General features: G+C 40.0%; 8 protein-coding genes across 17 annotated transcripts in view; 1 reads left to right on the top strand and 7 right to left on the bottom strand.

Moving 5' to 3' along the window:
• tcea3 (transcription elongation factor A (SII), 3) overlaps positions 1 to 9,970 on the bottom strand; it is a 14,524-nt gene extending 4,554 nt beyond the window's left edge. The window contains exons 1-9 of one of the 7 annotated variants that reach the window (XM_038285436.1): positions 9,671 to 9,970; positions 8,962 to 9,024; positions 8,744 to 8,849; positions 7,660 to 7,768; positions 2,839 to 3,303; positions 2,646 to 2,759; positions 2,336 to 2,437; positions 2,179 to 2,247; positions 493 to 688 (exon numbers count right to left, since the gene is read on the bottom strand). In XM_038285436.1, the coding sequence (XP_038141364.1) occupies positions 508 to 688; positions 2,179 to 2,247; positions 2,336 to 2,437; positions 2,646 to 2,759; positions 2,839 to 3,303; positions 7,660 to 7,768; positions 8,744 to 8,849; positions 8,962 to 9,024; positions 9,671 to 9,739 (1,278 nt within the window). In that variant the 5' untranslated portion in view covers positions 9,740 to 9,970 and the 3' untranslated portion in view covers positions 493 to 507. Of the gene's footprint in view, positions 26 to 161; positions 222 to 423; positions 689 to 2,178; positions 2,248 to 2,335; positions 2,438 to 2,645; positions 2,760 to 2,838; positions 3,310 to 7,659; positions 7,769 to 8,743; positions 8,850 to 8,961; positions 9,025 to 9,670 lie in introns of those variants that run through there. The other 6 variants (XM_038285434.1, XM_038285441.1, XM_038285438.1 and 3 more) reach the window with 6 other exon arrangements.
• Positions 9,971 to 50,148: 40,178 nt separating this feature from the next.
• On the bottom strand, positions 50,149 to 57,327 carry tent5ba (terminal nucleotidyltransferase 5ba). The gene is made up of 2 exons (XM_038285467.1): positions 56,944 to 57,327; positions 50,149 to 51,663 (listed from the first exon to the last, which is right to left on the bottom strand). The coding sequence occupies exons 1-2, from the start codon at positions 57,091 to 57,093 to the stop codon at positions 50,635 to 50,637; spliced, it is 1,179 nt and encodes a 392-aa protein (XP_038141395.1). The 5' UTR covers positions 57,094 to 57,327; the 3' UTR covers positions 50,149 to 50,634.
• Positions 57,328 to 72,247: 14,920 nt separating this feature from the next.
• zdhhc18a (zinc finger DHHC-type palmitoyltransferase 18a) lies at positions 72,248 to 83,981 on the bottom strand. Of its 2 annotated transcripts, XM_038285427.1 has the most exons (10): positions 83,345 to 83,979; positions 83,082 to 83,242; positions 82,728 to 82,877; positions 80,764 to 80,901; positions 80,613 to 80,664; positions 79,314 to 79,416; positions 79,123 to 79,235; positions 78,940 to 79,045; positions 77,385 to 77,455; positions 74,626 to 74,764 (listed from the first exon to the last, which is right to left on the bottom strand). In XM_038285427.1, the coding sequence occupies exons 1-9, from the start codon at positions 83,575 to 83,577 to the stop codon at positions 77,414 to 77,416; spliced, it is 1,098 nt and encodes a 365-aa protein (XP_038141355.1). In that variant the 5' UTR covers positions 83,578 to 83,979; the 3' UTR covers positions 74,626 to 74,764; positions 77,385 to 77,413. The 2 variants fall into 2 exon arrangements, with proteins under 2 accessions (XP_038141354.1, XP_038141355.1); XM_038285426.1 differs by lacking the exon at positions 77,385 to 77,455 and having other exon boundaries at positions 72,248 to 74,764; positions 83,345 to 83,981.
• A 2,615-nt stretch (positions 83,982 to 86,596) lies between these two features.
• Positions 86,597 to 92,184, top strand: LOC119783744. Its single transcript, XM_038285392.1, has 8 exons — positions 86,597 to 86,980; positions 87,065 to 87,135; positions 89,697 to 89,858; positions 89,931 to 89,980; positions 90,057 to 90,113; positions 90,203 to 90,262; positions 90,342 to 90,472; positions 90,553 to 92,184. Exons 1-8 carry the CDS (start codon positions 86,730 to 86,732, stop codon positions 90,557 to 90,559), a joined length of 789 nt encoding a protein of 262 aa, XP_038141320.1. The 5' UTR covers positions 86,597 to 86,729; the 3' UTR covers positions 90,560 to 92,184.
• Positions 92,185 to 95,308: 3,124 nt separating this feature from the next.
• On the bottom strand, positions 95,309 to 98,982 carry pigv (phosphatidylinositol glycan anchor biosynthesis, class V). The gene is made up of 3 exons (XM_038285386.1): positions 98,614 to 98,982; positions 95,863 to 97,017; positions 95,309 to 95,781 (listed from the first exon to the last, which is right to left on the bottom strand). The coding sequence occupies exons 1-3, from the start codon at positions 98,680 to 98,682 to the stop codon at positions 95,494 to 95,496; spliced, it is 1,512 nt and encodes a 503-aa protein (XP_038141314.1). The 5' UTR covers positions 98,683 to 98,982; the 3' UTR covers positions 95,309 to 95,493.
• An 890-nt stretch (positions 98,983 to 99,872) lies between these two features.
• Positions 99,873 to 123,636, bottom strand: arid1aa (AT rich interactive domain 1Aa (SWI-like)). Of its 3 annotated transcripts, none has more exons than XM_038285383.1 (20): positions 122,383 to 123,300; positions 118,852 to 119,070; positions 117,547 to 118,155; positions 117,365 to 117,460; positions 114,549 to 114,789; positions 111,672 to 111,761; positions 111,411 to 111,581; positions 109,343 to 109,664; positions 108,473 to 108,618; positions 108,300 to 108,385; positions 107,999 to 108,208; positions 107,706 to 107,910; positions 107,431 to 107,584; positions 107,163 to 107,332; positions 106,904 to 107,069; positions 105,278 to 105,403; positions 104,665 to 104,755; positions 103,717 to 104,554; positions 103,497 to 103,627; positions 99,873 to 103,094 (listed from the first exon to the last, which is right to left on the bottom strand). In XM_038285383.1, exons 1-20 carry the CDS (start codon positions 123,298 to 123,300, stop codon positions 101,223 to 101,225), a joined length of 6,861 nt encoding a protein of 2,286 aa, XP_038141311.1. In that variant the 3' UTR covers positions 99,873 to 101,222. The 3 variants fall into 3 exon arrangements, with proteins under 3 accessions (XP_038141311.1, XP_038141313.1, XP_038141312.1); XM_038285384.1 differs by having other exon boundaries at positions 101,223 to 103,094; positions 107,431 to 107,566; positions 122,383 to 123,636; XM_038285385.1 differs by lacking the exon at positions 117,365 to 117,460 and having other exon boundaries at positions 122,383 to 123,635.
• A 6,200-nt stretch (positions 123,637 to 129,836) lies between these two features.
• Positions 129,837 to 133,962, bottom strand: gpn2 (GPN-loop GTPase 2). Its single transcript, XM_038285374.1, has 5 exons — positions 133,227 to 133,962; positions 131,976 to 132,132; positions 131,745 to 131,905; positions 130,226 to 130,356; positions 129,837 to 130,026 (listed from the first exon to the last, which is right to left on the bottom strand). The coding sequence occupies exons 1-5, from the start codon at positions 133,644 to 133,646 to the stop codon at positions 129,954 to 129,956; spliced, it is 942 nt and encodes a 313-aa protein (XP_038141302.1). The 5' UTR covers positions 133,647 to 133,962; the 3' UTR covers positions 129,837 to 129,953.
• A 2,489-nt stretch (positions 133,963 to 136,451) lies between these two features.
• Positions 136,452 to 141,459, bottom strand: gpatch3 (G patch domain containing 3). Its single transcript, XM_038285522.1, has 7 exons — positions 141,008 to 141,459; positions 139,707 to 140,173; positions 139,454 to 139,628; positions 137,230 to 137,289; positions 137,001 to 137,122; positions 136,795 to 136,922; positions 136,452 to 136,701 (listed from the first exon to the last, which is right to left on the bottom strand). Exons 1-7 carry the CDS (start codon positions 141,420 to 141,422, stop codon positions 136,518 to 136,520), a joined length of 1,551 nt encoding a protein of 516 aa, XP_038141450.1. The 5' UTR covers positions 141,423 to 141,459; the 3' UTR covers positions 136,452 to 136,517.
• Positions 141,460 to 142,914: the final 1,455 nt, after the last annotated feature.

Raw genomic sequence — 142,914 nt, 5'->3', positions numbered from 1 at the left:
TGCTTTAGAATCAGAAGAATCTTTCCTGACAAGAAAATTCAAGATTTGGAACAATTCCAGTGGTGGAAAAAAAAGATAATAGGGCTAGCTTGTGGTAAGCATATGTAGAAGTAGCAAACATTTTCATTTGCTTTGTCATGCATAGTTCATGATTGACCAACCTTTCTCTCTTGGCGTCATCTGAGAGTTTCTTAGATGTTTTGCCATCATCTGAATCTCTCCTGTTAAATTAGAATAGCTTTAAAGATTTCCATTAGCTAAAAGTCACTACAGCCAAATTAATTCTGCACCTGAGTTTTAATCTATATTAAAACTTGAGAAAAAATAGCAGAGCAATTGGAGTGACAAATGTTAACTCCAGAAAATGTGAACATATTTAACCACATATAGATTATTGGTAGAGTACTGTGACAGAATGCAGACCTGTCTTTCTTCAGACAATCAGCAGACTTTTTCTTTGGCTCTGTGGATGATTTCCTACTGCTGCAAAGAAACGGAATCAATGCACTAACATAAAAAAAACACATTTTCCTTAGGGATTCTAGGGGGTGACAATATAAGCTGATATAGTTCAGACCTATCTCTTTCCTTGCTCCCATCCACAGAGGGGTGCTTTTGAGGAGGAGCGGGGGGATGAAGATGGAGTGGGAGGGGAGGAAGGGGAGCATTGGGATCTGGAGGCTCTTTTCTAAATGAGACAAACATCTTTCAGCCAGCATGAATCACTTTAGAGGAAGGATGAGCGATACAGTGGCTTTCAAAATTACTCATCCCCTTGAAGGTTTTTCACAATTTATCCACAGTACAACCATAATAAGGTTTTTATGCGTGGGTCAGTGAAGGGGACAAACATATCTGAGATTTGACCTTTCACCGACAAAAACTGCTTTTATTATTTAGCACCCATTCAAAATGACCTTCCTTGGTCAGATTTCTAGCCAAACTGTATCATTTTCCACATGTAACCTCATCTGATGTGCCAAAATAATTTTGGAGGGAATTAGGGGGACCTTGATTTCCTTAATTCTGGGAGATCGGTGATCGGTTGGTACTTATACTGTATGTGAAACAGCTTTCATGCACCGATCATATACATCTCCACAATCCATAAACTGTCAATGCTCTACTTGACTGATTTATATTAGTTATTTCAGATATTTTTATTGTTTCACAGGTCATTATTGACATCTTTCAGTAAGATCATTTTAAAGGTGTCTTGTGATGTTATGACTTAGTGTCAGTCATTAAAGCTAAAATCTGACTTTTTAAAGACTGAGAATCGCCTCCCCCCCTAGTCGAAATCCTTGCAAATGTCTTTGCATATCTAAAAAACTAAATGATAGGCCAGATCTTTAAACATAACAAATTGAGACTAAATCTGTCTGTTACTCAGCTAAATTGGTGCATGAGTTAGAAATGAAGTAGCAAAGCAGATCATGTCTGATGTAATGGCTTGTTGGCAGGTTTGGATTTATAGAGATGTCTGTTTCAGTCTAAAGAATACGAGTAAAGGTGTTGAGGTTTGGGATGCTGGATTAGGAGACCTCTGACTGGTTTAGCAGTCCTTCATGACTGCTTCATCCCAGGAAGATATAAGAAGTTTGGATATCTTCGTAAATGTTATTTTAACCAAACCTTATGTTAGTCTATTTTTCAGAGGTGATCCTGTGTGCTCAGAATAGCTTTAAAAGCTTCCATTAAGATAATTTCCCATCCTTTCCAAACTGATCGTAATCCAAAGTGGGGGCCCAACTAGAAATCTGAAAGACTTGGAACAGAGCTGAAACCTTTTCAGTCTTAAAGGGACTTTAGTTCAAAACAACAGCTGCTTCCACCAAGATTGTCCTGGAAGGAACTGAACAGTAATCCTTATGGGTCCTTTAGATATTTCACAAGTAAGCAGTTCTCATCAGTTTTGTGATGTTTCTAGTGCTGATGGGTACAAATGGAGCCAAGATTTGGTAATCATCTCCCATTTTTAACTTCAGCTCCATCAGATAGAAGTTTCTAATCCAATTTTGATTAAAATTAATGTATAAAATATTTTTCTTTGGGCTTAATATCTGTGAGAATCAGCAATAAATAAATTGGAGTCTGTAATTGTAATGAGAAAATGTGAAAAAGTTCAAGGCACTGAAATGGAAAGTATCAGACACAGACAGGCATGCATAGCCCGACCTTGGAGGAGGAGGATGGAGGTGGAAGGGTAGAGGAGGTATTGGAGCATTTGGGTCTGGTGGAACCTTCCTGATGTGAGAATGAGCTTGTGTTTATTTATTTTTGTTTTTGGACAACCACATAAAATGTTCAAAACATGCATCAAAGCATGCCTGACCTCTCTTTCTTGACTTCCACTGCAGGTCGTTTTGGCGGCAGAGAGGCAGGTTGAGGGCCATGAGAGTGAGGTTGTCGAGAGGAAGAATCTTTACCCTCCTTCCTGACCGTAAATAACAATATCACAGATGTGAGCGGGTTCACAGCAGGTGTCGAAGCACTGTGTAAAAGCATATCAACCCATCTCAGCATGCACCATGCACTGCATGAATCCTTATTTTCAAAGGGGCAGATATGACTACATGTGAGGAGCAAGTAGCCTGTTGGGTCATGCTGTTAGCAGGAGCAACATTACAGACAGGGGTCCTGACCTTTCTTTTCCTGAATCCAGAGACGGACGTTTGATGGGTAAAAGAGGTCGAGCAGGTCGAGGAGGAGAGGGGAAGCGAGTGGGATACAGTAGTGAGCTGTCCAGCACTCCTCTCCTGAAATAAATAGCTCAATCTAAGGTTTGTGGAACCTTAAAAATCTAAAATACTAGCATTTTGGCAACAAGCTCCTCACCTTTCAAAGATGAGTTTATTAGCTTCAGGTGTCTTGTCTCTATGAGGGGCACCAACAGGCCACTCTTGTCTGCCATCTTCCCTGTTTTTATCCTTCCTCCCTTCATCTGCACATTTTTTAAGCTCCTCTGGAGGTTTATCTGTTTTTATTTGCTCAACATGCCACTTTTTTTTCAGCTCTTCCAATGATTTGTTTTTGCTGGGGTCAGAGTTGTGTTTGTGACTCTGCAGGTCTTGTGAGTGCCTCTGTTTCTTATTATCCATTTCCACTTTGGGATTCTCTGCAGGAATTTGTTTCTCTGTTCTGATTTCTTGGAGGTGTTTCTCACTTTGGCGCTCCTTGGGGTGTTTTCCATCCATCCTGGGATCATCTACGCATCTCTTTTTGATTATGTGGTTTTCATTCTGGCTTTCTTTCTTGTTTTTGTCAGGATCTGATTCATGTTTCAGTTTGGCCTCCAACCTCCTGTGGCTAAAGAAACAAATGTTTTACCTCTAATCTGAACCCAAAGGTGGAAATGTTCTTTAATCAAACAATACGTGGAATGGATGAAGACACACCAACTTAAGAGTGTCTAAAATGAAAAATATTTTACAGGAGAGGCTTCTGTGCTGTAATACATTGTATTGTAAAAGGTATTCATTACCTAAATAAATAAATCAGCATACTGTGATGCTGACTTTTTGGGACATACCAACACAAACCAGCTCTGTAGAGGTAAAGGAAAACATTCATAATTTACAACTTTGAGCACCCTTGCTATAATAAAATAAATAGAACCAATTGCATTCAAATACACCCTAAACTTGCACGTTTGTGTTTTATTCAAAAAAAGTATTAACATATTAACTCATGGAGGGAAAAGGCTAATTTATGTGGTGGGCAACCAAGTATTTATTCTTTTCCCTTCACAATTATGTGTTGATGTTGGTCTATTATATAAATACATGTACAAAATTGTTAGTGACATTCATGAAAAAAAAAACACAATAAATAAAAGTAATGGATAAAAATTCTGTGAAAATGAACAAATAAAGGTCATACATTGGTTTTAAGCCATACTTTAAAGGAATAATTAAAAACAATAATATAATGGATAAAAATGATTGTCGTACCCCTAGAAAAGACTGAAAAATAATGTGACCAAAGGGACATGTTAAATCAAGGTCTGTCCACTAATTGGCATCACAGGTGTCTACAATCTTGTAATCAGTCAGTGTGGCTATGTACAGGGCTTGGTGACACGGTTTGTACCACATTTAACATGGACCAGAGGAAGCAAAGGGAAGAGTTGTCTCAGGAGATTAGAAATAAAATTATAGACAAGCATGTTAAAGGTAAAGGCTATAAGACCATCTCCTAGCAGCTTGATGTTCCTGTGACTACAGATGCACTTATTCAGAATTTGAAGAACATCCCTTAAAATCGCAGCAGGAGGAAAATTGAGGACAGAGATGGATGAGACGAATGTTAACAAAACATCTAAAGAGTAGTGATGGTGAGATGAGGCCTCATGAGGCATTGAACCGTTTGGCCAAATTGCTTCAAGGATCCCCACAGTCCATGAGGCTCCATGTGAACATGTCGCCACCTACTGGTGGAGTGCAGAACTACAATTTGTAATAAAATATGTGATTTTTTTTTTTTGCAATTGTTTTTCTTTTTTTAATTTAAGGTGCACAGTTTTTCTGCCATTTTAGTGAAATAAACTCAAGCAGACAGTGAAAGTGTTTGTGCAAACTGGGCAATGATGAGCAAAATGAAAGGTGTTAGTCATTTTTATTCAAACATAATAGTTTTTCCAAATTTTTTGGTTTTCATCGGGTTGGAAGTTTTGTTCAAGAAATCTTTTGGTTAAACTGACCTAATTTGGCAGCGTTTTTACCCAATCTTTATTTTTACTAGGGCAAACCAATGCAATTTAGTCTCATTAGCCAAAATAATAAAGTACAATTGCAACTTTCAAAAGTCAAAGGTAGATCTTGAGCCATCAACCTCGGGAGTGGGAGTCTGTGTCTTAGAGAAGACGCCACTAAAATTGGCATCTTGCTCAGATTTTGATCATTACATTGTTTATTCTAACCTAAATAGTTTAAAGCAACTAGATTGGTTGTTTTTCGAACCAATCTATTCTTAGAATCTATCCAACTGACAGCAACTCTCCTACAAACTCCCACATCTTAACTGAATCCTGAGGCTGTTTAAATGCCTGCCGAATTTCTTGCTCTTTCTGAACCACTTCCTAAAGTGTTCACGTGGTATCATGGTAGCGAGGCCTCGGATGTCATCAATTTTGGCCCCTACTCTAAATGAATCACGCCTCGAGGGTTTCCCCTCGCTTCGGGGAAACGCCACCTCCATTACTCGACACACGTCTCGAAGCCTCGGCTCATCTCATAACATCACTACTAAAGAGATTAAAGGTAAACTTCAAGCTCAAGGAACATCAGCACCGGATTGAACCATCTGTAATTGTTTGAGCCAAAGTGGACGTAATGGGAGATGACCTAGGGGGACACCATTGTTGAAAATAAATCATTAAAAAGTCTTTGGAAATTGACAAACTATATATTGACAAGCCAAAAAGCTTTTGAGATAATGTCCTATGGACAGATCGGACTAATGTTAAAGTTCTTGCCAAGGCACATCAGCTCTATGTTCAGAGGGATAAAATGAAAAGAATGAAGAAAAGAAAGCTGGGATTCTAGCAAGAAATGTGCTGCTCTGTGTGGGAAAGCTTGGTCTCAGTCGCAATTCATGTGTTGTTTAACAGGATGATTGAAAACACACCGCCAGGAGGGGCTAAAAGGAAAACATTAGACTATTCTGCAGTGGCCTTCTACTAAATCCTACTGAGCATCTTTGGAAGGAGCTGAAACATGGCATCTGGGAAAGTGACCCTTCAAACTGGTAACAACTGGAGCAGTTTGCTAATGAGGAGTGAAAATACCTGCTGAGAGGAGCAGAAGTCATATTGATAGTTACAGGAACTGTTTGATTGCAGCAATTGACTAAACTGACTAACATTTTCAACAAAATATAAAGTTAAAGGTACCATAATTTTTGTCCAGGCTTCTTTTATGAGATCATATCTTAAAATCATTCTGCTGAAGCTTGGCTAAAAAGCAATGTCTGGCTTTCATTTTTTAATTTTCACATAGTTTTTATGTGTTATTACTTTTATAAGTTATTTCTGTGACCACTGTAAATTTTCTTATCATTAAACAAAGGACTACCAACAATTGTGTCCGTGTGTAAAACCATAATGCAATATATCTATAAGTCAATATTCAGAGCATATATGAGATTTCTAGTGAATCTAAATAAGGTTTCCTTCCACTATAACATGGATACTAACAGCCCGGGTCCTTCAAGGCTGGTAACTAAAACAGGAAGAAAAACACTGCAGTTTTTTTTAGCAGCTTTTCGGGTTTCACTCTGTCCTTTTTTTTTTCTTTCACACGGCCCTCTTATCTGTAGATCCCAAGGTTTCTTATGGCTGATCTCACAGCTGTGGAGAATTTTCCCCAAGGGATCAAAGGTATGGAGAATATAAAGGTGAACATGAGAAAGGAAGAAATAAAAGAAGAATATATTCCCACAATTAAGATTGTTTTTCATCGGTTTTTGCCCCTTGTGTCAAGTTACCTAGACATTTCCCTTGTCCTCTAGCTCAGTATTTACATATAAAACAAAATAAGAAAAAAAGAGGTACAAACCACAATCAACTAACATCTAAAGCTTTATAACAGCAAAACTATCAAATCTCATTCACCATAAAGGATAAATAAGAAATGATAAGTTGTAATAATCATGTTATTTCAAATAATATTTTAATAATGGCTTCTTTTTTCCATTCTTCATACACTAACAGTTTAATTTACCTAATATATATATATATATATATATATATATATATATATATATATATATATATATATATATATATATATATATATATATATATATATATGTCAGGAGCTTCACAGCCTGAAATCCAAAGACGTATATAATCGATGTTTAATTGCTTCGTAAAGGAGCACAGTACTGTTGTATGTGAATAATAAGGTTCAGGTGACTAGCAGAGTAAGTAATTACAGTAATATAAACACACATATACCTCATAGGTTCAATTATAGGCTTAATGATCAATAGTAGTACTACATAAAAGTTACTACAGTATATCTCATAGGGGTCTGCACAGGCAACACCAGTGTTCATCGTGTGAAGGTTTAGCATAACGCAACAGCCAACACTCTTTAACAAAAGGATAGAGATCATATGTTCTCTCTGGTTGTTGTTTCCAACGGCTCATCCTTGTGCCAGAATTCAGCACTACAGACCTCTGCTTTTGGTTCTAAGCCTTTTTTCTGATTTTGTGAAGAACAATAGCAAAAAGTTTGCTTTGCCAGACTGTCTGCATACCTAAACATCCTTTCAACCAAACATGAAATAACAAGTGTGAGTTTAGTAAGAAATAAAAATAAAATAAATACTCCTTGGCAGCCAAACCTACTGAGCTGAGTCTAAAGCAATTTTGTTTACCCACATGGCGGTTAGTGACGCAGTGCTCGGATATGTGAAGTCACAGGAACCATGTGTCGTAATTCAAAAGAGAAGAGTTTACTTTTTATGCAGAGAGTTACTATATTTAGTCATTATCAACCTCAGTAATTGTCTCTATAAACTGTTTTTTTTATTGAAACAGACCAAACACTGGGATCTGATAGAAGCAGACCCCAACCACTGAATGCATTTCCTCTGCTTTAGGTGTCATGTCAGTACGTTGCAGCTTGTGTTTCCAAACAGCATCAGACTGACCTGCTCTGTGTCTCTGAGGATGAGCTGTTTGCAGCTGCTGCGGCAGGCTTCCCTGAGTCCAAACCGTTCTTCATGTCAGCACTTTTCTCTGCGTGAGAATTCCCTGAGTCTGGCAGACAAAACAGCAGATTGTTTAGTCTCAGGATTGGATTGTATATCAGAATCAAAACACCTTCCAATAGGTACCCTCTTTTTTTGTGAGCTTTTTTTGTGATTTTGAGCTGAAAGTTAAACTAAGATATTCTAAAGTCTTTAGATATGTTGCAATTCTGTTTTAAATACAATAGCTTACAGCGAACAGAACAAATATTCTGATCATTTGAAAGCAACAATCCTGCTGTAGCCACATATCATAACTTAGGCTGAATCAAAAACAAAATACCATGGAGGATGGCAATGCAATATTCACGTTTTAGGAAATTTATGATTGTTCAAAATCACCACAGAGAGACCAGCACATGGCTCACAACTATAGAAGTCTTCATATTGAAGCTCTTGTTAGAACCTCTATTAAAAACTGGACTGTTGCTCAGTGGTTCAGAGTTCTATTTCAAGATAAAATAACATTTACTTGATATGGAAGTCAAGCCCTAGAATCAAGACTGGAGAGGCTTTATTGAGACACAGGGGATTTGGCACCTGCCTATACTAAAAAAAGTACCAATACCTTCTTTAAACAGCATGTGCTTCATTGACCAGCAAACTCGACCTGACCTCAGGCCAATGTGGAGTTTTTGTCATAAGAAATATGGGAAGCATCAATGCCAACAGTTCTGAAGGCTGCTGTAAAAGTAACCTGGGATGCATCAAACCTTAGGGGGCCTTGGGCTGATGGCCTCCAAGCCACATATTGCACAGAAGAAGTAAGGACTTGATTTTCTGGTGAACTGGGTTTTCACTAGCTGTAAGTTTTAACAACTAACATTAATAGAAATTCACACTTGAGATTTAAGAATCTTTTTTGGTCTGTTTCTATGTAATAAATGAGTTGAGTTACTTGTATTTAGTTACTACTAACCTAGATGTATTATTGTTAATTTGACCTGCATGTTAAGGATTTAATAAGTTAGGGATAGTGTCTCACCCAGAAGTCTCTTCCATTCTTTGATGAGGACCTTTGCCAACGAGACAACGTCTTCGTCCCTGCAGTGCTTCCTGATGCTGTTCACAGACATGCCAATTCTTGTTTCCTGCAACAACAAGCAGGAAAAAAAATCAGGGTATGATGGACTTCCGTAAGCCTCCATGTTGTTGCAAACTTCAGAATGGAAAAGAGTAACGAAAATGAACTCTGCAGCTTACTTGGAGAAGTTTGAGAGTCATGTTGAAACCTTTAAGCTCTTTCAGCAGGTCAACAGCACCCTCCTGTACTCACAGCAGACATTAAAGTTACTTCTTGTAGAATGCATTGTCACTATATCTGAGTAAACACATATGGATGTCAGTCGAAGAGAAACTGGTTGGTGGATAAAACACTTTCACTTCTGCAATGTTTGCACCAACATTATAAACAGATAAAAATGTAGCATTATAACTTTATAATAGAGAAAACCTGAATTGCCCTGAGATTGGTAAATGTTCCTGCAGGTTTAAGTGCGCCAAGAAACTTTATCTTATTTGCAGAAGACACAGCACTGCAGGGTTGCAGGGGAAAAACAGGCCGCGCTGTTTACTTTCTGTTGCACGAATGACTTTAGGCTTAAGACGATCAGGCTATGGTTTGCAAGAAAAGCGTTTAAGACAAACTATCCAAGTAAGATCCGTGCAATGTTCTATACTAAAAGAGGGGGCTGCTAAAACATTTGCAAACCCATGCCAAACACCTGTCGATCGTTTATTACTGCAGACAAGTTCATATTACACTCATGCAGAGTCTCCACTCTCATCGAGTCAGATTAAAACCAAGCTTCTCCAAGGTGTAAACTTTGTGTTTTAACAGGCTCCTTCGCAGGCCTTCGCAGCAGCACGAGGGGACGACGCGCCACCCGCGGGTGTCAAAATACAGCCTCACCGTGTTATTTCTAGACACCATCTTGTCTAGCTTCTTAGCGATCCGGATCAAGTCCTCTTCACGTGTCATCGTTGAAGTGATATTTCCCCCAATAATCTTAGCAGTGACACCGTTAACAGCGCCGGTCGAAAAAGTAAAAGTTTGCGACAAAGTTGTGCTGCGCCGCAGGCTGGACTTTACGCACGGCGCGCTCCATTCAGTCCAGAGGCGTGTCCTGCGCCAGCTGACCAGCGCTACAACAAGCGGCCTAAATATAGACGCTTTAGAGACATTAGCAGCAGCGACACAATCTTCAAGGTGATTCCTTCAGAGCAAAGTTGATTTTCTTTGATTCGCCACTCTAAAAAAAAAAAAACCCAGAATTAAAACAGGAAATGAAACGATTCCTCTTATTTTTTTTTAAGTCTCTGAATTTTAAATATTTATAGGACCTTTCAGGTTCCCCGCACACTTACAAGGTCAGTGTGTAATGATTAATCTCTCCAAACTGAGGACCATCCTGGCTGCAGAGTCACACATTATTTGCACATCTGTGCTACTGCTGCTGTGCCAAAGATAAATCCGACATACCTTAATGATTTTTTTTTTCCTAGACGTATTTTCTGTTATTTTTCAAAAGATCATTTTAAATTTATAGCAATGGGAATACATCTGACTAAAACCTTCGAATTAATACAATCAAATCTTTCCATTAACATTTGACCACCAGAGGGTGCTCTAATTTAAGGCCTTATTTTTAGAAACAGACTTTTTACTATTTCCCTGCCTGCTTCGACCAGCAGGGGGCAGCATAGGACGAACAAGAGAGGCAGAGAACATCCTGCTCATTCACTTTCCTTTATATATTTTACGTTTTATAAGTTTTAATAGTGCTTTTCACAAATACACTATACTATATGTTTGTGCATTCTAATTTAAAGTTAACAGTTTTGATGTATACTATGTGTTAGACTTAAAAATCATCAACTTAAATATTTGAAACAGATATTCCTGATCACTAGGCAAGCTTTATTACTTATTTTCATATTGCATTTATAAATAACAGAACATCTCTATTTGACTGAATGTGATTATTTTACTAAATTCCATTTGCAACAGCAGCTTTTGCCTTTTTATTAAAGTTTCTCCAGTTTATGTGTATCTGCAAATTCTATGGGTCACTTTAAAATACAGGTGCTGGTCATAAAATTAGAATATCATGAAAAAGTAGATTGATTTCAGTAATTCCATTTAAAAAGTGAAACTTGTATATTATATTCATACATTACATACAAACTCATATATTTCAGATGTTTATTTTGTTTAATTTTGATGATTACAAATGACAACAAATGAAAATCTCAAATTCATCATATCAGAAAATTAGAATATTGTGAAAAGGTTCAAAATTGATGGCCCCTGGTGCCACACTCTAATCAGCTAATTAACTAAAACCACCTGCAAAAGCCTTTAAATGGTCTTTCAGTCTAGTTCTATAGGCTACACAATCATGGGGAAGACTGCTGACTTGACAGTTGTCCAAAAGACGACCATCGACACCTTGCACAAGGAGGGCAAGACACAAAAGGTCATCGCTAAAGAGGCTGGCTGTTCACAGAGCTCAGTGTCCAAGCACATTAATAGAGAGGCGAAGGGAAGGAAAAGATGTGGTCGAAAAAAGTGTACAAGCAAGAGAGATAACCGCACCCTGGAGAGGATTGTGAAACAAAACCCCTTCAAAAATGTGGGGGAGATTCACAAAGAGTGGACTGCAGCTGGAGTGAGTGCTTCAAGAACCACCACACACAGACGTATGAAAGACATGGGTTTCTGCTGTCGCATTCCTTGTGTCAAGCCACTCTTGAACCACAGACAGCGTCAGAAGCGTCTTGCCTGGGCTAAAGAGAAACAGGACTGGACTGCTGGTGAGTGGTCCAAAGTCATGTTCTCTGATGAAAGTAAATTTTGCATTTCCTTTGGAAATCAAGGTCCCAGAGTCTGGAGGAAAAGAAGAGAGGCACTTCATCCACGTTGCTTGAAGTCCAGTGTAAAGTTTCCACAGTCAGTGATGGTTCGGGGTGCCATGTCATCTGCTGGTGTTGGTCCATTGTGTTTTCTGAGGTCCAGGGTCAACGCAGCCACATACCAGGAAGTTTTAGAGCACTTCATGCTTCCTGCAGCTGACCAACTTTTTGGAGATGCAGATTTCATTTTCCAACAGGACTTGGCACCTGCACACAGTGCCAAAGCTACCAGTACCTGGTTGAAGGACCATGGTATCCCTGTTCTTAATTGGCCAGCAAACTCTCCTGACCTTAACCCCATAGAAAATCTATGGGGTATTGTGAAGAAGAAGATGCAATACACCAGACCCAACAATTCAGAAGAGCTAAAAGCCACTATTAGAGCAACCTGGGCTATCATAACACCTGAGCAGTGCCACAGACTGATCGACTCCATGCCACGCCGCATTGCTGCAGTAATACAGGCCAAAGAAGGCCCAACTAAATACTGAGTGCTGTACATGCTCATACTTTTCATGTTCATACTTTTCAGTTGGCCAACATTTCTATAAATCCTTTGTTTTTATTGGTCTTCAGTAATATTCTAATTTTCTGATATGATGAATTTGAGATTTTCATTTGTTGTCATTTGTAATCATCAAAATTAAACAAAATAAACATCTGAAATATATGAGTTTGTATGTAATGTATGAATATAATATACAAGTTTCACTTTTTAAATGGAATTACTGAAATCAATCTACTTTTTCATGATATTCTAATTTTATGACCAGCACCTGTACTTGATGCACTGAGTCATTTGGAGAGTTCATATTATTAGATGCTTTTACAGTGGCCAATGAGAGAGTTGTGTATTCCCCAGAGTGATACTTCAGCTGCATTTGTAAAATGCGTTTTTCTCATTTTGTAAAGTATCCACATAACAAAAAAATAGAGTAAAAGTTATAGGAGGAGACATTTAAAGGGAACATTTGCTTGCTTACTGTGTGTGAACAAAGCAATTAGCCATGATTTCTTACAGATCAGTTTCAGAAATGGACAGCTAAGGTAAAAACAAGACAAACAAAAAATAATGAGATTTGGGAATTTCTCTTTGCCATACCACCTGGAAAGAACAAATGACACATAAATCCTCCCCCATATTTGCCTGCATTGTCTCAGAAGAAATAAGAAGTATTAGTTTAAAGAAAATCCCACAGCTCTACCTGCTGGCTTCTGTCACAGAGGGCTGTATGCCATTACCAATGTCACACTTAATTAGCTTTGATTAAGGAAATAATGGTGTAGGAGGATATTTAGTATAGTTTCTGCAACTTAAGATGTCCATATAACGAGTGAGACTGCAGCTCGAGCTGAAATATTACCAGGAAACATTGCGTGAACTTCAGAAAAGAAGCTTCTGGCCAAATAAACCGTTTCTGTGGACATTTTCAAGCCCCAGTAAGTTTCACATTAAACATTACTTCTGGTTTCATCTTCCAGAGAATTGCTTTCAGATCAATCAGATCAAGATGCGTCATTTCAGGAGGTTTTATATTCCACTCCGAGCTGCACAAAACTATCTTACAGATAACCCCCGACTTTCAAAATACAGTAAAAGACTTTATCACTCAAAGGACTTTGTTCTGTTTTTGTGGTTGTTGCTTTGAGCAGCCAGTTCCCTGAAGTGCTCATGATTCCAAATTGCTTCAGTTAATGAATTATTTCAGAGACACACAGCCTTTTGAATTTAATAGATGGACCGTAGAAATCGGATCTAATATCTGTTACATACAGTAATCACTTTAGAGGAATCCAATATTCAATTCAAAAGAAATTAATTTTCAGAGGAATTAGGAGATCAGAAACCATATTAAATGTACCAGTAGATAAGCTGTTGAATAATTCTTTCATGTCTGATCCTTCACCATCTGCTTTCACTGATAATTTATAAGACACGCTAAAGTCCATTTTACTGTCCAACAGAATTTAAGCCAAAGATCTGGAATTAATATGGAAAGAATTAAAAACACTGAAAATGTGTTACTATTCCTACAGAAATGCTTTGGATAGACTCCTCTTTAAACCTAAAGGGCTAACTCTAAGTGCTAAACCATTCAGTCAAAAAATCTTTAAATTTGAAGCCTAGCTCAGAGCAAACTATTACACTGTTGTCTGCAGCACAGGGATTTGAAGATAACTGTGTTAATGACTGCAGGTGAAAGTACAGACAAAGAGCTTGTCTTGAGCAAAGCGTATTATCTCTTTACACTGCTCTTACACAACAGGTTGAGAGCCATCCATCCCTCTGCCTGTCTGGGAGACAACTGTGCCAGCCAGCTCTGGAAGTGGGGCGGATCATCATGAGGTAAGAGAGGAAGCAGGATAAGAGGAAGAACCAGAGATCAAGATCAACCAGTGACATCCTATAATAAACCAAACCTGAATGCACCAAAGGAGGTGATCCTTCTGTGACCCTCTGACCTGTTTATTAAATTAAGAAATAACCAGATTTTATATAATTCCCTGATGGTATTATAGCTCACATTATTGAAATGATGTGATTATTAAGAAACATGTATTTCATATCCATCCAAAAAGAAGTGCAGTGAGATAGAAAGTTTTCTTTAAAAAAGATTTGTATCCACTCGGCTACAATAATAAGATTATGCAGGTGTTAATCTAAAGAATATTTCCACTTTCCAGCTTAAGTTGTTGATTATTGCTAAAAGTATTGTATCTTTGATTAAATTAGTTTCAAAACCAAAAAGTTACTGCAATGAACCAAAACAACTTTAGGCTTAAGGAAAGATGTTAGCTGATATAATTAAAGTTAATGACATCAAGCAGCCAGGTTTTGCAATTTATATATTTTTCTTTCAGGTAAGCTTCCATTCATTTTGAATATCTATTGACAATGTGGAGCAACTGGGATTTCTCCTACATGGAAGGTAAATCAGGTGCTGAAAATAAATTTTGAGGTTTTCTTCACAATTTAAAGCTCATAACCCTATAGAATTTCATAGATTCCAAAACACACCCACTTAAAGGTAAATGTAAAAGTTTTCAGTGATTACAAATGAAAGCTGTGTCCTGTCTCCTTTGAGCAGTGTAGAATCCCGACAATTGCGACTAAAAAGAAGACGCTCCTGTAGTTGAAGGGTTATCATTAGGACTTATGGACAGAGCTGAACACAAAGGGATGGAGACAGTTGTCAGGACGCATGCATTTTTACAGCCATATGGAACATTTACAAGCCACAGACACAATAGGTTAACCCACCTGCTGATCTGCAGATAGAAGCAGATGGACGGCTCTGAAAGACAGCTTAGATTGGCATGCTGTCTGTCAACTTTTGTGTGCCCAACTGCTGATGAGGTAGCCAGCTTAACAAGTGAGGACACACAACATGGTGTTCTTTGCAATTCAATTTAAATCAAATATTGTCATGATCTTGGCACTAATGACAGAATTACTGGTCCATTTCTTCCACCTGCGTGTGACTCCGCCCAGTTTTCACTATCACTAATCAGATCCACCTATTCCAGTTCCTATTTAGACTGCTTGTTCTAGCCATCTGTGCAAGATTATTCAAGTCGTAGGTGAAAATTCTCTTGCGTACCCCATTGTGTTCCGTGTCCTGGACTTCTGAGGATGCCTGTTCTGTTCTGATCTGTTTGCCTGATCTGTCTTACCAATTTCCTTTGGATTCTGCCTGCTAACAACCTTGGATCTGTCTCTCAACCCCGGCTTGGATTTTCCCTCTGTACCTCTTCGGATCTCTGATCTTCTGGCCTGGACACCTGCTTCCACATCAACGCCGGCTTTGGATTCTCCTCCGGGATTCTTAAGCTGGCTTCTGCTCATTGGTCTGCTCTGCAGCACCTTTGGCTTCAACTCCTGGAACTCTCTGGGTGGCCTCCGCCGCATGCTGTGGAAAATCATCCAACTGGATTCCAGTAATTCCTCTGGGCTCGGACTGAACTTAAATACCAGGTTAGTGACTCACATGCTTGCTGTCATTCCTGGTCAGAGTTACGTGATCACTAACCTGTGTTTCTCCCTCTACAGAGATTCGAGCCATCTAGTCCTAGCTGACAAGATGCAGAACTCCAAGCAATTAATAAATGCTTTTTATAAATCACTTAAATCTGTCTGCCTGAATTCTGGGTCCTAACTGTACTGACAAAGATATTGTACTGAAAAAAATATTGTATTGATCCCAAAGGGATATTAAATGTTGTAACTGTTTTGGGGGTTTCATCAACGAGTTGCTGTAATGTTGATAGCTGTAGACTGGAAGGATATCCTGTAACAGTCTGTCTTACAGCTCTGCGGGAGAAAACTCTGACTGAATACACTCTGTTATGGTTCAGTAGTCTGATGAAGCTCACTGCTGTTCATAATGTTCTTCTCTTTCTGAAAAAATCTTCTTTGGGAAGTAATTTCCACATGTTCTAGAGGAGTTCCTAGAACAGAGTCAGCCTCTTTATTAGCTTGTTGAGCTTTTTTAAGTCATTTGCTCTGATAGTGTTAATCCACCAGATGAAGATAGAAAATATCATACTATCCATTACCGACTTATAGAAGATATGCAGCATCTTGCAGCAAACACTTAAGAACCTAGGTTTTCCAAGGAAGACCAGTCTGCTTTCTCCCTCTAAACAGCTTCACAGTTGTGTCTCCAGTCTAGTCTGTTGTCCAGGTGAACACTAAGGTATTTATACTCCTCCTCCACCTCAATTTCCTCTCCAAAATGATAGTCCTAGCCTCGGAGAAGCTCTTATGCCTCATTAACAACCAAATGAATGATAATCCAGCGGCAGCTGTGACAGGGTTGGATGCTTTAATCATGTGGAATTAAAAGATGTACTCCCCAAATTTCTCAATTTCATAAAGTTTCCAACAAGAGATCACACTATGCTAGAGCAGGTTTAGTGCAACATTCCTTCAGCCAAGCATTTCTACCAAGCAGCAGCAGCTCCTCACTTTGGAATGTCAGATCACATCTCTGGACATGATCCCTGTATAGAAACCTTTGATTTGTAGAAGCAAACCCATCATTAGAACCATTCAGGTTTGGAGTGAAGAGTGCCTGCTCAGCCTTACAGAACTGCTTTGAGCTCTAATAGTTGTTCAAAGAGGGTGCTGATCTGGAGGAATACATATCATCTGTGCTGTCCTATATTTATTTTGCATTCATGCTGTCCTATCCACAAAGACAGTCAGGGTGAATGTAGTAGTGAGTTCCATGTTATTCCCATGTAAAGTGGCGTTAAGAAGCAACTAAATGGTTGGTGATGTGAAGGACGAATTTCAAATGCATATTTGGGGATCAGGGTGAAGTTGTACTGCAGTACAGGCACAGTGGATGCAGAGAAAGAGTAAGGCGATATTGAGCAAAACCTTAAAAAAACTAACTTTCTGTTAGTTCCCAGTCCACCACCATTCTTTACTCAGCTTCTTCTTCTCCATCTGATACACCGCGTGAGAACCAAATCATCTGAGTATTTCTGCAGTAGACAGGAGTTTTGCACTGGAAGTCAGAGGTGTAGAGAGCAAAAAGGAATGGTGAAAGGACCATTCCCTTTGATGCTCCCGTGCTGCTTGCTTCTTGGACAGACACTTCCTCCTTCAGTCTCACAAACTAGGGTCTGCTTGTCAGGTAGAAGGAAGCTAAGCTATAGAGAGGCTAGCCAGGGACAGCTTACAGCATAAAACAGCTAAACCAGCACTGCCTTTTCTCTGTTTATGCCCATCTCTTAGACAACAAAATTGATTATTTACTACTGGGTTTTTTTCACCTTTCTGCATGCTCTGAGGGATTACTGTAATCTCAACAATGCATTGCAATCCACTTTCCTTTGTCGCTACATATTCATGCAGGAGCAGTGAATGCTGCAGGTCAATGACTGTAAAATCTGTTTCCACTGCTAGAATACTAGAATTTTTTTTACCTTATCGAACATTAAACATATTTCAACCTTAATTGAAATGTTTGTACTGTTTGTACTTTGAGTTTTGCTTCATACCAACTTGATGGTATGAAGCAAAACTCGGTCGGTCGGTTGGTTGGTGGGTGGGTTTGGTTGATTGATTTTGTTAGTGGGTTGGTTGGTTTGGTTGATCGGGTTGGTTGGTTGGATTTGTTAGTTGGTTGGCTGGTTGGTTGGTTGGTTGGTTGGTTGGTTGGTTGGTTGGTTGGTTGGTGGATGGGTTTGTTTGATTCGTTTTGTTAGTTGGTTGGTTGGTTGGTTTGGCTGATTGGTTTTGGTGGTTGGGTGGCTGGTTGGTTGATTGGTTGGTTGGTGGGTTTGGTTGATTGGTTTTGGTGGTTGGGTGGTTGGTTGATTGGTTGGTTGGTGGGTTTGGTTGATTGGTGGGTTGGTTAACGTTTAAGCAGATCTCGTAGTTAGCGGATCTATGCAGAATGGATATATAGATATTTGGTTCCAGTTGTGTTAGTTTTATTTCTGGAGATGGCAATATTTTATTAGCATCTTTGCTAATATTTTTTTAATTGCTCATTATGTTAAACTTGTTTAAGGTTAAACTGCTTTATCTATGAGGCAGGGGCTGCAAACTTGCATCCCTTCTACCAACAAGCACATATCTGTAAGCTGATAAAGATTTATTCTAAAAAAAAATACAAGAGAAGCTACAGTAATACATACATTTTAGCTTTCTGATAGTCAAAAGTGAAAAATATGGCTGTTAAAAATAGAGCACGAAGATTTAACATTTATCCTGTTTGATTAAGCCAGGACAGTGGATTCGTGCAGAGAGCTTCAGAGATCTGGCTGGTAGAGACGCCTCAGACAGAATCCCACTGTTTTTATGTTTCCCTTCCAACCGGCCGTTAGCTGCAGTCATGGGAAAAGAAAGTCTCAAGGTCTGTCCATAAATTTTTGGGAAAACATGACTGCACGCCATGATTCAACAGCTTGTAGAACTATGTTTTCAAGAAGTCATTTGAAGAAATCTTTTTTTTTTTTTTTTTGTCTGGCTTCATCCAGTTTAGGCAAACTGGGTCAAGCTGTCGAACAGATGGCGTCACATTGGAATCTGCAGTACTTTCGTATATGAATGAGCTATGTCCGACTTAATGGATGTATGCAAACTGTACTCAGGTCTGTAGGCACAAAATAAGTCCACATCATAATATACAGTGACCAGAGGCCCCCGATTTCCAGGGACAGTCCCCGTTTTTGGACCACCTGTCCCCGGCTAAAGCTGTCGCCGGAAATGTCCCTGATTTTACCATTTTATGAATAAGGGGAGAACTGTTGAGTGTAGACTGTTATTACAGTAGAAAGAGTGCAGGAGTTTGCTGCATGCAGAAACAGCTGTTGGCTATCTGATTAAAAGCTGCTGACGTATAGACGATAAGCAGAGCCCACCACTTTCAAAACAGATGAGGAAGTTCGTTATCACAACGGGTTGCAGCTGCCGTGTGTTAATCCGTTCATTTGATTTAAATTGGGATGATCATTGTGATAAATGTTTGTTTCGTGCCTAGGTTAATAAAAAAAAGGGCTTTGATGTGTTTTGTTTTACTAAAGATGAGGACTGGAAATGTAACATAAACCAAGCTAATCAACAAAAACTAAGACAGACCATTGGCTGCAGCTAGCAGGAGTAAATAGAGTCAGATAAAATTAAACAGAATGATTGAAAATTCCTTGTAAGGTACTAATATGGTACAGTGGTTCTCCAGGGATCAACAAGGGTTCACCTGAAGAGGTTTTTAGAACTGATCTGTGACCTTTAGTTTATATCTTCAGATAGTTAGTTTTTGTAAGTAGAGTTATAAGTTGTTTTGCTGTTTTATGGTTGTGATTTATAAGCATGTACTTCCAGGCTTAAGTCTACTTTTCTACCGCTCAGTTTGGATATACAGGTGCTGGTCATAAAATTAGAATATCATGAAAAAGTAGATTGATTTCAGTAATTCCATTTAAAAAGTGAAACTTGTATATTATATTCATACATTACATACAAACTCACATATTTCAGATGTTTATTTTGTTTAATTTTGATGATTACAAATGACAACAAATGAAAATCTCAAATTCATCATATCAGAAAATTAGAATATTACTGAAGACCAATAAAAACAAAGGATTTATAGAAATGTTGGCCAACTGAAAAGTATGAACATGAAAAGTATGAGCATGTACAGCACTCAGTATTTAGTTGGGCCTCCTTTGGCCTGTATTACTGCAGCAATGCGGCGTGGCATGGAGTCGATCAGTCTGTGGCACTGCTCAGGTGTTATGATAGCCCAGGTTGCTCTAATAGTGGCTTTTAGCTCTTCTGAATTGTTGGGTCTGGTGTATTGCATCTTCTTCTTCACAATACCCCATAGATTTTCTATGGGGTTAAGGTCAGGAGAGTTTGCTGGCCAATTAAGAACAGGGATACCATGGTCCTTCAACCAGGTACTGGTAGCTTTGGCACTGTGTGCAGGTGCCAAGTCCTGTTGGAAAATGAAATCTGCATCTCCAAAAAGTTGGTCAGCTGCAGGAAGCATGAAGTGCTCTAAAACTTCCTGGTATGTGGCTGCGTTGACCCTGGACCTCAGAAAACACAATGGACCAACACCAGCAGATGACATGGCACCCCAAACCATCACTGACTGTGGAAACTTTACACTGGACTTCAAGCAACGTGGATGAAGTGCCTCTCTTCTTTTCCTCCAGACTCTGGGACCTTGATTTCCAAAGGAAATGCAAAATTTACTTTCATCAGAGAACATGACTTTGGACCACTCACCAGCAGTCCAGTCCTGTTTCTCTTTAGACGCTTCTGACGCTGTCTGTGGTTCAAGAGTGGCTTGACACAAGGAATGCGACAGCAGAAACCCATGTCTTTCATACGTCTGTGTGTGGTGGTTCTTGAAGCACTCACTCCAGCTGCAGTCCACTCTTTGTGAATCTCCCCCACATTTTTGAATGGGTTTTGTTTCACAATCCTCTCCAGGGTGCGGTTATCTCTCTTGCCTGTACACTTTTTTCGACCACATCTTTTCCTTCCCTTCGCCTCTCTATTAATGTGCTTGGACACTGAGCTCTGTGAACAGCCTCTTTAGCGATGACCTTTTGTGTCTTGCCCTCCTTGTGCAAGGTGTCGATGGTCGTCTTTTGGACAACTGTCAAGTCAGCAGTCTTCCCCATGATTGTGTAGCCTATAGAACTAGACTGAAAGACCATTTAAAGGCTTTTGCAGGTGGTTTGAGTTAATTAGCTGATTAGAGTGTGGCACCAGGGGCCATCAATTTTGAACCTTTTCACAATATTCTAATTTTCTGATATGATGAATTTGAGATTTTCATTTGTTGTCATTTGTAATCATCAAAATTAAACAAAATAAACATCTGAAATATATGAGTTTGTATGTAATGTATGAATATAATATACAAGTTTCACTTTTTAAATGGAATTACTGAAATCAATCTACTTTTTCATGATATTCTAATTTTATGACCAGCACCTGTATGAAAGTTCTGTGTAACAATTGGCACTAATAAACACTATTGATTGATAAATTAGATTTTTCTTAGAAAATAGAAGAGGTGGATTCCTGGATTTTACACTTGATTTTGTTGATATATTAATAAATATGTAAAAATTGATAAAAGCATCATTGTCCCCATTTCCTGTTTTTATTTTTATCTACTAGCTGGAGATGTCCCCAGATTGGATTTCAGAAAATCTGGTTACCTTATCATGATATCCCCTTCACCACTGTGCTTGACAGTTGGATGATGTACCCAAGCTGATCTTTGTGTTTGGTTCTCCAGACATGGCATTTTACCCGAATAACAAACACTGTTATTCTTTGCAGAGGTTGTCTGGTTCATTCAGACTCAGATTTGCAAACCTCTGTGCTGCTGCCATGTTCTTTTTTTAGAAAAGAGGCTTTCTCCTTATTACCTCCCTTCCAAACCAGCCATTCTAGTTCAGTTCTTTTCTATTTGTTCTCAAATTAACTTTAGCACTTAAGACACCTTTCTTTTTTGTATAGAACTTGCCTTAAAACTATTCCGAGATTAATCAGAAGCAACAATTGGCTCCCAAAAATGTATTCTCTTTCTTGCTAATAATCAGTCAAATTCATTTGATCAGCAGTTCTTGGATGCTCTCATTTTTAAATCTCAGAGAAGTAACAAGGATGTACTTAGTTTCAGTAAATACGTGTGGATGTGCTTAGTTTCAGTAGTCGGGAATATATACCTTTCTGTGAAAAACGTTCTCCTATTAAGAGAGTAAAAGCAACACCTCTGTAAAACCTTATTGGAATATATAAACATTAAAAAACACATCTCCCTGTCCTATCACAGAGATGGAAGTATGGAGGACATTAAAAGGAAAAGGGAATTTTTTTTTCTCTACCTGTTTAAACCCATTACAAATGGTTGCAGTAAAGCTCTTAACATTACTATTCAATAGGAACCAAACATAAAGCCCCAGTCAACAGGTAAAGTGAAACTGTGTTTATCTCAGGCAAGTAGTGGAGGGGAGCAGAGACCGGGAGGCGATAAGTATCCATGTAAGGAAGCTGGCTGGAAAACCGACTGGTTTAGCTCAGACAAAGGTAGAAGTATTATGCTTGACTTAGCAAAAAGACCTTACTGTAAACTGGAGAACAGTCTTTTTTACCGATTGATTAACAAGTGTATGCTGGGCTGGCTGTTGGTGCTGATATATAAAAGAAGTGGACCCTAAATTATGACTTATCCATATAGATTATACTTCCAAAATAAAATGGCATTTATGCCTGGACACAGCTAGTTTGCATGCACTGTATGCACAATGAAAAGATTGTGGATTTCTGTGGATTTTGCAAAATTATTAAATACATGACTTTCCTTTTCTCTTGCTGTTCTTCTGCTGTGGACATTTTAGAGTCTGACTTTCTGCTTTTATTCTACACTTGAACAATATTGCATTGTTTTCTATTAAAGTTAAATATATTTTCTTTATTTTACTTATGTCATCTACATGTATATCAAACTGTATAATTAATGATCCTGAGAATATTTATTTATGTAGCTTTTACTTTTCTAAATTACTCTATCTCAAATAATATTTTCTTGTAAATTTAAAGAGCTACTGCATCATTTTGATGAACCTGGGAGAACTTTGCAGAGAAGGTTACATTCTACTCTTGTGTTTTCTAATTGTTTTTTTTTAAAGCATCTAACTCTTTCTGCATTTGAGGCTCTCAGGCTTTATTCAGTTACATAACTGCACCTGTGTGTTCCCACAAGCTGCTGCACCGAACACTAAGCCCTGCTGCTGGCTCCCAGAGTATAGCATAAGCTGTTATCTGACCCCACTAAGTCCAGTTTTTTCTTTGACTCCTATATTCAAGTGTTAAAGATGTGCACTTTTGGTCAAGCAGAGCAGGGAAAGTTCTCCCATGATTATATGGCCATAGTTGAAATAGATCCAGCAAAGAACATCCTTCCAGTCTGCACCTCTCCTACTGCTGGTGTCTTTTCCAGGCACAGACCAGAGACGCCAGAGCTCGGCAATTATGGCAATTTTTGGATGACATCAGACGAGCAAATGAATGATTTCATTTAGATGTCATTTTTTTCCCTCTGGATCTGGTATGGAATTCAGAACCTATAATAGAGCATGTCAAAACACGGTGGGAGGATTGTTTAGACGTTCACATATGCAGCTGGCTGCAAGGTAATCCCAGCCTGGTGGGGTGGTTCGTCTGCTAATAATGACCACTGTTTGGTGCCGCCACTTCCAAAAAGCAGACTAAGAGGGCGGACCACCCAAAGACTTTAAGAACCTCTTTTTACATTCAGCTGTGTCTAAATCTCTATTTACTGCCACACACACTCACACCTATGCCAAATCTGCCAAACTGAGCACTAGTTTGGTGGTGCCGCAGTTTTAGACTACCTTTGACCAAAATAACTGGGGTACCGACCAAAATAGCTAAATGACTGAGTAAACTAAGCTGAAATTAAACACAAGACATTTAACCCAGTCCTGACAACAAAAGGTTAATTTTACTGAGTGACACCTAATCTGCAGAGGATTTTATTTTTTAAAAGAAACAAAGGTTGAAGACAAAAAACAAGGGAAAGATTATTCCATAATTCGTCTAGAATTAAAAATAGTTTCTAACCCATTAGTAAAGAATGAGTCATATGCATGACTTGTCTGTAGAGGGATCCTGTGGTTCTTCTCAAGGCTGCGATTTTGATCTCTGCGCTCTTTCCGTTTGTGCTGCAGTTTCAATTTCCTGACAAACAAAAAAGAAAAAAAGGAAAACAACCTAACACCCGTCCCTGGATTCTGCTAGAACAAAAGGATTACCTTCGTACAGAAATCTTTTATAACCTGACCAGCAATTTATCACAGTATGCATCAGTTTTGTGCGTTAATAATTACAAGGCAACTAACTCCATAAAGTAGCTGTTTGCAAACATTCAGTTGTTTAAGCCGATCATGTCAAACTTGGCTAATTAATAAAGTAGTGTTCCTGTGCCAACAGGATGAATTGTGTTAGTGTGCAAATCCCCTCTTAGTCTGATTTCCTTTTCAACTGCACAGTAATCCACTGAGTGCACTATAGTTCAAATGCTGAGACGTGTCCGGCACCTTTCCCCTACCTCTGCAGCTATAGAGCTTTCTTTTGCAGCCTGCAGTCAGACTTAAGTATTCCTGCATGCTTCTTAACCTCCAATTATAAATGATTTTGCAGGGATTTTATGTGATTGGCATACACAAATTTATGCATGCATAAAAGCTTAAAAAATATGTAGGGTCATTGGGGTTTTATTTTTCAAACAAAAAAGGAATTTTGTGCACTCTGCGTTGAGTTGAGTCAGTATTTTGTGGAAGCCCCTTTGATTGAAGATGAAACCCGAGTTTCTTATCTTTGTGCTTTGCTCATCTAAAGTTTGGCTAACTCTGAACTGGTCACATATGAATGTGTTCAGACCAAACCCATTATCTATATATCTATTTTATATATTTGCAGTGGTAATTTTCTCCTGTCAAAAAAAAAACAGAAAACACACCCTGTTGTTTATCACTATGCTGTGTTGTATCAAAGATGTTGGACCAGATGAGGGGGTGCTTAAACTAAATTAATGCTGTGTGTTGGGAGCTGGAGAAATTCCACCTTTCTCCAGCAGAGTCCGCCGTGGATCCTCTGAGGGAGCCTCCTGCACAGCTGCAGCTCGTCAAGATCATCAGAGGATCCACTACTTAAGCTGTCTTCAGACCTTGCCTCAACGCCGCAGTGTTGTTCCAGTTGGTCAGCGCTTAAGCCAAGATTCTCAGAGTTATTCTATGACTTTTGAATCCAGCTTGGATTCTAACCCCTGTGTCCGTCTTCCAGGAAACCTGTGCCTCCTCTGTGAAAGCTCTGGAAGAGCTAACCTGCCGAGCCGACCCTCAGAGCCAAACCCGAAGATTCACAGAGAACCTCCAAGCAGCTCTGGACTAGAGCTGGGAAACCCAAAGCCAAGGTCTGTTCTAATTAGACGTGAGACGCTGAAGCAGCTAACGGACTCTGCTGATGAACTCTTCTCCAGAACCAACAGTGACTCTCCCAAAGCTAACCTCAAGAACCCTCAAGGTATAATCAGTAAACTTCAGAGAATCAAACCTCTGTCGACAACGCTAACTGAACTGTCTCTCACGCAGACTCCGGTGAACCAGAATCCAGGCCCTGAACCTGAACCATAATATCCTGTGTGCTTGTGCATAAATAAACTGTTAAACTTTCCTCCTTGTGTCCGTCAGTGGTGTTCTGCATTCTTGGGTCGCTTTCAGTGAACCCATCATGACACTGTGGAGAAATACAAACCTAAAAAAGGAAGATTGAGTATCATGTCAATAACAGGATGTTGTATTAGAAATGAAAAGACTCCTATTATATACTGGGTGATTACTTAAAAATAAATGTGTGGACCCAGTTCTAAAAAAAATGATTTCAAGCTTGTAGTTCTTGGAGTAGTCAATTTGTTCATCCCCACCGCCTCAATGGATTGGATGCATGAAACACAGCTCCTCTCCATCATATGTCAGATATAGAAATAGAAATTTATCTCACAGATAAACGAGAAATAGCATCACTTGTTAAAACACAATGCATGGCCTGAGGGTGAAACAATAAAATAAATATTGGAAGAACTGAACAGAGGTATTATTGATATATAAACAATGTGAGGGAAACAAACATACCTAAAAGGAATAACCAAAAAGTATAGAGCACATAAAAATAAATAAGTTTTAAAGAAAAAAGTAAAACTTCAAGGAATATTGAACAGTGGGATGTGGACTAGAGAAGGCAAGACCTAAATTATACTATTTGTTAGCAAATTCCATTGTGCTCTACATTAACATAATATGAGAAAACAAACATAGATAAAAGTATATTAGATAATTATGATAGAGGTAAGTTAAAAAAGTGAGACTACAAACTTAAAAAGGTATAGTGGAGGATGTTCTTTTTCCAGGTAGATCATCAAAATAAATGGTCCTCCTAATTGTCAATCATTCTGGTGATATGTTTATGTAAGGCTATCCTACGTGCTGATCCCTAGGTAGCTTTTCCTTTTTCTGAGCATGCACATTTTGAGGTTTATATGTGTGGCGAGCTACGGTTTCAGCCAGTTATTGAAGCTCGTCTTTCTCATCACGGTTCTCTTGAAAATGGACAAGTGGGTTGTAAGAGTGGAAAAAATGCAACTCTTTTTTTGGAAAGTAATCTTGTATGAGTGATGAAAACAACAACTTTTAAACAGAGCGTGCACGAGGAGAAATGGGCTGGTGCATGCTCTCGCACACATATAATAGGCGTCCCCCTCGGGAGCAGGTACAGCGTTTTGCATGTGCGCTTTTTTTTTTTTTTTTTTTTTTAAGTGGAGATGGGGGTTCTTTTCAAAAATTGGGGAACATCCTCTTCTATATCTTTAAAATGATTATGAACAATCAGATAACTCAAAATAAAGAGGTTTTTATGGCTTCTTTGACTTTTACAGCTTCTCAATGTTTGGCCCTGGGTATGCAGAGTAGATTTAAGCCAAAATGCCCGAGAGGTCCGGATAGCTGATGACAATAGGTCTAATGTAATATATTTTGGTGATATGACATTTAGTTATATAAAGAATAACAGTTTATAGTTTATTTTCTGAGACAGGAATTCTAGGAACTTTAGAATTGGGATTATGTGCTCTCCTTTCTTAGACTTAGTGAGGATGCGGGCAGCAGCATTCTGGATTAGCTACAACTGTTTGATTGACTAAAATATCAAAAGAAGACTAAACAGCAAGGAAGAGGAAGATAGTCAAAAAGTAAAGACAAAACTATAAGATCTAATGACCAATAATAATTTTCTCCCGAAAAAGAATTAATGAAATAGACTAGAGATAATTAATAGTTTAAATATAATGTCAGCTAGGAGTATACTGTTAGATGTGCAGCTGTGATGTCTTGCCTTAAAAATTGACACCATTGTCTTTTTATCTCCACTTTCACTGTTTGCAGTATACCTCCTTCTTCTGCTGGTTCCCTGTGGGAGGAACTAGAACTGTGAAATCATGAATCATTTTAGAAAAAGAAAACATTAAATGTAGGCTTGGCTTGACAAACATCTGTGTTTGCTTCAAGCTTGTGGAGGATTTATCACCACCATACCAGACTTCAGCAGCCCAAAGGAAAAGTAATCCTGTCCAAAAGCTCCATCAAGTTAAAAAAGGAGTAAACAAAGAGGTCCTCCTTAGCACAAGCTGACATGTTAAAGCGTGGGTTACATCCCTGCAAGGGGTCTCCAGTGACAGTTTGTGTTGCACAGAGGAAATGTATTCGGTATTTTCTGGGGGAGATGGGAAAGGCTGATGAGTGTATTTGTGTCTGTTTTGGTTTTGCTGACATCACACAAACCCACTCTTTCTTTGTGGTTTCAGGAAGTCACCGGGTTTTGGAGCAGAGGAGGCATCTCCGGTTTGAAGAGGACACTTTAAATATTCTTCTCCTCTTCCTGCAAACAGATCGTATGATGATTTCAACTTTAAAACACAGTCCAAAATAATGCTGTTTTTTGTGATTTAAATAAAGGGTACCATGAGTCTAACATTAACCAAGATAGGCTAAAGCAGGACTTCTGATGGTCTCAACCAAGCAGATGGAAGAAAACAATGAAGAAAAGCATTTTGATCCAATCAAATCATTAATGATACAGTCTCCACTGAGCCATGGAAAGCAGGTCACTGTGTTACATCACTTTGGCTAGGTACCAAAGGTCAGACTTGCTTGCCACAGTAAACTTTAATGACTCCCTATTGCTGTTCTGACTGCAGTAAACACTGGAAGTGTTGTCTCTGGTCTGGGGCTACTGAGATGGCCGACAGTTTAAGGGCCTCTCTGAGCTTTAATGTTTTTGGCTAACCTATAACTCTTTTTTCATGGCTTTTTTTTTCTTTTGTGTGAGTGTATTTTTTATCATCAGTTTTACAAAAAAACTCATCACTGTGACTGACTGAAACAAGTTACCAGATATATAACTAAGTGATAGGAGTGATTCTAAAGGGATCATAACTGGAGTCCCTGAGTGAACTTCACTGCTGAAACCTGTTGGTGTGCGGTTTGAGTTTTTATGTCAACCGCACCCAGATTACTAAGTAAGCAACTGCACATCTGTATTTCTTAACATACATTTAAGGAAATTAAAGGTTTTTTTTTTATCATCTGTAGCCTCTTCAAGACTACACTCCAAGCCATAAACCAATTCCAGTGAGCCACAAAATCTATGATTTCTCTAAAAATGTAAGTGTTAATTCATCTATATAATGTAATCCAGTATTAGCTGTTTTTGCTTCCTTTCTGTCTGTGTCACATGATTGGCTCTGGGGCAGAAACGATTTTTATTCTATAAAGAAAGACTCCAACTTTTTCTGGGGAGGTTTGTCACCAAGAAAACCCCTGCTGTATTAAAATAGGCTATGAGCCAAACTATAAACAAGACCTATCAAAACAGAGTGGAAATGCTAATTTGTGACTTGCAATATAAAAAATTGCCAGTGGGAAACAGGGTTTTTCTTTTATTGTAGTGGTATGTGTTCAGTCATATGTGAGGAAAATAAATGAGAAAGCTATAAATGGTGGAACTTAAGAGCAGATTTTTAACTTTATAAACCCTGTTTTGGATCTACCTAACAGGAATGTTCTCCAGAAACCTCGACAAGGACAAAACCGATTGACTGTTATTTCTAAATGAGAAAAATGGATTATAATCACTCAATCTAAACAGAACAGATTTAACTCAATGTTTTAAGCAGGTAGGCCTATATATCTGCAGTTTTAGACACTCTCCTTCTTAAACACACTCTGAGGAAATTGTGCAAAATTAAACAACAATAATGCTCTGTTTGAACAGACAGACATCTGACCATCTGAGGAAGAACTTGACGCCCGGTGTGTCTTAATGTAACAAATTGGCATTAAATGAGGATCACACATGAAGATTAACGAAGCTTTTTTTTTCAAACCTGTTTGTTTGGTGTTATTTTCATCTCCTTTAATGTATAGAATCAAATCACGCAAAAAGCTCAGTACTCCTGGATAGCTCAAGTGTAAAACCCTTTTCACTTATAAATCTTACCAGAATGATGTTTTCATTAAAAGCTCTTGGGTACTATGTTGTTTTCACATGAAGAAAAACACAATTTTTTCCTGGGATTCCTTGGGGCGCCTCAGATTCTTACAATAAGCTTCTGACCTTTTGGCAGACAGATGTAATAATTTCATGAGAAATTAGTTTGTGTAATTATTTTTCTCACTGTGTGAGCTGTCTGATTATTTAGCAATTAAAAGAAGGATCTAATTCTCTCATAACTTACTCAAGTGAGATTTAAATCTCAGAAATGCTCACAACTATTAAACTGCTGAGTTGTTTTTTATTGTTTTACATTGAAGTTTATTTGGAATCCTCATTAAATACCAATTGTTTTCCAAAGCTTTTATATCTAATCTAATTTGATATCTGTATTACCCAGTGGTGTAATACAACTTTCTTCATTCAAGGCACTTTTTTAATAATCTATCACACTTAAATAGTGTTGTAAACGTGGACCTAGTTTTAGGTTTTGAACATGGTCAACATCCAGCTTAACAACATTTTACAACCATCTCAATAGTTTTTCTGGCTCAAATCAGAAGAAAAATCTGAATAAAAATCTTGTTTAAGGCTCCCATGATGTTTTTGACTGGCCCCTTACGAGCGGCATTGAAGTATAATGGGGATTACCATTATTTGGAGGACAACACACATCTCTGTAGTGAAAACTGGCAAAACAAAATGCTGATTTATATGTTTTGACAAGACCTTGCTTTTTGTTATAAGAGAAAACTGCATGAAGAGAAGTTGGTAATGATTTCGGGAAAATTCCATCCTCAAATCTATTCCAGCAACTCTGGCGTCAAATCAAGACACAAAGGCTAAGCTGAGATTAATATCAGCACCAAACCATGTGGTTAATATAACCTGATGGTGTTCAGAGAAATGGTGGCCAGTATTCCCAGCCCCCTCTGCAGCTGGAGATTGTGGGAGCTGAGCAATCAGGCAGACGGAGAAAGGTATAGACATCTAGCATATTCAGTGATATTTTCTAGGCCTGACTAAACAAACCTTAATCAAATTGAACCAGGGTCCATCTGCATGTGACTAGACTTCTGAGAACCTTCAGTGGAGATCATCAACACTCCACTAGTGATGATGAAGATCACAGCCTAAAATACTTTTCTCAGAATTGAGCTTTCTATGCTGGAAAGACAGAGCAGAAGTTAAAAAACCTCTATTCTTGGCTTCATATGACGTCCAGTGGGTTAGAAGGTGGAAACATCATTTAAACCCACTTCTGAAAACTTTTATTCCAAGTTTTTCTTTTATTTCCCAGAAAAGTCTCAGAAACATGATCCTCTACCGACCACACACTTATTAACATAGTGCTCCCTTTTTTTTCAAAGCCCGTATAAAATATACTGTGTAATTCCCCATCACATTTTATGTGAGCTCTCAGGGGGGCTTTCAATGGCTCGCTCACATCAGCAGATTGTTTATCTAAAACAGTATTTCCAACAAGTGAGGATCAAAGTCATACCAATTGCTTAACAGAAGGATTTCTACCTATGTTGAGAAGTTTGAATCATTGCAGTGATTTTAAAGAAACAGAATGACAAATGGAGTCAAAAAAAGTTCTGTCATACATGGATTTATGAAGATCAATGCTCTTGTTAGGGATATTGAAAAGTTCCTGTCATGTTTTAGTATATCTTTTAAAATGTTGCAGTCCTCTCTCTTCTTCCTTACCATCTGCGGCAAGACAAAATGGGGGTCCTTGTCCAGACTTTGCTACAAGTTCAAGTGTTAGCCTGATAAACCAGACTAAATGTGAGATTAAATGTGTAATTTAGTCTGGCCCAGATGAATGAGACTTTGGAAGATTGTTGATGAGAACAACCTGTTGTTTTTCAAACCATGCCTGTGCCTATTGGCCAACGCTCTGACCAATGAGTGCAACTGACTGTGAAGAGGTAAGCGTGACAGAAAGCTGGTGGGGGAGGGTAAACAAACAGCCTGTCAGAAAAACAGCGAATACGTCCTGGTTAAAAAGGAATGAGCGTAGAGCCTCTTCCGGCTCACGTTTCAACAAAAAACCCAAGTCTAATCCTTCCAAAACTGATTCCAAAGCTGAGTCAAACGAGAACTGTTCAATAGTTTTTGCTATCTTCCTTGTTGTGCTTTCTCCAGCTTCATGCAGCTTTGTCGTTCCTCCCTCAAAACCCCGCCCACTTTGCATCCAAATATTCGAAACACATCTCTGCGTTGTGATTGGTCCGTCAGCTCTAGGGCCTGGGGCATCGATCGAGGCTAGACCACTCGCAGGCAAAAATGATTTTGGCCGCTAGCGGGTGGGGCTACTTTATTAGGCTACAAGGGTGTAACTTTGTGATGTAAGTTGGTGGGGACACTCGGGTGGTGGGTGATGGACCTACAATTACTCAACCAGAACGCTTTCATAACGAATAACAGCCGATTCCGATGCCAAAATCGATATACCATGCATCCCTAGAAATACAATTTCAATCCCATCCATCCATCCAGGAAAATATGGATATGCTGCATTTTAAATATAGCATATTTTTTTCTTGTAAACTTTCTGGTAAACTTGGAGATATATTTTATTGCATTTCCCAGTAAATCTGTTTTACCTTTAAATCTGCAGCTCTCCGTACTTCTCTCTGTGCTGTTTAAAAAGATTTATGAATCTCTTTACTAAAATAATGTCCACACCAGTCCTTCAGAAAGTTACGCCTGTTCCTAAGCAATTCAATTGTTGCTCTTAACAAAGATATAGACAAGTTCATGTAAGTAGCTGTTTTTCTGTAAGTATATCTTGGCTTTCTGGAATTGCATGTTCGCTTGTCTCGTTATGAAGAACGCCTAAGAGAAATGGGGTTTTAGGGGACATTAAGTTTTTAAAAGGGAAACAAGAAGTCATGGATTATTCATTGTCTTTGGAAGTATTTTATTAACCATCATTCTTTAAGTCTTTTTCATCCCTTTTATTTCCACTGAGTCCTTTCATTTTTCAACTCTTGTCAATGTGACCTGAAGTAATGTGGGTGTATTTTATTTATTTTTTTAAGATTTGTTTTGGCACTGGTGGCCTTTATTTGAAAGTAGGCTGACAGGAAATAGGGTTGAGAGAGGGGGAAGACATTCAGCAAAGGTCTGGGACTCAAATCCATGGCGGCCTCACTGAGGACTAAGCCCTCCATACATGGGTTGATCCCTGCAGCACCACCACACCTCTACTTCTAATGATAAAACAACATCAGTTTGGTTTGATCTTTGCATCCAACTGGATTGAGGAGCGGCTGCATGAAAGTATATCACTTTAACAAATTAAAAAGTTATTGATTAGTGTATTTACATGTTTGTATTTTTAGCTAATTTAATCTATTTATTTAAAGGCAAACACTTCCCATGTATCTGGCAGTAATTATTACCATGTGTGGGACCAAAGATCTCTTAAGCAAAATGCTTGGTGGCCAGAAAAACAGGAAAGTTTATCTTCCAGCCACCTAATACGATAGATTATTTTATTCTTACTATGAACATTAACTAACACCAACACAGAAATTATGATAAATGGAGTTTACAGTCCAGCCTCAGACATCACAGTATTTGGATGGGAACAGAGTTAGGACGGGGCGAGCTGCAGCCCCCCTCGGTGGGTAAACTCTGCACACTGCAGCCATTCAGTTGGCCCAGCTCACAGGATAAAGTTAGGATTGTTTGTCAGTGGGTTGCAATGCCAAGAATCCTCAGCACTGTGTGCAAGTGTCTCTCACACTTCAGCCTCCCCAGCAGCAGTTTCCATCTGCCGTGACACCCAGTGCTCCCGGATATCTGAGGGCAGTCAAGTTTCAGATTCAGCGTCGTCTAAACTTTCTTGGCTACTAACACCTAATACTCCCACTTACCCCTCCCTATTCAAAGCAGACTGTCCGTCCTGTTCCCGTCTTTTTCAGGATGCTCTATCTGCTTGCCATGACATCACTTTTTCTTCCATGAACCATCAGACAGGTCTAATTCCAACTTTTTTAGACATAAATTATTAGCTCCAGATATTTTCTGGAGACGATGTATTCGCCACATATAAATTGCTTCCTGAACTGTTTCTTATAGACCATGCAAAATTGAAAATAACCGAAAATATGGAATATCTTTATTGGAGAACTTTATATCAGCAATTTATCATTTACAGAACAATTTAAAAAGTTGCTTCGTACAGATTACAGGCTGCCCACTGTCACCTTTATAGATAAAACTTTTAGGCATAGCCAAAGTTCTGGTTTGGGAATCTGTGGATTTCCTCCCTGCTTTTTGTGAATGATGTGGTTCCTCTGACTCCATTTCATATTTCGCAGCCAAGTGCGAAGTAGCCCGGGATAAAATCCACTTCTCCAAATCTGATTTTATGATTATTGACCTGAAAAAGGTGGCTTGTCCTCTTCAGGATGGAGGAGAGTTCCTGCCTCATGTGGAGGAGTTCAAGTATCTTTGGGACTTGTTCACAACTGAGGGTAGAAGGGAGCTGGTGATCGTCAGACAGATTGGTACAGCTGTCGCCACAATGCAGACACTGCAATGGTCTTTTGTGTTTAAGAGGAAGCTGAGCCATAAGACAGAGCTCTTGATTTACTTGTCGGTCTACGGTCCTACCCCTTCTCTATCTTAATGCAGTCTGGTTCATATCCAAAAGACAAATCCCTGATACAAGTGGCTGAAAGAAGTTTTCCCCAGGCACTCCTTTAGAGATAGGGTAAGGAGCTTGGTCATCCAGGAGAGGCGTCCTCTCCACATTGAGAGAAGTCAGCCACAGTGACTTGGACATCAGTTTTGGATGCCCCCTGGGTTCCTCCCTTGGCGGGTGTTTCGATTATATTTCACAAATTAGAGGCACAAGGGACGACACAGGACACGCTGGAGGGACAGGTCCCCTGCACTTTTTCAAATGTCCGTTTTGGTCCCCTGCATGTTTTACTGTCCAAAAACAATGTTATGCTACAGTACACAGAAATCATCAAGCACTAGGACCAAGCGGGAAACCACAGGTCAAACTGAAGCCCACTTCCCTGAGTTCAGGCCGCCTTTAAGCTCCTCATTGGCCCACAGTGTTTTCTTGTGTGATTGGCTGTCACAGCTGACACTCCTGAGAAGCTCACTTTACAAACATCTTATGTGCCACTGAATCAGGTCTGTAAATTGGATGGTCAAACACACTGAAGTCAGTTATATTAAAAAATATTTGCGTCCCTCCCACTTCTGAAATCAAAATTTCATCAAATGGATGGACAGACGGATGGACGGACACATTTTTTTGTAAAGTGACTTAGGATTAATTTTATTGTGAATTCTTACTAGTGTTGCCATTATTAGCAACCCCTTGTAAGTACAGAGTAAAACTGTGGACTAAGCGCACATCCTTGTGGAGCTCCTCTACTGACTGGGGTACTGTTGCAGCAGGTACAGCTTAGTCTTTTATTAATCTAAATATCTATAGTTTATCACATTGCTATGGAAGATTGGAATTTAGGTTTGCAGCTGTGCACATATTTATATAAATTAAAGTTAGCACAACATAGAACAAGCTTTGTGCTTCAATAACTGAATTTTGGATGAACTTGTTTTGGACATACCACAGAGCCGCTCCTTAGCAACCCACACACACACAAAGATTTCTTGTGTGTGATTTATTTTCTAAAACCTCGAAGTCAGCCTGTTTCAAATACTCATCTGTACCCGTCTGTACTCATACACAGACATGTGTTTCCCTTCTGCACCTTTAGGATGATGTCACATCCACAAAGTCATGTGCTCCCAGAGTCCTGTTTAATTTAAAACATCATTACATCTTTACTCAGGTCAGCATAATCAAAATCAGACTGAGTGTCCAAAGTGTATCCTGTATCAGCGTATCCAACTACATTTATTGGATGATTGGACCATTTTAACAGTTTTGGGTGAAATGCTAATTCAAAACCTGTTGAGGCTGGTACCTGGAGTCTTAATTCTTCCTCCCACTGAAAATTAAACATATCAGAGATCCAAGATTGTTATATCTGGCTAAAATAAGCACCTGGAGATGGCATTAAAAAAAAATCACACTAAAACAACCTTAAAACTGTCTAATCATAGTATTTCTTTCCAGACTGAAGATATGCCTTCTACGCTTGTTGTAATATAATTAGAACAACAGGGTTAATTACAGGTTGGATAGAAGCAACATAGAACAGATTTGAATGAACTGGAATTTCTTATGTCTACAATGTTCAAAGGGAAAAATCTATGCACTCTTATTATTTACAAAAACTAAAAAAAAAAAAAAATGAAATAGAAACTAGCAAACCCTAAAAGAAAGGAATACATATGAAGATTTGTTGTGTTTGCAAGTCTGCAGAGGCAGTTATGGTCAGTCATGGCCAAATCTGCCTTACTTCAAGTTATTTTTAATCTTAATGAATTCTTTAATTTCCAGAAAATTGGTTGTGACTAATCTTATTTTCCTTACTGTTTTCACAGTTGCTGGGGTTTATAGTCAGACTCAAAAGAGCTCTGCATATTAAAAATAAATTGGCTGAGCCACTGGTAGGTTATAACTTTCATTTGAAAAATTAAAGTTATAACCTCATTACTCCATGGCAGACAGCAACCATTGCCTGCAGCATTTCAACTATTTAAATGTAAATGTATGACTTACGAAAAACCTAGACCAGACATGACAATTATCAAACTAAGTCTCACTTTGTCCACTGAGACAAAAATAAGACTTAACTTTAAAAATAAAAGTAAGTTTCAGTTCAAGGTTTGTGTTACAAAGACCTTTTGGTCCAACTGATAAGATGTTATAAAGCAGAGAAATTAATTTAACTGTTTTAGGTTTAAATAGTGATATATTTTTTAAAAATGCAAATATATTTATTGTTACTAATTAATGCACTCTCTGCATTTGGACCCATCCCCTTGGGGAGCAGTGGGCTGCCATTCTGTGGCACCTGGGGAGCAGTGTGGGGTTAAGGGTTTTGCTCAGGAAGCCAGAGTGGAGGCAATGGGGATCAAACCAGATACTTGCAACCTTCTCAGAGCACATGCACACTTCTCTAACCAACTAGGCCAACATTCCCTCTAGTTATCCTCAGTTATGTCAAAGGGATCATTGTGTCATGCACTCTAAAGATTCAACTGCCCAGCCAGGTTCCTTGGACATCCAGGGGAGAAAAAGGCAGATAGTGTCACAGATCCATAAATTTTCTGTCTTTAATGGGATTAGCTAAAGGTGATTCTGCAAAACCAACCTCATTCACCACTTCCAGCCAGTCAGGAAGATGGTGATCCACTGAGAGGTAGAGGGTTTGACTGTTAGCTGGGTAAGCTTCTGGTTAAGGATGACTGGCTTGTTGGTGTTGAAGGCCACATGGATCCCTAACATATCTCAATTGTCTTGCTACTGAAATGTGGTATATAAATAACCTTACGCTGTCTAACATCCTACGCTGACCTGTTTGCAAGGTCTGTAGACAGTAGGGGGTCCAGCAAAAGGGTTTGGTTTTCTTTCAGATGCTTAAGCACCAGACACTCGTTTCATGACCTCAGAATTATGTGTTATGTTTTCCTCGAACCAGGATGATGGTACAGCATTTAAAACAAAGGAGAACAATACACTGCTCAAGAGATATGTTAAAGATATGAGTGAAGATGAAGGTTAGTTGGATAAAAAGGTTCTTAAGCAAAGAGGGGAGACCAACGGAACTTTCTTCCCATTCATGCACAAGGGTGCACTTGTGCATGTGAAGTTTATCCATAGAAAAAATGCTCAATAGTGGTTGTGGAGAGCCGAAGAGGCTTACCCCCCAGAGCACTGAGTCCAGCGCCGGGAGACCCAAAGCCCCAGGTGCCCAAAGGGACCCCAAGAGCGAAGGCACCAAAGAGGGGCCAGCCCCGGAAATCAGACCCCCACCAAGGGAGGAGGAGAGACAGCCCAGAGGAAGCCCCCCCGCCACCACCATGCCGGCACCCCGGGGAGCCGCGGGGACAAGTCTGCGGGCTCTGCCAGCAGCCGGCCACCCTGAAGTGAATCCAGTCCTGGGCCCCAGGGATACGAGGCCCCAGGGGCGCCCGACCCCAAGACAGGAGCCCCAGCAAGGCCCCAGTCTGCCGGGGCCCGCGGAGAGGCCACCTGGAATGAGCCAGTAGCCACCCGGGCATCCACCCCCAGACCCTGAGCTCCACCAGTGCAACGGTGAGCCCCGACGCCAGCCAGCGAAGGGAGAGCAGGATGGGGAATGGGCTCCACACTTAGCGGAGACTTGACATGTGTTTGGGAGAGGGGGCAGTTCAGACCCCAACCTGGGAGAGAAAAAAAAAAAACACTAACAATCTCAATCACGCCTTCCCTCCCTAGTGCCCCCACTTGCACCACAGAAAAAAAAAATAAACGCGGACACACATTCACACATAACACTCACATCCAATAATACCAGGACCAAAGACCCAGCAGCACCCGTAGTTGGTCCCGGGATTATCGGATGACCCAATAAGTGAACCTAAAATCTGGATGGCGACACCGCCACACCAACCCCTCTCATTCCTGCTTCGAGCCTGGCCCCCCACCCCGCACACGGACCGGACCACCCCCAGCAAGAGCCCCCCGGGAATGGGGCCCACCCATCCCCATCCCGCGCAGGCCACCCAACAAGAACCCCCCCTCCCCCCCAAACTACTTGCCACTACATGCCACCGGCAGGCCACCTAGGCCCCGCAGCCGGCCCCCGCCAACACCACAGACCAGGTGGCTCACTCTTCCTCCAGGCCCAAGACTCCGATCCTCCCTGCGCCTGCTCAAATGTGGTGTTGTTGCGTGTTGCTCTCAGATGTAATTAAAACTGGGAGTACCAAGAGTGGGTGTCCAGCACAGTCTACCCCCCCTCTGGGAGATAGGCGGTGCCAGCGCACCCCCCCATTCAACAACCCTGAACCCTCAATGTCTAGATGCGAGAGGGGATGGAGGAAGCCGACCGTGGTGAGGCCCATAAAATAAGCCCCCCTGGGTGGCCTTGTACCCCACCCCCCAGAAAATGCCCTACATAGATGTGTGTTGTGAAAATGTTGTAGATGGAAGTGTCTAAAATGCAAAATAAAATTGGGGTGGGGGACGTCATCAGAAGGTGGGGTCCCCTCCCCAAAAACCTACATGTGTGGCAGTGTGATGGAGCAGGCAGAGGGAGGATTTCGGGGATGGGGAGCAAAGGACTGGGGTGCTTACTGCACTCCCAGGGAGCCAGCTCCCCCGCTGACTCCAATAGGCACCCCCATTCCCCGAGAGCCCCTCCGGAGAGGGGGGCTCCACCACTCTCACCACCGTAGCCTGGGGGCCAGGGGCCGACAGCAGGACCCACCAGCCAGCCAGGCACAGGGCCGACACCACCACCCACCCCCCATCCTGTCCATCCACAAAAAAATAAAATGAATTTATGATAATAATAATTAAAATAAATAAATGAAAAAAAAGGGGGGGGGGGGGCAACCCCGGCCGGCCAGCCCATGCGCAACACGCAGAGCCCCCACCCCGGACGAAGCCCCACCAGGGAACGGCACGGACCAGGACCGAGACAGGGAGCCAGACCCGAAGCCCTTCTGAAATCCTCTTCCCTCTATCACCACCCCCCGCCCCCCCTCCGGAGATCTAATCCCTCCCCTACATTAACATTCAAACCACTCACCACACAAGTGACAAAAGACATCCAGGCCGAGATCATTCCCACTCCCCCTCCCTCCCCCACTAGCAGAGTGCAAACCCCTGAAGGGGTAAGCATCTGCCATAGGTGTTAATGTCCATGCCCCCCCCGAGCCCAACAGGCCCCGAGGCACACCAGAGGATGCGGCAGGGGTGGACAGCAGGGCGTACACTGGCCCAGACCCCAAGCAGTACTCCCCACAGAACCCGAAGCCCCACCGGTGCCCCCGCCCGAGGGCAACATGCCTCAGGGATCCCAGACCCCCCGACCCACTCAGCAGCAGCACAGCTACCAGGCCAGTAGCCCACGTCCACCACCATGGAACCCCCCAAGAGGACTGCACGCGGCCGCTGTAGGACACCCCCGAGGCGCCCCAGGCCAGGGCAACAGACCCCAGGGCTAGACCCGCCAGGCACCCCGCTCCGAACGCTCCCCTGAGCCCTCCAGGACCCAAGGACCCCCGAACCACCCAAGGACCCCCGAACCAGCCCCTGCGCCCCATAGGACGCGCCCCACAGCCCCCCACTACACTAAGTGATGGAGCCGATCAAGGGAGCCCAGAGAGATCGGTCTAATGGGGATACTCTCTTAACATCTTCCTCTTTTGTCATGATCTTGGTGCTGATGGCTGGCCTGATTATTCATTTCATTCACCTGCCTAGCTCTGCCCAGTTTCAATACTGTTCATCTGATCCACCTGCTTCAGCCTCTATTTAACCAGCCTTCAATCACTGTCAGATTATTAAAGCCTTTGGTGAGAGTTATCTGGCATTCCTTTGTGTTCTTCTTTTTTTTATTTTTTTTTTTTTTTTATTTATGTGGCAATAAGAATAACTGGGTTGATGCCAACAAGAGAGCCAAACAGATTTTGCTTTCACCACTGGAGCAGTATGGCTTTTGCCATAGTGTTTTGCTTAATTTATGCATATAAATAGCTTTATTATAATTCATGCAGGGAGTGTTACAGATTATACTGGCACTGCAATGTAAGTAGAACACGAAAGGATGAAAGAAAGAGGAGATAAAAGGGAGATAATGATAAGACATCTTCAGTCTGTGTCATCACCTACAAAGAGATGTGAAAAGAACAGCACAACCAACAGATATAGTATAATACATACAATAAAGTAACACCTTGATACCATCGCTGAAGTAAAAGTTGGTATTATATAATCTGACATGTATACTCTGGTAGCTGAAGATACGAATATGGACTTTCTGTATGGGAGTGAATCTCTGAGTACCTTGAACTTCACACCCCCACCGTGGACTGTTCTCCCTGCTGCCCTCTGGTAAGAGACTTCATGCAGGTCCAGCAGATTCCATAACAGTTTCTTCCCAACTGCCATTAGACTGCTGAATGTCATGTAAAATGGGTTATTTTATTGTATTTTATTAAAATTGGTATATTTATAATATTTTATTATTTAAGAAGAAAATGAAATGTTAGAACTGTAAATATACAGTCATATGTTTATATTACTGTTTTTATGTATTTTGTACTGTTTTCATGGCTGCTCTTTAAAAAATGTAATTGTCTAGAGAGCTGTTCTTAACAAAATTTATTTTTGTTTACACTTGTCTATACAAAATGATCAAATAAATCTGTCTAAGTCTAAGTCCAAAACCAAGCACCTGTAGTTGTTTGTGAGAGTGCACTTGTGCATTTAAAGAAAAAAGAAATGTGTAAAAAATGGAGTCTGCGGGCTCCCCCGACAGCCAGCCTGTCTGAAGTGGAACCGGCCATGGGCCCCGGGGACCCAAGGCCCCAGGGGCGCCCCACGCCCCGATGGGTGCCCCTGATTTACAGAGAGGTCCCTTGGGGGACCCCTTGTAAATCTTTATGAATTGGTTGATTTATAAATTTATAAATTTTCAACCAATTTATAAAGAAATTGCCAAAAACAAATTTATGTAGAGTAGCGAATAAAAATTTCCAGTTTACGCTATCAATTTTTCTGCATCTAAAGACGATACCTTGGATTATATGTTTTTACTGTAGGAATAATATATTAAATTAAGCAATCTGCGTGTGTTAGTAGCTGACTGCCTTCCTCTAATGAAACCAGTTTGATCAGGGTGGATTATGAGACAGACAGCGGCGAGCTGCTGATTAAGAAACAGTCCAAACGAGAGTAGGAATGATGGACATTAGAAAAAAAGTGTATTCCTGACTGTTAGGATGAAGAGATCGCCATGCATCACAAAGACCAAAATCACTAATGTATTGTTTACAATTAGATCAAAGTTGAGGTCACCCCCAATAATTAGAGAACAACCTGTGCTTTGAAAGTGCGAGGAAAAGTTTGTGGAAGAATGAGGGATCCGCAACATTTGGACCATATATGCTGACAATACATAACTTTTGGTTATGAATAGATATTTTTATTATGATGAATCTCCCTTTAGAATCTATAATTTTGTCTACTATAGTAAACCGACAATAAATCCACCTGTTGTACATCTAATAAAGCCAAGGAGGGATCTTCTGATCCCTGAACAACTGACCATTAATATAAAGTTTGTCGACTGCTACTGTAGCTCTGATGCCTTCAGTAATGTATTTCTTCCTGATTGGGAATAACACTCGCCTACAATAGGATTTCCTTTGGAAACTGGTCATTAACGCTGAAATCCGTTGCTCTCAGCTCTCTGCCCCGACTTCTGACCTGTTCTTTTTGTTTATAATGTTCAAACTTAGCTACGATTGGTCTAGGATGGGTTTTATCAGGCTACTTACCCCCAAGTCGGTGAACGCGATGAAAGGTGATTTTTTTTACCTGATCCACAGGGATTTTCAGCTTCTGCTGGAGGAACTCATGGATTGTCACCTCGGGGTCCTCCTCCTGCTGCTCCAGGATTCCTGCGAAGACGAGATTGTCTCTCATTCTCCGCGACTGAATGTCTGTTTTTCGCAGGACAGCTGTATCATCCCCTCTGTGAACTTCGTGACCTCCCCCATCAGGGCTTCGTTCTCAGCGGAAACTGAGGCTAGCTGCGCTTGGCTGTATTCCAGGGACTCTCCCAGGGATTGAAACTCCTTATGCAGGACTTTTACCAAGGCAAGACAGGCGTCCGGTCTGGTTAGCTTTTTGTTGATGGATTCCACGACGTCACTGTATCTCCAGTCTGAAGACAAAGTACTGTAGAAGCAGTAGTGGTTGAGCTAGACCGGCAGCGTTTGGTTGGATTTCTAGGCTTCCCCATTAAGGTGTTGTCAAAACGCTCATCCAGGTAGGTCTCCAGGCTGTCAAGGTCCCCTCCTCGAATTTTTTTCCTTGAGAAATATTGAGACATTTGTTAATGTTTAAACCCTACTTTGTTTAATTTACAATTATTGGCTTGAACTTACCTGGATGGATTTGATTTGAACTACATGTATGTCGCAATTTTACCTACGCCCAGCTCTTGCGAGATCTCAGACGCTTGTTCCTCCGATGCCCCCTCTTTCCTTTGTGTTCTGATTACCTGATTCTGACCTGTTCTGCGTTATGACCTCTGGGCCTGCCTGTCCCCGTTCTGATCTCTTTGCCTGACCTGTCCTTGGACTCCTGCTGGATTCTGCCTGTGTAGCAAACCTGGAACTGATTCCTGACATTGTCCTGACATTTCTTTTTGGTACCTCTCCTGACCTCTGATCTCCTGGCTCTGACTCCTGAGCACGTCCTTGACACTGGTTTTGGCTACGTCCTCTGAATTATCCTGCCATTCTTCATCTGCTCAGTTCTGATCTCCTGTCTGTCCCCCGATCTCCGGGACTTCGATGTCTAGGACTCTTTGAGCGGCGTCTACCGCATCTAGTTGGCAGCCAACTGCCTGAAACCAACCTCATCCTCTGGGCACGGACTGAACTTTAAGACCAGTTCCTTATCATTCTACTCCAAATAGATATGGACATTAACTTGTGTTCTCCTCTTGCAGAGGTTCCTGCCTTAGATGCTGATGCTGTTCTCTGCAGTTCCATTTTAAACAAACATTTTGTTAAACTAAACTGTCTCTCAATTCGAATACTGAGTCTTTTTGTTCTGTCTCTGACACTTTTATCTTGCTCACAGTCAGAGAGGAGGATGAGAATATTGTAAGGTTATTGGTGTTGAATGCAGGAAGACCCTTTGTGTGAGATTGAGGTGTACAAGAATCCAATTTGCTTAATTTTAGATTAATTTGTTGAAAATAAATAATAACATTTACATTATGGATATGACTGTATAGGTTGAAATGCTTATTGAATCATGTGTTAGCTTATTTTTCACAATTAAAAGATTGGCAAAAACAATCATATGCTAAATTGTGTGCAGAAATAGGTAGCCACAATGCATGGGAAGTGGTGATCTTGTCGCAAGAGTGGAGGGTGTTAGAAAGAGGCCACAAGATCCCCGGTTCAAAACAAAGACTTCCACTCCATGTCCCACAGCAAGACCCTTAGCCCAGGAATACTCCCTGGATGCTGCAAGAGGCTGCCCACTGCTTCCTGAGGGGTGGGTTAAATGCAGAAGACACATTTTGCAATGGTAAAACCGATGATTACATCTTCTTGGTTAGACGCTACTCATTTGTGTCAAATGTCGAAAAATCTGTTGAAAACTAGAATGATGTTGCTTTAGGCTTAGACATAAGAGAATCCTTTACAGAAACAAAACACGATGCATAAAAAATGGCACAAGGGGAAAGTGGCTATATTATTAATGAGAGCATTGTCTCAGGGTTGACTCATATTCATAAGGAGTTATCCTGGCTGGTGGTAGCCGTGCTTTAAAGTACAGAAGACATTAAAGTGATCATACACACAGCCATGAAAGGCGCTTTGCAACTCTTTTCAAGCTAAATCTGACCACGTGTTCAGTGGAGTATCAGAAAACTAAAAGAATTTCACATCCCAACATTAGCAGGCTTTCCGTACTTTATATTGGCACTGGGACTGTTCCTCTGGGGAACTGATGCTGTGACCAGGACCAATACCCTGTATTTAACAGATTTACTTGGGGATCGTGCTGTGCGTATATATAGCCTTCAATAACACCACATTTTCAATTCTGCTTTTCAACATGAGTACATAGAGTTCAGCATGATCCAGGGCTGAATGTGTGTGTGTATGCTTGTGTGTGTGTGGAAATATGGAAAAATTGACTGTATTTATTTTTTTTTTATCTCAAATTTCAGAGCAGATGTACTTATTGGTAAAATTATGAGCAACACATCTGTGCAACAATTTCAACTGAACCAGTGTGCTGTCACTCATGGCTTATTCTTAAAAATAAAGTATGTTAGACCTTCAGAATATGACAGGGATATAGGTAGCCTCACTCAGGCAAACAGGGCTGGGTTACCAGCGGTAACATGGATTGAGAACAAGCCAGCCTTTGTTAAAAAGGTTTGCTATCACAGAGGAGAGAGAAGCCATTGTGCTTTAGAAAAGCCTCCTTATGGTTCATGTCCTCAGATTGAAATGGATCCTCAGCTCCTGTTTAACAAACGCAACTCACTCCACATATCAGTTGATGTTTTTCAGTGGCCCGGGTTACTGGAAAGGAACTGGCCTGTTGTCATTGGGACAAACAAAAGTCCATAATCATGCCCGCAAGGACAAGCAAGTTGGAGTCAATCTATGTCTTTGCTTTAAAGCTAAGAATCCTCACATTTAATGATAACAGGCCATTTAGCAAGGTCAATTAGATAAAGATAAGTACTAGATTCTCACAGTATAATATCCTTGAGTTAAAATTGCTGTGACTTCTTGACATGTAAGCAAATGTTCTATTAAAATGTTCACCATGCTAAAGAATACATCTTTAAAACATATTGTTATTAATAAATGTTTTTTAGATTTCACCTTAACATTTTTTATATTATTCTGAAAAATATAGGGAAGAAAAATATAATTTGTGCAAATCACTACTTCCCTTGTTCTAAGGTTTGTAGAGTAATACAAGAATAAGAAAATGACTAGCTTTTTTGATTGCAAGCAAGGATGTCACATTTTTTTTTGCCATCTTTAGATTTAAAATTGCATAACCTCAAAGATAAAGTTCTGAGATGAGGTTCTGTAAAACGTTCATTAAGTAAATCAGGATCTTGGCATCTAAGGTTAGCTAGACCTGAAGGATCAAACTAACAACAAAAGCAGGACAGAAAAGGTTTATACCATCGTTTACAGCTCAAATCATTATAGACAAAAACACTGCATTGGTTCTTATAAAGGCTGTTTTACAAGCCATTAAACTGTTGTTACCTTTGCACTGAATGGTTGCATATGCAGAAGTTGATGCCTATTTATACAGGAAATGCAGGCGGGAACTTCAATGATCTTCCAATATGATACATACCCTCAATCCAAATACAGCAAAGTGTAATTCCTAACTCCTGTTTCTAGCTCCTCGTCCTTCATCTTTGAGGGGGTCCTCAGTAAGAACACTACCGTGGGTAAGAAAGGAGCTCCAGACTGCTCTGCTGAATCCAGACAGCCTTCAGTCTTACAGATGTCGTTAAAAGACAATAACACCAATATCTGCTAACAAACAGGGCCTAAAACTTTCAAAAGAAGTAAAACTTTATCAAAAAAAGCTGTTTCACAAATGAAGAGAATGGCTGAAGTTCTCTAAAAACACCCAAAAGCATATAAAGGTGTGTACAGTGCAGAAGAAGGTATCACACAGAGTAAAGAGAAATAAGGTATGTTTGCTAAACTCCATGACGTGAGCTCTGCCTATTATGTGTTGTCCCGCAAAGGATTGTGGGACTCTCTATAAGCACCAGTATGAACTTGGGGAGGTCCCTATCCTTTTTCTTTTTCCCTTGAGTTTTTACGGCTCTAGTCGCTCATTTTTTTATGGACAGGAGGTTGACAGGAAAGGGGGTATGAGAGAGGGGGAGAGACATGCGGGAAAGGACCAAAGGCCAGATTCTAAGCCGTGTGCGCTAACCACTTCGCCACCAAAGCATGGCCAAGAGGAGGTCCCTATCCTAAAGAACTTTTACCCCAGCCACAAATGATTTCAGTCACTTCCCTCTGGCAGGAGGCTGCAGTCCATCAGGACTAAAACCTCACACCACAAGAACAGTTTCTTCCCATTCGCTACCAGCCTTATCAACAATACCTAGAGACCCCCGTGACATTGACACTGCCTCTCTCCCTCCCTCGTTCAGGACCTAGAAGCTGCACCAACATAGCATATCCAGACCTCCTGCATTTCATGGACACACAGTCTACTGTGTGTGTAGTATATAGCTATGCACCACATTTTCATTGGATATAGTATATTGTATGTCTGATGTATGGATTGTATTGTGTATATATATATATGTATATATCTTTTTTTTTTTTGTCTGCAACATGAAAACCAAGTCAAATTCATTGTAAGTGCAAAGCTACTTGGCAATAAACTTGATTCTGATGAGAAGCATCCAGCTTCCTGCACTTATGGCCAATGGCGTAATGACACAACAATAGGCCAGTAAGCAACATTATCTGGGTGGGCCCCATATGAAGTACAACATCCCATCACCTTAAAGAGCAAATTTCAGTTTACAATTTTGACCAAAGGGATATTTAGAAAGTTTGTCTAGGATTAAAAGTGTTTTGGCTGCCATAACGAAGAATATTTACCAACAGAAGTGACATTTCTTTGCAGTGTCTCAAAAAAAAAAGGCTTTTTTTAAATATAAGTCATGTCATTTGATGCCACGTGGGTGAATCTAATAGTTGACACGGCTTCAGCTCTGTGTGAAGAGTTATCAAGTTGGGCAGACGTGTTTACTTAGATCCTTCACCTCCCGACTGATGCTGAATGATGCTGAAATTAATTAAAATTGAGATACTACCAGTGTTCCAGTCCTCATCTAACTACATGCACTAGCTAATGGATGGCTGATTGGGAACTGTGGTTGGGATCAATATGAAAGCTGGAGAAACTTTAAATAAAGCGAATAAAGTCAGATACACTATATTGCCAAAAGTATTTGCTCACCCATCCAAATTATTGGAATCAGGTGTTCCAATCACTTCCATGGCCACAGGTGTATAAATTCAAGCACCTAGGCATGCAGACTGTTTTTACAAACATTTGTGAAAGAATGGGTCGCTCTCAGGAGCTCAGTGAATTCCAGCGTGGAACTGTGATAGGATGCCACCTGTGCAACAAATCCAGTCGTGAAATTTCCTCGCTCCTAAATATTCCACAGTCAACTGTCAGCTGTATTATAAGAAAATGGAAGTGTTTGAGAACGACAGCAACTCAGCCACGAAGTGGTAGGCCACGTAAACTGACGGAGCGGGGTCAGCGGATGCTGACGCGCATAGTGCGAAGAGGTCGCCAACTTTCTGCAGAGTCAATCACTACAGACCTCCAAACTTCATGTGGCCTTCAGATTAGCTCAAGAACAGTGCGCAGAGAGCTTCATGGAATGGGTTTCCATGGTCGAGCAGCTGCATCCAAGCCATACATCACCAAGTGCAATGCAAAGCGTCGGATGCGGTGGTGTAAAGCACGCCGCCACTGGACTCTAGAGCAGTGGAGACGCGTTCTCTGGAGTGACGAATCGCGCTTCTCCATCTGGCAATCTGATGGACGGGTCTGGGTTTGGCGGTTGCCAGGAGAACGGTACTTGTCTGACTGCATTGTGCCAAGTGTAAAGTTTGGTGGAGGGGGGATTATGGTGTGGGGTTGTTTTTCAGGAGCTGGGCTTGGCCCCTTAGTTCCAGTGAAAGGAACTCTGAATGCTTCAGCATACCAAGACATTTTGGACAATTCCATGCTCCCAACTTTGTGGGAACAGTTTGGAGCTGGCCCCTTCCTCTTCCAACATGACTGTGCACCAGTGCACAAAGCAAGGTCCATAAAGACATGGATGACAGAGTCTGGTGTGGATGAACTTGACTGGCCTGCACAGAGTCCTGACCTCAACCCGATAGAACACCTTTGGGATGAATTAGAGCGGAGACTGAGAGCCAGGCCTTCTCGTCCAACATCAGTGTGCGACCTCACAAATGCGCTTCTGGAAGAATGGTCCAAAATTCCCATAAACACACTCCTAAACCTTGTGGACAGCCTTCCCAGAAGAGTTGAAGCTGTTCTAGCTGCAAAGGGTGGACCGACGTCATATTGAACCCTATGGATTAGGAACGGGATGTCACTTAAGCTCATATGTGAGTCAAGGCAGGTGAGCAAATACTTTTGGCAATATAGTGTATATTCTCTTTGGCTGTGTAGTAAGCACAAAAAGCAGCAGACATTGCCTCACTGGCAGCTGGTGTTTCCCACTGCCTCTTACTCTTGATTTTGCGCGGTGATCTGTTTTCAAGTTCCAAACACAGATCACCACTCAAACCCTCTTAGAATGACGTCTGTGGCTCAGAAAAATAGCAGAACACGGCTGGAATAAACTATAGTAGTGAAATTACTTCTGAGGACAAGCTGTGACACTATGACTTTTCAAATACAGAAATAAATAAAATCATTATGATCCACTGCAGTCAATAATTGCTTTATTAACTGCAGTGGATCACAGTTCAGCATGATACTGTATAGTGATGCTTGCACACAAAATGGTCTCTCACCATGACTCTTGCCCAACTCTCCACTGATTTCTCTCACAGCACAACTCAATCTGTCTCCTTTGGCCATTAATTCCCCGCAGTCTCTCTCTGGTGTCCAACAGGCTCATAATTAAAGGGTTGTGGTTTATCATATGTGTAGCTGTAGGCATTTAAAGTCTCTTCGTTTTCTGAATTTGCATTGGTATTGTTTACTGCAGTAAAACCAACTGGGCTCCCCGACGTTATGTCACATCCGGGGCCCCTTTTAGATATGGAAGTAAAATGTTCTCTCAAAACAAACAACAAAGCTTAAATAGTTCATATATAAGTGCACTTTGATTCAAAAACCGGCTCCTCATATATTTATCTAAACACTGCCAAAAGTGAGGCTCTAACCTGGATCTGCTTTTTAAGAGTCCTTACAGATTTGATGAATTCAGATGGACCAATGGACTGAAAAGGGGAAGATAAACTACCAATTGTCAAGCTAGTTATCTTAAGAGGGAATTCAAGCCATACTAAAAAAAAAAATAGCATAGTGCTCATCTAATCCAAGGTTCTTTAACAGATGCATGTGGCTCTTCAACTGCCCAAAAGTAATAAATTTGAGGTCCACTGTTTTTACATTTACAAATAGTTTTTAAATTACAGACCTGCTTAAGCAATTATTTTTTAAGCTTTCATGCTTCATCTGCAACAGGTTTAACAACCACAAATTTTGCCCCATATTGTGATTTATACCTATATCAAAACTCACACATGATCTGGATAACCAAATTTTTATGAATTCCTCCTTAGCATCAGGTGTACATCTGCAGCCTCTGATGTTTGTTCTGTTCTCACCTTCTTCATTCACTCTGCTTTCTTGTTTGATCAAAAGATACTTTGAGCAAGGCATGACCTTTCCTTTGATTTTGTCCTGATTAGAATACTTTCTGGACTTTTTTGAGTCCGATGCTCAATAGTCACTGTTGCCACTTTCTGCTTTAGGGGGGAAACTGCTTGTTATGCCAAATAATGTTAAAGAATACTTTAAAATGTCCTACAACCAGATTATTATCTGGATCATCACTAAAATTATCAAATTTGTTCCTTTGACCAATGTACAACTTTGGTAAAAAAAAATATTCATTAAAATCCATTCATAACTCTTTAAGATAGTCGACTGAAAAAACGAAACATACTTGTTTTTAATAGAATCACATTTCAAATATACTGAAGTATCTATATAAAGAAAATGATTGATGGTGTAGCATTAATTTCTACACTATGAAAGTCCATGGTTTTCATGTTAAGGTTTTTTTTTTAATGGATGAATTTGTTTTGACTAAAAACAGAAACAGGTAAAATGCCCAGTCATTCTTGCATTTTTTGCATACATCTCAACGAAAATAATTAAAATCAAAGCATGGTAGGATGGAAAATGTTTGAAGAACTGAAATTTTTGATAACCCTGGTTTACCTTCATTTTGGTAACTGACCCATGCATAGTGCAAACATTTTACTTGACTAAAAAAGCTGAGGTTGCACAACTAATAAACCATAAAACAACAAAATGAAGTGTCACCTGTCGTGAAAGAACATGCTTAAAATTGGCAAAATAACCACAATACAATATAAAGCTGAGTTTTCCTTTTTTTTATTCTCACAAAAAAAAAATGCTTATGTTTCTGAAATGAGAGACAGAATCTAAAAAACACTTCATTCACAGTCGTCACTTTACAAATGTTTTTCAAACATTTTGTGGTTCTTTTTAGGCACTAGGAATTAAAGCATTGCTTCCTTTTCAGAACAAAAAAAAAAAGATCTTTGGTCCAGTAAGTAATTGCTTTTATTTCAAAATTGTAAGAAAATAAGTTCATTTCATCAGAATGTGTATTTCTGAAACATATAAAGTTGTGTTTCTTTTTAGATTTAAATAGGATATTACAGCTACATCTCAGAAATGACCAGCAATCTTACAGATGTTTTTGCATCTGGAAAAAAAAAAAAAAAAGAAGAACAAATGAGGAGAAATCATTCGTCAGCTTATTCTGACTACAGGATTGTCATGTTTGGCAAACCTAGGTTTCGATCCTCCGACACTGAGACCATGGAGACACAATGGATCAACTACAGGGCAGCCAAGTCTGATATGAATTACTGCAGTGCGTGATCTGTGGCGTTTGCACGTGTGCAATGTAATAATTACTGAAGTTGATGTCCTGCACATAAGGTGCCGGCTGATAGTAGCATGTGACGTTCGTCACAGTTGGGATGGCGTTCTGTTCAGCGAGCACCTTTAGTGCCAGCATGGAGATAAGGCTGAGCGTTTGACGCCGCTCGTGGCTCATCAGACACACGGTACTCTCGTTCACGACATGGTTCAGCGTCATCAGGCACTCGTAGCGTTTGTGCTCCATGCCGACGAAGTGGTTCTGCAGGTAAGCCTCCAGCTTCCTTTGCTGCTCGCCTATGTCTGGGAAGTCAATAAAGAAGCGCGAGCACATGTAGCGCTGCATCTGCTTCATGTCCGCTTCAGAGGACGGCGTGAAGCCCCTCACCAGCAGGTGGCAGTACTTCAACAAGCCACCCCCCCTGATTTCCTCTGGGCTTCTTGTTGCTATGGTCCTCTGACAGAGATGGCCCATAGCTTCCTGGAAGTCGCCGTACACGCTCTCCCCAATCACCGTGGGGTGGAAGCTCTCAGACATGGGGGTTTCCGAACACCGGTCAAACAAAAGCAAAGAGTCTAGACAAATCTGGAAGGAGTCCACGCTGAATTCAAACTGCCGTCTTAGAGAGTCCACAAACTTAAGCTCCACGTTCTTGCCCGTGTTGTTGGACAGCGAGATGAGGCTCCAGCGATCCGTGTCATTACAAACTTTTACCAGTTTCTGCACATATGCCTCCTTGAGGGTGAGCGCTGTGATGCGTTCCTTAGAGACCCCGGCCGGCAGGAAATCCAACAGGCAGTCCAGGACCACATCTTTTACCAGACGGAAGGCCTGGTCATCCTTTAGTGACACACCGAAGATCAGGTCCAGGTCCTTGTAGCCAAGGCCGTTTTCCTGATGGAGCACGTGGCTGGCAGCTGATCCATTCAGCCTCACGTCCTTCACACAAACTCCTCTCTCCTCCAGCCTCGCTCGCACCACCTGCCCAAAAAAACACAGGTGCATAAAGTGAGCAATCCCTGTTCCAAATATAGCATCATTTTTTATTTATTTCCTTTATACAAAGCAGAAACAGAGGAAAAAACAGAGATGTGTTTTTTTTTCAAGCTGCAAGACAGCAAGAAAGAGCTACACTTTCACCAGATAACAGGAAGACTGAACAGAGTAAAACCAAGCTTTTCAATTTTATCCTTTCATGCTTATCTCTTCTAGTTGGAGATTCCATAAAATGTTGACAGGTTAGTTTAGGCAAGAACCTTCACTCTGGAAAAAAAACACAAAGACCACCTTTTTCACAATACAATCACCCCTAACCTCTATTATAAGGTGATAAAAAAATTGTGTTAAAAATTGTGTTCAATCACAGTTATCAAAATAAAAGCGGAACTTATTTGCAGCCTCATTACACCAACAGAATCATTTCCTTTATTATCTAAATATGAAAAGATATAGAGGATTATCTTTTATTACCGGTAAGATCATAAGTGGTCCTCCTAATTGTCAATCATTATGGTGATACGTTTACGTGAGGCCGTCCTACATGCTCGTCCCCCGTTAGTTATATTTTTCTGCGCATGCGCACTTTCAGTCATTGAAGCTCACCTTTCTCATCGCATTTCTTTTAAAAACAGTTGTAAGAGGAAAAGTGGCTGCGAAGTGCATAAGATGAAAAGAAAGACCTCAAAAGAGCCAGATATATCCCAGAATGATTTGGGCTGAGAGCTCTCCTCGCAAAGCATTATGGGATTTGCTGACACAGCGGCCCGCTGTCGGCTACTAATAACAAAGATGGCGCAGGCACCGCACGGTGGAGCCAGAATTATGTGACCAACCGAGCAAAAAAATCAGTGATCATCTCTCCGAACAGTAAGTTAACTGAGTTCACTATTAAGTCCACTATATAGTTCCCGCTCTATATAGTGATTGAGGGATTTAGGGGTTAGGCAAACGCTCAGACACAGTAAGCTTGTATGAGCTATGAGAAGAGCAAATTTTAAATAAAGCATACACAAGGAAAATGGGCTTGTGCATTCTCTTGCTTGCCTTTAACAGGCCTTCCCTTTCGTGAGTAGGTACAGGGTTGTGCATGTGCATTTTGTTTTTTTTAAGTGGAGAGGGCAGGTCTTCTAAAAAATTCACAAAAATCCTCCTCTATACCTTTAAAAGAAGGCAGTGTTGGCAAACTCAAAAACTACTCTTTACTTTCTTCAAATACAAACACTAATTAATTAATGTGTATGCTTGTAATATAAATGTTAGTAAATTAATTGAAGAAAGGGGAGGACAATAAAACTAAAAAACTGAACAAAATCCTAAAATTAAATTTAAAAATAAATCTCTCACAGACTGTATCAATTCTTCTGTTATAAAGACCTAAATAAAGACCGTAATAAAACAGTTGCCCTTTAATCGATGCAGCTCACAGGTCTAACAGTGAAAAGATTTAATTCCACCTCTAATCATCAAATCTATTAAAACTAAGATTTTTTTTTCTACAAAGATACTATAAACATTTTACACAGATTTATTTTTTGACTGTTTAATAGAAATCTGATAAATTGTAGAGACAGATGCTTTAATGCACAATAAAATAAATTATCTAACTGAATCCTTTTCTGAAAGAATTATATATTGTATCTTCGTCAAGGAACCTGTAGCAGAACTGCTCTCCTTTTTTGTTAAAATTATGAGATTTTGCAAAACAAGGAGATTGAAATTAGCAGGTTGAATTTCATCAGCAAGGATCTGTTCAGTGAATCCCTATGAAATCACCAAACAAGGTAAATACTAGGTCAAATACAAAAAGATAAAAAAAAAACTTTACTAAAACAGCTCAAAAAGAGTTGTTTAAGTAAACCTTACAGAACACCTAGAATAAGTCAATAAATTGTGAAGACACAGTCAATGCTCACAAAAGTCCACCTCGTGAACATCAGCCTCTGTCTGAATCAAGCCAAAATGGAGCAAAAGACAAGGCAGGAACAGAAAGTCTCCAGGACTACGTCCACCTGGGTCAAACAGCCTTATCAAGGTCACACAGATAACACTTATGATCCTAACCTACAAAAAGAGAGAAAGCTCTAGTTCTGCCCCAGGATGCAAACTGCTCATCTCAGCACAGATAAAACCAATAATCAAACATCACTGCTTGGAAAACAGCAGTATGAAAGCACTGAGACCATCAGCTTAAACTACAATAACAGTGCAAACTATAAAGGCAGAAAATTAGATATATATACCTACTAATATCACATGAATCACTAACTGGAGGTGTCAGAATTCTGACGAAAAATGACTGGAAAAAACATGAAGAAATAAACACCTGTAGCACAAATTAACTACTGCGTGTTCACACGCAATCCTCAATCCCCCACGGCACTGGCCTGTCAGATTAGCGTCTGTTAACTCTCTCTCCCATGGTGATCAGATAACATGACGGCTCTATTTATACATACTAGGTCAGGCTGGAGACAAACACATTTTAAAGAAGGGGGCACACATTGATACCGGATAAGGAAGAGAGAAATAAATGAGATACTAGCAGTTTGGTCATGCATGTTTCTAGTCTTTCAGCTATAGGGTAGAATGAATTGGGTCCAAACTCCAGTTAGAAGCCATGAGAAAGTGTTTTTTTTGTTGATTTTTTTTCTTTCCAGTGCTTCTGTAAGAGCATGGAAGGCCTTATCATGTCCAAGCAGTCCTGCAGTCTACAACTCACCTCTCAGTCATATATGCTTAGATGCAGATAAGTGATTAAGCCCCTGGCAGAGCATGTGGAAGTAAAGCTATTAACCTCATGGATAAGGACCTAAAAACTCCAGAGCTAAGGTTAGTCTGCAATCTTTATAGCAGAAAAAAGAAAAGAAAAAAGTGAAAGTGAATTATGGTTGCAAATCTTGTTCCAAGAGAACTAGAACACACAGATCCAACTTATACAAATTGGAAGATAATCTTTTCCTTTGATTGGCTCTAGGTGGTGAGCAAGTCAAATGTTAAAAAAGAAAAAATACAACTTTATCAACTATAAAACACACCAATAAACAGTGTATGCATTTCCCTGCTCAGACGTATGGACTTTGATGCATATATATGGGAATAATCCTATAATTTCATCATTTTCTGTTGAATTTAATTATGAATCTGCAATATTTTATCATTATAAGAGGAGGTCTTCGCGGGATGATAAAAAAAAAAATCAGAAACTAAACCTTTCCAAACCACAGAATCTAATAAAATGGGGATTATTTTTGCTTTTGAGCTACTTTTTCACTCTCTGGTTCAATTACACATTCAAACATGAATGCAGGATTAATTCAGGCTCTAATGAGACCAATTATCATTTCATAAATCACAAATAGTAATATCCGAGGTGTATAGTATGTTTTATGGTTTCATACACCTAAATCAAATGAGTTCTTCCTGTGCAAGCTCCTGCCTAACTTGATAACACTCACACAGAATGGAGAGGCAATACAGCTTGAGTTGGAGAGTCCTGGTCTAGACTGTGTACATTGGAAATGAATCATTTATCAGCAAGTGAAACACTAAAAAATAATTATAATTTGGAGTTTAACGCCGAGATAATGATAGAAATGTGTGTAATGATGCATAAATGATGGAAAAATGTAAAATAGAATTTGGAAATATGTACTGAGCAGGAAAAGTCTGATGATTCCCTCTCTGCAGAAACGGTGTGGAAAAGAGTCTGGAATGGGGAGGTGAGAAAATCAGGATCAGGATTCTTCGATTATTCCGGGGGACACAGTATCCATCCAGCAAGTATAATAAAACCCTTTCACCTTTCCCTGTGATCTAGAGGAACCACAGGAGCACATCTTCCTGGCTTAAAAACTACACTCAAAGCCAGTCAGCAGCATTCAGCCTCTATCTACATTAATCTATGCAGCAGATGGTAGATTTGAGAAAGAAAAATAAAAGTAAATTACACAGGGATTCCACAAATCCAGTGAAAACACACAAGTCCCCACACTTGGAAATCAAACCCCCCCCATATAAGCCTCCCGGCGTTCTTCAATGGACCATTCATCTTTCCATAACCGCAGGCATGGAGTCCTGGGCGTCGCAAAGTTCTCGGGCTCATCTTGAAAATATCACAGGGTATAAAAAAGAAAAAAAGAGGTGGAAAATGGGGGGGGGGGGGGGGGTGTATCCTGCAACATCTATCCTTCATTTTGAAATTCTAACTCTGCAGTTTCTTTTCCAGCTCAAACTTTTGTATCAGGGGAGGTGAAACAGGATCCAGCCACACTGCTCTGCATCTCATAGGCCACATAACGGTGTAGCTGTAGCAGCTTTTACAGATAATATATGCTGACTGGAGAGTGAATCTATTACATTTTCAGAAGGTTTTACTCCATTTACTCATCTTTAGAGGGAAATACTGTTCATTAATATAAACTATAAGACTTTATCTCAAGAATCAGTTTATATAAGAAAAGTTTTAAGATGCTAAAATTAAAAAAAAAAAGATTTGAAGAGTTGAATCCTGGGTGTGTCTCAAAATGATAGGAGACCACCAGGGGTCGTTACGGACCCCTAAAGTAGATCTAAATTATTCATTTCAATTTGGGATTAGAGCCTATTAATGCATTCAGTGTACAGGCCTTCATTAGTGCTATTCATGGGCAATTTAACAGGGGCCAGGTGCCCCTGTAGATCATGTCCTGGCACCTGTACTAATGACATAATACTCAAAGAATTTATAACGATGATCTGCCCTGGAACAGACATGGTTACTGATAGGTCCTTTGAATCTATTTTTTTTCTTTACAACTTCTTTTTTATTAACCATTTAAAAGAATAAGGTGATAATACGGCTTCAGTGGTATTGACGATCCCAGTTTTCATCTGCTTAATGTTTTTTTCTAAGCAAAAAAAATACTCTTTAAGAGCTGAATTTAACTTTTTTTTTTCTTAAATTATACTTCAGATTTTATAGAAAACTGTAATTTCAAATAAATTCAGTCATTGACCTAATAAGACATTTAGAATTTTAATGAAACCTATTTGAATAGAAATTTCACTTCATGCAGCTATCTTAATCTATTGATTCCCTTGCCTTTTTTTATTTCATGCTTTTCTGTGTCCCCATGATAACACGCTCGCCCCCTCTGGTGCCCCTGGTACATTTGGTCTAGAACCGCCACTGGTGGTATTGGACTAAAATAGATATTTATAGACTTTATGGACAGATCTTACATCTGGCTCCATGAGAAATAAGAATGAGAGTAGGATTACTACCTGGACGATCTGACGGGGTTGCACGGACAGAGTGGGGAAGTTTCCACGGCCGTGGATGGGGACAGCCTCCCCCAGGATGGAGTCCAAACGCTGCACCTGATCCCACGACAACACACAGAACCGCCTGGTCTGATCCGAAGTTCCAGACATTTCACTCCAGCCTATCCCCCAAGACTTAGAAAAAAATGGGTAAAAATATATATATAGCAAAGTGAGAAACGGGGATTTTCTTTTTCCAGACAGCAAAATCCGTGTTTCTTTCAGAGGAAGCCGCTGGTCTGCTTAGAAACTAGAGGAGGTAGAAGAATAAAGTTGAAGAATAACGGAGAGCAGCAGCTTCCTCCAGCCTGTGCGCCGCTGAAATCCGGTCAGTGCGCAAAGCGCCGATTCATAAGGAAGCTTCAGGAGGCTTAGTGAGCCTCCTGATTAGCATGAGCTGCAGTGATTGGTTGCTGTGTTTGGTCATTAATTATGGACGTCCTGCATGCAGGGAACACCCTTCCCGTGACGCACAGTGACACTTTTCTGCTCCTCCTCCTTATCTGCAGCTGCATGCTGGCACAGCTTTCCCTCTGATCATCCTGAGTCTGAAAAAAAAAGAAAAATGGGAAAAGACTCCAGCTGCACAAAGCAGAGGCGACCGAAAATTATTTAAGGCCCCGGGCATTGTTTAATTTAGGGGCACCTATCCACTCAGTATAGATAGGGGCACAATGCATAACATTTCTATATCTGGCAATTTACAAAACTTATTTTAAAGCTCATTAAACATTTTTTTCAGTTGCATAGCTACCTCATATATAACAAGTTAGTGTGACAAAAAATTCCAGAAAGTCACATAACTATAATTAGCCCTTTTCTCCCACCTTACTTTATATCAAGCTGTTTAATCATCAGCCTCTGTAGATATATTTGCTAAAAATTAATGTAACAAAGGTTTAAATGTTCATGAAATATTTAAAGCTATTTATAGAGATGCAGGATTTTCAATGCTGGCCCAATTAGCTTTCACATGCCAGGAAGGAGGCAAACAGAGTATGCATGGAGAACCTTTAGTCCTATTTGTAGTTTTTGTTGCAGTTTAAGTTATTCTTTAAAACATCTTATGTTGCCTATGTTTTAATGTACTTTTGGCAGACTTGAGTAATTTTGTGTCTATGTTCACTTTATCTTCCTGTTTTTACAGATTTTTGTGACACTAAGGGCCTTTATTAGGCAATTGGAAGACAGATACGAGGGCAGTAAATGATCAGAGCAAGACTTGAAGCTCCAGTTTGAAAGTATTAGAATATGATGTACCCCAAGTAAACTTTAGACATTCCAGGATCTGATTCATGCCACTGGCTGTATTGGACATAGTTTATGGAACCAGATTTCCGGTATGCTCCTCCTGAAGTTTAAAACCGACTCCTCCAGATATGTCAGAATCGGTCTCATTTACTCTAAATGCTGACATGCTCTAGAGTATTTACTATGAAAGTAGGATTTGTTAGTAAAGCCTAGAGAAAACCAAAGACCTGTGATAATTTAAGCTTTAAAGCTTACTTTTTATTCATAAGGTGGAAAATATAAACCATCTAAAACACAAACAGTTACTAAATGAATTGTCTCAGCGTTGCTTGTGATCAGATAACCCGTGTCCCCCTCTTGCCTCTTTATCTGTGAGGCAGATTGGTTTTTATTGTTGGTTTTGATCCCTCTATAAAGAAACTCCTCAGGTAAAAACAGAACATTTGCTGGAATTTCTGCCAAGAACTGTAAATATATGCCTGTTTGAGACGGACTGCGTAGACTTTTCTACAGTGTCCGAAATCCCTGTCTTACATGACTGGACTGTGGTCGATCCTGCCTTTGAATTTTATACCTCATCCTTTCCTAAATGGAGTCTATTATGTGCTTAAATACCCCAACTGTCTCATAATGATGGACCTGACACATTCATAGACATTAGTCACAATAGCAGACGTTACTCCCTCAGTAATGAGACGGGCCTCCAGATTGTTTCTGTTTATTACAGCTAACAATACAGGTGAGGAATTTCCCTTTTTTAAGAAAGGTCATAATAAAAAAAAAAAAACTCCCCCCAACTCATCATACATGTCCACGCAGCATGTTTATTCCCCTGTAAAATGTTAACAACAGAGCAAAGTTCATCCGACGCGGTTTCAGTGATGCAGCCGTTAAACAGGCAGATGGATGCACGTGCTTCAGTGCACGTCATGAGCTTCTCTCCAAAACACATGAGTCTGAACACATATGTGTCTTTTTTTTTTCCTGGTATCCAGCATTTTTCAGCTTGGATCCACAAACTCACAGCTGGAGGTTAACAGCCTTTCACAGACCTGAGGGTCAGGTTGTGATCAGGCTTTGGCTTTTTGGTCTCGGCAACAGATTGCTTCAAGCCCTGTGATGTCAACACCGTGCCGTTTCTGTGGCTACAGCATCCATGGTTGTCGGAGAGCCAGGAAGCGGCGTCTCCAGCCGAGGGTCCTGCAGAGCACACATGAGACACATCATGCGTCATGAGACTATAAATAACCGGCCTTGTGGCATTTCTGCATCCTGAGAGCAGATCCAGCTTTTACCTGAACGTGGATGAGCATGAAAAAAAAGAAAAGGAAGGGGGAGGGTGGTATTGGAGATAAATGTCATTCTGGTTGACATTCTCAGGTTCCCTCACAGCTTCATGTAAGATGGAGCACCGTGGATTCAGAGGCAAGATGTTTATCCTTAGTCAAAAATAATAAGTAAATGACAAGCTATGACCCTGGATTATGTTCAAGGTTCTGGATTTTCTCCACTCTTAATACATCCTACACTGAGCAGAGGTGGGTGGGTATCCTAAAATTGCACTCAAATAAGAGTTAAACTACTCCGTCATATTTTTGTTCAAGTAAAAGTGGAATACGTTTTTGGTAAAAAGGCTACTGAATTACTAAGCAATTCTTTAGAACATCTGACATTTAAAATGATGTAATAAAGACAGACCAAAATGGAAAATAATGTGCAAATTCTGGCATCTTAAATATATAAAGAAATACAAACAAATCATGCATTTAAAAAGAAAATAAAAAATATATGATACCAATACCTATAGAGACAATATTTACTCCATGTATTAGTCTCACCACCAAATATAGCTGTAGGTTTAAGTAAGCTTGTGTGCAAAAAAAAAAAGGTCCATTTGACATAAACATTAACTGTGTGTTTTTTGTCTGGAGCTCTTAGGTAGGATTATTAGGTGAAGTTATTCATGACGGATAACATTCTACTCAAGTAAGAGTAAAGTTATTTCATTAATAATATACTTAAATAAAAAAGTGAAAAAACCAATTAAAAGAAAAAAAATAATTACTACCGACCTCTGACTATTTGATAAATTGATAAAACTATATCTCCTAAATCGTTGCAGCGTTTGGTGAAGTGAAACAGAATTTATTGGATATTTTACATTTTTTAACAAACATACTGAAATATTAGGTGTGGAAGTTCACACTAATATTCATACTTTGTAGCGCCACCTTTCACTGGGATTACAGCTGCAGGTAGCTCAGGGTATGTCCTTGTCAGGTTTGCACATTGAGAGACTGAATTTTTTTGTCCATTCTTCCTTCAAAAAACATCTTGAAATCAGTGGGGTGGATTGGAGGGCGTTTGTGAAAAGCAGTTTTCAGTTCTTTCCAAAGATTCATGATTGGATTAAGGTCTCGACTTTAACTTGGCCACTTTCTAAAACCTGGATGTATTTATTGCTGAAACTTGAAATTCGACTGTAGATAGTGTTCTAGTCTCAGGTCTTTTGCAGACAGGCCCAACAGGTTTCCTTCCAAAATGTTCCTGTATTTGGATCCACCCATCTTCCCATCATTTTAACCAGCTTCCCTGTCCCCACTGAAGAAAAGTAGGCCCAAACTATAATGCTGCCACCATCCTGTTTGACAGTGGGGATGGTGTGTTCAAGGTGATGAGCTGTGTCGCTTTTACGCCAAACATAATTTTTTGCCTTATTGCCAAAAAAGTTACATTTTAGTTTTATCTGACCAGATTAAACTAACATTTATTACAAGACGTTTTATCAATATCTTTCAGAAATGGCTTTCTTCCTTAAAGATGAACTATATGACTAATTGTTGCCCTATGGACAGAGTCTCCCACCTCAGCTGTAGATCTCTGCAGTTCATCCAGAGTGATCATGGGCCTCAGGTTTTAGAGGTTTTTGTCGCTCCAGCACAGCTGATTTTAATTGAAAGCTGATTAACAGGCTTCTGCTCTACTGCAACCATGTTGGTCAGCTGTGCTAAAGCAGGGACACTTCTAAAACCTGCAGGACAGCGTCCCTTCGATGACAGAGTTTGGGGATGCCTGGTTTAGAGGGGCAGCCGGATCCTCATAGATTTGCAGTGGTCTGATGCTGCTTTTATTTCAATATTATTGATTTCATAGTGCTCCTTGTGATGTTTAAAGCTTGGGAAATCTTCTTGTATCGAAATCCAGCTTGAAACTTCTCCTCAACAGTATCCCTGACCTGCCTGGTGTACTCCTTGTTCTTCATGATGCTCTCTGCGCTTTAAACAGACCTCTGAGATGATCAAAGAGCAGGTGCATTTATACACAGATTTGATTACACACAGGTGGATTCTATTGATCATCATTTAGCTCAGGATTGCATCATTCAGAAATCCTTCATGAACATTGCTGCGCTGAAATTATAGGGGATGATTAATTTTGCTCGCCCCACTCTTCAGTTTTTTATTTCTTAAGAAAAGTTTAGATATCCATTAAATTTCGTTCAACTTCATGATCGTGTCCCACTTGTTGATTCTTCACAAATAACTACAATTTTATATCTCTGTGTCTGAAGCCTGAAATGAGGCAAACGGTCAAACAGAGGGCCAAATACTTTCACAACTGTACAGCTTTTATTTCCTAAATAAATAATTATCAGCATTTGTGTAGAAATAGCAACTAAATGCAAATGCGTTGATGCATTTATGCAGAAAAATCACGTTTGAATTCTTGCGGTGATGCTTTTGAGCTTGGACTAGTTTTAAGACAGTACAATCAGCTTTGTCTTATCCCCCTTAGACTTCTTAGCTTTAACATCCCAGGAAAAGGAAACTTATATTTATTGTTTCATTTATTTCATACTTAATGAATACCCAGAGACAGTAATCTACTTTTCATTATTCAACAAAAAAAAAATCCCAGTCCAGTTACCAGCAGTCATATTACCTAAATTGTATGAATTTGTAACTAGAGTTGCAAAATTTAAAATTATTTTAATATGACAAAGGTCTAGTTTTGCTGCTTTGACCAACTAACCTTACATCTCATTTTAGAAATCTTCAACCATCCCTTTAACCAACCCTGTTTTCTTCATTTAAACAGGTACTACATGCTGCTGGAAGCTCTGTTTATCCCTAACGTTAACATCCTGTTGAAACTAAAAAAAACAGACTGTGAGCCTTGTAGGTGCGGTAAGGAAGAGAGTATTTAAACACACCTTCAATAAACTGCACATTAGACCAACTTTTGTTCTACCATGCCTGTGAACAAATAAAACAAAGACATCACTATAATGGGTAAATAATATTAAAACACCTTCTTGAATTAATGTTAAACTTTGGAGTTTAGGAAATAAAGCAGCGTCTCATATGCATTTTTATAACAGCTTCTTGTTGATGTTGGAGCATAAATGAAACTCATGGGCCTCTGCTACGTGAGAGAAACTGGAAGTGAGCAGTGGAGCAGTCTTCTATCAGCTGCACAGACACGAGTAGACGTCACAGCAGGTTGTAAAAGCATGGCTGAAAACTGATACTGACAAACAATAAGCACTTAGGTGTCGCAGTGATGAATTGTGATAGCACTCCGTCTGCCACTCTGGATGAGTTGTGAAGGTAGTTTTCTTACCCGTCTGTCAACTCTCCTACAATTTCAGTGAATTATTCCCCCAACAAGACCTCTTTTCTTTCTCTCCTGCATTTGACACAGACAGACGTGTTACACAAGACAACCGAGTGTTTGCTATAATTACAGTGTATCATGTGAAGCTTTAGAGGAGCTAAAATAGAAGAGGAGTAGCTGACATTTACAGATTCAAGTTGTTACATTTTTTTTTTTCATGTTTAGACTGAGAACCTTGGAAGTGTTGGGTGTAAAGAACCTATAGCCTGGACGTCATGGGTCTAACTATCAGAAGGAGGAAATAAGGCTCAGTTTACTTTGCTTGATGCTCCTTATGACAAAACTACAGGACTTGAGGGTCAAGATTACGCAAGCGGCCATGCTGCTGACGTCAGATTCCCTCCGCTTCTTGCTTGATTTATTACAGTAGTGCTTTGGAGCAGAGATAAGGGAGTTTCTGGAAAACATAACACCAAAATGCAAGAGAGGCTCAAGTGGTGTGGTGGTGTAGAGCCTCGGCAACGTGTGTGAACACCCTCAGCAGCATTGTCATATAATACAGAAAGTAATAAATTAAAAGAAAGATAATTTGGTTGTCATTTACTGAAGTGGATTAAACAAAACAACTGCTGTTGCCTGGTTGATGAGATTATCACCATGATTCCACTATCTTAGCTGATAAAAGCAGGAGTAATAAATACAGTGGCCTGCAAAAGTAAATTACAACCGACATCATTTTTTTATTGAGATCTTGTGGGATATATCGGCTGCTGCTATACGCAGCTGCATATAAAAGGAAACGAATAAAAGGTTTTCAAAATTCTGTTTCAAAGATGAAAAAAACTATACCCTTTTTGCTCTTATACTCCAAAATAAAACTCATTACAAGCAACAGCTAAGGGTAATCTGATCAGTAGATCAGGTCCCCAGTGCCTGAGGGGTAATAGAGAACACTGGAAAACAAACATTATAATGAAAAGCAGGTAACAGAATACAGTTTAGGTTTTTAAACAACCACAAAACAAAGGTAAAAATGTTCACAGAAAGTGAAAGACTGGGAAAAGCTGTTATGGAATCAAAGAGGCTCTGAAAGATCTGGAATGATTCACAGCTTAGAGAGGAGAAACAGTCATCAGAACAAATATTGATCATGCAAATGTCTTTCCATCAGTAAGATATTACTGATAGAAAGTTTTAAGACATGTAGTCACCCTGAACATACCAGCTGTTAAGTTTCCCCATGTAGAGAGGGTTTTTCTCTGCATCCCTTTCTTTTTTGTTCATATTTTTTTCTACTTTATATCGGTCTATTCAATAATATTCCCAATTGAAAACGTTGAAGTTTGAGGGACATGAATGCTTCTGCAAAGGACTGTATTTCAGCTCCTAAGTTTGGATCTGTGATTATTTTTAGGAATCCTGATTTAATGCACCCATGTTAGCTCTACTGGTCCATAGTCCCTGCAGTAACCTAGAAGATGGGGGTTGCTGCATAGCTGGAGTTCTCTGGAGCTCAACGGTCAAATATAGACTATGTATTATGTAAGGCTTGTCTCGCTTTACAATCTGAAAAAAAAAATCTGTGCTTGCTGAGGTTGTGGGGAATGTTTGAATTATGAAAAAAGTCATACACAAACGCCTTTATGGCTTGTGTAATGTATAATCTATTTTAAAAAGAAAAAAAAGTTGTTTTTCTTCCATCTCAAAGGCTCTCAGCCAATGAGTGACTTTCTCCTATATACCTATAGAGAGGTCTGTATGTAAGGAAGGGTTTGTTTAGGCTTGGTAATAAAACACCGCGGCTTCCTTTTGCAAGTCTGGAGCTTAAATCATGTTGGCTCTGAATTCACCTCCGCAGATACCAAGTCCTCCTTTTCCAACACGTTCAGATAGAAATGAATGAAGGGTATCTTTGGGAGTCAATCACAAAAGATCGTAAAAGGAAACCTCATCAGACAATGACTGGCAAAAGTTTTTTGTTGTTTGTTTTTCATTTTTGGTATTTCATATTACAAGCCAACTAATAAGAAGCTCTGAACTGAGTCACTGAAGGAAAGATTTACATTGTTTTTGTTTCTTCTTTTTTTTTTTTACGAATGGGATTTACATAGATACTGCATTTATTCATAAATGCAAAGTAATATTCAATAAAATTGATAGATTCAGTAAAAATAAAATAGAAGGACGTGTTTCGGTGGTGCTGTGGTTAGCATGCATGACCCATATATGGAGGCCTTAATCCCTCCATATGGTTGACCTGGGTTCGAATTTGTCCTTTGCCACATGTCTCTCCCCCTGTCTTGTACCCCCTTTCCTTTCAGCCCACTTTACAATAAATGAGTCACTGTGCTGTAAAAACCTCAAAAAAGTAGAACATAAGATAAAAATAATTAATTTTCCTTCGGGATTATTTTTTTTTATTATTATTTGAACCAAACTGAATTGAAATATGGATCTAAAAAGTGCAGCTTCCATCTAAATCATCACTGTTTAACTTTTAAAGCTGGTCTTCGAAGAACATTTCCATTTCCCCCGAGGACAAAATACACTCCTATAGACCCCATATCCGAGGAGACCTCTAAAGGTCACTGACTGTCTTGGACCAAGTATCCATTTTTTCCCCCTCTATCATTCTGCCTTCTCACATAAAAGCCAAACAAATACAACAATAAATATGAGCTTTTGGCAAGATTGTAAAGAAATGAGAGAAAGTTAAAGGGTATGATTACTTTTGTGAGGCATGATAAATGATGTGATTATGCCGCAAACCAAACTGCAAGCACAAAGAATCAAACTGACAGCTGCATGCAATCTGCAGATGCTGCTGAAATAACAAATCTAACCAGAGCAGCACATATAAAAGGAGCATGTTCTGTAATTTCCCTCCACATGTGCCTGCTGAGGACGTTTTATTTTAGGAAAGAGTGATTAAAAGGGATCTGGCTGCTTTAACTTTTTGAATTTTTTCACCAGAATTGGGGAGAAAGGCCCACTTAGCAGTAAGCTGTGATATTTATTCCCAGAAATCCGGCTCACCATGGCTTTCCAATAGCTAATAGGTTCCCCCAGCTTAAGAAGGAGGTAGTGAAAAAAAATAAAGCACACGCCAGAGAGCACATGCTCTTTGAATGTGGGGTTAAACTGATTGCAATATGACTGGTCTAAGTGATACCGCTTAACATGTTAAACAGCGCTGTTATCTAACACATCTGTGAGGTCAAACGCTGTTCGTAAAAATCTTGCCCACAGCACCTTCCTTAGATTAACACCCAGACCTCACCTGGAAGGAATCCGCTCCATGCCTCAGCGCACCAAGTCCCAGCTGCATATCTCAACGGCAACCAGAACCTTTACTATCTGAGGAAGAACAGATGAATACATGTTTATGAATACTAAAATAGGTGTTTAGATGAAAGCAAACCAAGATCATTTGCTGTGATTTAAAAGGCCTGTGAGGTTTTGGGAGTGAAAGGAGGAGATTTATGTGTTCTAAAGCTGCAAGCTGACAGAGGAGTTATGCTGCACATATTTCCAAGGTCTTTGTGAGTTACTCATAGTTGAGAAAAGTCCTTCATGTTTAAAATAAACAAAGTTCTCCATCTAAAAACTTCTGTCTTAATCCTGCACAGTGATTAACTCTATTTCCATAATTCTCCCTTTGCTATTTCAAGAGAGCATAATAAGAATTATGGCCAATTTAAGCTCTTTCTTTTCTTTAAAGCCATACTAGCTAGTACAGTTGCTCAGACATGTCAGGAATACGTCTGGTCATGCCTTTCCAGTGACTCAGCATCCACTATATGTGCGCCTGACCTCGTTATCCATCTGACTTTATTGTAGTTGTTGCAAAACTGGGCCATGACCAAGTACATCGGGTCCAGTGATATCTGTGCAGTGTTATGCAATCATCTATTTGCACAAAAGTGGCTCCAATGACAGTATGGCAGCTATGCCATAGGACACTGGAATGTGCATACGCAGTTTAAAGGAAATCGGCTAGTGAAATCAGAGGCAGCTGCTCAGTGTTAAAGTGCAACTTAGTAAAGAGTATTAAAGAATTCTTTATGGAAATAAACAAAGCTGCATGATAACATATGTAAACATTTCCAAATATAATACATTCATGTAAAACATGATAATTATGTCTTTTGAAAAATAATTGTTCATGTGTGCTAGGGTTTTTTTTTCTTACAATACCTTTAAGAATGTATTGATTGGAACAGAGGTTAACATGACAACAGGACAAGAACTCTAAGCATAGATGCTGCAACTTCAATGGTTTCTTTGTGATTACACCATATTTACACATTGCGAAAACCCATCTTGAAAGATGCTCTGTACCCAATCTGAGCCCTGATTCTAGAGGCTTAAAACAGATGCATGTCCCACTTTTCAGACTTCTTTCATGAGAAGATCTGAAAAAAACATTCCATTCACAATAATTGGGTCATCACACTAAATCTTCAAAAATACAATGGAAGTGTATATTTAAAAAAAACATGTTTCTGTTCATAACAGAATTTTACTGTCATGGGAGGAAATCACATCATCAGCAACGAAAGCATTTCTATTTGCTTAATTGAGTCGCATCGTGCAGCCTCTGCTGGTAATGGCTGCTGTGATCCTGTCTGCTCCTTTGGTACCCTGGTACACTAATCCAACTCCCTGGCACATATTCCTGTTTCCATGGCAGGCCCCTTCCACTTCACCACACAGAAGCAACATCTTTCCATTGCAAGACCCACAATATCCCACATCCCCTCATTTATCCACTTATCTTATCCCTGGGATAAACATTAAAGGAAGTGATGCCATTTCAAACAGAGTGGAAAATTTGAGATTATTTGCTTTGCTTTATGCATGAGCACGGGTTCTTCACTGAGACCCACACATCAAAATAACAGCTTTGTGCATTTCTAATTGTCATTTGTCAGATGTTAAATGCAAGAAATGCTAGTGTAAACGTAAACTGTGCTGGATCAATGATCAAGCTCAGCTTTTTCAGTACGCTATGAGAGATCAATGTGGAAAGACTCGACCCCAGTTGCTGTCGCTAAAACAGCTCCCAGGTGAAGCTGACACAAGCCACGGTAACCAAACACAAATATCAGATCCACCTGCATCCCACCCAAAACCAATTCCACGAAAAGCTCTGCACAAACATGCAGCTCAGTACAAAGAACACTCTTCACAGACGTGAACACACACTCTCCAGCCCTTTGTACATCTTCCCTGTGTTTCTTTTTTTAATATGTATTTTTTTTATTAGTTTCAGAGGGCAGGAGCTGCATAACATTGACTGGCTTTGAAGGTTTGGTTGGGTTTTAAAAGCTTCCTGGTATAGAGCATAGCTCAAATGTCTGAACAAAAGCATATGTAGGCAAAACAGGGCCCCTCTTTGATAGTCATAGATGGCCAAAGACTGCTTTGCAAAGATATTTACACCTTTAAACATTTTTATTTAATCAGATTACAAACACATACAACAATGCTTTAAAGATAAATCAACTCAAAGTATTGTATAACTGTAAAGAGCAAGAAAAACAACTAATGGTAATTAAATACTTTACAAAGAGCAACTTAGAACAGATTGCAATTAGATTCTGCCTCCTGGACAATTTTACAGCTTCAAGTCTTTTAAGGTTTGTCTCACATCTAGAAATGAGTTTTGTTTTCAGCAATTCTGTTGCAGGTTTGGATTATCCTTTTGGTTTTCTCCCCCACTTTAGCCAACCACCTTCACTCTGCATGCTGAAGAAACGAATCCCAGCATCATGGTGCTTCCAAAACCAGTTTATGCAATAGGAAAGTTTTTCTTTTTACCCCTTGTCGAGTTATGTCCTGTCAACGGATTCTCCCTCTTGAGCTGCTGATATCTGCAGATCTTACAGTCACCATGGGCGTCTTTATGCAACTGTGCAACATTAAACAGTAATAAAAAATATTACACATATGTTAAAAAAGTATGCATGATTTATGCAAACAAACAAGTACATCTCACATGCATAAATATACGTACAGAAAACAGAATTATAATAATTGTAGAATCAGGTATAATTAAACTAAAACACATTGCAAATTATAGAACATCCGAAAAGCCAATAAACATATGAAGGTGGTGATTTTTTCACTTTATATCACACCCCCTCCAAGAAGTGTCACAAAAGCCAAAGATGATTTTTGCGAAGATGACAGAACCAGCTGAAGAGAATCATTGCCAAACAAAGCACATATGGTCTAGGCTCAACTTTCTGTCAAGGTAATTAAAGATATCAATGTCTTGGTGACTCTGCAGTTGGGTCATAATATTTCCATTTTGAGATAATGGCTTAGAAATTGCTTAGTGAGATGTTCTGTTTTAAACCATTGAGTTTTAGGGCAACAGTGGCTCAGAAGAAAGGGGTTTGTGCTGTAACCGGTTTCTAGTTTGAACCCCATTTGGATGGGTTGGAGCCCTCAGACTTGATTAGAGTGCTATACACGTATAGATCTTTAACTTTTTTATATCAGGGTATCAGATTAATGGGGACTAAACTTTTCAGGTTATCTTTACAAGAACCATTTTTAAAGCATGCATCCCCTTCTTCAATAAACTGTTATTTATTTTACCAAAAGTCTGACACATTAAATCAAAGTAAAATACATAAAAATGTTTGATTTAATCCAACAAAGTATGAGAAAGTTTAGGGACTAAGAATCTGTTTTGGATGGTTGTGCCTTTCAGTGTGGATTTGTTCTGCTCAGCACAGGGTTAATTATATCCAGCCTCAGTGTGCAGCAGAGTGACACACTTTTAGCTCAGCAGTGATCCGGACTGCGAGCTCTGACTCTGAGTCACCTGTTCGGTTCAGTGAAGAAGCCTCACTGCACTTCTGCTCTGCTCAGACCAGAGAGCCATGAGAAAAAGACTTGTGAGGCTGTGACACACAGCTGCACACATGACAGCACAGCCCACCGGCTCTCAGGCAAAAGGAAAGAGGGACAATGAATCACATATGCAGTGGACAGCAGCCAGAGATGAAGGGATGGAGCTTTATTTCTGTGAAGACATGGCTTTCACCTGCTTTCATAAGTCTTGATTTACACTGAAGCTTTAAAAAAAAATCGCTGTGCATTATTTGAAAACATGCAATATATTTTTCCCAATCCTCTTCTTGTAAAGCTAACCTAAACTAATACGATGCACAATGGTCTTTTGCCAATTGGACATCACTAAGTCTTCTCTGTAACGAATGCTGGAACTTAAGGAGAAAGAAATCTTTGATTCCTTCTAAGTTTTAAGAATAAAAAAGTTTATGCTTTTTCATTCATTCTAATGTGAATAAGAAGTCCTTCACAGGATGTAGATCTTTAGACTGAGATGGTTATGAAGACAAGCATTAGTTTTATGTCTTAATAACTATTCATTTCTTATTTGTCCCTATCTTTCAATCATTATTCTCCTGAAATAAACACAGATGACCAATTTTAAGTTGACTGGTAGTGTTTCCTTTTAAATCCTCCAACCAAATCCTTTGGGCCTTTGTAGGAGAACCAAGCCCTCAGCACCACAGATCCTCCACCATACTCAGCAGAGGACATGAGGTGGTTTCTATTAGTTATTGTCCTATTCATAATGTAATCTGACTAAAGGTTAGAGTTCCAGTAGTGAAGCCTAAATAATGTTATCATGAAGAGCTGGTGATCCTTAGATGTCGTGTTTTACTGCAGCTCTGTGCAGAGTTTGTTTCCTCTTTAGTGTGTGATGTGAAGATAAACCCACCTTGCCAGACAGGACACTGTAAAAAAAAAAAAAAAAAAAGAAGATAAACCCAAGTCTACATCCAGCCTTGTTGGCAGCATTTCCATTTGTTTTGAATGTTTGCACTCGTGTTGCGGGATTTGAGGCCATTTCCTGATGTAAGAAGATCAACCTGTCTGTTTCACTTTGTAGACCCTGTTTGTTTTCCTTTCTCACTGGCTAAGAAAGATAGATTTTTGTACATTTTGTACATTTTATACATTCAGTTTTGACTAAAGACCCCCGGACACTCTGATCAGTTTAAACATGCGAAACAGAATTCAAGTTTGGTTTACTGGTTGTTGTTTTTTAAGGATATTTAATGGTAACGATGAATGTGGCATCAGTGGCTCTGTCAGAAAAAAAAAAAAACAGTTTTAAAAATCTTTCTATCCAAAATACATATCTGATTTTTGAATTACAGCTTTTAAATGTAAATCAATACTACTACAAAACTTGTTCTACATTCATTTTAGAGCTTCATTTTAAGAATCTTTCCTCCATTTGTGCTCTGCACTGCATGTATTGACAGCATATGAGATCTTACAAAACGTCACTTTTTATTTGTATATATTTTTTTTGCCTTGTCTGGAAAAAATTACTTGCAGCAAGTCATGAGGCCCAACAGCCTTTAAGTCAAGACTGCTTTCCAATAAATAATCTTCAATTCGCTTCTAATCGGGTTAGGTCCTTGTGAAACACAACTCCTACATTCATCTTCTTCTCATCCTCTCTAAAAACAGTCCTGGTGTCCCATTTGCGATAACCGGTTCTGTTTAAAATCCAGCACATCTGCTGAGGTTGTGACTCTCCATCCTTTTTTCTTTTGATGAGACGTTGAGCCAAAGGTATGACCATCTGGGTTTTGTTTGCTTGAAATATACAGGTCGTCATGCTGACATGTTTAAGTCCTTTGAAGTTCAATGATTTAATATACTCTAAGAAATAGAAGAAATCCATTCTTCTCATCATGTTTCAAAGCAGATTGAAATATGTCACACTCACACCTTGAAAGCCGGGGATCCTGTAAATCAATCCAGTAATCTCTACTAACAAACGTGTTTGGGTTTTTTCTGTTCCTCCTTCTGTTCTGTACCTGCAAAGGAATAAAGCTTAACTGAGAACAGGCTTTATTGGAATATAAGCAGCAGCAGCTTTACAAAAGTAAACCAGCTTGGCGTGGAATAAATAGTTATCACCAGTGGGAAGCAAATCAATTCATCAATGCAAGTGCAATAACTTGCATCCCCTATTCCAGCATCCCTTCTTTTAAACAGGTGGATGCATCTTTTGTTTCCTGCACATAACGTGCAGGATGCATTATCTTTAAGTCTGTGACTCAGATTTAATGTAAGCCAGTTGTGCTTCACACTGTGTGCATATCTGATAAAAACATTTTTTTTTTCTTTTACCGGTCTTTCAAAGCACATGTGGTCAACATGAGGGAGCTGTCATGAAGAATGAACTCTGCAAGACACCCACTTTTATTCTGATGATGGTCTGTGTAAAGCTGTAAACGAGTGGGGGAAGAAAATCGAGACTATGGCATTGAAGTTTCTTGGTTTGTTTCCAAGAGAGTGCTTCTAACTGGGAACATCATTGGGAAATGAGTAAACATTACAATCACAATGGATTTTTATTGGTCATATGATACAGTTTTACTGCTACACTGCAACATACAAACAAGTCTGTTCATACAAGCACTGCTTGTAACTGTCTACTGAACCTACAGGCCTTGCTGCAGGCTTTCAACCCGACTACGCTAAAGTGAATCTTCACAAACTCACAAGATATGAACACGATCAAAGCTCAAATACAAAATATATATAAATAAATAGGACTAAAAAAGGCATATTTTCTAATGATGATCATGTTACCAACTTCAGACTTAACAGAATGTGTTGTTCACATCCTGCCCTCTGGTGGTGGATTTTTAACCCATGCTGCTCAAATTATTTTGTAAAGTTCAGATGTTTGAGACAACTAATATTTTAAGTTGACTCTGTGCTGCAGCCAAACTGATAAAAAAAAAACATGCTAAGACCAATCTATGAATCATCCCTGCAGAATACATTAAACATGTGCAGCTCCAGCATTTAATACTGCTAAATAAGTCCCCAAAACAGTTGCAAAACCTACTTAAGAACCTTTGCTCTGATGAATGGACTAAAACAAAAGGAAACAAAAAAAAGTTGCACGTTTTCATTTTTTTTTTCACATGGAAAAAAAAATCTGAACAAACTGTATGGTTTAAGTAGTATTTTCCACTTCTGTGCCCAGGAGCAGTGAAAAAAGAAAAGTAAAGTTTTACAACAACCCGAGTTATCTTTTGCAAGATCCTGCAAACATTTTAATATGCAAAAACAGACGCCAAGCATAAAATGAAAAGCATGGATAAAAAAAAGATCTATTTTTTTAAAGAGAAAATAGGGTTCACAATTATATATAATTATGTGCAACTTTCCCCCCATTTTAATTAAACTCCTATTTTGTAAAGCCCAGCAAAGACGGCATCTGTTAGAAATTTAAAATTATATTTTAATCTACACACATGATCCCTTCATTTGAAGATTGAGTTATGCATCTTTCAAAAAAGACAAATTTTTATACAATAATAGCAACACTTCAGATGGTGATCATGTTTTTCTAGTAAAGAAGCCACTTATGACCTGCAGCTCGAGGCTACGGTAAAAAAAACTTTTATGAAACATGACAGGAATAAATGTGAATATTTTAAGGCTTTTGCAGCGTCTCACAATAACAGCTAGGATCTGATAAAAGTAACTCATGTTCCCCAACAACTTTTAAAAAATACCATGAAATCATCTTTAAATCTTGTAGAAAACTTTTGCAGGGTTTTGTAAAGTCAATAAAGGTCTTATGAAGCTTTTGAGGGATCCTGCAAATGTGATTCTGGGTCTGCTGAAAGCAAAATAGGATCCTGCATATCTACAGGATTGTGAGCCAAAGTGATGGGGGAAAAAAAGTAACTCAGGATCTTTGGGATCTCAAATAAGCTCCAAGGGATGTTGCAAAACTGCTACAATGTTTATCCAAAGTAACTAAGAATCTCATAAAGGTTTTGCAGGACACAAATCTTTTTTTTATCTGAGAAAAATAACTTTGAATCTTTCAAACCGTTTGCAGAATCTCTCAGAAGAAACTCGGTCTCTTGTTTTCTTATAAAAGGATTTTTAAAAAGCAGTTGCAGCAGCACCTTTAACATGTTAACACAAAAACTAAAAACAGAGTGACTTTGCCCTGTGCAAAACACTTGCCCTTCTACGACCACATCATCCAACATAGACAGGACAATGTAGATTACAGAAAACTTTAGGATAATGCAAGAGGCTATTGGTGTTAAAATGGCTCACTATCCAGAAAATTTAACAAAGTCCAACTTTTTTGTTTTGGGCAGCTTACTTTAACAACCACAATCAAACGTCTGCCCACATGTCACCCTTTGTTTGCATATGATATTAGCAGGAACTTAAACTCTGCGGTTCTGCAGAAGAGGTGGGACATTACGAGCGTCCTAAAAAAGATGTGAAAAAATAATTCTGTATTGTGCTCTCAAATGTTACTAAGATTCCCCTCCAGTTTGAAGGATTTGTACAACTGGACACTAGTGACAGATATTAATCGGATCTCCTCACAAGGACGTCTTGAGACACCAATTTCCAACATGCATCACAATCACTGCTCTGAAAAAATGTCCGAATCCAGAGCCTGATAATAAACACCAGACGTGTTCCACCATGTCTCCCTGTCCGCCCTGATGGTGACCGAGCGCTCTCAATGCTGCTGGGGAGAAAAAACGATGTCGGGTCCTTCACCCAGGACCAGCACGCTGCGGCTAAGCGTCGGGGAGGGAGAAGCCAGGCGGAAAGCCGGATTGATGGAGTGCAGAGAGTCTCTCCTGTTGTTTTTGCTGAATGGAGGGCAGGGGTCAACCACAGCCTGCCGTGCGAGCTGATGGGAGCAGCCAGAGGAGAGGGAGAGTTCTTTGGTCTCTGGAGCGCTGAGGACCTCCAGAGCCATAGGGGTGGTCTTTGGGGTCCCTGAAGGACACAGACCATGAAGGTCGGTGGAGTGCAGCATCCTCTCCAATGCATCCTTTGTGCTCTGAGTGCACTGCATGAAGAAAAAGCAAAGAAAAAGCAAAATCTAGAGCAACAAATTAAAACAAGAAAGGTTCGATGTGAAGAGTAAAAATAAAGCAGGTTAAATCTGAAAGTCATTTTCACGTTAAAGCAATGAGAGGCCTCAGGGTAAGACGGTTAAGAGATGCAGATGGAGAGGAGGTGATTCAGAAGCATGGAGTGACATTAGAAGGAGCAGTTACACAAACAACGATCCCAGAGAAGTCAGACAGTTATTTTAAAGGCTGTTTATTCAATCTAACAAAATACAAAAGAAAAACATTTTTCTTTCATTTTTTTTTCTTTCCCATTTTTTTTTAAAGGTTTTTAACAAATCTAGAAGATCCTGATAAGAAACCTAGATTTAAAGTGTTTGGTTTATTTTCAAATATTTAAAGATGTCAATCTAAGGATAGGTTTGGGCTTACAGATGTACTAATAGATGAGCCACAGGCTGGAACAGACTGATTTTCCTTTTATCTGAAAGATTATGCCAACTGATTTTTTTTTCTTCTCACATTCAATAAATCCTTAAAAAAAACCATGTTTTTATGTAAAAAAGGAATCAGCCATCCACATTTATTTCGAAACTTTTTGTTTTTTGGTGGAGAGGTGACTCCAAATGGAGTGAAAGTAAACATATCCTTTGAGGCATCATGAAATGAACTTATTTTACATTCAATTAGAAACTGCTGTTTTTAAAGGCACATGTTTCAAGAAATCTAGAAATTAGTAAAAGCCAGGTAAACTATACATGGTGTATAAACATCTGCACTGCAGGAATTCAAGCATTAATAATGTAAAACCTTCACAAATAACCAAAAATAACTTGAGGTATTAGATTATTATTCCTGATTTAGGCACTTTTTACCTAACATCAGTCTTTACCAAGCACTGCATGGAGCCCACCGAGCTATAGAGCTTCCTCTTGATGATACTTCACAGGTCAGTTTGCTAGCCAATCAGGCACAGAGATTTTGGGACTGAACCAAGAGCAGCAATAGCAACGGCTCCATGGATCACTGACTTTGGGAGCTTCAGGTTAGACATCATCCATCTATCGATTTTCTGTCATGTTTATCCCTGTTGTGGTCACGAGGGGTGCTGGTGCCCATCTCCAGCCGTCTAGGGGCAAGAGGCGGGGTACACCTTGGAAAGGTTGCCAGTCCATCGCAGGACAACACAGAGACAAAGAGGACAAACAACCATTCATGCACACACTAAGGACAATTTAGAAAAGCCAGTTAACCAAACAGTCATGTTTTTGGACAGTGAGAGGAAGCCTGAGTACCTGAAGAGAACCCCCGCATGCACAGGGAGAACATGCAAACTACATGCAGAAAGAACCCGGATCGAGAATCGAACCTGGGACCTTATTCCTACATGCAGCAATGCTACCCACTGCTCGACTGTGGAGCCAAGTTCAGACATTGGACAATATGAATTCTAGGCCTCTTCACTCTTCCTCCAGAATCATTTCTTTTTAAGCAAAATGTTAACTTTACTTCGGTCTAAGGACAGGACTTTGAACCACTGAGAAACTGTCCTTTGCCTCTTTAACATCATGTCAGCTCTGGTTGGGGTCTCAGCAACACAATCCTTATAGACCTCATTGAAACCCTTCAACGGGCTCTGCCTACAGCTCTGGTTAAATCTTAATCCTTTTTTTTTCTCCCTCTACCTAACTTCCCATTAATAAACTTTGATAAGAAACACTGAAAAACCTGCTTTTTGTGTTGTTAAACCCCCATGTTGGCTGGACTACTATCAGAACAGCAGCCTTCCTTTCGATTATGTAAAAGATAAAAGTTTCTCTGTTTTAAAAGCTACTGAACTACTGCTATGTAAAATTTACTTTGATAAATTTGGATTGTGGGCTGTCACTAGCTGTAAGAGAAAGAAATATTGGTTGTAAAGACCCTGACTGTAAAGGGATAATATCTAAGGGGTTAGAGGAAATTATCCCTTTATAACACACAAGTTTGAAAATCCAAACAATGCTGGAGGCTGAAACCTTCTAATCCTCAAGAAAAACAGCATTATGAGCCTCATTGAGGAAAGTGATCTGGATCCATGTTTTGCTGGGAAAAAGCTTTAGCCCCGGAAAAACAGGGAGACGGGCTCTTTTTAGATGCGCTAATGAGTCTTTGGTTCACATATTAAAAACAAATATGGTTGTTCAGTGAATCAACTGGAAAGAAAAATGTTTTAATATTTATATAGAGATTGAAGTTGTAGTTGGAGTATAGAATACTGTCTTTGGGATATGGTTTGTGTTTATCAACTGATTTAACTGGCGCTTCAAGTGTGGTTGTGCATGCACCAGAGCAAGCGCCATTCAACACGATTGTCAGCCCTAATCAGGCAGCCTGATCCTGCACTGAGTGAGCAAAAGGTTAAAGAGAGGAGACGGGGTTGGCTGTGATGAGGCATGCAAACCCACATTTAGACCATCATGATCGAGCCACACCATCATCAAACACAGAATCTGCATCTGGCACAGTGAAATGTTGAGAAGTAGTGTAAAATTGGAGGCTGTTAAAACAATGCAACACAGTGAATGGAAAGTGATGAGATGTTGGGATCGGTTCAACGTTGAGCCCTATTCTTACCATCAACAGTCTACCTGCAGCACTGCCCTTCAGGCTGTGCAGGACAGAGAAAACTCCTGACAGTTCTCCTCCTGGCAGGGTGGGAACGGACACAGCACAGAGTAAAAGGTTTTCATGTCTCCCATTTACAGTCATGGTAAAAAAAAAAGTACGTACACCCCTTGCTAATACAAAGCTTGAATGGTTTTTTGACAGCTTGTGTAGAAAACTACTCAGCTATATAGTCAACATACTATAAAACAAAAATGAAACCAGGATGGAAAAGATTATAAAAAATATTACACTCCCCCAAAAATGAATGTTTTTTGTCAGATGTTTAAATACACTCATCTGCATGAAATACACATTGATCTGATGCTTTTAAACATTCCTATTTTTTTCTTGAAGATAAACATAGCATTCAGGTTCAACGTGTTTTAAAAGCCGTTTGAATGCAGATTTATTTCCAGTCTATACAGATGTAGATATATATATATTGAGCATCTTTACTAGTTAAAGTAGGAGCATTTCCGCACTCAGTAAACCACAGTTTACCAGGAAGCATCAATACTGGACTCAAGAGGACTGGAAGGTGTTTGATGATTCCAGATTTACCCTATTTCAAAGTGATGGGTGCATTTATCGTAAGAGGGACCCATGAGGCTCAGATTGTTAAAGATTTAATTTAACCGGGGTGTACTTACTTTTCATTATTACTTTAAAGTCAAATGTGTATCTGAATCTGCGGGACTCCTGATTAAAATGTTGAAAACATGCCTGCAATTAAAAAACCTTTAACTACAATAAAAAATAAAAAAAAATTAAAAGACTAAGAGGGCAAACAGATCAAAACTCAAAATACAAAAATAACATTTATTAAACAAATTAAAGAACTCCTTTAGATAAACATCATGATAATAAAGCATCAGACAGCAATGAAGAAATATTGTTATGGTGAAAATACTCGAAACAAATGTACACAAGGCATACGTGAAATGGATGTTAATAAAGTGCTGATAAACCAACAGATATCCACTTGAAACCCGGCTAATAAAAACTGGCGATAGAACACTGCCGTTCATAAACTATCACCGCATTAACAGTCAGTAGTTAAATAACATGGAGCATGGCAACGGCTTAAAAACAAATAAATAATAACAGAAATAAAGAATGAAGGCGTTTACTTTCCAGTCTACATGTTTACTGCAGCCTGTAAACCCGTCCGTTCACTCTGATCTTGATAGAATAAAGGTTCAACTCACACTTTTCTGCTCCAGTAACCAAATCACCTCCACTCTGACGAATTGACCTCATGCTTCTGCATTTAAACTGAGCTCTGATACACTTATTTCATTAATTATAGAAAAACAAACATTGTGCAAAGTCCATCATAATCCTAACAGAAATGGAAGTGCGGATGGTTGACTTTATAATCGAAGGATTGAAGCCGGATATCTGGATGCTGGAGGGGGGGGGCACACAGGATGGGAAAGGCACAGAGTGGGAGGGGCTAACAACCACACAGCATTATGGGGCACTCGGGACTTGGGAGGGACCATAAGCCGTTTCATCATACCATGTTCGCTTCGCTCTTGGGTATGAAGGGAGGCAGTTCAACCTCTGAGGCTGCAGCGACAGAGATCACCTCATCAGGAGGAAGGTACCCTCTTCGATCAATCAGGCTGGAAACAAAGCAAGACGATGATGCGGCTTTGATGTTATGTTGAGGATTAACAAAGTGTGAGAGATCATGACTCACCTTGGAGGCATAGGGCCACATAATGTAACACAGCAGTTGGTTATTATGTTGTTATAACTGTAGGGGTTTCCAGACTCTTCTGCACCTCGTTTACTAGACCAGGACCCTTTGATCTGTCAGCACAAACCAATCAGCAGTCAGATCAGATTCATCACTACCCCACCCTGTCATGTTATACATTTCATACTCACATCTTCATTTGTGGTGAGATTGGAGGCTACTAAGTAGGTGTGGAAGCCTGAGAGGCCCAAAATAGACCAGATGGAGAAAAAACAAATCACCAATTCCACCACAGTGCAACAGGAAGAGTCAAGGCATAACATCAAAGATGCCATTCAAACACATAGGATAGGAAGTAGATTTTAAAATACATTTAAAAAAAAAAAAAAATGATTCAATTAATTAATTTAAATGTTTTGATGCAGGCGATTTTATTTTCCTTTCTTAATACAGGTAAATCTTTGGCTCCCCTGAGTTTGTGTAGCTGCAGTATTACTCTCAGGTTGCAGTTTTGCAAGCAACAGCATCACAAGAAATATCAAACATCATAGTAACAGGTGAGTGAGAAGTTTGTATAAAATCCTCTTGTTTGGAACTGCAGGACTCAAAAGTTCTCCGGCGTAGTGGAATTGAGGCAGAGTGAACTCGATCGGTTCCTAGTCCCTGCATGCTCCCGGTGAGGGGACACAAATTATCGCAGAGATAACTACCTTGGCACGACACCGGCATAAAATGGCGAGGTGGTGAGTTTATTTAGATGTGCTTGTATTAGAAATGAAATGGGGTTGTGTATTGAAATGTATATTTTAAAAGGTTCCCGGTCCAAATAACTAACAAGCTAGCTGTTAACAGAAGCACGACTGCCAATAGTGGTGCACAATAGTGATTAGCCCCACACATACCCGCAAACCTCTACCATGGACTGTTCTCCCTGCTGCCCTCTAGGAAGAGGCTGCAAAGCATCTGATGCAGGTCCAGCAGATTCCAGAATAGCTTCTTCCTGAATGCTATTAGACTGCTAAATTTTGAATAAATGGGGAAAAAAGCGCTGGATGTTGGAAAAATTGTAAATCATATACCAATCTTATGTTTACATTTGATCACCATGTTTACATTTGATCACTGGCGCACTTTAGAAATGGCATTGTCTTCAGAGCTGCTGTACTGAACAAATTAAATTTTGTATACACTCTGTGTGTACAGATGACAATAAAGTTTTTCAAAGTCTAAGCATAGTCAAAGTCATGGTGACCCGTTTGTACTTATTGCTTTCATTGATAATTTGGGGGAGGTATTTCTAAATATTTCTTAGATTTACTTTATTTTACTTTAATTTTCATAAATTTAGTATTTCTAAGCACCCAAATATTCCCAATGGTCATCTAACAGCACTCTCAGCTGGATGGACGCTGTTCTTAGAAGGCAAGAGAGCAGCTTGAGGAGCCGCATGGAAAATCAAAATGTCTGATTTGTCTAAATAAAAAGGATATCTTGCTGGACTCTCCTGAATGGCTTGCACAATATTTTTCCCTGCCTGAGAACCTGTGAAGAAAAAACAGAACTTATCAAGAAACATGTTTAAATAAAACGGCTTGATAAATGATACACTTCCTTCCTTTTTAAAAACGTGAAACTACTTACGAAGAGTGATGTGTGTGATGACGCAGCCAAATATAAAAGACGTCAGGAAAGACAGAGAGATGATGAAGCTGTAGAAGTAGCGGTAGTTGCGTTTGCCGACACAGTTCCCCACCCACGGGCAGTGGTGATCAAATCGCTCTGATGGAGAAGAATATGTCAGAAATACTTTTTTCTTAAATCAATAAGTGTTATTTTTATAAATACATATATTTGTATTACTAATTGCTTGCATTCAGTAAGGTGTTAAAGAAGTCACACAAAATCTGGAATGAGCTCCCAAAAAGGAAACAGTTTTCTTCAGAAACAAGCCAACTGAACCATCATTTCACTTAAGGAGCAACATGCAACAGTGAGGATGAACATTTTTCAGGAAGGTTGCTTCCCAAGGATTCATCATACCTCACATACATTATTGTGCAGCCTCCCCTTTGGTCCCAATGGAAAGAATTAGTGTACAGTTATCATAAGTAGAAGGAAATCTGGCACAAAGGAGTAAAACAAAACTTTTTCCTTCAAAGTATTTAAGAAATGCATTGATCTAGCCGACCGAATGCGTTTAGCATCTGATATGAAGTGCGACATAAATAAAGAAATGGAAATATAGATTACATTGGTCACATAATAGAGCTGTTTGCAGATGACATTGTCCTGTTGGCCTCATCAAACAGGCACATTTGGCGTGCACAGGGGCGGTTTGCAGCCGAGAGTGGGCCGGCTGTGATGAGGATCAGCACATCCAAACCCGAGGCCATGGTTCTCCACCAGAGAAAGGTGGACTCCCCTCTTCAGGTCGGTGGAGAGTCTTTGTCTCAAATGGAGGAGTTCAAGTATCTTGGGTCTTGTTCATGAGTGAGGGACGGATGAAGCGTGAGATCGATAAGATGGATGGGGGTCGGCGTCGGTAGTGAACCAGTCGTTGTATAGGACTGTCGTGGTGAAGAGGGAGCCGAGTCGGGGGGCAAAGCTCTTGATTTACCGATTGATCTATGTTCCGACCCTCAGCTATGGTCATGAGATCTGGGTAAAGGCCGACGTCATTTACCGAACGTGGAAGGCCTAGGACATGTTGGAGGGACTATGTCTCTAAGCTGGCCTGGTTTTGCCTCAGGGTCCCCCTAGAGCAGCTGGAGGAAGTGTGTGTGGATTGGGAAGTCTGGGCATCTCTGCTTAGACTGCTGCCTCCATGACCCAGCCCCATATAAAGTGAAAGAAAACGGATGGATGGATGCTCCCATAATCTGATCATATAGGAGTAGAATTGATATTCTCTCTAGGGTTGCAACGATTTATCGGTCAATACTTAGATATAAACCAATCTTTTCCACCAGTCTAATTAACCTCTGGAAAGGTCTTAAAAACCATGCACTGTCAATGCCTTAAACTTGAACTTATGTTTGAGAACAGTTATTCTATAAGTTTTTATTATACTGCGTGCAGTGATTGTTTTTTTTTTTTTCCAGTAAGATTAGATTGAAATATTGCATGCTCTTATCTGTATCTGTCAAAATCCGAATCAGCATGTCAGGCTTTTAAAGATGGGGAATCTGTGATCATCCAGAAACCTGTAAACGGTGCACACGCCAATCTCTCAGTTATAGAAAGAGCCTTTCATTGTGGTCCTGTTTATGGAGAAAAGGTTTGTTTTATTTTACAATTTTGTTAAAATCACAACTTCGAGAAATTAACTTCCTGTTACTTGGTCAGCAAAAAAATATGTCTCTGAAATTTATAACCGAAATTCCCCTCCACTGTTTGGGAAGTGACATAAACACCACTTCCCTTTTTGGCAAATTAGAAACAATTAAGAGGTGATGTGAACAAGAGAGATATGATGAGTGATATAACTGTGATTCAATTCACACAAAATATTAGGACAACACTAAACTTTAAGGCACATGCGAGTGAGTTATTCAAAGAAAAATAAAATAAAAAAATAAGTGTGAATACTTCAGAAATATCCTCACCAACACAGTTGTCACAGAGACTGCAGTGGGAGGTCCGGGGAGGCCGGAACATCTTACAGGTGAAGCAGTACTTTAGCTTCACCACCTGCTGGTTGATGAGGATCTCCTTGGTTCGAGGAGGGGGGCGATATGTTGAGGATCCTGAGGTATCTAAGAACAAAGATGCACAAAGAGGACTGTGTTTGAATAAAATACTTAATCCAAGAATCTAAAGAATGATCAGATCCCTCCTCAACATGACATAGCACAGTAAGCTGCTTAGGTTTGGGTCTGCGTTTCCACAACAAACATGTCCTCCATATGGCAAAGCTCTTGTACTCCATCTGCCCTGCTGTGTTCAAGCTGTGCTCTTACCTATCTGCCTTTCTATGTCTGCAGCTTCATCTGCAGTGGCCCTGGGTAAAATGCCTGGATCTGTGAAGCTGGTTCTCAGCAGGGAGGCGACCACAAACATGAATAGCACCCCTCCTATCACAGGTATAAAGACGGTCAGATGCGTCACCAGGAAGGGGCAACTGTTAAAAAGAATAGAAAAACACAAAAAACTTATTTATAAGGTAATTACATCAATATAGACATATATGTAAGGCCCGCAGGTCGGTCTGAATGTGACTCACTCGAAAGCAAAGAAAAGGCCACTGGTGACAATAATAAGGCCCAGCGTTAGAGGAAGGATGCCGTTCTGTCTGGCCAGGATGAGGCGACCGTCGCAGAAAAACCTGCTCTTTCCCGGGAACACCTGCCATTTTCTCCGCGGACGCTGCAGCTTCTTATCGGTGTGGTTCTGAGCCGACAGCGGGGAAACTGATAGAGCCCGGGGGTCTATCTGCTGGTACTCGCAGTTCTTCATGGTCTTTTCGGTTTAGGAGGTAGCAAAAGGCGCCAACAAAACTCCCTCGACGCCCAGGAGACGGTGCTTCGAAGATTCATTCACAGGACATGTAGCTCCTTCTCCTCCTGTTAGCTCTCAGCTGTCCATCCTGAAGCTAGGCTAAGCTAAGCTAGTTAGCATAGCAACAAAGGCATTCTTATCCTTGGGTCAGTTTCAAAAGCAGAACATTTTCGCGGCCGGACGGCGAATAAACCAACATGTCTGTTTTTTGTTTAAATCATAACCGAGAGTATATTAAAAATAAAAACATATTTCTAAAAGAAACTCGGATTTTATAAATTATTAAGACAAATAGAGACGACGGACCAGGTTAACTTCTCCTTTTTCTGTTACTACCAGTAGGCGACCTACGTCATGCTGAGCATAGACATACAGAAATAGATGTAGCAAGGGGTCTGTATCATACGTCGACGTCGCCGCCATATTGTAAGTGGCATTATGTGGAAAAGCCCAAACGATGTTACATCCGTTTTTTAAGCTGATAGTTAATTATTTTACTTTTAATGTCGTTTTATTTTTAATAATAAACATTTTGGAAAGGTTTTGAATGCATACATATTCATCACATTCATTTATTAACTATAAAATAGGCTTCCAGAGGCTGGACTGAACCACTGTATTTGCAGAGATTAATTTATACCCAGGTAGACCCTTTGAGGTAATAAGGAGATTGCATTTCATTAAGGAATATGAAAGTAAAGTGGTGGGCTGAAAATAGAAAAGCACTCTTTAATTTTATGTAGAAGAAATGTAAAAAAAAAAAAAAAATCTTTTCACTATTTTATTATGGTATGTTTAAGTTTATATTGACATATTATCCCAATAAAATCCATATAAGTTTGTGGTTGTAACTTGGCAAAATGTAAACAAACATAACATGTTATTAAAAGTGTTTTTTGCTTATTAGGATAGTAATATCATGAATAGAATCTCAATAAATGGGCACAGCAATTGTTTTCTTCAATCCACATCACACAATGCAGAAAAGATATAGCTGAGTAAAGTTTGTGTTTATGTGACAGTTTTAAGTGTTTTAATGCCACAAACAGTCTCTTCTGCATTTTGGTGTTCTCATTAGTTCCATCATTCAGGGGTCTCAAACCGGTTCCAGAAAGGGCCGTGTGGCTGCAGGTTTCCTTTCCAACCAAGCAGTTGCACACCAGACTCCATTCATCTCATCAACTGAGTGCAATCTGAACATGATGACTTGAGATGAATGGAGTCTGGTGTGCCAAACTGACACTAATAGTTGGTTTTACTTTTCTGTTTTTCTGTTTGTTTGAAAAAAAAATTTTTTAAACCATACTTTCATTATTTAACTTCTATTTAAATCACTATATGCACTCTACTATATTAGTCTATTGCAGAGGTCCTGGATTAGAAGACCAGGGTCTGGATCCGGACCCACCTGCTGGCTAATCTGGACCCAACCTGATTTAAAACATTTAGAAATTACCGCATGTTGTCCAACAACATTGTCTAACTTCACTTGCGCCGCTTCTCCTGTTGATATGGTAAAGCCCTCCAGAGCGTCCGGCACCAGGCTGCATGTGATACAAATTGGCCAATAAGCTGGTTAAAATTAAATACTGCTCTCCGGATCAATGTCTGCCATAGCTGTTTTTTTTTCCTGCCGCTTCTTCATAGCAAGATGCAGAATAGTGACCTTTGTGCAGTATTAATGACATTCAGGTCAGATGAATGGGACCTGGCCATTGAGACACATGTCGCATTTGAAAAGATCAGATTCGTATCGGATTAAGAACCACACAGCCAAGTGGCATGGGTGGCATTGGAAAAAAAATCAGATCTGTGTTGTTCAGACTGCCATGAAAAAATCAGATCCAGGTCACATATGGGCTAAAAAAAATCAGATTTGGGTCACTTCAGGCTGCGGTGTGAACGTAGCCTTAGATACAGCAGGCAAACCTCTGGCAAGCCAGGCAGTGGGAAAGAAGGAGAAGACGATGAGAAAAAGAAAGCAGAGAAAGTGTGGACTGCTGGAAGAACTGAGGTGAACTAGTGAAAGAAAAGTGTGTGCTCAAAGATGACCCTGCACCTTTTGATTATGTTCTGCTTAACCTACTGCTGTGAAGCAGGATTCTCCACTATGAATAAAATAAAAAATAAATATCGATCCAGGCTCAAAATGAAAACCTTGATATGTGCTTGAGAATGGCTTTGTCTCCATTCAAACCCAGGTTTAAAAGCCTTGCAGGGCAGCATAAAGGCCACTGCTCTCATTAAGACATAAAAAGGATAGAAAAAAAAATAAAAAACAGTCAGTTCAAGTGTTTTATAAAATAGGTGAATCAGGAAATTGTCTCTATACCGAACTGAACGATTGTTGTTTTCTACTTAAAATGGAAAAATAAAATTATTATTATTATTTTTTTTTTTACTCAGTGTATAACATGGATGCACAAAAACCTACTTTTTAAGTTCTGTTTAAAGTAACAGATTATAATTTTTTTTAAAGTGTCTCGGGACCATTACTGGTTGATGATTTTCTTTATTCTGACCCCTCTGATTTATTGGATGAATTCAATTTATAAATGTAGGCTAATCAAAAAGTTCAAGAGGTGTGCATACTTTTGCAATTATCACACCTGATAAATCATTTTACTACCTCATTGTTCTAAACAAGAGTATTCCTAAAAGGGTTGGCTAGTAAAACTTAATAATTTAGTTTTAGTTTGATTTTTATAATTTTTGCTTTTATTACTAATACTGTACCTAAAAAGTAGATTGTCTAGTATCTAAATAATCTTATATATGAATTAAACCATATAAGCTACGATTGAAGGTTAAAGTTAACGTTATTCTTTAAATAATTTTGTTCAATAATATTCCTTTCTTAATCCCATTCAGATGTTTAGAATGCTAATTTTCTCCCTATAACCCCCCTTTCTTTCCTGCAGCGTCTAGTTGTTTATATCTATGACGCTGAGAACGTAAAGATGACGCACGTGGGTTTTACGTTAATTCTTAAGGACAAGAGGAGTATTCCTAAAGGGAGGTTGTGGTAAACAAACTCTGGGTCAATCTGTAAATTCCGAGTTAAGTTCCCAAAGAGGGAAAACTCCGGGTATCCAGGACAGCTGATCGCAATGAGCTCCATGGACTCGGAGTTGGTTGATCCGGAGGTGATCGCTGGTAGCAGCGCTGCAGCGGCTCAACCTGCTGATGCTCACGGCAACCTCTCCAAAAAGAGATCCAGCTACTTCACTCCTCTGGAGCTGCGGCTCCTCCTTCAACTTTATGAGGAGCATGCTCATATATTTCGGAAGAAGAGCAACAAAGCAGTAGACGCTAAAGCCAGACAGGCTGCATGGAAGCACATCGCTGCCCGAGTCAATGCGTGAGTTTGAACGCAGCATTGTCCTTTGATCTTTATTTGACAGCAGATAAAAGGGAGGAAAATAAAACTGCAGTTTTCATTTAGGTGTAATTCATCTGGAGAAAAACGGACTTGGATGCAACTGAAAACGAAGTATAAAAATATGATTAAGAAAGGTAAGACATATGCATATAGTTATTATTAATGAAGTATTTAATTCAAGATTGTATTGATTAATTTAGATTCCAAACAGGCAGAAGTATTAATTTCTGTTGAACCTTTCCTCCACTCCCAACCATAAAACAATATGTTCACTGGAGTTCTAGAACCAATTTATCAAGGGGTGGGGCAAGTGTTTTTTTTTTTTTTTTTTTCTATTTGTTTTGGGGGGTATTTATCGGGGGCTGCTGTTTTGCAGCAAGAAGGTTGTGGGTTCGATTCCCGGCCGGGGTCTTTCTGCATGGAGTTTGCATGTCTCCCTGAGCATGTGTGGGTTCTCTCCAGGTACTCCAGCTTCCTCCCACAGTCCAAAAACATGACTGTTTGGTTAATTTGGGTTAACTGGCTTCTCTAAATTCTTAGGTGTGTTTGCCTCTGTGTTACCCTGCGATGGACTGGTGACCTGTCCAGGGTGTACCCTGCCTCTCGCCCGTATACAGCTGGAGATAGACACCAGTATACAGCTGGAGATAGACACCAGCACCCCTCGCGACCCCAGTTGGGATTAAGCAAAGATGGATGGATGGATATTTATAGGGACACAAAATGAAAATATTTTAATGGGAAAATAGTTAACTATTTGATATAGTAAGTGAGCCAAAGAGTTACTAATGGTACATTAACACCAAACGTGTTGGGGACTTCCAAGGATCTGAATTATATGCAAAATCTATGATGGACAGCATCAAGCAGCGTCGACAGACCCTGAAGTGGGTTTGAGCGTCTGAGCATACTGGCATCCCAGCATTCAACGCTGGAGTTCAGGAATGTGTACTTTTGCAGCTTGACGCAGAGCGTCAACCAATCACAAAAGCTATTCCAGGAGTTTTTCTGTTATACAGACCCAACATGCAAACTGCGATCGCTTCTGCAAAGCTGTCTGTGGGTGAAAAATAAATATAAAGGGGTTAAACTCCACAGGTTTTAAAAAGCCAGAAGAATGGATTGTTATGCAAAAAAAGAGAGCAAGCTCTGATGATTATTATTACTTATTTCCTTACGGCACTGTGGCGAAACAGTTGCTAAATACACCTGAAAATGTTAAAACCTGCTGGCAAAAAATATTTGATTTAATAATCTAGCTCTTGTATTTTTTACCAAAAACTTGAAAAAAACTATACTTTATATTTCAGCCTATGAACAGCAGCGGGAAGCTTTCACTGGGGAGTCCCAGCACATAAAGAACAAATTAGATCCTAATGCTGATGAACTGACTGCACAGATGAAGTGTTGAGGTGCACTTTCGCGTTTAAAAATGTATTAAGATATTTTGTTTCAATGCCTCAAAGCAAATAAAGCCGAGTTGTTCTCTAGACTGCACCGAGAGAACAGAGCTGATAAAGAACAAGCATGCAGAAAATCCAGAGCTTCGAACGGTTAAAGCATCTTGACGGCATTTGACTCAGACGTTTAAGTGCTTTTGACGACCAGAACGTGTTTGGTGTGAACGCACCTTTATGGCTCTGGAACTGCAGGAGTCAGACTTGATAAAAAAGATGAAAATTAATCTTGTATTTCTTGTAACCTGTATTTAGTACAGGGGCTGTAACATGGGTCAGGACACAGGAGCACTGGCCCCTGTGGGCCCCTGTCTAGAACTGCCCCCTGTAAAGTATATTCTAGTACAAAGTGGAAATCTGAAATGTATGGTGTGCATTTATTTTTCTCAGCAACCATCAATCTAGTTTATTTATTTTTTTTGTCTATTTGTGACTCCTTGTGTATCAAGTCATGGTTGGATCTTAGACTTCTTCCATCTTCATCATTTAGTGGGAAAAGACAAATCTGGAAATATTTCATTATCTGAATTTAACCGCTTTATTATTTGTAAAGGATAATCCAAACCATATATAATTTTCCTTGCTCCTCATAATCATGCACTTCTTTGTGTCAGTGTTTTATATAAAATCCACTGACATTTTGTGGAAGGCTGAACCATTTTACCAAAAATCTAAATTTTGATAATTTGTAATCAAAATTGCGATCGCAATTTTATTTCAATTTTCCTTTGCACTGACCCCAAACTTGAAGATGTTTCACCCCAGGCTTTCACTTTTTGAAATTTTGCTTAACCAGAGTCCATATTTACAGGACTTTACTTTTAACATTGTGGTAAAAAGTATTTACTTCTACTTCCATACATGGATCTGCGTGTTAGCTGCAACTTTTTCTATCGTTCTGTGCGGTGACAAACCCACTTCAGGTATTTAATCACCACCTAAAGGGCTGGAGGGAGAAATTTAGTGTCTTACTCTTGTTATTTATAGTGTGATTAAATATGTGTGCCTTTGTTAAATTGCGATTATATTGCAAATGTAAGCACATGCAATAAATTGCCCAGCCCTAATTTTGTGGTATGATTCTGAAAATGAGTGTGAATACCACTGTAATGCCCCATAACTTCAGGTTTAGCATGTGACCACATCAAAAAGAAATCTATGGTCATAAATATGTTGGAGTCATACATTTTAGGAGTTCAATCAAAATAAATAGAAGAATAATCTGGATTCACACCCAGTCAACAGAAAACGGTTCGAGGCTTATAAGATCGACGGCGAGCTACTGATACCGCCCCTGACAGAGGACGAGGGGCTGGCCATCTGCCAGAACTCGCCCACGACGGGTTCTGAAGGCCTCTCTGGACACAACTCACCTGAACCGGGCCCCAATCAGAACACAGGTACCTAACGTCCTATGCAGGCACATGTAGCTGTTCATGCGTGTTAGTAACCGACCTTTCTCCTTCTCATAGTTACAGAGGACGTTTTTTACATCGTGGAGCCTCCAGCCACAGCTACAGCTGTAAGTACTCTGCTTTTGCTGCTTAGTGAAGCTGTTAGATCGTTACTGAATCATGATTTCCCCTTTTACGCCACAGGAGGAGGATGCTCAGTCAAGTTGCAGCACCAAAAAGGAGGCAGAGGTTCCCCCTGAAGTAGATATGAGCATTCTGTCTACTTGCTGCCATTAACTCTCCACTTGTCTACATATTTTGTTTTTTGAAACTTTGTTTTTCTCTGACAGAGAACAGCTGATCGCCACCAGAATGAGGTTCCTTCCAGCTCCACAGCAAAGCTTAACAAAGTAGGGTTTTTTTTTTCTTCTAAACACCACTTTTAAACTTATCTTTAAAGGTGCTGAAAATTACGATTTGTTTTCCCAGTTACCAGTAAATGAGTTATACAGGCACCATCTCCTTAAGACCATTGAGAAAACGGATAAAGAAATGCTGTATCTGGACCGCCAAATCAGGAAAGCAGACCTAGAAATTCTACTTCTGGAGCGCCAGTTAAAGTATGTGTATTTCCTTTCACAGGTCAAACATGTTTATTTTTGTTTTAGAAACACTAATAGCCTTTTCCTTTCTTTTGTAGGGAGTAAAGAAGACCAAATGACTATATAATTTATTTCTCTGTTAAAACTGTTTTGAGTCCTTCCATCAGGGATGTCTGCAGGGAGGTTATTTGCAGCGTGACAAAGATCTTGATCTTCATTGGTGGTGAGCCTGGATCTAAGAGCTGGTCATCTTCAGCCAATCAGGACCAGGGACAGCGACCACATCCAAAAGCTGCCACAGAATTGGAGAGATCCTTCAGTGACTGCTACAGACTACTACATCCCTTGGTGCACAAAGGAACGCTATCAAAGATCCTCCCAGCTACCATGCTGTTAGGTTGAACATTTTTGCTATTTGGTGTTTCTACAACCATGCTGTTATTTGATGATCTTTCAGTGATGTTTTTCTATCTATTTTTCAAATTTTTTATTTAATTTGTTGTAGAAGAGCAGCTCTGCTTTTTCAAGAGTTCTCCTTCACTGTAAAGTGTCTCTTTTTGCCTTTGCTTTGCTACTGACGCACCTGGTGGACAAAATTGTTGGTGGCCCTGGTTTAAGGAAAGAAAAAAACATAATTGTCATGGGAATAGCTTGAATCAGACTAAAGTAATAATGATAATTCTATAAAAAAAATAGATAAATGAAGGTCAGACATTAATTTTTAACCATGCTTCAACAGAATGATAAAAGAAAATAAAATAAACCCATAAAACAGGCTAAGACAAAAATTATGGTACCCCAGGCTGAATATATTCAGCCTAATGCAACAACATTTTCATATTCTTGTCATACATTTATTTTTTCTCCTACCCTAAGCCCTTACGAACGCGCCACATCAGATTCAACAAACGTTAGTAACTTCAGTAAATGATCCTCATGAATGTGATGCAGTCCACCTGTGTGATTTACATAATCACCACCCATATAATTCTATATAAGGCTGGACAATAAGGCAGCAGAATTAAAGGACCAGAAAAAGACAGGCGGTGAAGAACTGTAAATGATGTGGTTGCACTGTTACAAAAGTAAAAAAAGAAAAATTATAATACAGATGAAGTTCAAAAAAAAGAAAAATGCTCCCCAACATCCCTGCTGCAAGTGTAATAACTAATCTGTTATCAGTGAATAAAAATTTCATTTATAATTGCACAGTTGCATATTAATATAATGATGTAGCTTACTAAAATTGGTTCTAGGTAAAACAAATATAGTAATTTAAGGAAAAATTTGATTTGGATAACAGCTGACTGATTGCACAGGACTCCTACTCTAAGTACGGAGCTTTCGTAGGTAAATTTGTAGCTGAGAGATTAGAAATCAGAGAAATATGGTGATTGCGATATTTTCTCCTAAATCACTCATACAAAGGATTTAGGAACAAATTTCTTCTTTTCTATTATGGTGAATCGCAACCAACGTTAAGGTGCATACCGCCACCGACTGTACAGACGTGTGCAGAAACCCAGGCTCACTTCACCTACATTCTATTTTTTTATTTTGTATTATAAGAAATACGTTTTTGGTACGAACAATTCTTATGACCAAAGGGACATTTTAAATCTAGGTGTTTCCACTAATTGGCAACACAGGTGTCTTCAATCTTCTAATCTGTCAGTGGTGCTATATATATATATATATATATATATATATATATATATATATATATATATATATATATATATATATATATATATACACTATATTGCCAAAAGTATTTGCTCACCCATCCAAATTATTGGAATCAGGTGTTCCAATCACTTCCATGGCCACAGGTGTATAAATTCAAGCACCTAGGCATGCAGACTGTTTTTACAAACATTTGTGAAAGAATGGGTCGCTCTCAGGAGCTCAGTGAATTCCAGCGTGGAACTGTGATAGGATGCCACCTGTGCAACAAATCCAGTCGTGAAATTTCCTCGCTCCTAAATATTCCACAGTCAACTGTCAGCTGTATTATAAGAAAATGGAAGTGTTTGGGAACGACAGCAACTCAGCCACGAAGTGGTAGGCCACGTAAACTGACGGAGCGGGGTCAGCGGATGCTGACGCGCATAGTGCGAAGAGGTCGCCAACTTTCTGCAGAGTCAATCACTACAGACCTCCAAACTTCATGTGGCCTTCAGATTAGCTCAAGAACAGTGCGCAGAGAGCTTCATGGAATGGGTTTCCATGGTCGAGCAGCTGCATCCAAGCCATACATCACCAAGTGCAATGCAAAGCGTCGGATGCGGTGGTGTAAAGCACGCCGCCACTGGACTCTAGAGCAGTGGAGACGCGTTCTCTGGAGTGACGAATCGCGCTTCTCCATCTGGCAATCTGATGGACGGGTCTGGGTTTGGCGGTTGCCAGGAGAACGGTACTTGTCTGACTGCATTGTGCCAAGTGTAAAGTTTGGTGGAGGGGGGATTATGGTGTGGGGTTGTTTTTCAGGAGCTGGGCTTGGCCCCTTAGTTCCAGTGAAAGGAACTCTGAATGCTTCAGCATACCAAGACATTTTGGACAATTCCATGCTCCCAACTTTGTGGGAACAGTTTGGAGCTGGCCCCTTCCTCTTCCAACATGACTGTGCACCAGTGCACAAAGCAAGGTCCATAAAGACATGGATGACAGAGTCTGGTGTGGATGAACTTGACTGGCCTGCACAGAGTCCTGACCTCAACCCGATAGAACACCTTTGGGATGAATTAGAGCGGAGACTGAGAGCCAGGCCTTCTCGTCCAACATCAGTGTGCGACCTCACAAATGCGCTTCTGGAAGAATGGTCAAAAATTCCCATAAACACACTCCTAAACCTTGTGGACAGCCTTCCCAGAAGAGTTGAAGCTGTTCTAGCTGCAAAGGGTGGACCGACGTCATATTGAACCCTATGGATTAGGAACGGGATGTCACTTAAGCTCATATGTGAGTCAAGGCAGGTGAGCAAATACTTTTGGCAATATAGTGTATATATAGGGCTTGGTGACATGGATTGTTCCATGGACAGATAAGAGGTCTATGTTCACTGATGGAAAAATTAAACTTATCAAGACAAGAAGACTGTCCCTACTGTGAAACACGGAAGAGGCTCTGTTATTCTCTGTGGCTGCTTTGCTTCATTTGGCACAGGGTGTCTTGATAACCTGCAGGGTAAAATGAAATCTAAAGATTATCAAGGGATTCTAGAGAGAAGTGGGCTGCTCAGTGTCAGAAGCTTGGTCTCAGTCGCAGGTCATTGGTCTTTTAACAGGATAATGTCCCAAGAGAGGAAAACAATGGGCTATTCTGAAGTGCTCTATTATGACCCTGACATAAATCCTGTTGAGCATCATTGGAAGGAGCTGAAACATGGTGTCTAGGATAGGGACCCTTCAAACTGGAGACAACTGGAGCAGTTTGCTCATGAGGGTTAAAAATCCCCGCTGAGAGGAGCAGACATTTTATTGACAGCTACAGGAACTGTTTGATTTCATCGACTGACTCAAAAGGTCGTGCGAAATGTTAAGTGTACCATCATTTTCTCCAGGCCTGTTTCATGGGTTTGTTGTATTTTTTCCCTCTGTTGAAGCATGGTCAAAAAGCAGCTCCTGACTTTCATTTTTCATAGAATTTTGATTTATTTCTCTCAGATTCAAGTTATTTTAAGCGACCATTGTGTTTTTTTTTTTTTCCTTCATTTAACAAGGGGTATCAACCTTTTATATATATATATATATTTATAGTTTCACAAGTTAGGTTTCTTTTGCAAAGGCTAGTCATTTAAAAATTGATTGATTTGCATTTATTCTGTCACTTTGTCAAAGTATCGTTTAATTGAATCCACTACAAAAAAATGATAGGTCACATTGTCTGTTGTAAATAGATAGCCTTGCTGGTTTGTATATTGCTTAAAGACTTGAATTTAATTTTGAAGATGGTGATGATTTAACTGTCTGTGAAAAATGTAAAGAAATACATGTGGCAGGTAATTTATTATTTTTCTTACACTGTAGTCAAGAATTGAGTCTTAATGGTGTAATGGTTGAACTCTTACAGGTATAATGGAGGATGTTCTTTCTCCAGGTGGATCATCAAAATAAGCGGTCCTCTTAATTGTCAATCATTCTGGTGATTCTGGTTTACATAAGGCCGCCCTACGTCTACATTTTCAGTTACTGGTGGTGAGTCTGACGGTGCTAAAATTGCTAATCTTCTTTTGGAAAGTAAGTTTGTATGAGAGTTGCAAACAGCAACTTTTAAACAGAGCGTGCACAAGGAGAAATGGGCTGATGCACGCTCCCGCATGCGTTTACCAGGCGTTCCCTCTCGTGAGTGGCTGCAGGGTTGTGCATGTGCATTTTTTTAAAGTGGAGAGGGCGGGTCTTTTCAAAAATTCAAGAAAATCCTCCACAATACCTTCAAGAAAGGCCCTTAGTAAAGCCAAAAATAAATTTCATAGGTAAATTCCTCAATAGTAACCAAAAGCCAGTTTTTAATGGCTGTTTTAACAACCTTTAATTTAAAGCCACCTTTTGATGAATATTTAATAATGAAACACATTTTCAAATACATCAGTGCCTAAAAAAAACATTTGAAATAAAAACGTAAAACTTACTCCAAATCTTGATATCGATTTAAATATAAATCATAAGCTTTTGAGAATATTTTAGACATGCAGTGGAGCAGACAGCAAACCCTTTCATTTCCTCTTCAAGTTTCAATGCCCCCGCCCCCCGCACAACCATGCAACCAAACTGGAATACTATCAGCAAACCTAATTTTCTTAGATCCCTGATAATGCAGCATAATTTTTTTTTTTTACAGAGCATCTCATATTTGGTGACAACATATCTTTTTTTTTTTTTTTTAAATCAGGCATTCATAAAAATATTTTCTCAAGTCATGTTTTTTTTCCCCAAGGCAAACTGTACCTTCACCATTGTATATTAAAAGTTAAAAAGATTTATTCTGCAGGAACAACCTATGCAGAAATATCGCTTTTATCCTCCGATTATTTTAATAAATCAAGTCCAAGGCAAGAAGTTGCAATGCAAAGCAAGGCCCAGTATCCAGTATGAGAGGAAGTAGCCCAGGATGCTCTGCGTGGTGGGAGAGCAAGTTTTAAAATGTGGAAGCAGAGCAAGGATGGGGTTCTGAGGTTTGTGCCCGCAGGAGTTTTTAAGATCAGTCTGCAGCTGCACGTTGGGGTTAGAGCTTTTCCTTCGATGGAGAAATGGCTCGTTGAGGAGGAGTAGGTGGGCGCTTATCCAGAAGGGCACAGGAGATGAAGAGGCCATGAATCTGGTGAGAACCTGAAACAAAAATAACTGAGTTTATAAACACCCATAGTTCAAACTCTGATTACAGAAACAGTGTGTTTTTTTTCTCCTCACCTGCACATGCATGCACAGGGTTCCAAACACTAGGAGAACGGTAGAATGCACAACATACACAAAGACTTTTGGGTTAAAGAATCCTGGTGTAGGTTTCTCCAGTCCAGTCCCCCAAAGTCCAAGCCTTAAACACAGCTCTGTATTAGCATGAAAATATGCATAGGCGGCCATAATAGCGAGGGTAGCCATGGGCATAGCCAGAATAAAATTCGGTATCTGCTTCAGCTCAAAGTAACGGAGGAAGCCCACGTCCCAGTAAACGTCCTGAATGTGTGAATAAAGCAGGGGGAGAGGTCTGAGGCACCAGAGGGGCGGCGGGCTGTTTTCATCTGGAACCCTGTAGCCCTTCCGCTCACCCAGGGATAAGAGAGCCGGATGGATCTGCTCCAGGGAGGTGGACGGGGTGCAAAACGTCCTGTAGCCATAATATTGGAAAGCGCAGAAGGGGAGAGCAATGACAGCCGTTCCAAAGAGGGAGGTGAACAGAAGACGGACCACCACCAAGATATAGTGGAGCACTTTACTGTGACCTTTAGTTGTTGCACGATACACACGGATCTGGGAAATGGCATGCAGTGAAGGCAGATACAGAAGAAAGCCTATGTTAACCAGTCCGTTTGACCGTGCCGCCGTGGCGATGCTAAGGGCTAAGCAGGCTCTGAGCGTGAAGCTTTTCTCCAGGAGGAACAGACCACCAAAGGTGAGCGCTGCAAACAGACTCTCCGAGTAACCGGCTGTCATGAACACATTGGCAGGCGTAAAGCAGTACAGGAAGCTGGAGAGCAGAGCAAGGCGTCGATCCTGAAGAACCACTCTGCTGAGGGCATAGAAGGCAACCACGCTCAGCAAGAAGAGGGCGCTGTTCCCCAAAGCAACAGCCAGGAGCAAGCGGCCCCTCATGCTGAGCCAGCTGCTGAGGGGCCAGAGAAGAGTCTCAGCGAGGCCCCGCAGCACGATGGGGAAAAGAGGGAAAAAGGCAAAGTTGTGCTCATATAGGTATCCTCTCTCTGCGATGAAGAGGAAGTGCTCTGCGTCCCAGTGGGAGAGGCCACCGAATAACCAGTCCACCGCAGAGTCCAGGTACAAGGCCTCCTCTGTCCGTGGGGGGCTGAAGGCATCCGCGTCATGGTCAGGGATGGCAGCATTTAGGACAGCCTGGGGAGAAACAGTTTAACTTTGTTATTATTCATTATATTATATTATACAGCTAGACCAAAGGCGGAGCTGGAGGAGCAGCATGATTTGCTTCGCCCATTTGGATGTAATTCATCACCTCTGGAACAAGCAGTTCTTCTCAAAACCAGAGGGTGGCAGCAGTGATCATTATTTTCAACAATATACTACAAATAAACTGGAAACATACAGACATTTTAAGGATTATTTTTTATGATTTATAGGGAAGAGTTTCTCTCTGCAATCTTCTATGTGGTTAACCCTTTATAGGGCAGCCGGAGAAATGCTTTGAAAATCCAAATTTCCAGCCAATAGTGTTATTAGAATCCATGACAAGACCTTAATACCTTTGTAACATTAAAAAATCTGGATATTTTGATGGCAAAAATTAATGTCAATGTAATAACAAGAAATGCCGAATATATTAAGAAAGATAAAAAAAAGTGCTTCAATAAGAAATTAATGAAAAACACTCAAAATGAAAGAAACATTTTTTTGGTACAGCATAACCTTAGAGTAGGGTTCTTCAGTGTTTTACAGGCCATTGACCCGCAAACTGATGCTGAGATGGAGCGGGGACCCCTAATTATACATATATTGTATGAAATTGTGTTATATCAAACTGGTCCTATAGTTACTCTGTTACAGATGGACTAATGTAACAAAAGTAATTTCCCCCTGGGATTATTAAAGTATTTCTTTTTCTGATTCCTAGTTGATGGGACAGGTGTTGTGAATGAAATGGTGTCCAGCTTAAAAGAGCTCCTGTGTGTCTCTAAATGTGTGCATTGATGACTGAAAGACGTCTTCTGCCTCCATTTATCTGTTTACTACAGTGTGTTATTCATGTTAATGTGGATTTAAAAACATTTCAATTAGTGGAAAAATTGCAGGGGGGGGGGGTATAAAAAAAAGTCTAATCAACCAAAACTTTCATAACCCCCATGCAGTACCTCCGTGGACCCCTAGGGGTTGCTGACCCCCTAATGCTGATGCTGGCACATACATTTTTTGGTTTATAAACCTAAATATAATTGTTAACTAGGCTTATTAATTTTTCTTACTTTACTTTTTAATTAGCTTTTTACTTCTTTTTTTTTGACTTATTAACTTTTTTTTCCAACTTTATTTACAGTAGATAATATATCATCCAAGGGCTCACATAATTGGTCAATGCCAAAATAAGATGTACTTGCCCTAAAAAGGATTAACGATAAATAACAATTCAACTTTCTTAATGTATATATTTTATAGAACCATGAATTAATGTATAAATATGTGCATAGCTTTTTTTTGCCATGAAATCTGTCCTGTCTTTAAGGATTTATCTGGAAATATAGATGTGCCCCCCACCCCCAGCATACACTGGTCTAGGACCGCCCCAGGTGGCAGTATTTAACGACAGTATTTAATGACAATTTAGAGTAACTGGCGTGGCTCTTATCTATTTGGTAAAAGCTTCGCAGATTTTTTTTTTTTAAGTGAATCATGACCAAATTAAAGACACTAATATGTCTGCCATAGTTTAAACAATCAAAGTGTCAGCCGTTATTAGGACTGAATAAACAAATAACTGACCTGTAAAACCAGAGAAAGGCCTCTGGTAGCCGCAGCGAACTCTACTACCGCTCTGACATCCATGGTCATTGATGAGACGAACGGCAGAAGGACGATTTGGTTCCCGCAGCCATCCGCACTGCTACAAACCTCTCGCTGTTTGCGTGTTTACTGCCATTCATCGCGGAGAACAAAACGGTTTCCGCCTAAATAAGCTTCTTTATAGATTTCGCTCATTCATTCCAACAACAAAGGTGGTTGAATACATTTAAGTATTTCGACTCTGATGTAGGGACTCTAATTGTTAGTCACCTAGCTGGTGAATATTTGCCCTCTTACTGCAGGACGCGTTTATTTCGATACACATCCACTTCCGGGTCACAAAAAGAGCTTCAAAATAAAAGCCTAACGCTAGCTGACATGCTAGTATTCGTTATTTACGCTGATTTTCACTCAAGCCCTAAACCTTAACGCCAACTAAATCAATAAGATGATAGTTATAAAAAGCGGAATAATGAATTAAAACAGAGCTGCGCTTTTTAGAGATTACATACATATGTCGATTCTTTTTAGTACATCCTACCGCAGTATGAAACGTCGATCATGACCCGGAAGTGGTCCATGCACAGCTGAAATTGGCTAAAAAATGTTTTAAAAAAGTAGGCTCAATATTTTTTAAGTGTTTTATCAACATATCTCATCTGCTGCAATGAACATACTATTTATTTTGTGATTACAAAACCGTTAAAACAGCTAACTTTCCGGCTGAAGTAGCCCGACGTGTTAAGATAATCTCCAGCAGGAGGCGCTAAAGACAACGAATCCTGCTTTGAAAATTGCGCAACAAATTTTGCTTTTGCTTCAGATATCAGGCCGAAAACGTATAATCTTCGAAAAAAGGTTTTATTATAAACCAGTTAGACTAATGTGCACCGAATAACTGAACTTTATTCATCAAAATAGACTGCATATAAAAACACCGTGGTATATGGATATCAACTATAATCTAACATCCCTAATGTAGCCTTTATTATGCATTTTTATATTAAACTTCTTTCATGCCATTTTTCTACACATCTGCCAAACATAGGATAATTGCAATCAAATGCAGCTGTTTTAAGTGTTTAACTTGTACTACATGCTAGAAATTCAATCTAGACTATGACGGTAAAGAGGATCTGAAAGTTTTAATAAGCTTAGTGGAAATTAAATTAATTAAAAGCTAATTTCTTTCTTTTTTTTTTTTAAGAAATTCCCATAGAATAAAACCATGAAACGGCTTAGGAAGATTTGATGTACATTTATTCTTACCACGTGGAACATATAGTATAAAGATTTCATACTGAATAAATGATATTCCTTGAGCCAAAAAAAGGGGACAGGGAGAAATTTACATGTTTGTCTTAGCTACATAGTCTGAAATACAAATATGCTGAATTCATGACTCAAGAAAATTTGTCAAATGTGTACTTCATCTAGTTTATTCTTGTTTGTACCAGGATATAACAAGTTTGAGCCGTGTCTGCCATACTACGGAGCTGTGGATGAGACCAGAGGAGTGGGTCCGATCGTGGAGACGAGGTCAATGACAAAATCGAAGAGCCTGCCTCCGTCTCGCACCCATAGCAAAACGTGAGAATAGTGACACAGACAGAGACAGACAGAGAGGAAGGAAGTATAATGTACAACATTATATATACACCACAGCAACGCTGTATCTGAAGTTGAAAACCAGTCCTAAAAGGTGATTCTTTTCATAAGGGTATTCATACAATCAAGGGATAAGAGGAGGTAAGGGTGTTGTAGGTTCATGATACTGTGGATGGGGGGTGGGGTGGGGGCCATTTTCTGTTCCAACACCAAACTTTAAATGACCTCAAAATTCTAGCTCACCAGCTTCTGTGTGAAACAGAATAACAGAACGCTTTACACTCAAAGAGCAGTACGGCACAGAAAATGTCCTACAATCTACTGCACACTGCACAGGCCTCCCCGGTGAAGGTGTTTTATTGACAGCGAGGTCGACTGTCGGGCTGACTGGTGAGGATCCAACTACAAACCAGTAGGTCACTAGTCAGGCTGTTTCACCTCAGTTACAGACTGGCTGCGCCCCTGGAGGGGGACAGCTAGGGGCACACTGCGTCTCCCAAACTCACTGTAAACGAGACAGCAACTTTGGTTACAGTTTTTGTTTTTCAGCTATTTATTTATTTAATCATTTATTTATCTTTATTAAAAAGTACTCTCACCCAACCCCCTCCCCTCCCCCCCAAGTGCAGAACAGACTCCTAACAGTGGCGCTCTCGGCTCCTTGTCGTCCATTTGGCATTCAGACTACGAGCAGTGTCCCTTTGTGGGCACCTCTCTGGTTCGCAGTCCGCAGCAGCTCCGTGATGCCCTCTCTTAAGGAGGATTGGCTTGTGAAGGGCTCGCTGAATGGAATCTGAAGGATTTTTTTGATTAATTTTTTTATTTTTTTATAAATTAAAGCCAGTTACGTGAACTGTTCTTGCACAGTTTTACACGCAGAAGCCAGGTTGGTTTTTTTTTTGTTTGTTTTTTCATCCAGGGAGAGGGGGGGGTGATAAAGAAACCCCTCGAAAAAGTGGAGCCATAGCTCCCTACAGCTGTCATGACTGGCCGATCAAAAAGAGTACATCACAAATAACATGAGAAACCAGCGAGTTCATTAGCGGAGACACAGAGAGGTCGAGGAGTCGCGACTCGTGTAGTGTAAACTCCGAGTGGTTCTCCTCCACCTTGGCTAAGGCGTGCAGCGCCCGGGCAGCTCGCCGCATCATGTCCGGGCTGGTGGGCTCGAAGGGCATCCCTTGGAGGTGCAGCAGGGAGCTCTGGCTCTGTTGTAGCTGGGTGGCAGCGAGAGAGTCCTCCAGGAAGCCAAGCAGGTTGCCCACGCTGCCCTTCTGGACGGCGATCGCACGAGCAGCAAGCGTGTCACCCTGGGCCAGGTTGGCCAGTAAGACGACGGCCATCTCTCTGCAGACGGCCACTTTTCTATCGCCGATTAACCGCACCAGGTTTCCGTACAGTTTCTCCAACCGGCTGAAGGGGGGAGTGGCCAATATGAGGTCCACATTGTTATCTTGGATGCTTAGTTTGCTTAGAGTCTCCAGAACCAGTCTCTGAGGGGACAAAGCACTGTGAGGGCCTAAGGTAGGGAAGGGGTCCTGGGCCTCTGCCGAGGGGCACACCGCCCAGTGGAGAAGACCGTCCAGCAAAGGCAAGCAGATGCTCTCAGGGTAGTTGGAGAGGTCCAGCTGGCCTGAAATGTTTGCCATTGTGACCAGTGTGTTCTCTCTAAGGATCTCTAAGCAGTCCCACCACCACTCATCCTTCTGGCCCACTCCCTCGTCCGATTCCTCGTCCTTCTCGTAGGTGAGCGGGGCCTGTTTGCGCTCGGGGTGCCAGTGGTGGAGCAGGATGAGGCGCCCGAGTATGAGCAGCAGTCCGGGATGTTTGGACATCTCGTGGTCATTTCCCGGCACAAAGGAAAGGCTGCGGACAATATTAGACACACAAATGCAGCGACGCGCCAACGAATCCTGCCAATCAGCCAGCGTGACGAGCGGTCCTTCGTCTTTACTGTGAGGCTCATCTTCTAAGATGGTGCCAGACTGCTGTGCTTGTTGGGCGAAAATACTAAGAGAGGCCAGAACAGGTCTATTATTCTCCTGGTGCCTTGTAGGCCCTTTCTCAGCCTGCTTTATCTCTGAAGGAGACGGCCGCTCCTCCTCATTGCTAGCTGTTGAGCCGGATTTCTCAGAATCTGTTGATTTTTCTTTCAAACTGCTCTGTTTCTGCCCGTCTTCCTCTATATGCTTATTTCTCTCTTCCTCAGTTGGCAAGCAGCTCCCTCGTATGTCTTCATCCAGTGGCCGTCGCTTCAGCAGACCTGAAGGCACGGGTATCCTTTGTCGTGGCTCTAAGAAGTTTTTACGCGGCTCAAAGAGGGTCTGGATGTGTTCCGTCGAGTCTCCTCCTCCGGCGCTCCAGTGAAGTAGTCCACTGTCAAACTCTTGTACTTTACCATGATTACTTAACTGGGCAGCCACAAATGGGTCTCTCTTTCGTACCACCTTAAGTGGAAACTTGTCAAACTTGCTGGCCTGCCTGGGTCTCTCGTGGGCAGGTAGAGATTGCGACGAGCCAGTCTGCTCAGATGAAGAAGCCTTGCTCTTCTTGTCTTCTTGTGTTTTCTCATCTCGACTTTGCGAGCACGGCTCCTGGTCCACCTCCTGTTTCACGAGCACCGGCCGCTCCGTTTCATGTTCCTCCTTATCTTCGTCATCCGTTTCCTCTTGTTCCATATCCTCAAAACGTGGTTGCTCTTCTTCCAGGTTGTCCAGGTCTAATTTCAAGGCGTCAGGATCGAGCAGAGTCCTCTGACCAGGGTCCCCGACTTCATATTCCCGCAGAATACCGAATATTTCTATGAGGCAGCGCCTAAAGTACTCCACCACCAGCTCCAGTAGCCCAGGTAACTGCAGTGAAAACAGAATTTCAAAAGGTTAAATCTTAAAAAAATGTTAGTAGCACATAAAAATAAAACTCAATGCTACAGTAAAACAAAAACTAATGTAAAAACACTGTCACTCAAGGTCGCTATGGGAACATCCTACACAATATTCATTTTCAAATACAGTGAGTACTTCTTTAGTTGGCAGGTTTAAAAGGAAAGCAAGACCAAAAACACTAGAGAGAAGAGAAAGCAAGCAGCAGAAGAACAGAGGCTTTAAGGAAGCACAGCTTTCAGACAATAGGATAGAGACTGAGGATAGAAACGGATCTCTCAAACTTTTGTTTCTTCTATCAGTTATCACATTGGATAAATGGGTAAGAATTGATGGCACGCCTATCCTTTAGAGATTAACTGCAAGTCTCACCGTGTTGAGATCGAAGGTTGCTATACTGTTGTCATCATACAGCAGAATATTGATGGTATCTAAAGCCCATGTGCTTTCAGACAATAAACCAGATTTTAATGACATCATGACTCTCCAGGCTTCTGGGGTTCCTAAAAGGTTTGAACACAAAATTAAATTTTTATCAAATCATTTTTTATTACTTTGAAACCTTGGTCTAACCATGTGATCATCTTCATACCGATATCTTTCATGGTGAGTCTCCGTCGTGTTTTAAGGACAGGTAGAGTTCCTTCGACGGAGCCAGGGGGGAAAGGCATGTCTCTCCTTATTAGAGGCGACTGCACTGGAGGAGGCACCACGTGGGATGCAGGGACAGGAGGGCCGGCCTTTATCATCTTCGATAGTCCAGGTATGTAAGGGGATTTATTCGGTGAGGTCCGGGCCTCCATAGGGCGGGGTATGGAGGCGGGGCTTGACACCTGTTGAATGTGGTTCTGCACACCCTGGGGGGGTTGGTAGTTGGACTGGACTGAACGAGGCATAGGCTGTCCAGGCCCCGCCGGACCATAGGGAGGCTGCCGAGGGCCCATTTGGGACCCCCACTGGCCGTCCGGATTCATCCGCTGGTCTGATTGCATCATATCATCAGGTCTGTTGATGCCATGGTAGCCGGGAGCCTGCGCTGGCCCCCCAGGACCACCCTGTCTGGGGTAATTCTGATAGTTCATATCTCGTGGTCCCTGCCACATGCCCCCCTGTGAGCCCTCAGGCCCCGACTGCATCATCTGAGGAGGCATGTTAGGCTGGGAGCTTGGCCCAGTTGCTCCCTGCATCCTTTCTCGACCAAATGGAAAGGGGAATTGATTGTTGGGGCCAGGTGGACGGCGGTCAGGGCCCGGGTAGGGCCCGCTGCCGCTGTACTGATTGTACGGTTCCTGCTGTCCTGATGATGGGGCAGAAGCACCAGCCTGCTGCTGTTGCTGTGGTGCTTGCTGTCCACCAGGGAAAGAACTGCTATACTCCGCTTCGTGGCGTTTCGATGGGGGGTAGCCTCCTTCCACAGGACGTTTATAACCCTACACCACAAAGAAATTTCAAAATGAGCATTGATGCCAAACATTTATTTATTTGATTACAGCGTATTGAACACAGTTAAGAGTTTATATCATGCTGATAGACAATTTACCTGTTGTGGGTACATTCCAGGTTGCTGATTTGGGTAGGAACCAGTAGGGGGCGTCCCTTGTCCAGGATACTGATTTCCATAGGAATCATGCCTGAGAACATCATGTTTTATCAGTTTTAGTGAGCTCCTTGGTGGCATACATACACACTAGGTTTTTTTTATTCATTTTTAATTTTTTTTTTTTTTACACAAAATACACAAACGGTATTATCATTTTTGTTTACAATTTACATATTAGCTTAATTCTAGTAACGCCTTGAATCTGTTTGAAACATCCATCTTAAAAGAATTAAAATCAAAGGCAAACAGAGAAAATCCTTATCCATTATTGAGCCTGTAGATAATCTGTATCCAGGAACAACTTTTAATTCAGAATAAAATTGGTGATTAAAAAAAAAAAAAAAACTTACTTTCAATTTTATTTGATTTAATTTGATAGCTACAGAAACTAAAGAAATGTTTCTGCCATATAGGACTTTCTGACAGCACCTAGGTCTCAAAGTCAATGCATTTCATGCAAGTCTTGCATACAAAGAGATTAGTTTTCAATAATAGCTTGTTTGAGGGCAGAAAGTCTGCCAAGCATCCTGCCTGAAGTGTTCTTCAAATTTACCGTGGCTGCTGTGGTGGGAAGCGATTTGGAGAATACATCCCCGTGTCGGGGTTGGCAGGCATCATCGGGTTTGGCTGAGGAGGTCCAGATCCCATGTTGCCCTCTGGGCCCATTCCTTGCTCCGGTCTAGGAAAAGCAGGACAAAAGACGAGGTAGCTTTTAGCTTTCTTCAAATAGTCATCCATGCACATATTAAATGTCCAGCAGTACCAGGGAAGAAAAAAACAACTAATATAGGACACTAATCCTAAAACAAAAACTTTTTAGGGTTCTTCTTTCTCAATTTTTTAATTTTAATTCAACAAGCCTTTTGTACAAATATAAACTGAACGACAGCAGCATAACAAGAAACCAACTTAGAAATAAATGAGAGATTAGAGTATTTCTCTGCCTTGATGATCTTTGCATTGTCTTTGTACTGAATTGTGCTGTACAAATAAATTTGCCTTGCCTTGCCTTGATGGATCATAAATATCAAGTAGAGCGCCTCAGTTTTACAACATATTGCAAATGGGATATATTTGATAAATAATTTTGCTTTTAGTTACGAGGCCGATGAGCATTTTATACTGAAATGCTCATCTCTGGGACACAGAAGCAGTTTCTTTCCTGAGCGGTCAAGAGATTAATTACGCACACCTATGCAGGTTAATGTTACTCACTGACATGATGGAGCTTCTCTGTAATATATTTACAGGTGTTCCTCCAGTTAGAACCTTACAAAAACATATAATCCATCATCTGGCTTCACAAATAGTTTAATGCACAACAATCAAGGTGTATGCAGAAATACTAGAGAAAATGTTTTATAATGTTTTATATAGTTCTATAAAAAAAACTAGTAAATATTCTACAACTAGTTAATCTTAACTGCTCAAACACAATAAAAGGTTTAATATATTTTCCATTTGTGAAAAAAAGACAAAACAATTAAATTGTGTAAATTGTGTTCATTATGTGAAATTATCCGTTTTGAACTCCATGTCCTACCAGGTCTTGCTAATAACAACCTTCAGTGTAGATAGCAACACTGAAAAACATTTAAAGCTATTCACTACACCAGCAAGCTGATCACAGAGGAGCCACTGGAAAAGAAACTATTTTGGGATGTGTGTGATGTTTGCAGTTTACTGTGAGAGAACAACATTTTTGGTGGGTAACATGAAGGCTAAATCAGTAATAGAACATTTCTACCATCTTTTCTACAGTATTGCTGGATTTGCTAATAATGAAATCCCTTTGAGAGGAAGTTAACTTTTTTAAAGCAACACAAACTGAGAATAATCCATCTGTGCTAATTGCTTACATATTGCCAGTTGAAAATGTGAACTTGAACATTAAATATTCGGTAAAATCTTTTTTTTAAACAGCTACTGTGTTTACTCACAGTATTACAGTCTCAAATTAAACAATGACTATGAATTTCAGGAGGTGTAGAAAATATTTTGGAGGTTAAAGCTTTATAAAACAAAACCCTCATCTTTGCATCTCTAGATAAAAATAAAACAATAATTTGCATTTTCACCTAAATAAAAGGTGCTGCAGTTTCTTAAATAAAATAGGAGATAGGAGAAAATGATGGTTTACGTTCTTCAGTGTTCCTTAAAATAAATTAACAATTCCTACCTCCGGTCATAGCCTGGTCCATAGGGGTACTGTTGTCTGGGTCCCATTGGCATTGTGCCCATGGCCCCTGGTGGTCCTCTGTTGAATGGAGGCTGTTGTTGTGGTGGCTGTTGGTCACCTACAGCGTTGTTAGGGCCCTGGTTAGCAGGCAGAAACTGCTCACCAACTAAAAACACAGTCAAAATTACAGAAGATTAAAACCTGATGAGTGGCAAATTACTCTTTCTTCACGATTAAAAAGAAGTCTAAAGGGTCCCACCTTTCCGCATGTTGCTAAAGGGGTCTTTGTTGGGTTCGTAGGGGCCCATTCGGCCTTGCATGTCCGATGTGTTCATGCCAGGCTGATAGGAGGAGTTGGGAGTCATGTTCTTTCTTGGGAAATTGGAATCGCCTCCGTCTGAAAAGGGGTCTTGTAGATTTACACTGCTCCTACAAAAGAAGAAGCAGCAGTGGCCCAGAAACAGCAGTTAGTTTGACCAATCCATCTATTTGTTACAAGGCAGGATACACTGATAATAGATACTGACCTTGGACCAGGTGGCATGGGAGGCATTTGGGCATGAGGGGTGGAGGCCGGCGTGGGGGGTTTAAGGTCGCCTCCCTCAGCCATGGAGCTGCTGGTGGACTGGGGTGTCTGTGGACCCTGTAGAGAGCCAGACCCGGCTGTGGAACAGAGGGACGCTTCAGTTTGAAAGAAGAGAGGAGCAGATATGGTACAGGGTTTTAATTAACTTCATTTTTTGGGAGGGAGGTGTGTCTCCTAGTCATGCATTTGATCTGAACAGAAGAGGGAGGTTCTAACCTGGAGAGGGTGGCTGGACTTTAGCAGCTTGGTTCTTTTTGTTGTCAGTGAAGATCTCAGGAGGAGGATCTTCACCACGCTCAATCTTGCACTCGAAAGCATACAGACACTGAATGTACTGTTTTTTCAAAGAACTGGCGGCGCTGCTGGATGTTCCCACATTTAAGGCGGTGGCTAGATCACGCCACTTTTTATTTTTATTCACCTATTATGAAAGAAACACAAACCCCAGTTAGAACAAGAAGACCCCAAATAGAACCGCGGTTCACTACGGCTCTGGGTGCCGCGTTTACCTGCATCATTCCTCCGATCTCTTTAACGGAAACGTACAGCCGGAAGAGGTCGAGGGGTTTGCGCCCCACGGCAGGCAGGTTGGTCATACCCATGGCTTTCTCCTCCACAAAGGCCAAGTAACGGTCCACCCAAAGCTTCCTGTCTGGCTCTGGTCCCAGCTCATAAAGACGTGTTATCTTTTCACATGTGGTTGTGGATGAGTTTGACTTCTGTTTGATGAGCCCACAAGAAATTAAAGTACTTGAAAAGAACAAAAACCCTACAGCTACTCATTAACTTCAATAAATACAAAGTTAGTACCTTTGATTTTGAATCCGGCTTTGGCGTTCCACTGCCGTCCACTTTGTTATTCATCTTATTGTTCATTTCCGGACTAGGAGCCATTCCTGCACATTTAAAAATAAAAAGGGGGGTTAAGTTAATTGCCACTTTATCAAACTTGACTAAGCCAAACTAATTTCTGCATATATTACCACTAGAGTTATTGGGCATGTTTGGCCCCATGGGATAAGGAGATCCACCTGGAGTGTTCATCATTCCAGGCATGCTGTTCATCGGTGGGCCATACGGTGGCCCAGAGCCCATCATGCTCTGTGACATGTTGGGGTACCCGGGCATTCTGCAAATGAAAAAAAAAAAAACAAGGCTGATCAGGCATCGAAGAGTTCAAGTGTAAGAACAATGCTAACTTATAAAAAGGGGGTAAGTATGGTTTACCACCCACGTTATGTCAGGGTCATTTAAAAATAAGTTTTCTTCTGACTATCACAGGGCTTTGAGTCCAACTCTCAAGAATGGAACTGATTTAAATATTTTCCACATATATTAAATTAAAATGTGCATATTAAACTATTGGGCTCTAGAATTCATTTTTTACCCAACTGTTAAAATGTTTCATCCATCAATTAAGCCAAATATGTCTTAGTAGAGTTTAAACCTTCCGCTCTGGTTCCAAAGCTATTTTTATTGGAAAATTCCATAATTTTCAGACTTCATTTCTCAACTTGTTAATCGTACTTCAGCATATCCATCAGCAATGAAAGGTGAGGAACCTCTGTAATTGTGTGCACTGTAAGCAAATATGGCTGCAGACTGTAAATGGTTAATGAAACCAGACTGACAAATTTGCAGCTCCCAGTTCGGCAACAAATTCAAGAAGATTTGCTGCTTTGCTGCAATACAGATTTTTGTAGGAAATCTGTATTGCACTTTATCCCCTGTAGTAAATCTAGACGATCAAAGCTGTTTGAACATCAATGGACTGCAATACAAGAATTTTAAATCCTATTCTTATATTATCAAATCATAAAGAAGAGCTCAAGTTAGTTGGACTGCAAACCAACCTGTTGAGCATGGTGTTGCTGGAGGGGTGCTGCATGGCTGCAGGATCCTGGGGCTTCCTGTTCATTCCTGGAGGTGGGCACATTGCTGAACTGACCTGGGGTGGCATGTTGCCCATGTTAGGAGGCATGTTTGGACCCATCCCGGGACCCATATTGGGGCCGTACGGACGAGCACCCATTTGATTAGGAGGCATTCTTCCTGGAGGCATGCCAGCATATGGAGGGCCTCCGCTCTGTCCTGCCATGGGGTTCATGGAGCCCATGCCTGGTCCAGGGTAGTTGGCATTGGGCATGTTGCCATAGGCAGGTTGGCGAGGGTAACCTACAAACAATAAAGAAATATATAAATACAAAAATAAGACACATTAGGGCAGGGGTGGACAATTCCAGTTCCTGGGGGCCGGTATCCTGCATCTTTTAGATGTGCCTTTGGTTCAACACACCTGAATCAAGTACTCAGATAATTGGGAGGACTCTGCAGGAACCGACTGCATACTGAGGAGGTAAGTCAGCCATTTGATTCAGTTGTGTTGGACCACGGATGGATCTAAAAGTTGCAGGATACCGGCAAGTTGTAAAGTATCCATTCTCCTTAAACATAAACTTTAATTCATCTTGTTATTCAATGGGTTAAACCAATCCTGTAATTTTTACATAAAAAAAAACACATCTGTTAAATGTGGAATGCATATATTTAGCATTGACAACTTAATTTTTGCAGAATCCTTTAATCAGTTAAAACTATGACTATGGTATGCATTGAAAAGATCTGCAGATAAACAGGCTGACATTTTTTTCCTTCCTTTGTAAAATAGCTCAAGCTCAGTCAGATTGGATGTAAACAGTTATGTCAATATTCCTGATCCTTAACCCGAATCAGGTCTGGAATGTTCTTGGACTACCCCAACACATGAATAGTATTTACTTTTAAACCATTTTACTTTAGCTGTGGTTATAGGCATAGAGCTCTACGCCCAGTTTAGATCTTCTGACAGGTTTTCCTTCAGGCCTGTCCTGCTTTAGTGCAAATCTTTCCATACATTCCAATAGGTTTTTTATGTCCCTGCTAAAAGAAGACATTCCCCCCAGCATCACTCTGCCACCACATGTTCTAAAGAGTTCCTGTATGCAGGGTTTAAACAGTGTTATAGCATTTTGCTCTGCTACACAATTCCATTTACGCAGACCAACATGTAGAAAACCAAAATACATTATTTTCTATTTTTTTATTTTTGCTGCCACTCCATTAGGGCCAGATTTGTGGAATCTCTGACAAATAATTATGCATAGTGAATCTATGCAGCACCTTCAGAGTTAGCATGAGAACATAAAACAATTGTCTGATGCTTTTCCTTCCCAGACAGCTGGTTTAGGTTATATGGCCATGGCATTCACTATCCATTTTGAGGTGATGTTAAGACCTTCAAAAACTTAGTCTTCTGCTACGTTTACACAAATTTTCTGTAAGAAACAACAGATTTCAAAGAATGGCCATATTCAGTTCCCGCACAGTAAACAAATTTTCAAGCTCAAACTTCAAACTTAAGTTTAATTTAAAAAAAATAATAAAACACTGCATCAAATCTACATTTGACAGATTTCAATAAAAACACAGATTATTTATCTTCCGCTTCACACTTATACACTACTCCGTCGGTCTAAACCCAAACTAAATATATTGCAGTTGGAGGATGTAATCTGAAACTATGAAAAAGTTAAAATCAATACTTTTGTAAGCTGCAGAAGTTTAAATAATAAAAAAAAACAAAAAAAACCTTTCAGTTCAACACCTGGATGTTTACTTGACATTTAGAACCTGTTTAATGTAGGAAAACAAAGAGAGAAACAATTTCTTTAACAATCTGCCAGCAAAGCAGCAAGCCTTCGTCACAGTTTCAGCTCCACTGACAGGAGGCTGTGCCACATCAGCTGACTCTTCACTGCTATAAATAGAGTCAGAGAGGAGGACCGGCAACATGGAGGAGATTTAGACCTTTAGGAATCAGCCCTATCCGTGGAACCTCAAAGAGCTGGTTTGGTTAAGGCAGGGAATTTTTAAAGTACAAACCTTGGGGACCGTACTGTCCTCCCTGCTGCCCGTAGCTAGCAATTGAATTGTTCTGCTGATAAGGCGCCATCCCAGGATGCATCTGTCCTCCAGAGGACTGGCGAGGCGAAAGTGCAGAGGCTGACTGGGGGGAGCCATAAGGAGGCATCTGAGGGTTTCTCTGCATGAACCCTAAAATAAGCAGGGAAGAGGAGATGTTGGGGATTATTTATGCAACAAGTTAATTTTGATGTACATGTTAAGTAACGCACGGCAACAAACCTCTGTCCTGAGCCATTGGAGACGGGTTCATTGTAGGGTGCAGCGTCCCATCTGAGTGCACACTGGATGGCCTGGAAGGCATCTGGGTCCCTGAACAATAACAGGTAGCTCCAGTAAGTTTCTGATTAGGCCAGGTGCAGTCAGACAACTGTTCTCAAACACAATATTTCATATACTTTGGGTTTGTTTTTTTAGTAAATGGCATTGTTTAAAATATTAATTCCACATTGTGAAGTGATTTAATCCTTTCACTATAATGTGGGGAACCAAGGATTGGATAAAGGATGATGGTGTGTATGATTTTAAATTAAATCTTTTTCAAATAAGAAATACATGCAGCTGGGAAATGATGCATGAATGCGATGGCAACGCTCCTCTGTGTGGAAGTAGCTGCTAAGCGAAGAGGTTTTAAAGTGGATTTGGCATCCATGAGCGGCTGAAAACTAAAAGAGTAAATGCAGAAGGATACGAATCTCTTAAAAAGACCATGCGGTTGTATTTTCAACAAGGCTGTTAGCTTAATTTAAACCTTTTGAACATCCCTAACCAAAACAAGTTGGATTTGGAGATGCTGGCAGCCTTTTGAAAGTCCCAACGTAAAAGTAAGAATCTACACCATTACCAGCAGAGAAGACCTGTGTTTTGCCTCTGGCCATTATTACATTGTAAAGTGACATAGACACAATGCTTTAAAGTTTGGTGCTTTTAAAAGATAATGCAGCAGGACACGGACAGCTCTGGACCCAATGCCTGCTTTATTTTGGATTCTAAATAATCATGGAGAATAGCTACCATCTAACTATTTATTTTGTTAAAGCTTCCTATATAAATCTAAATATAGCCCTCCTAACCTCTGAATGAAATCAGTAGGGTAGCTTGACTTTAACTCTAGCCTCACTGCATGAGCCCTTTCACAAAGCAAAAGGAAAAACGTCTGTTGATTCTTGCTACTGTTCTTTTAAGAAGGAAGCTAATGCTAACCAAGATACTGAAGAGTTTGAAATGTTAACCACATAACGATTTTGCCCTTTCATAAAAATTAAAGCAAAACCCTGTTTAAACATCTCTTTAGGGTTTATGAAAGAAAAAAAATATCCTAATCATATTTTAGGTCTCAAATACAAAGTTAGATTCTCAAAAATACACCATAAATGCTTACTGCCCAAGCAGGAAACTTAAACGAACAACATCTGTCATCTTGACCAGTCATCTAAAAGGAATAATGTTCCTTCCCTAGACGGCTTGAGAACTCTTTGCTCTTCAAGATGCTTTTTGCTTTTAACTAAACAGGAGAAAATGTCCACCTGCATGCGATACATCCAATCAGCTGCAAAAATCAAGTCACTGTTTTCACAGTATCAGAAGAGGCATAGCAGTCAGGCTACTTTCCCATCACATGCTTTTAGTTAAATATGACGGCATTGAGTTTATAAAGTAGTGTATAAAAAATTACAATCAATCCCTTGAAAGAAATGGAAAAAATAAAATGCAGCGTCGTACAATCATTTTAATCTCCTCTGAATGTCTTCAGCCTTATTTTCCTCTGAGCCAGATTGCCTAGAGAATCTTTTTAATCTTATCTACTGCTTAATATGTTTGCAAGGCTTTCTTTGGTCTTCCAGTCTCCAATCATCTTTAGTCCAGGCCTTGTTCCTGACTAGCAGAGATCTGACCAAAGTGCGTCCTTGAGAAAAGTAAAGAGCGCAACTCTGCACCAGATAAATAGGAATTAAAGAGTTACAAATGCTCATAGGAAAAACCGAATTCAGGCCTGCACACTTTGGTTGTCAAGGCTTCCGCTTTAGGAACGGGATCAAACTTTTCATCTCCAAAGGCAGATCATATATTTGGGAATGATGCTCCACCCCCCCACAAAACAAAACAAATAAATGATCCTGCTCAAAGTTTGTAGACCAATGGGATTAGCCAAACACATAAAACAGACCTTAATACTGTTAGCAATGGGATCAAATCTAGATTTCACCATTTTATTTATACAGACAATTAATAAAAGCAGAGATGTCGTAAACATGGCTTATGGGTCATTTGTGGCACTCAGAATCATCTTCTGGGATCTGTGACCACAATTGTTCCTAAAATGACACATCTGCATAATTGGTTAACCTAGATGGACATTTGAAAAGCAGTCCAATGACAGTGGGTCCCAGAGCAGCTGTGGCGATAATGTAGCTTGCAACCATCATTGTGTGCATGAGTGAATAACTAAACATAATATAATCTGCTTTGGAAGGCACTATAAATATGAAGTCCATTTCACATTTACAACACATTAACATCTCACTAAAATAGAGAATGTTAGGTACAGTGTAGGTTAATCAGAGTGTCTGTTAACTCCATTTGTTTGCCTTTACACCAGCTTCACGGCAAAAAGTACTACAAAACCAATGCTAGGTACACTAGTTAACAAGAGACTGCAATATCAAACCGTTTCTTTTTATATAAATAATTACCAACTGATCTCGTATTTAATAACCTCCTCCACCTAAAATGAATATAAAAACTGGAAATAAGCATTCCTATTAAAGCAGATTGAACAACTGGCTCATCCAAATCTACAATGTGTTATGTATGAATGACAGGATGGATTTAAGAGGCGAGAAAATATGTCCTCAGCAAATGGTCAGGTGCTAAAGCTAGAAAAAAATAAATAAATAAAAATCGTAAAAATCAAAAGTAACAGGACAACAAAAGTGGCAGATTGGAATCAAATGCAGAAATGTGTTTTTAAAAGCTAGGAAACATCAGTAAGAAACAGGTTGTCAAAAATGTCGATCACTCCCACGAGACCGTAATTAGGAAATTTCATCAGATGTAAGGAGTCTGTTTAATACATCCGTCTGAGAGCTGTCAGCTGACCTGGCAAGTTGGCCGGTGACAGCGGCCCTGTGCGGGGTGTGCTGGCACTGGCGGGGGAGCCGGCCGGAGACGGCGAAGGGCCTCGGATGCCAGGTAGGTGAGGGGATGTGTGAGGAGAGAAGGGCGACTGGGCCGGATTACTCTGCTCCCCCTGGCTGCTGGACACGCCCGAGGTGCTAACGCCAGGACTCAGTGCACCCTCTGTACCTGTGGGCAGGTCGTCGATCGACCCAGACAGGTCCTAAAAAAAACAACAACACAGTCGGTTCAAGACTATAAAAAAAAAAAAAAAAACACGTCTTAGCTGTAGTGATTTACAGTAAGCACTGCAATGTTTTCCTTGTTTATCAGCTGTGATAACATGACACAGCTCCTCCTCTGCGTTAACACACGAGTGGCACAGATTCAGATACTACACACGCTCACACAAATATCCCTGGAGGCCTTTGTCCTTATTTATCTTTTTCAGAGAGAAAGTGAGTGTGCATTATTGCCAGGCGTCGTCATGGTTACTAAGGTTTGTAAGATGTGAGTGAGCAGAGTCAGCATGCAGCGGCAGCCTCATCACCACATGATTACAATAAAAAAACAGCCCATATGTACTCTGTGATGTAAGGTACTGAGAGCGTTGTTTTAAGACAAAAAAAATACAAATAATAAATCTATCAATGCCTTTTCAGCTGCATTCCAGATCTCTAACAAACCATTAAGCAACTTCTTTGCCTTCTTCTAGCCTTCAGTCTTTACTCTGATATTCTCTCCCTGCACATACTTATGTTCTCCAAAAGTACTAATAGCTAAAATACAAAAGATTAAATAGGTGAAAAGAAAAATAAAATAAAAAAGTATTTCTTAGAAAAGACCATAAACTGATAGCATGTTCAGAATACTAGGATAAAAGAAGAGATAGGACCAAACAGCCATCAATTAGTCAAAATGTTTAAAAGTCACGATAGCAGGGTCACCGTGTCTTTTTATGGCCATTTATGAGTAAACAAGAGTGAGAGACAAGCAATGAGCTGCAGCTTGAATCGTTTCTGGTACTGTGATGTAAAATCCTTTCAATCAGATGCACGTCTTTAATCTGTTAAATGACCAAAGAAAATTTATGCTAACTGCTAAAATTAACAGGATAGATGCTGAGAGAATAGTTGAAGACAATAGTTCTACTAGTGCCTACTTTCTCCAAATCAGGGCGGTCACTAAAAGGCTGAAAGCACGAAAATAATTTATAACATATGGACACAAAACACCATCAGGCTGCCAGAGAGCGAGAGAGAGCAAGACATGCACCACGCCTAAGTTGCTGTGTTTTATCTTTCCAGTTTTCATCTCCTGTTACACCTGGAGCATCAGAAGATTGTTGAAATCTCAGAGTGAAGCTTAGTGGCTGCCTATTCTGTAATCACTTTCTCTTTAGTATATTCATAAAACCATAATTTACAACTACTACTCTTTCGTACACTCAGTGATGTCACCTCTGCAGCTTAAAGGAATAGTACACCCAAAACATGATTAGCCTTCATTTTCTACTCACCCCCATGCTGAACAAAACTCTGGAGTACTTTTTTTGATATCTCAAATGCATCTGGAGATCTGGGAGGCTTCTTGCTGTCTGCTGACATTCAAATAATGGAGGTCTATGGTGACCGAGACAGAAATGTCCATAAAAGTCCACAAAAACGTGTCAATATTCCTCCATACTGCTCGTCCAATGTAATCCAAGTGTCCTGAGTGGGTAGCATCCAGAATTTACTCGAAACGAAGTCATTTAGAATGTTTTTAGAGCATAAACAGTAGTGTATAGGATTTCCTAATAGCGCCCCCATGCGCGCTCACGATTCTACGGAAGCCGGCAGACCAAACCAGATGAAAGTGCGCATTCAGCGTCTGCTCTGCCAATAATGCAAGCATAGAAGAAGAAATGTGCTGTTTACCTGTGCAAAGAAAGAAACAACGAAAGAAAAATGTCTGAGGACTTCAGTGTTGAGGAAGAGCATGAGTTCTCTGCCGAGCTGAATGCGCACTTTCATCTGGTTTGGTCTGCCGGCTTCCGTAGAATCGTGAGCGCGCATGGGGGCGCTATTAGGAAATCCTATACACTACTGTTTAGGCTCTAAAACGTTCTAAATGACTTTGTTTCAAGTAAATTATGGACGCTACCCACTCAGGACACTTGGATTACATTGGACGAGCAGTATGGAGGAATATTGACACGTTTTTGTGGACTTTTATGGACCTTTCTGTCTCGGGCGCCATAGACCTCCATTATTTGAATGTCAGCAGACAGCAAGAAGCCTCCCAGATCTCCAGATGCATTTGAGATATCAAAAAAGTACTCCAGAGTGTTGTTCAGCATGGGGGTGAGTAGAAAATGAAGGCTAATCATGTTTTGGGTGTACTATTCCTTTAAGCAAAATACCTACGGATGCACGAATATAGCAAGCAAGCTAATTACAAGCACAATACATTTATTTACAAAATCCAGAAGTTTTTTGTTAAATTTGGGTCTTCCTTGGTGACATATGTGATGACTTCAGTCTCTCCGCTTCTTTTTGGAGGGAATGCTTTCAAACACAAACCACATCAATCTGCCAAATAGTAGATGCAGATTATAGCAAAAGAAGTGTTTCAGATAAGTTTAAACAGGAGACTTAATTTCTCATCAGCACACATAATTAATCTACAGGATAAAGCAGATGAGCAATATTACTAAGATGTATGGAGCTTTATACAGAGCTCCTAAAACAAATCAGGTCAATTAAATAAAAAAAAAAAAAGCCTTTTTTATGCCCCAATAATTAAACATTACTGACCGGAAGGCTGGATGGACGGCCTTGACCGTCCTCTGGACCAGATTTAGGCTGAGAGGATGCAGGGGCATTGGACTGAAACGAGTCCTGGGATATCTCCTAACACACACATACACAAATAGCTAGCTTAATCCCAGCACATATAAAGAGAAAGATGAGCAAAATCCAAGGCAGTGAGGAGGTACCTGCTGTTGTGGAGGAGGAAAGCGCTGATAAGGTGACTGCTGTGCTTGCTGCTGCTGAGCGTTCTGTTGGTAAGCTGCAGACTGCCCCTGTGGATGTTGGCCATGTCCCTGTGGCTGTTGCTGCTGCTGTTGGTGGGACTGCACCTGCTGTTGCTGAGTAGGGGTTTGCTGGGGGCCTTGTGAGGACCCTTGGTAACTGGATTGGCCCTGTGATCCAGGGGGAGCCTGGGAACTTGGCTGCTGCTGTGTGTTCTGAGTAGGAGGCCCCTGCTGCTGGGAATATGGAGACTGGCTAGGCTGCGTAGCAGGTGCTTGAGAATAAGGTGGCTGAGACTGTGGGGCACTTTGGGATGGGCCTGGCAAAGGTCCCTGTGACTGTGGGGCCATGTGGGGCTGTTGATAAGGTGGTCCACCTTGGTTATGTGGAGTTGAAGGTGGAGGGTGAGATTGCCCAGGGTATGGCGACTGTCTTCCAGGCTGGCCAGGTTGAGGCTGGGAGTAAAGGGATTGTTGCTGACTTTGATGAGGAGCCTGACCTGGCTGGTTGTAATATGGTGCCTGGCCCTGAGAGCCATAACCTCCTGGTCCCTGTTGGCCATAAGATCCCATCTAAAGAGAGAGAATATGCCATGTGCTTATCCCAAAGTACAAAGCAAGCAGAATCATTTACAGTCAGACTAAAGTCAGCTCATTGAACAGATATATGTAATACAAAATATTTATCTAAAATAATAAACACTGCCTGATCTCAAACCAATCAATATTCTAAAATCCTTGTATAATTGAGTTAGTAACTCTTGATTAAATACAAAGAGATGGTATGTGCAACGTCTTGCAAACTGACCAATAAATATTTCAATATTTTGGGATTTTCACAACTTAAAATTTCTGAATTAAAACAGACTTGCATTTTCACTTTCTTGTGTTTATTTTGGAAAACTCCAGAGCTGTAACAGCCTTTTTCTTTTCATTTACAGAGGAGAGGTTTGAACGACTTAACCTGCTCATGAGAAATCTGTTGTCAAACTTCAGTGGATGTATTTTAAGTCTTTACAGTTTGATAACCAAAGCGGTGCTCTAATCTGTCTTTGTATTTTGGAATCCTGTTTTCTGGTATCAGTTCATTTCACACAAAAATTGTTGAGATAGGATCACATCTTTAAATGTATAGATGTTTTGAAAATCTGATTTAGCTTTTATTCTATCTTAAGTATAGGGAATTGATTGCTTTTGTATACCAATAATGTGCTGCAATGCTTCACAAAAAAAGGGGGAAAAAGTACAATCCAGAATAAAATCCAGTACCTGTGGACCATAGGGCATTGCACCCATGCCTCCTGGTGTTCGTCCTTGCATGCCTACCGGGTACCGTTGTGGACCTGGTGGACCATAACCCTGTCCAGGGTACCCTGGCCCAGACTGAGGACCGGTAGGAGGCACCTGCTGAGACTGCTGACTGTACGGACTCCCTGCTCCATATGGCTGACCTCTCATTTTTCCCATTGGATCCATAGAAGCAGGGGGCTAAAATCACCAAATAAGCAAATAAAACTTGGATTAATTACACATAAAAATTAACACCGCACCTTTTAGAAGCCAATCTGACGTTTGGGTGATTATGCTATTAAATAGTTTGCTTCAAAAACTCAGTTACGCATGTCTGCAGTGCTGAGGTAATAAAGCAGTTTCTGTGAATGGGCAAATTGTGCTTTTCTTCACCTTATTTCCCACGGTCATTACAGACTTTTTTTTCCCACTTCGCTCTGCCATAGTTTCGGAAGTCAACAGAGCTATATATATCTGCTTTCGAATAGAAGGCAGTCTGCCCAATACTAAACATATCCCAGCTGTGCTCCTGTTTTGAGTCTGGTCCAAGTAGGGCCCCCCCCACCCCCCAAGAGAAGGCAGTTTGGCTTCGGATGAATGACACCAGAAATGAGGGAAGTGCTTTAACAACAGCTAAGGAAAGTGAAAACCATGAAAGAGCTCACACACTACAGTGACCCAGCAAATGCCAAAGATTTCTCTAATAGCTTAAATTGACCCTTAATGCCATTTTGATTTGTACATTGTGCCAAGTAGCGTGGTCACTCTATGACGCTACCTCTCAGCAGAAAGAATACAGAGTGCCCTGTGTGACAGACTGTAAATCCACCTTAATGAGGTGGAATAAATAAGCATGGCACATGGCTAATCTGCATAAAGCAGACAGGAAATTCCCTTGGTGGGTGAGAGACTGTGGACCGCTTTCTGATTGGCTTTAAGGTGGGGAGGTCGGGGGGGAGAATTTCTAGACACACACAAAGTCAAACTTGTGCTGCATGCCAGACTCCGCAGTCACATAGCTTTACAAACAGGATTACAATTACACTTGTCAATTCTCTCTTTTAAAACTGATTTACGGTTTTCTTTTAGTTTTTACCCGCTGATTATGATTTTGACCATTTTTGTTTCCTCCTTGCGACTGTTACAAAGAAGAAGAGAAAAGACATAGAAGTTAAACGCACTTGACTTAAATGGGAGATTTGGATGAGATAAGGGCTGCAACTAACAATTACTTAGATATCAATTAATCTGTTGATTATTTTTTAGATTAATCGCTTAATAATCGCATTGCCAAACCAGGTGAAACTAAAACCTTTCTGGATAGAGAATATTGACAGAAGAAAAAGGATTTTCTTTTTAACTTGCAACTCTCACAATTTTTGTATAGTTCCTGCTGGGTCACTGTCAGCTAAAGGCATGTTTGGGAGTCTCTTTTCTCCAGTTAAAAATACAATCAATTACTGAATTAGTTGACGATTATTTTAATAATCGAATAATCACAATTATTGCTGATTGTTTCAGCCGTAGATGCAGACATTTCCCTTTGATGAGTTACAACATGCATCCCTAGAAACATGGCCAGTCAAAAATCAAATCAGGCTTAAGTTTTAAAGCTTTACATTTAAAATTCTACTCAATTGTGTAAAAAAATGTATTTCTTAATTTATTTATTTCCAATATGCAAGAAAGCGTTCCAGAGCAAATAGGAATTCTGTCTGGCTGCTATGGAGCAATGGATTGCAGAAAATTACCAGGCAGCTGAATAAATGAATGGCATTTAACAACAAAGCTAAATAGGCCACAAATAATCAGATCAGTTATTCATACTAGAGATTATAGGCATTAACATTGGTCTTTTTAAACAAAATCAGTACCAGACTCTTAAATAAAACTGGGCCTAATATTATTAACCAGTCATACCCAGCCCAAAAGCACTGTTAAAAGCCTTTCATCAATTTTATTCATAGTTTTAACCTTTTTTTAAACCAGCCAAACTTGTCAGTGTATCTAAAACGCCATGACTGATTTAATATATAACCCTCTACATTAAGAGTCCATCCAAACTTGGAAATCTGAATCTCAAATTTTGCATTTAACAAATAAACAAGATGCATAAAAAGGAGTACGTATAAATGCCATGGTTATTTTTTCTTGCTAACATCTTTTATGGATATAAAATTCCTACATTGATAACCCTTTGGATGGCTGATGAACTATTTAAGATCAAGTAACTTAAATTTATTTTAACCACTAAAAAGAAAAAAAGGTTTTTATGATGGGAAAGCCAGTTTCATGGAAGCATTGGGGGAAAAAAAATATAATTTGCAATTAAGGTTCATTCATTTTTTTTAAGGTTTTAATCAGATCTGATTTATTTTTCCTCAATGGGTTTCCCAAGTTTGACCTAAAAACAATTAGCTTCTTCTATTGCTTTTTAAAAATATAACATTAAAAAATAAACTTTATTATAATGTAGAGGAACAATTAGTTATGCAGACTGGATCCCCTATGGCACAATTGGTTTAAAAAAACAACATTAAGGAAGTTTGAACAAAATATCAACCAATGTTTGTAGAAAAGAAACAGAGGGAGTGAAGTGAAATGCCTCGATGACCCTGTGATGAGCAAAACGCTGTGTTCTTATCAGCAACTGTTGCCTTGCATCACATGTAATTATAAATGGCCATGAGCTGCGGATGGGGAGCCAATCAGATTTCAGCTCGCATGTCAACCCAAGACCAACTATCTCCTGGCTTTGACAGTAGCATTTTACCTCCACAATTCAAATCCCACTGCAAACTGAGGTCTGCAAAAAAGGGCAGCTCTCAGACACTCACAAAGCGAAAGCCGCCCGTATAAAGAAATAACTAAATACGGGGAAGCGCGTCTAATCGATACATGGTCAAAATGTAAGAATTTACTGCCTTTTTGTGATATCCCCAGGGACGAATAAACATTTTAAACAGGACCCACACCGGACATTTAAATGACCGTGAAGGGCTCATTCGGCACGCGACGCATTCCTCCCTTCTACTGCCACAAAAATTACAGCTAAACGGACGACAAAACAGCGCAAACATAAGCCCGTGGACAACTATCACACCATTTGTAGAAGCTAAATAGTTGTAAAGGGCGACTGTAGTCGTAATAAACGCTTTATACATTTGACGTATTAAAAAAGGGGGAAGCAAAGAGTGCGGGAAGAAAAACGAGCCGTTTTCAACCTCTTTTCAAAGTCGGGCCTTCTCAGCTCCCTTAACATCGTTTCCCACAACTTATACCCCAAACTAACCCCGCTCCGCTCTTCAAACAGGCATTTAAAAAAAGAATTAATGTCTAATTTATAAAGTGGTGTGTTGAAAAGAGAAAAAATACACACGAGAGGCAGCCATTTTAGAGTCTTTGCGAACTACTATCAGACAATGGCTGGCCTGCTACGTTGTGAACTAGCTCAGAGGAGGGAAGCAGACATGCTAAAGCTCTTGTAGCAGTTAGAATGGTTGGTTTTACCTGGTTTCTGGCTAGAGGCTGCCCAGCACTCCCCGGGCTCATGGGTGACGGGTGGTGGGTTCTTTGTTGCCAGCCTGGGTTGCTCCCTGCGAACTGACCGCTACTGCCCATATCTGCTGCTCCCTTACTAGCTCCTTCCTGGCCGCTGTAGTCGCCACCAGACGGGTAGTTTGGATACCCTCGCGTTGAGCTGGGGGAGGTCAGAAGCTTGTTGAGCGTCGGTGTGGAAGTCGGCTGGGGGTTTCCGATGTTATATCTCTGGTTACTGTAAGATCCAGCCATTGCTGTGGGTCCTCCCGGTGGCGGCTGCTGCTTAGCTGGCTGGCCCCCAGCTGTCGGCGCCTGAGCGCTGCGAGGAGAGTTCATACCATAAGACTGGCCCGGGTGCGGAGTCCTGTTCGGGAATGGGTTGTAATTGTTAAACTGGTGATTAGAGAAGCCATGGTCGTGTGAATTGGGTTGATACGGGTCCATCATGTTGCTCGACTGCACACCCGGACCCGCAGCAGCTGCCATGCCAGGGCTTTGTTGTCCGCCATATTGATGAAAAGCGGGCCGACCGTAGTGCTGACTGTATCCGTACGAAGGCGGAGGGAAAGTTGGACCGTGGTGATGCACGAAGCCGGGGTGGTTGTTTCCGTCCGGTCCCACAGAGTCATTCGGGGTATTATTATTAACCCTGGGCGGGTTCCCATTCCCGTTCTTCATCTCTGGCTCCCCTCCTCCCCCTGCATTTCCACCGTCTGCCCCGTCCTGCAGATCCCCCCGGCCCGGTGATCCGCTGTCCAAACACGGCTGCTTTTTGTCGGACTGCTTCTCTCCTGGAAGCGTTTCTTCCTTCGGGTCTCGATCCGGCTTTTTAAGTTCAGAAGGCGGACTAGTGTTAAGAGTGGCGGCGCTGGCGACCTGAGCGGCCATGATATACACCCCCTCCAAACTCTCTCTCCCTCTCTCTCGCCTAGTCAGTCACTATCAAAAGCTAGCATTGAATATAAATAATTGTTTAAAAGCATCAACCCTTGTGTCGAATCATTCCAATCCCTTCATTCCGGACCGAATCCGGCTGCCATATCCCCCGGTTTAGGCTCCGTAGATAAGGTTAGAGAGGTGATGGAGGCTCCATACAATGCGTAGAAGAGCGACAGAAATTGTTGTGGGAGTTGTGTTACCGAGCCCGGGTAGAGAGAGGCAGGGAGCTAACCAAACCAACACGAGGCTCAGCTACATACAGCCATTTTACTGAGCCGCACGGAAGGCTGCAAAACGCGGAGCGGATCTCCTTCCTTGTCGGATAGGACTTTTTTTTCTTTTCTGAAAACATCACGCAAACTAAATGGAATATTTTCTCAATTTTTCGCGCTTAATGTTTGCTTAAAAAATAAAAAGATGACCAATAAGCAAGATGATGTTCTGCAACAAATATATCTTAAAATAAATAGATTAATTATTCTACAACTTATAACTGTGTAATTGTTTATTTCTCATCAAAGGTGCTGATCGGGACCGAATGTAACATTCAGAGGTTTAAAAATCAGTTTACACTGCCAAGATATATCCATAAAAATACATATTTGGTGTAACATTCGTCACATCTCCATGGTTTCATGGCTTTCCTTTCTCCATTTATGGCTGTCTCTCTGCGCTGCTTGGTTGCTGGAAGGGTATAAAATTAAATGGAAAAAATGCTAACTTAGAGCATCGTGGTGCAATATTGACGAAATTCACAGTGATGGAACGAAAGTTATATTCTTGTCTCTTTCTGTTTTAATCACCAAAATGTTCCCACTATTGTCCCTGTATTCATTTATTTATTTATTCTTTTCAATGGTAATCCCACTCAACTATTCAAACATGTTATTAGGATGTAGATCATACGTATAGGACTTGGAATATATAAATTTACCAGATATTTCATCCAAATAGTCCTCTACATTGGGATTTTGCATCCAGTGATACTATGATGAGGGCCCTTAGACTAGAGCATCATGGTCCCCTAAACGTTCTGCTTTTCCTAAATAAAACTGTATGATACTTCAATACATATCAACATTTCTAGCTTGGTATGTAGCCTTTTTTTTATTTGTTTTTTGTTAAACACGGGATTATTTCTAGAAATTTCCTAACGTATACAGGGAACCCCCCCAATGTTTGCAGTTACTATGCCAGACCTGAACGTGACACTGTAGCACAATCACTAAAATGTAGAAGAAGAAGAGAGTTTGGAGGTGGCTTGTTTGGGGTTGAGGGTTTGAGATGGGATCATGACGTCATGATATTTGACTGACTGAATAAGTTTGTGCCATTTCATAAAATGAACAAAGAGCCAACAGCAGTAACTAAGCCATAAATGTATAAAAAATATACACATTTCCCATTTAAGATTTAAAAAAAAATGTATAAATGTATAATATATATATATATATATATATATATATATATATATATATATATATATATATATATATATATATATATATATATATATATATATATATATATATATATATATATACATATCTTCTTGTTAAATATGCTCTCCACAAATGGTATTTCTAAACTGTGAATTATTTTTTGTTTGTTTTAGTGTGTTTTTTGTAAGTCCAAACAGTTTTTAATTGAAGCACTTCAATTTACAAAGAGTATGACTTAAAAAAAACAAAACAAAAAAAACAACAACACCACATTAACAAGTTACTAATCTGAACACATATGTTAAATTTGGAATAGTCTTTTTTCCCAGTTTTTGTATTGTCATTAAACCGTCACAAGAGCAGCAAAATTAAGTATATGCATTTTACCAATCCCCTTGGGGAGCAGTGGGCTGCCATTGTGCAGAGCCTGGGGAGCAGTGTGGGGGTTAAGGGTCTTTGCTCAGGGAGCCAGACTCCAAGTGCAATGCCCTAACCACTAGGCCGCCACTCCCCAAAGCAGGCATTAGCGTGAAGGGTCTTGCCTAAGGACCCACACTCACTCCTCCCAGCTGTGATACAAACCTAGGCATCCTGTTTGCAGGACAGACAGTGGTGACTTACCACTAGCCAGCTGCATACTCTGATTGGAATTGGCAGGATTCGAAATGAAAACATAATCTGATTGATAGGAGTGGTTTGTGGCGATTGACAATCTGATCGACATATATGTAAACGATTGTCAAGATCAAGTTATGGGTCAAGCTGACCTAAGTGCTCATGAGCATCCCACCTAAACAAGACATACTTCCGCTTTGAGGTGGTGGACGCTGTGGCTTGATGATATCAGAATAATCCAAATGTCATTTTTATATGACATTTGGCAGCCTAGTGGTTAGGGCATAGAGCTTGGAATCCTGAGGTTCTGAACTTGGACCCGACTCCCACAGACTGCCACTCTGGCTCTCTGAGCAAGACCCTTAACCCCCCATTACTTCCTGGACGCCCCACGATGGCAGCCTGCTTCTCCTCAAGGGTGTGGGTTAAATGGGTAAATTTCTCTAATGTGGAATCAATAAAGTTCTTTTTTTCTATTATTTATATGACATATTTTTAGTTCACTAGGCCAATTTACTCTGATAACATATATATATATATATATATATGTGTGTGTGTGTGTTTGTGTGTGTGTATATGTGTGTGCTGCTATGCTATATATGTTACATGTTATGCTGCTAAGCTCTGACTAAAGACTGGCCCTGACCATGAGGAAATGTCTCTGCACATGATGCATCCTTTGTAACAGGCAGGGTTGCTTTTATGTTTCAAATTGTACTTTGTTGTATTTTAGCAGTTTTTTTCATGTTTTTTGTTCTGTTGCATATAGGTTGCATCTGATCTTGTGATTCTTTTTAATTGTGTTTCAATTTAAAAATCAAAAGTGTTGGCTATCAATTCTTCTAATCTGTAGTCCATATCTGTATTTCCATTATGGAGTGATCATTCAAGGAGGGTAAAACAAAAAATTTATTGAAAATAGCCTTTGAGAGAAACAAAGCATAGATTCATACACAGGTGTGTGATGTTTAAAAAACCTCTCAAGCTCTGAAACACTTAAAAGTCACAGTGACAGAGGGTATGAGTATCAGTCTGTCTTACACGTGTTTTCATCATTTCATAACTGTTGCATCTGCTGGTTTTGAGTGTACTGGTTTCCTCTCAAACTGAACTCACCTGGCATCTCATTATTTTTTGTACTCCATTAATTTTTTTTTATAACATGGTTGTCCAAAGTGATTAGTTAAAACCAACAAGACTTGTGTTGCTTGCTGAGTGATATAGAAAACATGTGTGACTGTATCACAAGCTGTCTTACACATTATAGTTTCATATTATCATTATTAATGACATCATTTTTTTATAATAACACATTTATTTCATTACTTCACTACGCAAAATAACATGGTCATGTGCAATAATTGTAATATGGTACTGAGCAGCATAATAATTGTAAATTCTATTGATTATATTTACTGTGATCCTTATTTTACTCTTATCCTTATCTTATTGTATTCTTATATCTTACTTGTGATTGCACTGCCAGAAAAGAATTTCCTCTAAGGGATTCATTCAGTTATTATTTGGTCATGTTTATGTTTCATTGTGAATCTGTTTGTTTTAATTTTGCTTTATTCCAGGTCTTTTTTGTTGCATTTTATTATGGATGTTAAAGTCTCCAAGTTTTTACTTACAATGTGGGTGCAGTGTTTTGTAAGACATCCTATGTTGTGGGGACTTACAGGTACATATGGGGACAATCATGTGGTCTCCCTATGGTAAAGTTCTCTTCTTTGCATTGGGGTTAGATGTAGGACTGTAGTGTGAATTCAGTTTAACCTAGGGTTAGGAGTATATATATGTATAAAATTAATGTATGTCAATGAAATGTCCTTAAAAAACCTGAAAACATAGCTGTATGTTTGGGTTTGTGTGAGATTCTTATGGTGTGTTAAAGTTGACTATACCTTACAAGTTAGTGCAAAAAGTAAACATGCTAAAAGTATATATGTATAAACTATTAAAGTGTAATATGTTGTTAATGATTGTCAGTGCTTTTGGTAAGAGGAAACAGATTCCCATACAGCTTGGTGCTCGGTTTGGCTCAGGGTGACACTGAACCAGAAAAAGAAGTCTGTCTTGGTATAAAATCCGTCACATTATTTTCTCTCTCTGAAGCAAGGAAGAAGCATAGAAGTCCTCTTTCAGCCAGCTGACTGGCCATGCACAGCCTCAGGTGTCAGGGCAGCTTTCTAACTTTGTGCTCTATAAAGTACAGCAAGCTTAGTTGTATGTTAAACTCTCTCTGGTAACTTATTAGACCCAAAATATAGAAACGGTATTGTCATTCTTTACAAACCTATAAAACTGGATCTACACTTTGTTGTAGCATATATGTCATGTAAGCAGCCCATGATTAGGCCCGTTATGGTTAAGTTAAACATTTTATTATTTTCAAGACCAAGAAGGAATGTCAAAGATTTCTTTTAGCAATCTGTAATTGTGAAAAAAAAAAAAAAAAAAAAAATGCTGAAAAGCAATTTTGAATCAATCATATCTGTTCGTTGAGAAAAAAATAAATTAACAACCCAACCAAATCTTTTTTTTAAACATTTTTGTTGCTGTTGTTCTTTATCAGAACTGTTTCCAAGAGTATTTTGAAAGGCCAGGCAAACAGCAGAGGTTTTTCCACAGCACAAGGAGGAAGCTTTGCAGCAAGCGAGACTACCAATGCACATTCCCTCCTGTTCCCTCCCCTGCCTGCCTGCCTGTCTGCTCTGCTCTCCTCTACCACCCCCTCTGTATCTCACTCCAGCAGAAACACTCTCTGCTGTGCATGGGGGATGGGCACTCTCTCTCTCTCTCAGCCTGCTGCCATTGAACTGAACCAAACAGAAAATTAAAGTAGACTTTATCTAGCTGAAATAAGACACGTAAACAGCTTCAAAGTCTCACAGCTAATAAAGAAGAATGAACCATTAGAGCTCTCTTCTCTAGAGGTGAAAGAAGCAGACATTTTTTTTTTTGCAACACAGGGTGTGTGCTCTGCATTGGGGGGTGGGGGTGGGGGGGTGATTAGTGTGTTAAAAAGAAAGAAATGCTTTGCAGAATATTTAAAAACTTAAAAGTTGTAAAGAATTTAAGAATATAATTGATATAATTTCTGATTTTAGGATGTAAGTGGGACCAGAGTGCCTTTCGCTTTCTTTTCTCACTCTCTGTTCACACTCAAGCACACCACACACCTTCCTCTAGGGGGCTTATAGAGGGGGAAAGGCAGGAAGTACCAATGAGGAGGCATACTTGATCACATGTACAAACACTGAAACACAATTTAACATTCTGCCTGACACACCCCCCTAATGCATACAGAGCTTTGCAGGCAGGAAGCTGTCCAGAGATCATTTGCAGCCACATCAACACCACAGAGGGTTAATGTGATTTCCCACACTGCTGCGAGGCCCGTGAAGTGGATCACGCTTTATTTTAGTCTGACTTGCAGCAGAGCAGGAAGACACACTAATACACAAACACACAGAATAAAACCCTTTTATTAACATGCGTCTATTTCTATTCTGGTGCAAAATGTACACGTTTGAAATTTACTGATAGATCATGACGTAAATATTTATAACACAATAAAAATGTATGCTTATAGTAGAGAGAAAGAAGGGATATCTTCCATCCCAAAGACGAGACACAGGGCCAGTTGTGCAGAAACACAGATTTAATGTGGCTTCCTCTCCCCGCCTGACTTAATTTTTCTGCTTTGGCAAAAGGAAATAATTGGAGCAGACTTTTCCCGGATCAGGGCGGGAGGGATTTATGAGCACATGCGCCATCTGCCGGCCAGTACAGATACAGCACTGCAAACTTTTAATTCACTTCTGGCTTATCTGATGCTGCTGAAGGCTTTGATTAACCGGTAGAGTTGATCTGTTTCATCAGATTCAAAGAATTACACCTATACTTCCATCACCTGATGAAACATAATATAATCTAGCATGTGTTTAATCTTCATTCAAATATAAGTGATTCTGTTACACTCCACATTTCTTTAAAACCTAAAATAAAAAATTAATTTATGTTATATGTTTGTAATTACAAACCATACCACCTTTCAATAAATTCTGACCCCCTTCCCAGTGCCAGTTGAAGAAAGGTTTTCCCCCAGCATGATGTAACCGCCACCATGCTTCATTATGACATTGTAACATTGTCTTTTCACCACAAGTAGCCTTTGGAACAGACAAAAAGCTCAAAACTGTCTCATCAGAGAAAAGTGTCCCCACAGCATGATGCTGCCACCATGTTTCTTGACACGATGGTGGGTTTATGGTGATTAGCTTAGCATCACACAGCATTGAGCAGTACACAAAAAGTTATACTTTTACACATTGGTCCCAAGGTTTCACAGTTATGCACTACTTCCTGCAGTTACTGTGTTGCTACAGAACAGCGTAAACAAACAAAAAAACACAAGCGACAACTTATTATATTTTTATTAATGTTTAATATTACAAAAGAATATCACAAAGAAAACAATCAATAAATGGGGCCTACACTCCTCTGGTTTATCAAAAAAAGGCTTTGATCTTTTTTATTCTACAGCTCCATCATTTCCTCTTCCACGGTCTTCCCACTGGTTTCAACGTACCTCTCTTGTACTCCAAGAGTTCTAGAGGGTCAAAGGTGAAGGAAAATGCTTGGAAGTCTGACAAATGCTCTGTTTCATTAGAAGTATCACACTATTTCTACCATAACTACTCACTTTGATTAGGTTAGGTGTAATAAATAAACCAGAGCAGTTTAAACATCTGAGAGTTTCGTGTTAATTTCAACCCAAATGAGTCACCCAATTAAAAAGGAAAGGATACGAGCTGAACTGGAAGTCTGCCCCCACAGCAGCTGACATCATTGCCTGCAGATTCCTCTCCTCCAGGTCTCCAAAGCAGTACCCGTTGGCCTTGTCCACAGCACGCAAGACCTGAATCATGCTCTCTTTGTCCTGGAGAGCGGAAAGAAGAATTAGCATGTGATCTTGGGACTTCCCCCGTAGGAATTCAGAGAAACTACCCAATGACGAAATACTAGCCTGAAAGGACTCTCACTGAAACCTTGACTGAGTAAGAGCATGGTGATCGGCCTTACTCAGTCTTGAAGGTTTTTATCAGGGTTTAACTTTGTGAGATAAACAAAGATACATTGGAAGCAAAAAAGAGAAGAACTGGAAAGATTTTTCTTCTCTCTGCTGAAGCCAGAGATTTAGCTTTGCTTTCAAAATGGCCAAGCATTAGGGAGTAAAAATACAGGTATGAATAAAACAGGAGGAAAGTATCCACACTGATGTCATTAATGAGAGATAAAATAATCAGATCATGTCAGAAAACAATGTAAAAACATCTTTATATTCATTATTATAACCCCTTCTGCTCCCGATTTGAATAATTTGAATTTCTTTAGGTAGCAGCCAGGTGCAAAAGCCTGCATAAAACAAAATAGGTGATTATTCTCTGGAATATACGCCAGAAAATTAAAGTACAAAAGAAACTTCTGTGAAGTTAATTGTGAAGGAGCTTGTTATGAAGTTCTAATATAACAAACTAAAACTAATTATTTTAAAGAGCTAACTTGGCAAAAAGCCCTATGACTTGCACAGGATAGCTATTAAAAGAAAACATCCTATATTATGACAACACATTGACTGTTTTAGATGCAAAACATCTTACTTTTTTAATGATTTTTTTCATTCTTTCACAGGATTGAAATCTGAAATTGTGGTTTTATCTAAATATTTCTTAATAAATCTTTTTAGAGATGTACAATATATGAAATTAAAACTCAAAATACATTAGTTTGTGTAAAATACTGCATGGAGCAGAGAATTGTCAATTCAAAAGGTCTCGATTATCTAGGATTGGATTATGCACTGCTAATTATTTGGTTCTCAACAAGAAACACACACAAAAAAACTTGTATTTTGAAGTGTCAGAAAATGAATCTTGTTTAAAAACATAATTTCTAATTTAAGTGTTCAATATGCTTTTTTCTAGATTTAAAAATCCCAAATCTGTTAAAGTAAAATGATCTTTCTGCAGGGACAGATCATTTCACTTGGTTTTCTCTGGATTTAGTTTTATTTTCTTGATTTATCACACCCTTATTTGCAGTGTATGTTTGAGCAATTCCATGGACCCCCACTGCCGTTATTGCACAAACCTACAGATTATTTGGATCAGCAGAGACATTATAGCTAACAGTATTCATAAGTAAACAGTCTATAATCAGTGAGATCTATTAGATCTGTATTCAGTTGAAGCATCTTTAGAAAATAATTTTAGCTTATTTTGGCATTTGACGTCTAGACTCACTAAAGCTGTGTGAGTTAACAGATACCTGTACGTTAAGAGGTACGAAAGACACCAGGCTATAATCTTGTATGACTTCTGCCAGCTTTTCGTTGAGATGGTGAAATTTTTTAAAGAAAGGGTCTGCGGCCAAGTGATCAAGAAGATAGGTCAGGTCCATAACCTCTGTGTAGAAGTCAAGGTTGAATGCTGTAAATAAAATAAAAGTGAGTTAAGCTGGGGTTAAATCCATCTGACCATACGTATCTGAATCACGTACCCAGTTTTCCATATTGTTCAATCAGGTCCATCTTGGAGAGGACGTTGACGTGGGGAAGCTCTACATGCAGCATGGTGGACAGAGAAGTGCAGAGCACAGAGATGAACTTGGCTGGGTCGGCGCAGTAATGAGAGTCTACAAGGTGAACCGCAGTGAGCTGGGAGAATAAAACACAAAGCACACCACAGACTGAGGATCAGTGTAAATAAATGGAATATGATCAACATGAAATGGTGTTCTGGTTTCCTTCCCATTTAAAAACAAAAACAAAAGTTTAATGCAGGGGTCCTCGAGTCCAGTACCAAAAAGCTACAGGGGCGGAGCTAGAAGGGGGGCAAGGGGTGGCCACCCTTAGCCAATCATTGGCCACCCCTAAAATTTTATTCCCTCTAATACAGACAGTGGAAGCAGTAATACTCTCAAGGGGAATTTTCAAACTTATTAAACATTTTCATTTTTCATAGATTAATAATTACTTTACAACAGAAACACTGTCGTTAATTATGCACATCAATATACTAACATTAAAGATGATAAATACAGAATTAATGCTCTTTTCAAAACTAAATTTTGTGTTATTTTGGGTAAAAAGGAAAATAACATGTCTCTGTAAGTCATCTAGGAGTCTTCAGTGAAATCATAAATAAAAAACTGCTTCAATAATAACTTTAAAAAAATCATTGAATGTGGATATTAGTACAGAATTGCAGAATGATTATTGATAAAAGTAGGTAATGACAATGTAAAATATGTTCGCCCCAGAACTCAAAGCTGAAAGAGTTTTGTCCACTATACCTTTTATTTAGACGCCATGGATGTTTAAATATATATGCGTTGGAACAGTGTAGAATGACCCTGAGGTTCTGGCACCTCAATGTACATTGGTTTATTGACTGGCCACCCCTATTAGGATTTTCTGGCTACACCTCTTTAGAGCTCCGATCCTGCAACTTTTTGATGCACCCCATTTTTAACAAACCCGTATCAAATGAGTGGCTCGTTCCCATGCCACTGCTGGGCTAAATGAGGGGATTTAGCCTTTTGATTCAGGCGTGTTAGAGAAGACATGCATCTAAAAGTTACAGGATGGTAGCTAAACTGCCCTTTGATCCCAGTGTGACCTGTCCTGGCTGTACCCCTCTTTTTACTCAGCAAGGACTAGATTTTCCTTAGGAATACCAAAACAGAGCAGATTTGGCACTATGACACAGAGCAACAAAAACAATCAGATGATCATTTATTCTCTCTTACTCTGAAATTCCACTTGGCCAGCTGTGAGAATATATTCTTGACTGAGCTCTGGTGGGTGTAAAGCTCCACCTGTCCAGGACAGTCAAACAAGAAGTAACAGTCACTGTATTGTGTCAGCTTGCTCTCCAGCCAGTCCAGATTTGCTTCCACATACTCCATACAGTAAAGAAGTCCCCCATTAGGTCCCAGCTTCAGGTTCTCCATGACATCATCCAGAGTAACCAGTTCAGAGATGTCCACAGAGCAGGAGTAAGGGATCCCTTCGTTGGCTGGATCCATGTTCACTACCACCACCTTCCGACCCAGGCTGCTCAGGAACTCCTGCATCCCATGGCAGTAAGTGGTTTTCCCGGAGCCTGGGGGGCCGATGACCACCTGGCCGAAGCGCAGGGAGGGTTTGGCTCCCTGCTGAGCGGACATGGCGTCCAAACTGGGAGCAGAGGGAGTTAATGTAGCAGCATCAGGCTCTGCTGTTACCCGACAGTTAGTTTCTGATGACCAGAAACCTGCTTCCTCACATTAACGGCTCAACTAAAGCGCGGAAATAAGGAAATCCTTCTACTTCAGTTAGATTTTAAGCAACTTATTGACAGAATGTGTATAAAAACGAGTTAAGTTAATAGAATGGCTAATTTAATTGTTAGAAGACTTATACATAAAAACAGCGATACGTATTTACCGCAGGTCGCATCAGTTTAGACATGCAGGTATAACTAGTAGGCTAAAGCTTTGAATTACTTCCGGGTTATTTGTGGCTTTTCATAATAAAAGCTGCTACTTCATTTTTTTTTTTTGTTATAACTTTATTTGGAACAGTAAGAATGACAAACTCAAACAATACAGTAAAATAATGTATAACATATAGCCAATCATACCTCCTAACACTTTTCTTAATGTTTTTCTTTTCTTTCAAGTTGCGATGTAAACAGATGTTTAGTTTATGCAATACACTTCTGAAAGAGAGGGGGAAAAGCTGCTACTTTAAAGAAAGTCGTACAAACGTTTAATTGAAAATTGGACGATGTCATATTGCAAGAAAAAGTTTCCCATTTGTCTTTTAAATTAAATAGATATCACTTTTTAATGCAACATTTATTTAACCAGGAAACAAATGAAATGGCATGTGGAATCTCTTTTACAAGGATGTCCTGGCCAATATGTGAAAAGTTTACTTTAAATGTACAGCAGGTATTCCTACTATGTGTTAACATAAGCCAATATAAAAATGGAGAATTTAACTATGCATCAAAATTCAAAACCAAGGGAAGACAGACTGATTTACTCTACCAAGGGCAGTAGGAAAGAGATATTTCAAAATAAATACTGACTGGAAGAACTATTAAAAGACTGCACTAAATACAAAAGGAAATGCAATCAATGATGCATGTGGCAAAAGAACTCAACCAGCATTTTATCATTTCTGTGAATAATTTTTACGCATACTGTTGAGATTTAGTCCTAGTATTATCTTGTTGGCACAATGTTTTTAAAGACACAAATAGATGCTTTGATCCCAGTGATCTGTTTTATTAGAACTCGTTGGGAGAGTGTTCTCTCCATAAGTGTGTTTGGAAAATTGCTATCTTAACACCTGCAGTTGTGCTTGAAAGTTTACATACCCTCCAATTAAACAAAATGATACATTATCACTAGTGATTCAAATACCACAGAACTGAAAAAAAAATACAGATTTACTAAATTACAATATAGTAAAATGAAATATTGATTTTGAATGTTTGTTAAAAAATACTTCTAAAAAAATAATGATTAAAAAAACCCTGTCAAATTAAAGTACCTTGCTGATGAGCAGTGAACAAACATATCCGTGATGCTGACTGAACATTCCCTGAACATTACAGTGAATACCTGATTTCAGCGATGGCCTCAAAGTGTTTTAGTTGTGGAACGGGTTGTCAGAGACAACAGTCTGATCCTGATTGTGGAGAAAATGAAGGAGATCATCGTCGACTTTAGGAAGAACCGTCCTAACCACGCTCCACTGCTCATCAACAGCTCAGCTGTAGAGGTGGTCAGCAGAACCACATCCCTGGGGGTGCAGATCATAGACACCCTCACCTGGACTGTAAACATCATCTCATTAGTTAAAAGGGCACAAAAGCGCATGTACTTCCTTAGGTGGATGAGGAGAGCTCACCTGCCCTCACCACCTTCTACAGAAACACCATAGAGAGCGTTCTGACCAGCTGTCTCACTGTGTGGAGGCTGCAGTGCCACAGACTGGAAGAACCTGAGAAGAGTGGTGAGAACAGCAGAGAAGATCATCCCTCCTTTAAAGACATTTCATCCCAGTGCTGCGTGTCCCGAACCCATAACATCATCAATGACCCCTCACACCTCCACCATGGACTGTCCTCCCTGCTGCCCTCTGGGAAGGGGCTTTGCAGCATTCGATGTAGGTCCAGCAAATTCCGAAACAGCTTCTTCCCCACAGCCATAAGACAGCAAACTATTGAAAGAAAACTCTAAATCATGTCACAGACTTTGCATCACACTGATAACACCAAACCAAAATACTGCACTATATATATATTCAAATGCTCTGAACTTCCATATAACTGCATTTTTGCACCATGTTTATTTCTCCCACACTGTTTACATTTGATCACTGCTGCGTTTTAAGAAATGGAAACAAATTTTTCGTTTTGTATACACTCTGTGTATACAAAATGAGAATAAAATTTGTCAAAGTTATTCATATCCAACATTCCTGATTGCAGTCACAGCTCCAAGCCTCCCAGAGCACGTCTCCACCAACTTAACCCCTCTAGGGATGGCAGTCTTTTCCCATTTTTTCTATTACAAAATTGCTCAATCTCAGAAAACTTTGATGTAGAGCATCTGAGTGTATGTTTTTTTTTTATTTAAGTTTTGCCATATTTCCTAAATCACGTTTTGGTATAGTGATGCCATGCACTATTTGCAGAATCATTTTCCACCAGGAAAATTTTTTTTTTCCTGAGGACCAACCTGTAGCACGATGTCTCCAAGGATTGCAGTATACTTAGCTGCACCAACCATTTTTTTTCCTGCTAAAGAAAATTATGAGCATCATATTTATCATTGGGGCTGTTTAGATTTCCTCCAGTTTTAGTAAAATCCCCTCCTTCCACATTATACATAAAAATCCATTTTAGCAATAATTTATAGATGATATGTTTCCAATAATCATGGGAGATATTAATGGGAAAATTAGGACAAACAAAATTAAATGATTTAAAAAGGTTTTATTATAAAACAATAAATAAAACAGAGCTAAATGTTTTGCAGATGTCATGTTTTTGATCCAATGCTGCCACCTGGCTGCCAGCCTCGGTACTTCATGCTGGTGTTGGGTTGACGTCTCAGTAAGGTGTCACCTTCATCAATGTCTTTGGGTTTATCGTACACTGTGCTGATGAGAACATCTGCTCTGCTTTTCTTTACAGGGTGCAACACCAGCTTTTCTCCGTGATACCTGCCAAAAAAAAAAAGAATGCGTTAACAATTTGATTTCAATCACTAGAAGAAAATACTAGACTATTGTTTCTGATTAAACATCCAAACTAACCCAAAGCCTCGTTTACAGCGTGGATGTTGGCCCTCACTCTCCAGAGCATCAGAAATTCCAACCTGGCTGCTTCCCAGACCTTCACCGTCCTTCCAGCCCTGCTTCTCCATCAAGCGTCGCCCGAAGCCCTAATCGCATACAAAGAAATATGAAGAACACTCCTAGATAAGAGCACAGGAGCATGAGAACTGGATAAGTCTGCTTACCTTAGTAAATCTCTCAAAGCTGCCGATAGACTGATTGTGCCCCGATCCGTCTTCAACGCCTTCCCTCAGTCTTTGTTCATAGCGCATTTTTATGTAGTCACGAGCGTCCATGTCGCCTCCGTCTGTGAAAGGAAGGGTTAGAGTAAACTTGACTACCAGGATAAAAACAAAACATGCAGCTTCATTTATAATTTTATTGATCGGTTTGTATCAAAGATGGCTGTGATACCTTTATCGTAGTAAACGCTCATGTCAACATCCCAGTCGTCTGCAGTTTGCTCATCAAAATCTACAAGACGAGCAAATATTAGTTACTATACAAGAAAAAAAAAAAAAAAAAAGATAAAATACATAAAAGTGGATTTTGGTCACATTGCAGTCATAAAACTAATGTTTCTGGAAAAGGATGCAAGGTTCAAGGGTGTAACTTTGTGAGGAAAATTGGTGGGGACGTTCGGGTGGGGGCTGATGGACCTGCAGTTACTCGTCCCAAACGCTTTCATTAGCTTTTGGTATTTTAAAAAAATTAGCTCAAACATATAATTATTGAATGCCTTGCTGTTGTTGAAAAAACAAGAGAACTATAATACACTAATATTTATATTTATAGATAGTTACAGAGATGTATTTTAGTGCAGCAGTCCCCAACATTTTTTGCGCCACAGACCGGTTATATGTCAGACAATATTTTCATGGACCAGTCTTTAAAGTCTGGGGGGTAAATACGATCAAATAAAATGATACGACTGGCATAAAATCAAATACAAACAGCAGAAAAATAAAACTCCTCATTGTGTTGAATTAGTGGGAGCCCTGGACTTGTTTTTATGAAACAAACCAGTCCCATCTAGACGTAATCGGAGACAATGACACAGAAAGTGTGCTCCTGATGTCCAGTCAGCTCCGTAGCTTTGTTTTGGTCGCTGTAACCGCAGAAAATCCCGCTTCACAAAGATAGGATGTTATAGATAGGATGAGTCTTGAAATGAATTAACCTGTGTCAAGAGGCACAGATGCACCGACTGATGTAATTGGGAGAGAATACCCCAATGTTATGTATTTTTCAAAATAAATCGTCACTCAGACTCTGATCGTCCATAAATTATACATATATATATATTTTCTGTGCGACCCGGTACCGGTCCGCGGCCTGGTGGTTGGGGACCTCTGTTTTAGTGCATTACATATATAGGACCCAAAAACAATAATGTATAAAAAAATAACGAATAACAGCCGATTCCGATGCCAAAATCGATATATCCTGCACCCCTAGAATTACGATTTCAATTCCATCCACCTAAAAAAATATGGATATGCTTCATTTTAAATATAGCATAGCACATTTTTTTCTTGTAAACTTTCTGGTAAACTTGGTTGCATATCCCAGTAAATCTGTTTCACTTTTAAATCTGCAGCTCTCCCTACTTCTCTCTGCACTGTTTAAAAAGATTTACGAACCTTTTTACTAATATAATGATGCCAGAAACAAATTTTCAAGATATGTTGAAGCTGTGCAGTCTGATTCTGTCTGTACAATAAGAAAACATGTTAATTTTAGGGGGAGTCATGGTCCTCTGAGAAGCCAAGCTTTTTTAACAAGTAAAGGAGAACAAACTATGTTTTCTCAAGCTCCTTGCATTATAATACTAACTTGTATTAACTTACAATTTGTTGCCATTTTTTAGCTGAAAAAGCTCCGTATTTCTAACAAACAGATTTTTCAGTGGTATGATCTCTATATATTTTTTTTATTTTTTTAAACCGACCCATCTCCTAACTTTTACATAAACATCGAAGTAGCTGGTGCTTAATATTCACTGAGTGCTGGTGTGTGTCTCTCCTCCAACCATGTAGCTACTTTGTACGCAGTGAAATGTGACCGCAAACCCGATGTCTCAAAGTGACAGATCTGAGGATGTTTTACTGAGAGGCAGGACATGCGAGCAGCATGCAGAAACATTTTCAGACTTCTATTTGTTTTGTTCAAACAGCAGCGGTCTTGTTGCCACTTTCCCAGGATGGATTCAAAGACCCCCTTTGAAAGGCCCTCACTACTACATTGCACCAGGGTTGTCTAATGTGTGACTTTGGGTTCAAGATACTATTTAGTCACTGATGGTCTCTAACAGCTCTGAGGCCTTCACAGAACAGATGGATTTATGAATGACAGAAAGGTGGATTCTATTTGCACATCAGATGAAGGATTTAATTAAGGGGTATCAGAAAAACCGGATCTTAATATGAAGGGAAAGCAAACTGATTTGTTTCACACTCATATCTCTTCTTTCTTCCATTTCACAGCTCTGCATTTTGTTGTTCTGGTGTATTTTTAAAAAATACCAATAAAACTAATGTCTGTAGAGGGAAAGAAAGTGGAAAAGCTACCGTGTGTTTTCTATTTCTAAAGAACAATCCAATAAATAGCTTCACACATGTCATTTTTTCTGTGTTACCTCCTTCATCCTCATGCCAGTACTGAGCGTCAGTGTAGAAAACCAGACCGGAACCTCCTTTTTCCCACTTCAACTCAATTTCTTCCTCGAAAAGCCTCTCTTTGCTGCGTTCCTGGCTGGTGACATCATCATGCAGGGCCTCGTGACGTTCCCACTCTTCACAGCAGTCATCGTCCTGCAGCCACACAAGTGCATCATTAACAAACCAGAAGGAAACATGATAATATGTTAATAATTTGCAAATGAAACCTACATCATCTGCATTCGACTGGACATCCTCTCCTTCTTCTTCTGCCGCTTCGTTCTGCGTTTCATCCGCCTCTGTTGCATGAACATCATCAGCCATTAGTCTCGATCTAGACGATGGAGCGATCAAAGAGCCTGGCCCCGATATCTCGTGTCCAGCAGCGGTTAACACCGTCTCCTCTGTGGATGGGAGGGTGCACGTATTGTAGTACTGGAAGGGTACGTTTCCATAGCGACGACTGGAGCCAGTTTTCGGGAAGGTGAGGCCCAGCTTCCGGATGAGACGTGGAGGTAGGCGACAGGACTGGATGAGCTGGAGGAAGACTCTGATTGGCGTGCCCACGTTTCCGTTCTGCATCAGAGCAGGTGGGTTGAGCTCAGGCAGGCTGTTCAGGTCAGCGTCAGTGAACTGCTCCGTTAAGGAGACATGATGACGTTGCTCAAACTTGGTCTTATAAGGGAAGGAACCTTCACCTGAAAGGACAAAGATAATGCTGAGCATACTTTATCTACGTATTGTGGTATTAGCAATAGATCTTTAGATTTTCCATTTAGATTTTTTATTTCAAAAGTATTTTTTGTGTTGTCTATTTTTTTCCCTCAAAGTTTCTATCGGTTTACTCATCTGTATGATCTGCAACACATGAAACAGGTAGGGGGTTCATCTGTTACAAAGGGAGATTTAACTGATTTTTTAAATTGTTTTTTGTTTTTTCTAGCATTTGGACAAACATTAGTTCAATTCTAAGATCCCTAAGATTTGTAAAACATCTCTTGGATGCCATTAAGATGGATTATTGTATTCATTAAGTCTGATCAGTGATCAATACATTTTGTCTTGGAAAAAAAAAGTGAATAAAAATAAAACCTATGCTGATGATTTGGGATTCATATTAAGAGACATTGATCCTGTTTAAAATCTAGGTTGCAACAAATTTAGGGCTACAAAAAAACAACAACATGTAAATTTAAATTGATCTATGGATTATATCTATCTATAACTCGTTTATTAATAGACAAACTAGAGATATCATTCGAAAGCGCTATAGATTTTAAAATGTTTAATTTCTCATTTTGAGAGACTTTAAAAGGCAACATTTCTAAATTGTGTCCAGTGCATTGATAACTTTTTAAGACAGCATCGGAGGCCTGTGATGAGGCGGGAAGCCATTCCATGTCATTCATTAACTGTTTTATGAACTTTATGCTTGTTTCCTATCATAAGAAAATGACTAATACTTGCTTCAAAATGTCAATCAAAGGACTGGCACCTTTATGCATACCTACCACATTACATCACACACTAACCTTTGTCACTGGAGACTCGTATCCTCCTGATAACACAGCGCCTGCCCAGCCAGTTCCCCTTCGAGTCGATCCAGTGGTTCCCTGCATACATGCGGAGGAACCTGTCGGCGTGATTAGCGTGAACAGAAACGACGCAACAGCATGATTTCACCGCCGGCTTCGACACACAGCTGCCCTGCTTTGGTGCTTCGGACTCCGGGGATGCGATGCTAACGTTCTCTCCGTCGCCTCCCGTTGTGGGTTCGGACCGTTCGGGCTCTTTCAGAACTTCCGGTCGGTGTCGATAGTGGAAGCAGTGAAAAGCACCGCTCTCTATAAACTGACTGAAATAATTCCTCAGGTCGGCGGAGTGGAAGGCTACGGGAATGTTGCTAATCACTAAATAGACGGGCTGTTTGGTTTCGCTGTCGGCCATGATTGTTTACGTTCGCCAAAGAAATCGGAAACGTCACTTCCGTTACTATAGTCGCTCTGCGCCACCTAGCGCCAATGAAGAGCGCTGCAGCTGCAATTTATAAACCAACGTGTATGGCAAGCCATTGTGGCACATAATAAAACCGGAAATAATAATCCAACATTTTACGGAACCACCAGAGGCGTAGCCAGAAGATTTTAATAAGGGTGGCCAGGCAATAACCATTGTAAACTGAGGGGTGGCCAAAAGCAGATAGGCGCCAGAAACTCACAGTAAATCAACACTATTCCAAAAGGAAAAGGAACAACCGCAACATCCATATTTTCTAAGTAAAGACTAACTATACTTTCCTACAGCCTTTGCTAACAAATAGACACATATTTTAGCATCTAAATTAAAACTCTAGGCTTGAGTTCTCGGTTGAACATCTTATTCATTGTCTTACCTACGTTTATTAATAATCTTTTTGCATAAAATTATTATTTACATGTACTAATATTTACATTAAAATGATTATTTATTATTAAAGTAGTTATTTATCTCTGCAAGTCATCTATGAATCTTCAGTAAAATCAGAGACATAATTTTCTCTTTACCCCATAAGATAAAATCTAGTTCTGAAAAGAGCATGAATTCGGTATCTAACATTTTTAATGTTAACATATTGATGTGTTTTTGTTGTCAAGTAACGTTAACAGATGAAAAATAAAATATTAAATAAGTTACAACAATCCACCTGAGAGTATTACTGCTGCCACCGTATGTATTAGAGAGAAGAAATGTTAGGAGTGGCCACAGGGGTGGCCAATGATTGGCCCCCCATCTAGCTCCGCCCCTGGGAACCACAAATCACCATGCTTGCATTTGAAAACATTAAGGGACACACCCATAACTCTATATGTCGCTATTAGGTTTTACCCCTTTCCTTTTTGCAAATAAACTTCTATTTGAAAACTGCTTGTCAAATATTTTCAGTCTGACTTTGACTGGACTTTTCTAATTCTTTAATATGTTTTCATCCTAAAAAAAAAATAAAACTAAACTCTGGCCTGAGTTTAATTCATTATCATAATTACCATTAGCATACCCAGAGGTGTCAAATAGCTAGATATAAACACTTAGTTACAGTACTTCATCTTTTGAATATGTACTTACTCGAGTATATCTATTTCTGATGACTTTTTACTTTTACTCTCCACATATGGAAACAAATATCTCTATCATACTCCTTAGTTTCTCAAACCTGGCACATGATATATATACATATTGATAATGGCATGACATAACAGCTGGAATAAACAGAGTAAAATATAAATTACTAAGAGAATCTCTCCAGTTGGAGCCCAGTTTGTTTCATAGAAAGACATAGATAGGAACATGGATGAAAACAGGGTGCTGAAAAACATGACAGGTGATGGATCAGATTCTGAGACTGATAATTTTTTAAAATTTAGTTTTAATGGGTTTTTTTCAACAGTAATACTGTGAATTA

The sequence above is a fragment of the Cyprinodon tularosa genome, unplaced genomic scaffold (genome assembly GCF_016077235.1).
Source record: "Cyprinodon tularosa strain WSP-4 unplaced genomic scaffold, ASM1607723v1 ctg210, whole genome shotgun sequence".
Classification (NCBI taxonomy): domain Eukaryota; kingdom Metazoa; phylum Chordata; class Actinopteri; order Cyprinodontiformes; family Cyprinodontidae; genus Cyprinodon; species Cyprinodon tularosa.
The sequence above is the reverse complement of the archived record's forward strand: the minus strand, read 5'-3'. Positions and strand labels throughout refer to the sequence as shown.

Coding starts and splice junctions, on each gene's coding strand:
- gpatch3 (XM_038285522.1), bottom strand. CDS start 141,422: ATGGCCGACAGCGAAACCAAACAGCCCGTCTATTTAGTGATTAGCAAC. Junction 139,629..139,706: donor TCCAGTCGAATGCAGATGAT/GTAGGTTTCATT, acceptor GTGTGGCTGCAG/GACGATGACTGCTGTGAAGA. Junction 136,923..137,000: donor GCTTTGAGAGATTTACTAAG/GTAAGCAGACTT, acceptor GTATGCGATTAG/GGCTTCGGGCGACGCTTGAT.
- pigv (XM_038285386.1), bottom strand. CDS start 98,682: ATGACCATGGATGTCAGAGCGGTAGTAGAGTTCGCTGCGGCTACCAGA. Junction 97,018..98,613: donor GCCTTTCTCTGGTTTTACAG/GTCAGTTATTTG, acceptor GTTTCTCCCCAG/GCTGTCCTAAATGCTGCCAT. Junction 95,782..95,862: donor CCCTGTGCATGCATGTGCAG/GTGAGGAGAAAA, acceptor TTTTTGTTTCAG/GTTCTCACCAGATTCATGGC.
- arid1aa (XM_038285383.1), bottom strand. CDS start 123,300: ATGGCCGCTCAGGTCGCCAGCGCCGCCACTCTTAACACTAGTCCGCCT. Junction 119,071..122,382: donor AGCCTCTAGCCAGAAACCAG/GTAAAACCAACC, acceptor TGGTGATTTTAG/CCCCCTGCTTCTATGGATCC. Junction 107,911..107,998: donor AGATCGGAGGAATGATGCAG/GTAAACGCGGCA, acceptor CTTTCATAATAG/GTGAATAAAAATAAAAAGTG.
- tent5ba (XM_038285467.1), bottom strand. CDS start 57,093: ATGTCTGGAACTTCGGATCAGACCAGGCGGTTCTGTGTGTTGTCGTGG. Junction 51,664..56,943: donor AACCCCGTCAGATCGTCCAG/GTAGTAATCCTA, acceptor TTTTTTGGGCAG/GTGGTGCGAGCGAGGCTGGA.
- LOC119783744 (XM_038285392.1), top strand. CDS start 86,730: ATGAGCTCCATGGACTCGGAGTTGGTTGATCCGGAGGTGATCGCTGGT. Junction 86,981..87,064: donor ATCGCTGCCCGAGTCAATGC/GTGAGTTTGAAC, acceptor GTTTTCATTTAG/GTGTAATTCATCTGGAGAAA. Junction 89,859..89,930: donor GGGCCCCAATCAGAACACAG/GTACCTAACGTC, acceptor TCCTTCTCATAG/TTACAGAGGACGTTTTTTAC.
- gpn2 (XM_038285374.1), bottom strand. CDS start 133,646: ATGTCCGCTCAGCAGGGAGCCAAACCCTCCCTGCGCTTCGGCCAGGTG. Junction 132,133..133,226: donor TGGCCAAGTGGAATTTCAGA/GTAAGAGAGAAT, acceptor TTATTCTCCCAG/CTCACTGCGGTTCACCTTGT. Junction 130,357..131,744: donor TCGTACCTCTTAACGTACAG/GTATCTGTTAAC, acceptor TCCGCTCTCCAG/GACAAAGAGAGCATGATTCA.
- zdhhc18a (XM_038285426.1), bottom strand. CDS start 83,577: ATGAAGAACTGCGAGTACCAGCAGATAGACCCCCGGGCTCTATCAGTT. Junction 80,902..82,727: donor TCTCTGTGACAACTGTGTTG/GTGAGGATATTT, acceptor CTTCTCCATCAG/AGCGATTTGATCACCACTGC. Junction 74,765..78,939: donor CCAAGAGCGAAGCGAACATG/GTATGATGAAAC, acceptor TTCTTCATGCAG/TGCACTCAGAGCACAAAGGA.